Consider the following 121,896-nt stretch of genomic DNA (forward strand, 5'->3'; position numbering starts at 1 on the left):
ATCAGAGAAGAGACAGGCAGTCTCCTTCATGTGCTTTTTCCACCTCAGTCACAGCACATATAGGAGGATCCTTTTCAGCCCAGCAGCCTGCAGATGAACACGACTATTTTCAAAGGCAAAGTTAGAGAAATTTGTGTGATTTTAAGGGTCTGGTCAGTTATCTCCTTTTGCTTTTTTAAATAGTGATTACAATCCTGTAAATGGTAGCATAAATTCCACTCTTCTGGAACATATAGCTGTGTTCCCTCTCTACTGTGCCACTTTTTCAAGAAAATCTAATTTGCTTGCATTCACTCAAACAGCAGTTTGAGGCAATGGCATTCTTCTACCCACCTGCAAAGGGAGTCTAGAAATCGATTAGGCTTGCTATGAATTAAGTGGCTGAATGAGTGACTTCACTGATGTTAACTCATTCCTTTCATGTTCGCATACGTTCTTTGGTATTTTTCAAAGGTTTATTCATTTTTAGTTATTTTCAGCCCCACTGACCACATTTAAAAAGTGTTGAATATGAACCACCTTCCCTGCAGCAATGTCTCACCATTACAGAACATTTTATTGAGGGCTGCCACATCTGAAAAGCAAAAAAAAAGACGCTATGACGGCTCTCATTTTAAATACCACTACATACTATAGGCCATAGAAGCTGTGATATATTGCTGAGAGGGGCAGGAGAAGAGAAGAGGAAAGCAAGTCTTCAACCACTAGTTATGTCTGTGTCTTATCCAGAAAGTATAGCCAGAGACATTTTGACAAATTTAAAAAATCCACCTAGACAGCAATTTTACCCCCTGAAAAAGAGGACATGTCCTGGAAAAAGAGGACACATGGCAACCCTAGCCCTGGCACACACCTCAGGACCACATGAGTATTCTTTTAAAAAACGGGCAAATATATTCCTGCCCCACCCACCTTCATCCTTGCACCAGGGTGGCTCTTCTCCCCTGCACCCCTCCAGAATGCATGCATGCATCTTTGGCTATTGCTCTGCAAGGAGGCTAGCAGAAGAATAGCACTGAAATAAAAGATACTTCCACTGCTTTTTATGTCTTTCTGTAAAAACAAAACCCTAATTGGGCATTCTAGATGCCTCTCAAAGCCGTAGTCTAGCAAAGTGCACTACTGTACTGATATTTCAACAACTCCCCCCCCCCCAAGCAACATAAGGCATTGTTTCCACAAACATAAGCATATTTCTGGCTAGCTGTGTAGCTACAGATCTATGTCACAAAAGTGTGGAAAACTTTTAAGTTCTCCATAATTCTTTATCAGGCAAGGTGTTACACAAGAGGCAGGAGTGGGTGGAGGGGGAGGAAAAATAAAAACCGAAAAAGTTCAGAAATCAGGCTGCCAGTTCTGAAATGCAGGGCTAAGTAAGTTCTTCCCAAGTGCTGCGGAGCTATCATGTTACATGTTTAGGACTCCAGGATGAAGAAGCAATGAGTAATTAAAATATGTTTTGTAAGATCTGTCCCAAATATTAACCAAAGGTGTGGAAGCTGCAGCCCTCCACATATTGTTAAAATCCAACTTCTGTTATCTTTCACAGCTGATCATGCTGGCTGGGCTGATGGGAGTGAAGTCCAACAACACACATTCCCCATCTCTGTCTACAAGCTTCCTGGAGTAGGCAGGGGACAGGAGTAAAGAAAAACTTTAATTTAGAAGACAAGGTATAAAAAGCACAGCTAGGTAGCTGCGTTGGTCCAAAAGAGGGGGAAACCCCTCCCACCTCGCCCCTCTTTGTGTAATATCTTGCCTGATGACAAGTTATGGAAAAGGTCAAGAGCAGTTTCCAAAATGGGGCCCCTCCCTCCCCATGAAATAAAGGGCCACGAATTACACACACACACACACACACACACACACACACACACTGTGTATTTTACCAACCTTGATAAATAAAAATATATTCTTGAGTTAAAGTCCAGACAAATGAAATTTAAACTTGCTGCTGCTGAAGGTAATGATCGTTTACAATTGCAGTTAGTGGCTGGTTTTGTATTTTGTATTTTATATTTTTGTTTTATGATTCGCTACACAGTAATAAATACCCTGCCCCCCCAGTGATACCCACTAGACCAAAAGTGGAAACGGAGAGAAGGCCTTTAGAAAATCGGAGGTTGCGGGGAGATGGCAACATTGCAATGTCACAATTTTTTACTCAAGAAGCCTCACTTATTTTGAGGTGGTTACTTCTGAGTAAAACATACCCAGACCAGCCAATTGTGGATTATATTGTACAGGCAGCATGCCTGAGAAGTAAATTAAATAATGTGGACACAGAGGAAAGATGCACATGCTTTCCAGAGTTTAAACCAACCTGTCCCTGTGTATTAATCCTCAGGTTCATTTCCTCTGACATCTCCTGGGGCAGCCCAGCCAGGAGCCAGGAGCTGCTGCTCTGGGAGGCCCCCTCTTGCATCCCACATGGGGAGGCCTGTTGTGGTGAGCCTGGCTGCAAAGGCCACAGCGACAAGCAGGCATCACAAGACCACAGAAGACTGTGGCAGTGAGGATGTGCACGTGTGTGCTGCACATGAAGCATTGCTGCTGCTTGTGGCTGCGTCTTCCTACAGCTCTTGTTTCTGCCATCCCCTTGGACATCAAGGTGCAGGAGGCGCTCAGCTGGTCCCTCTGCTTGCAACTGTGCCCTTAAAGATGATGAGGAGCAGGGAAAGGCAGCCATTCCATCACCATCATTGGCAAGGATGGATGGTGCCCAACCTGATCACAACTGAGAGGTCCCTCTGCTGCTTCTGTTGGTGGCGAAGGCAAGAGGGACCCTCACAGGCCTTGGTGCAACTGTGCTGTGATGATCTAATCATAGTTACGGAGAACCAAAAGCTTGCAACACTTTTTGCCATTTGGTTTGTTCCAGTTAAGTATTACTCAGCTGTGGATTGGGGACTTTTTGTTATTGTGGAACAACGCATCTCCCTTTGCTTGTTGTGCTTCAAAGAAAACCGATTCTAGTTGTTTAAGATGAAATGTACAACCAGAGGACAACTTGATAATACTGGATAATTTGGTTCCAAGTGACTCTATTTATCCAGCACTCTGCCAGATTTATCCCTGGCTTTGCCAAATTAAGGGCCACCAAATTTCTCTTTACTTTTGTTTCCTGCCTACTCCAGGAGCCTGTGCATTTTGTGTTAGGTTTGGGACAGACCCTGGGTTCACAACCAAATTTTAATTTCTCAGAGATGGAGACCAGCTCTTGTTTTTACATCCCAGAATCCTGGCATCTTGGCATCCCCTGAAGATTTCTGGGAGCAGGACTTGGCTAAGGGTACTGAGAGTTGCTAGAGGACCCCATTACCCCCTCCCAGAGGTACAATTCCTAGACTGGTTTAATAATCAATCCTGTTTCACAGGGAACTCTGGAAACAGTAGCTGTGGGAAGGGAATAGGACCCTCCTAACAACTCTCAGCACCTTTTACCAACTACAGCTCCCGGGACCCTTTGGGGGAATATGTGGTATCACAGAGCTTTAAAGGTATGCTGTGGATGTGGCCTCTGTCTAAGCAACTCAGGAGTATGGGAAAGGTTTCATCCTACCTCTCCACAAATACGATGCTACAACACTAATAAAGGACACCTCTTGCAGTCACTTTTCTTATATGATGTTGAAGGTATGTCTCAAGTTGGGTATTGCAGTGTCCACCATGGAACATGGAAAATGTCCCTCCTAGGAGGCTCCCTCAGGAATAAATTACATGTGGCAGCAGCAGATCCAGTGGCCTGCAGTGCTGGTCAATTTTAAGAGCCAGTGGGCTGTGTGGGCAAGGGGAGCTGAACCCTGCTCTGCCTCCTGCCTCCTTTCAGTCTTCCACCCTAGCTACTTTGCTCTCAGTCAGAACCAGGCACCAAGTCAGGGAAACAAGTGAAAGAGGACAGCCCTGGTGGATCAGGCTGAAGACAGTCTAGTCCAGCATTTTATTCTCAAAGGGTTCAGTCGGATGCCCATGAGGAAGCCAAGTTCAGACATGCACACCATTGCCCTCTCCTGCTTTTGGCTGCTATTAATACACTTCCCCAGACCCTGTGAGTATTTATAGCCTTCCTGATGAGTACCTATTATCCTTCATGAGTGGCTGTGGCAAAGAAAGCCACAGAATCAGGGGCAGATTCAGCTCTTCTCATCTACAATGAATTTTGCTGTTAAAATCAGCCCTAAACCATGGAGGCAAACCTGGTTTGACAGAAAAAGTTCAGGCAAATTAAATATTCAATTACATTTTAAGAAGTAAAATAGGTACATTTCTTGGCATGGATGGTGTGTTAATATGCTGGTCTAGTATCTCCTTCTAACTGTGTAACATTTTTGGAATTGGTTTAGGTTATTAAAGTATTTAATTATCTAATATTAATTAAAAGTATGATGGGAAAGCTCCTGGATAATCAAAGGTATGTTAGAACCACAATGAGTGTTTACAACATGCCACTTAAGTTTTGAGCAGAACATTTTCCTTGAGCTGAATGTTCAGACAGGTGTTTGATTTTCCAAAACGTCTTGGAGCCGACTTGCTCTGATGTATGATGGAGATTATTGACAGTGGCCTGGTTTCTACAAAACACTAAACTGTGTTCAGCACTGTGTGAACAAGCCTGGATGAGATTTGGGCTTGTGTGCACACCTTGCTGCTCTCCCGTTGTAGATGCAATTCGGAGATTGGAGGCATCTTCTCTTAGTTTAAATAAACTGGAATATATGCTCTCAAAACCAGGAACTGTTTGCTCAAACAAGCCAGGATGAAAAAGCATAGTTTGATCTTGGCTTGTTTCAATAAGCCATAGTTTCAACTATGTAACAACAAACTATGATTAATTTAAGGCAGGAAGTGAATGCTTTCAATTCCATCCATGTGGATGAGCCAGAGGAGAAGGGGAGTACAGGACTGAGGCTCATTCATATAGTACTACGCAATAGTTTAGCATGAAGTTGGGACTGTGCCATTGGCTTCCAAATTCCCTGGGCAAAATGAAAGCAGCAGAGGATGCCTGGAAAAGACTGGGCCTATTTGCTTCACCCTTTGCAGAATTCCTCCCTTGCTTGTGGCTGTCCCCACCCCATTTGCCTTTTCTGACTTATGTTCCTTATTTTCAAGTTGTTGTGTTGAAAGAGCTCTGAGAAAAAGGGAACTCTTGATGAGTCTTTCTCCCTGCAGCGTGGAAGAAGGAAGGGCAAGGGGCATTTGCACTGCTGATGGAGACATATGGAAAGCAAAGGCAAAAGCGTGCTGCGTCTGTGATTGTATCTTACAACATTCATCTGAATGCTGTTTCCATAAATAGTCTTAGGTACTGTTTAAAGCAGGAAATGCATCTCCCTCTCTTCTCTTCACTATAAGGGAAAATAATTATAAATGTTGTCAGACACCTTTTGAAATATGACTTTAAAAGCCCAAATTTCAGATTTTATGGGCTGGTTGTCTATGTACCATAGAGACACAATCCTAGGCATACTAGGGAACAAATCTAATTGGTGAGCTCTCTCCCCCCCCCCTCTACTTAAAATATCATTAAATTTATGCTGCATATTCCTAAAAGCATTTGCCTTTGGAGAACCAGTGTGATAAAACAGGGTGAAACACTATAGAAATAATAGGATGCTATATGTTATTCTCTTCCTTTATCTTAAAGAAGGATTCCTAAAGTTACAAAAAATGAGATTCTGACAAAACATCAGGAATAACTTTCTAACAGCACTGTGCAAAATATAAGCAAGCCAGGGCTGAACTGCTATTACCCTTGCTGGTACCTTTCCCGGGAAAATCAGAGGCTCACTATGTCAGGTTCCTATTGGAAGACCGGGCAAACGGTAGAACATTAGCAGTGGCAAAGTTTTTATCGGTGGTTGCAAGAACCAATGATCCCTATATTCTGAACAAAATGCTTGTTTAACCTGGACGTAGGCCGTATGAATTGTACATTGCTTTGTAATGATTTGTTGGGTCTCTGGGCCATAATAAAGGTTGATGATGATGATGACTTTCTGACAGCAAGAGCTGTTTGACAACAGGGCTGTCTCCCTTAGAGGGTGGTGAACTCTTTCCATGAAGGGCTTTTAAGCAAAGGTTGCCTGGCCATCTCTCATGGATGCTTTAGTTGTGATTCCTGCATTGCAGGGAGTTGGACTAGATGACCCTCAGGTCCCCTACAACTCTGCAATTCTATGATTCCAAGTTGTACTCCAAGCCTCATGTGACCCTGTGCCTAGACTCCACACACCAGGAAAACATTCAGCTTCCCAGCTGGCAAAACTAATGTTTATCACTGGAGTTGCCAACTGATTTCCCTCTTGTACCTTTAGCATTTATGTGATTCTCAGCAATTATGCAGGTGGAGCGTTCCCAGCTCCGCTTCTTGCATTTCTATTTGTCAAGTTAGAGTTAAAGGGACAGGAGTGGGATCAGTAAAAACACTAGCATCCCTTCATATCATACAATTGTTATAAAAGCACAGAAGCCCTGCCACAAAAAAAGTTAGCAACCCAATGCAGACAAGCAAAGAGATGTATTTCACAATGTACGGCTGCAATCCTAACCCCACTTACTTGGGAGTAAGTCTCTTTGAATTGAATAGGACTTACTTTTGAGTCTCTTTAAATTGAATAGGACTTACTTTTGAGTAGGCAAGGTTAGCATTGAAGTCCTGGTCAGACTCATATCTGCCTGGGGAAAAACAGAACTTTAACCAAATCTTGGGTATTGGATCTTCCATTGCTGGAGTTCTGTCACTTTAAAAGGATTCCAAGCTTATATAATACTATTCCACACCACGTTTCAACAGAAGCCACAGAATGTAGCTTTCTCATGAGATATTCCGCAGAAGTGCGAAAAGCAAGCTGACCTGCGAACTTACACATGCCACACCACAAAATAGCTAGCATACCGCTTTCACAGAAGCAGAGATGAAAGTTGCACATTGAACTATAGGCCAGCAAGAAATGGGCTCATTAAGGATATAGTTATGACCGTTTGGAGGAACATAAAGAAAAAACTGCATCAGCACAACGTGACACCTGTACACCTGTCCCAGATGCAACAGAACATGTCTTTCCCACATTGGTCTGCTCAGCCACAACAGGTGCTGTATCCAGTGTTTGAAATTCCCATTGTTCTAGGCACATTTTGCGATGGGGAATTTCATTAGTGCAAGCATTTCTGAGTTCTGGGTCTCGTACTGTGCCTAAGATTTCAGATTAAAACTGCAGAGTGGAAGGAAAGGAGGATCTTATTCTGCCTCCCCACTTTCAGCTACTCTCTGAAGACTAGAGAAGAGGCCCTCTTAAGAATATCAGGGGGGTGGGCAAGAGAAGAACTAGACTATGTGAAAAATGAACATAATATGTTAGCTGCAGTTCATTTATTTTCAGCTTTGTATTCTTGTAATAAAAAAGCACGCCAAAACATTCCATTGTCGCACCCATAACTGGATTTAAGGTGCCCTTTAGCTCCTAGCTTTCACATCTGTTTCTAACACTTCCAACGGTTTGACTTCACCTCCAAAGGCGCAATCCTCCATTGTCTCCCCAGAGACAACAACTGCTCCCTCACATGCAGAATGCTAGGCAGAAGCTCTGTTTCTCCTCGGAAGTATTTCTCTGCAGCCTGGTGACTCTAGAAAGCTCTGGCCCTTCTTTCTGTTGTCTTCCTCTCAGCTACAAAGAGAGAAACTGCCTTGCATTTTGAATCCCACATGAGGAAAGGGTGCGTGTAGGGCGATTGCAACCTTGAAAATAGTGGGTAGGGAAGGCATTGACCCCGAATGCTTTCCTTTCAATGAACAACAGCAACGAGGTAGGGGGCAGTCAGGGCTCCGTTACAGACATCTACAGGAAACATACAGCTAACCTTCAGTGCTAGACTCACACCTGAGGGCAGCCAGCATCTAAAGAACTGGAAGGTATGGTGCCTCCATCAAATACTGAAGTTCAATTGAATTAATTACCTTTACAGTTACAGTGGTACCTCAGGTTAAGAACTTGCCGTAATTCGTTCTGGAGGTCTGTTCTTAACCTGAAACTGTTCTTAACCTGAAGAACCACTTTAGCTAATGGGGCCTCCTGCTGCTGCCACTGCTGTACAATTTCTGTTCTCATCCTGAAGCAAAGTTCTTAAACCGAGGTACTATTTCTGGGTTAGCGGAATCTGTAACCTGAAGCGTATGTAACCCGAGGTACCACTGTACATGTATTGACTGCTAGTGGTACTTCAGTTAAGATTTTGGACATACCAAGCCCACAGGAAGATAATACAGATATCAAACTCTGCATACTCAGTTTGCGAAAAGAGTAAAACACAAATAAACAAAGAATTTTAAAACATACATCAAGTTTTCAGTCTCTCTGGCTTCTTCTCAGCTATTTTTTTGGGTGTGTTGTGAAGTTCTCTGTCTTCTGATCAGTTCCTTCTGTAGAAGTGAGAAAAAGCCAAACCGCTCCTCCGAAGGCAGAAAAGGGCCCACGCCTCTTCCTTTTTCATTGATATTGCATATCTTGCCCCTGTGGGTTGTAGAGGAAGTGAGAAGTGAGGGAGGGTGGAAAGCTTATTTTCAAGCCATCCAAAGTTCAAAACTGTGCCCAAATCCCCATAATGTGTGTTCAGTTAAAACACTGGAAACCCAGTATTTCTCAGAAAAGGACTTTTACCCCTTGGTGAAATCTTGATCTTAGCCAAAAGCCTGAGAAAGACCCCTTTGGAAGCTTTTTTTCCCCTTCAGCATAAAACACTATGAAGGAAACCATTACAGTGCCCACCAGTCATTTCCAGGCCAGCTGCCCTAAAGTCCTTTAGAGGTCTCTCAAATGAGCCAGCATACCTTGGAGAGTCTTCCACCTTCATTTCTAAGTGAGATGGGTGGTGACTGGAGGGGCCTTTTCATTTGGGCAACCCTAACTTTATAATTCCCTGGCCAGCGATGCTCGCCAGGTGCCATTCTTGGTGTCTTCTTATTTATCCTGATTTTGAGGCATGTTATTTTGCTGGTTTTAATCTGTTGTGATGTTTCTTAATCTGCTGCTGTTTTCGTTGGATTTATATGTTTCTATTCAATACAGTTGTGAGCTACCCTGGGAGTCTTTTAAACTGAAGAGTGCTATAAAAGTTTGGATAAAATAGAAAGCTAAATAAAACAAATATTTTCTAAGAGAACCCTGCATTTTTCACTTTTACAATTGTCTATTTTGGAATAACTTCTGAACCCGTGTCAACATCTTGTTACACATTTGAGGGTAAATCAGAAGTTGCTGGAACCTGAAGAAACAACTTGTAGGGAAATAGTGGGGTCTTCACTCATTTCTTTTTGCAGGATAACTGATCAGTAGTAAGTTGCTATTTTAGAATGAGGAAGAGAGGAAGGAAATGGCGCTTTTTCAACACTGTAACTTGCAAATGAGTCAAAGTGTCAGCAAAGAGTTGTGCCTGAAACTGTGGAATATGTGTACAGTACAGTATAACCAAGATTTGTTCCAAAGGTAAATGCCATATTATAACACTGAAATAAAAATATTTGAAAAATATGTGAGCAAGTTCTTTGCCAAGGAGGCTCATGCGAGCCCTGTCTCTGCTGGCTTCCTGTAGCAAACCACCTTAGAGAGTTCTTTCAGGTTTCCTGCTGCCAAGCGATTCCTTACAATTTTAGGCTAAGGGGCTAAAATAATAAAATAAGGGGTCATTATAGGACATATTGGGTCAAGCCCCTGCTCTCCTCATCATGATAGTGCTATGCTTCTTGGCATCACAGTGTAGACTTTTGCAGTTGCTAAACAAGGAAGCAGATTGGTAGCAATTGTGGTGAAATGTGGCCAGTCCCCTGTGGGGGTGAGGCACATCCTGATTCTGATGCAACCTATCAGGAGTTGAGTAAAAGATGCCTCACATCTGCGTAGTCATTTTCTGAGACTTCCTAAAGTAAAAAATAACTATCTGACAATATGTATTGTTACAAAAACATTTGCTGTGCGTCCTGACTGTCCAGGGGGGAAATCTCACAAAACAATAAATCCCACTTAGCTAAACAGGTAAATGGTACATCTGCACGTTCATATGAAAAGTTTATTGGCTTTTCATTTCTTTTTTCCTTGCACACACTCAACACACCAACATGTGTGGCTACATCTAGCCTTATAATCCTGCACCTCATCTAGCCTTATATTCCTTTATAGTATTATATTAAATGCTAGATCTTTCCTAGTTTTATCAGTAGGAAAAGCGGCTGGGGCCAAATTATGTGTCATACATACAATACAATACCATCAACTCTTAGTGCACAGGGCGACAGTTTTAACCATGATTCATGTTTCAATGTAACTAGAGTGGCATGATACTGATTTATAGAAATGGTTCCTGTACCACAAATGTTAATGTATAAACTGAAGTTACAGATTTGGAAGAGAAGATATTCTCCATACCTGTGTTCAAACTAAGTAGCCCACTGGATTGTGACCTGGCACTACGACCATGGAAACATATGATATGACATAAAGACATGAGTTACATAGTATGTTTGGACGCAATGTAGATTCTGAAAAGGTTACATGCTTCTGAAATATCCTATGATGAAATAACCTACCGTATTTTTCGTCCTATAGGACGCACTTTCCCCCCTCCAAAAATGAAGGGGAAATGTTTGTGCGTCCTATGGAGCGAATGCAGGCTTTTGCTGAAGCCTGGAGAGCGAGAGGGGTCGGTACGCACTGACCCCTCTCGCTCTCCAGGCTTCAGGAAGCTAACCCCCCAGCCCGGCAAGCTCCCAGAGCGATGCCGAAGCTGCGCTCTGGGACCCGTTCTGGGGGCTGGGGAAGTTATTTCCCCCTTTATCCCCCCCCCCAATCTAGGTGCGTCCTATGGGCCGGTGCGTCCTATAGGGCGAAAAATACGGTATTTGCACCACAATTGCCTTTGATATGTTACTTTGCATTTTTTTTGTGTGTCTTATATTGTACAAACATTTTATTTTAGATTTCTTTATTCAAAATACAGTGGTACCTCGGGTTAAGAACTTAATTCGTTCTGGAGGTCCATTCTATGGAGGTCCATTCTTAACCTGAAACTGTTCTTAACCTGAGGTACCACTTTAGCTAATGGGGCCTCCCGCTGCCGCCGCACCACCAGAGCACAATTTCTGTTCTCATCCTGAAGCAAAGTTCTTAACCCGAGGTACTATTTCTGGGTTAGCGGAGTCTGTAACCTGAAGAGTCTGTAACCCGAGGTACCACTGTATACCAATAATGAAACCATTACTATGTATAAACAGGCCATACCATTAGAATGATGAGCCAGATCCTTGTATACTGTAAGATGCTGTTTAATAAATAGTAATTGATGCATACATAAAATGGCATTGTGGTTTTATTACCGATTTGGTAGATTCTAATAATAAGGGGTGGAGTTTTTTTTGGCGATTTTTCAATCCCAGAAGCAACCATGATTTAGCTTACAGCTTTAAGGATGCACATAAGTGAATGGCGGAGGAATCCTAAGCTCTGGGTGGAATCAGCAAGGCAGAGCAGGGCAATGGGTCCACCATCTCCAAAGATCTGCTGACTCACGCTGACTAGGACACACAGTATGCACGGTATGGGGTGGTGTGAGTTTTCTACAACTGTTAGTTGCACAGCTCGAGTCTTATGCAAGTCAAAGGGCTCAGATCAAGCCCCTCCCTGGAGAAGGGCATCTGTGCTCCCCCACCCTGCACCAGCCAGTCTCACTGGGTACAGTGGAAAAAATCCAGCGCAATTTCCATGGCTGCCGTGAGGGCATCTGCTGTGGACAAGGACGTCCATGACATCCTAACTCCCTCCAGCAGAAAGGATTTTGTTTACTTATTGTTTATTATTAACTTTGCAAACCACCCTTTATCTCAGCCTAGTTCACAGCATAAAAATACAAAATGAAAACACTACATAATAAAAACACAAACAAAAGCAGACACATAACCACACCTGGAATACTGTGTCCAGTTCTGGGCACCACAATTTAAGGGGGATGTTGACAAGCTGGAAGGTGTCCAGAGGGCGGCAATCAAGAGGATCAAGGGTCTGGAAACTAAGCCTTATGAGAAATGGTTGAAGGAGCTGGGTAGGAGACTTGAGAGGAGATACAGAAGTCATAGAATTGTAGAGCTGGAAGGGACCCTAAGGGTCATCTTAGTCCAACCCCCTGCAAGGCAGGACTATGCAGCTATCCCATATGATAGCCATCTTCAAATATCTCAAGGGAAGATGGAGCAAGCTTGTTTTCTCCTGCTCCAGAGGGTAGGACTCAAACCAATGACTTCGAGTTAGAAGAAAGGTAAACATCAAGAAGCGCTTCCTGAGAGTTAAGAGCTGTTGTGACAGTGCTTGTATGGAAGGTGGCAGACTCTCCCTCCTTGGAGGTTTCTCAGCAGAGCTCGGATGGCCATCTGTCATGGACGCTTCAGCTGAGATACCTACATTGCAGGGGGTTGGACTGGATGACCCTCGGGATCCCTCCCAATTCTACAATTATTTATGAAGAGGAACATTTTTGCCTGGCCCCTAAAGGCGTACCATGGGGGAGGCGAGCCTCCCTGGGGAGAGCCATCCTGTGGGTCAGGAGGGCAACTTGAAGCCCCTTGAAGTCAGTGGGCTTCACCTGGGGAGACTGAGGCAAGAAGGGTGGGGTGAACAGGTGGAGAAGGAAGAAGGGGCTTCGAAGGGCGCTGCTCGTTCCTCGTCCGCAGGTTCGCCCCTTTCTGGAACAGAGAGAGAGAGAAGCCGGACTTGGAGGAACCAGACAGGCGCCCATGTTGGACACCGAGGCGCCTCACGGCCTCTTCTTGCCTGGCCACAAGCCCCGATGGAGGCGCCCGAGACCGAAGGGAAGGCGCAGGCCGCGCTCGCCGACCGAGAGAGACCCGCGAGAGACGCAACTGTATCCCCTCAGAAATGGCAGCCTGACGGGGGCAGCGAGCGGGCGAGGGCATTTCGCGGCTTAGGTGGGCCTTCCTGGGCCCCCGCGGGGCTTCGTGGACCCGAGGGCCGCTGCCTGCGCGGCCGCCTGCGTGCTCTCCGTTCCGGCGCGGCTCCCTCTTCTCCCCCGCTTCCACCGTAAGCCGCCTCGAGGCCGCGCCAGGGAGAAAGGCCCTCTCGGCGTGGCGCTGAGGGAGCCGGCCGCACGTGGCGCGCGGCCTCGGCGCTTCCCCGCGGCGCCGTGAGGGGGCGACTTCCCTCGGCCTTCTCCCAAGCCTTCCTCCTCCTCTCCTCCTCCTTCTGCCGCCGCCATGGTGGGCAAAGTGGCGAGGCGGCCGCGGCTGCACCGGGCGGCGCCCAGGCTGGCCAAGGGCCCCTGGACCCCGGGCGAGGACGAGGCGCCGCTCCCGACGGGCGCCCAGGCGGCGAGGGCCACGGCGGGCGAGGTGAGGCCTCTGCGCTCCCTTCGGCGCCTCCACGAGGCCGCGCGGGCGGAGGCGGCGTCCGGCGTTGCCGCGAGCTCGCTTGGGGGTTCGGCTGCCGGGTTCCGGCGCCCCTCGCCCCCCAGGTGGACTGGATGCCCTCGGGGTTCCCCCTCCCACCATGAGCTCGGGAAGGGGCGGGGAGGCGAGGCGCCCCTTCATGGGGGGCATCTGGTCTTCGAGCGCCTCGTCCGCCCCATCATTAGTTGGCGAGGCGGAGGAGGAAAGGAAGATCCAGCTTCCTCTCCCCCTTCCCGCTCCTTTTGGAGCACCTGGCATTTTGGGGGCAGCTGCTAGTAAGTAAATGGAAGGGCTCAACTCGCCGACCCATTGCGCCACAGGTAACTTTGTTCTTGCCTTGCCCCCCCCCCCCCGAAATACGTCCATCCTGCGCCCCTGGCACCAGGGGGGAAGGGCGTGTGCCAGGTGTGGGAACCTCTGGTCTGCCAGATGTTGCAGAGCAGCAGTTCCCAGCGGCCCCTGGGGCAACATCTGGGCAGTTGACCTACACGGCGCCTGAGAAAGTTGACATCCCTCGACTCCTTCGTCAAAAGCCCAGGTGCTTCGACTCACCCTGAAGGCCTCCTTCCTTCTCTTGGAATGGCAATGGCGCCCACCTGAGAAGGGCCAGGGCTGAGTTCCAGCTGGAAAAAAGCCCTGGTCCAGCCCATGGCACTTGGTAGCACCTACAGCGGTAGACCAAAAGGAAGGAGCGGTCTGCACCTTCAGAGCTCAGAACAAGGCTCTCCACAAGATGGTGACACAGGACACGTTTCTGGAGGGTAAAACTTTCTTAGGACAGGAGGAGGTGAGGAGTGAGCCATGGCAAAGTTGGACAGGATCCTGCAACTGCCACTTCAGTTTAGGGGTGGTTTCTTCAATCATTTTATCGCCTTTACTTTTTATTCACCAATTTGGGTCAAAAGTTATAGTAGAAGTAAAAGAATATCCACTGATTACAGAAATAATTCTTTGAGAATAAAAACTGACCAAAATTTTGCTTTTATACTTGAGATATGGTAAAGTAACAACTCTCCAAACGAGGATATTCTGGCCAATATATTTAATGCTTTTGTCATAGGTGTTGCCAGGATTTGTTTTTTGAGGGGGGCAGACTCTGTTAGGGGGCAGAACGAGTTCTGTGATGCAATTGGCCAGTTAAGTATTTCTATCTATTTACTTGGGGGAGGCAGTCCCTCCCCCCCCCCGGCTAGGCCCATGGCCTTTGTCCTCCTACTCATGGATGGTGCAGTAGAAATAGCAGCCTAATAGAAATGCCATGTTGCACTTGTAGCAGCAAAACCGAAGACCTTCATCTGCCCCAACTGCAACAAAACATGTCTCTCCTTTTTCATTCTTTATTGTCCTTTATAATCTACAGTAGGCACTGTAACTCTCCAATGGTTTGACTTTACTCTCGAAGGTGCCCTTTTCTATTGTCTCCTGAGACAGACGGATGCCAGCAACAACAACAGCGCATGGGACAAAGGGAATGGTTACATCACATTTTATTCTTAACATGTTTTTTTATCACATCTGATGAAATGTATAGTAGTCCACCTGAGCTTATGCCATGATGAAGGTGTCACAAGACTCTTTGCTGTTCTTGTCTGTGTTGGGACCAGGTATTTATGACCTCAAACGTCTTTGCTGGAGTGAAGATTGATCCAAAAAGTCTGGTGAAGACGTTGGACATTGATGTGAGAAGCATTTCTTCAGCCATAAAGGGTAAGAATTAAGGATCTTCTAGTACATCTGCCTCACAGTGACAAAGAATGCAGAAATTCACTTACTGAGTCAAACCTATTCTCTTCCTAGCTTCAGCAATTTGTAAATTAGCTAGATTCTTTGGAATGGGTTACAACTTTTTCCACTAAAAAGTGCATCCTCATTAGCTGTTGAATTTTAGACCACCAGAAGATGTTAACCCTATTTGCATACAGTTTAAATCAACACCAGTCAGGTGTAAGGTTTTTCTCAAGCTGGCAACACCTTTGAAGCAGTTTGCATGAAACTAGGCATAGTTTTGGTTTGCTGAACTATTGTATTTGAATGCCCTTCCTGGAACAAGACACTCCCTTCTCTAATAATGTAGCAGAGCACACTCCCCACCCTGCCTCTTGGCTTATCCACGCTTGCCTTTGCCCCACGCTTTCTAGGCACAGATCCATGCTTTAAAGTGCTGTGTCTGAGCACTCCCCCCTGTGCGTTCCCAGCAACAAACCCACTTTCTAATGCTGACTTGGACCAAATGGCCGTTTAGGTTTTCTACAGATTGCAGTTCTGATTCAGCAGCAAAGAGTGGATATTTGTGGGAAAGCACTGGGGCATGAAGAAAAAGGCACTCTGACACAGTGCTTTAAAGCATGGGCTGATGCCAAGAAATGTGTCACCAAAAGAAGTGTAGATGAGCCCTTATGCGCTGCTTACTACCCCACCACCCCAACCCCCCAATATTTTAATTAAACTTCTTAATGAAAACGATACAAATTACACCATAAAGTAGCCAGAAGCGTCTGCTTCAGCTTCACAAACATGAGGGGAAAAGAAATAAGAGAGATTTCTGGGGCAAAGGAATTATTTGGGGCTTGCAAAACACCAAGTGTAAATTGGAAGGCTTGAGTATGGTCCAAGCCAGAGGGGAGACAGGAGAAGAGGAGAGTCATTTCTCATCTTCAGGGGGCGTGGCATTCTGTGCTACTTGTGAGATGCCTCTTGGATCCTCGTGCTAGGACTGAGTCATTAATTGGGTGGGAGCCCTTATCATCTCTAGCTTGCAAAAGCAGCGTCATGGGCGGCTTCTGCTTTTGAATTGTTTTGAGAGGTTTCCCGTTGTATTATGAATGTTAATATTTATTTATTTATTTATTTATTTATTTATTTGCAATAATGAAATTGCATAATGTGTTGCCCTGTGGAAATTCAGGCACATTGTAACTTGGTTTCTCAAATCACCTGACCTTTTGCATTTAACACTAAACTGTAGCTTATTGTGAGAGGGAGGCGCAGCCAAGGAAGTGTCCTGGACCCGGCTGTTCTTCTGTTCTTAGGCTGTGTGCACAATCCTCAATTTTCTGCTCTTCCCTGTTCCCTCTCCTCCTCTAGCACCCCTGTGAGGAGGATGTGCTTTTAAACCAACTTTTTAAATCTAAAGTCAGGAAAACGGATTAGTTTAAAACTGGGTAGATGAAGCCAGAGGCAAACTGCTTACAAACGAAATAGATTCTCTTGAGTTTGGATGTAGTAGGGAATGCAAGTGAGTTTGAAAACAAAAGTGCACGCATTGGATCTGCTTGTGGCCATGTCGGAGCAGGTCAGGGGAGGTGGAAGGCTTGAGCCAAAGAGTCACCGTTCCTTGGGCACTCAACCGGCCTTGCAGAATGATGCTTCCTTGTGTTTAAAGGTTTGCAAGAAGTACAGTAAAATACATTCTGTGACTTACTGACAGTTGCTTCTGAGCTCTTCAGATATAAATATTTCTGATTTAAAATTAAAACTACAGCATGAGAGATAAGCCATTCAGAATGAAAATGAAAGCTTATGATGTATGTAATAAAAGCAGTTTCTATTTCAGTGTTCAAAATGCATTAAGCTTTTGTCTAGTAAATGCCCACAAAGGTCGTTGTTATAGCTGTTCTCTGCATTATTAACATATTGGTTTTGCAGGGTAATATAAAATTGAAATATTATGTTTAGTAATCTGTTTTTCCTCCCTGGGATGCACAAGGGCCTTGAAGATCGCAGCTGCAGATGAGCTCATTATTGAGCTGGACCCTGTGCTATTTTTTAGCTGGAGAGAGTGGGACTGAAGGTTCCTTATTTCAAGAAGAAAAATGTTAGTATTAATAGTCATATAATCTGAAATGTTGGTGAAAGGAGTTTAACAATTGAGAGTCTAGCTTCTAGCTCATGAGAATAGATTTTTAAGTACAGTCATACCTTGGAAGTTGAACGGAATCCGTACCAGCAGTCTGTTCGGCTTCCAAAACATTTGAAAACCGAAGTGCAGAAGCCCTGTCAGACATTCGGCTTTCAAAAATAGTTCGCAAACCGGAACACTCATGCCAAAACGTTTGAGAACTAAGCTGTTCAGAAACCAAGGTACGACTGTATACAGTATTTTAATTTTAATAATGGCCTGGTAATACTCATGGCCTTAGAGAGGTTCAAGTGCTTAATAAGGAATGTGGCAGCTGTTACTTTCCTGATCTCAAGTTGCATCTATAGTTTGTGATGATAACATTTCATATAGCAAGGCACTAATCTAGAATGCTCTGCATTTCATCTGGCAAATGCAATGCCGTGTTAGCCAGTGCTGTTCAACCAGTGGGACAATACCTGCTCCCATCTGAAGCAGCAGGGTTAGGAAGGAAGCTGGGGCTTTCTATGGTAAGTGGAAATAGCACACTTGCCACAGTGAGTGAAAATTTGGATGCTTCAGTGTGGGAATGAGCAGTTCTCTTAGTGGAGGTTCTCAGCATCACAATAGATTGATGTCTGTGTGTTGCATAAAAACTTAAATGATCTCATTAACTAATGAATCTCAAGTTTTATTGGTATCTTCCAGCATGATGGCAGGTCTTCACAATGTTCATAGGTCTTGGTGTGCTTTGTTTTGTTTACACCCTTTCTCTTCAGGCTCATGGAAGGGACCCTCAGGGTCCTCTTGTCCAACCCCCTGTAGTCCAATCCATACTGTTGTTTAATGTGGATAGTAATCTTCCTCTAGGGATGCAGGTGACATTGTGGTCTAAACCACAGAGCCTAGGGCTTGCTGATCAGAAGGTCGGCGGTTCGAATCTCCGCGACAGGATGAGCTCCCGTTGTTCGGTCCCTGCTCCTGCCAAGCTAGCAGTTCGAAAGCACGTCAAAGTGCAAGTAGATAAATAGGTACCGCTCCGGCGGGAAGGTAAACGGCATTTCCATGCACTGTTCTGGTTCTCATGACTAAGAAGTGGCTTAGTCATGCTGGCCACATGACCTGGAAAACTGTCTGCACACAAATGCCGGCTCCCTAGGCTTATAGAGTGAGATGAGCGCGCAACCCCAGAGTCGTCTGTGACTGGACCTAACAGTCAGGGGTACCTTTACCTTTTAATCTTCCTCTACCACCATGAATTCTCTTTTGTCCATGGGATGTTCTCCTCCAGCTCAGTGCCTTCCTCCACTTTCCCTTGCCTTGTCTTTCATTTTCTCATACCATGGGTACTCCAAAAACAAGAGGATGTGAAAAAATCCAGTTTGAGGGAGGGGAAAGTGTGGGAAAGCAGTGAGCCAGATGAGAACCTCATATGAACAATGGAAAACTAATGGAGGTTCAGGACGCCTGCTGTGCACATTAAACAGCTGTGTGGATGAGCCCTTCCTCTATTTCGTTTTCTGTCAGCAGGTGGCAACATTTATTCTACACACCAGAAGCAAAATTTTCAAGCCTTGCTGTTTATTCCAGCAATTCAGGTCTTGGAATTTACATAATGCATTTAGTTTTAGCCACTCATTTGCCCTAGATTGACTTATTTATTTGAAGGACTTTTACCCCATTCTTCAGCCCAAAAAGGCCTCCATAGTGGCTTACAGTGATCTAGTCCCTCCCCTCACGCTTGCACAATCTCAGAGATGTGATGAAACAGGATTGGGAAGGAGAAGCAAAGCAAACTCCAAAACTAGTACTAACTAGTAGTACTAACTAGTTGTACTAACTAGTACTAACTAGTACTAACAACCCCTGGAGATGAGGATAGGCAACTAGCAGCTCTGTCAGGGAGGAGTGTCTCTGTCCACTGTTTGGCACATGCGTAGGTGCCAGAGGGGCTGGTAAAAATGGTTGCTGTTTGTATTCATTTGCAAAGCCGGATAAGCCCTACCTTTAAATTACTGTACACATTTGACATGCTAAATACAATTTGTTTGAACACTGCTGTGGTTGTTTATGGACAAAGCCTTGGCTGTGAGCCCTGGAAGGCCTGCTCTCTGCCTCACAAGCCTTTTCCCATCTGGCCTGCAAGCGCAAGGCCCTGGCTGTCTGGAGCTGAGGAAGCCTGTGTAGTTTTAGCCCCATGCACCAGCATGCTGCCTATTCACCATTACATCCTAGTTATGCTTGAGTATAGTGATGTGTGACTCATACGGATATGAACTCTTTTAAGGTGCCGCTAGGCAGTAAAAGGTTATGCATGAGGCTAAAAATCAAGTTAACATCTAAAATATTTTCCACCGTTCTTTTATAGGAAGTGGGGGGAGGGTGACCTACCCCTTTGTCTTGAGCCCTTTTGCCTGAACAGGAGGTGCAAAGAGTGGCAAGCAGGACACACCTCTGCTCACAGTTCTTTCTCTGGCTGCTTCCACACTTCCAGGTGTTTTTGCCAGTCATTTTTTAAGGCATTTCTAAACCACCCTTTACTAGAAGGAGCATTTTATGAAAATAAGATAAAGTGTATTTCATAATAAACACAGCATTAAAATAAATATCATAAGGTACATTAAAAGATACTTTGCAGCAGCATTAAACATACTTAACCCATTAGTACCTGAAAGCCTAACAAAACATCATCATCATAATTTTATTATTGGTACCCCACCTATCTTGACGGGGTTGCCCCAACCACACTGGGCAGCTCCCAACAAAATATAAAAACACAGTGAGACATCAAACATTAAAAGTTTCCCTGTGCAGGGCTGCCTTCAGATGCCTTCTAAAAGTCATATAGTTGTGTATTTCCTTGATATCTGACGCAAGGGCGTTCCGCAGGGTGGGCACGACTGAGAAGGCCCTCTACCTGGTTGCCTGTAACCTCACTTCTCGCAGGGAGGGAACTGCCACAAGGCCCTCAGAGCAGAATGGTGGGGGTGGAGACACTCCTTCAGGTATACAGGGCTGGAACCATCAGCAAACGTTTTCAGCAGGGGACCATTCCACTGTCCCTCAGGCCTTGTGGGGGGCCGGGCTATATTTTGAAGGGGGGAAAAGAACAAATTCCTATGCCCCGCAAATATCCCAGAGATGCATTTTAAATAAAAGGACACATTCTACTCATGTAAAAACACACTGATTCCCAGACTATCTGCGGGCCGGATTTAGAAGGCGATTGGGCCAGATCTGGCCCCCGGGCCTTAGTTTGCCTAACCATGATTTAGGGCTTTAAAGGATTAAAACTTAATCAAGGTACCACTGTAGTTGCATCTTCCCCAAAAATAAATTAAAGATTGTGAGCAGTTTGGCAACTAATATTCAAAAGTAAATTAGTGCCATTTAGCTGCTTCTGGCTTTGGCCCATGTAGATGCCTTCTTCCATATCTGAGGCACACTTCATAATAATTTGGAGTCATTATATGAATGTTTGCAATTTTTTAGTGCTTTTGATTGGATTTATGTTCAGTTCAACCCCTCCTTTCCTCTCTTTGTTTTTTTCTTTTTCTGCAGTGTTTAGATTATAGACTTTCAGTAGGGATCTGTTTTGTTTAACTTTGTTTAACTACTATTGACAGTGGTTTATAAATCATATTAAACTTGACAGTTAGGGAAAAAAATATGGCAAACTTTTACAGTCTGGCTTATATCTCTTATAGTGTTCTACCCAAACCTATCCACTTTCCCATTGTATTTCTACTGGAGACAGGCACCCCAGGAGGGGAAGCCCACTGAAAGATCTTACATATAGGTGAAAACAACCTGGGGCATGGGTGGAAGCACACCTGTAAAGCAGCAGATATGAAATAAAACTGTACTTCCAGCATCCCAGATGTGAATCTCTGCCTTCTTGAACTGTGCTGTCAGATGTGGGCCCATGGAAGATAGAGAATCTTTGAGGTTCCCTTCCTCTGACATAAAGCACAGGGGTATGTTAAAAGATCAAGATTGGAACCGTATTTTGTGGAGTTGGCAGTGAGCTTTGGACATTCAAATAACTCTTGTAAGATGATGTAAACTCAAGATGTCAGCATCTGAAGTCTAGGATTGGGTGGTGTGTTTAACGGTGGGCTTTCCTCAACTATCTCTTATTCTGTCTTTCTGCTCATCTACAGTAGTAATAAATCTTCATAGTGCTGCTGAAACAAACATTTTATTTTGGTACTGGACTTATGCACCTCTCCCAAAGTGCTGTGATGTTTCTCTCCTTTGTGTGCCATCATGATCTGTTATTGCACTCATGGCAGCTTGTTCTTCCAGAGCATAATAAATGGGGAAAGAGTAACACTGTCATGAGGATGCAGCATGGCTTGGAGCACTGCTCCCAATCAGGCACGTGAAATCTTGGAATGGTCTAAAGATTGGCCAGCACCTCCTTGGCTAATAGTCTTGTAAAAATAACAAATGTGAAACAGATCGGCTGTCCTATTGCAGTATCAGTTTGCATGTGTAGAGATTTAAATGTTATCTTCTTTCATGTAGTGGTGAAGTGGATAATCAGATAAGAGAAAGCTGCCGTGTTTTCATTTCCAGAGTGGCTACCTGGCTCAGATAAAGATGCTGGTTCCCACTTTCCGTTCCACAGCATTTCATAACCCAGAATTCTGTTCAGCTCCCTGCACAACAGCTGCAGATTGCTGGCTTAACTCTTGACGTATAGTTGTGAAATAAATAGATCAGTGTTTTAGCTATACTCCTTTCTGTGCAATTTATTAGAAAGACTTAAAAATCAAGGGCAATGTCTGAAATAGTGTTCTTTTTAGTGCATGAAATGTTTAGGATAGCCATAATAAAAATAATAAAAATAGTAGTAGTAACAACAACAACACAGCAATACAATAATGATGGTGATGTTACCTAATGTCATTTTACAAAATTGTCACTAGCAGTGTCTCTTCATGTTGTTGTGCAATGCTGCTTTCTCAAGAGTGCCCTCTTGGCACTCTGCTGAGGGCTTTCCTGGATTGCCAGTATATGGTTCTTTTGAAATGGTGTCTTTATGGAGAGCAAGGTTTAGAAACATTAAGCCTTGGTGGTTCATGTGCGGCAATCCTGTGTGCCCTCTGTTTAAGGCAGTGATAGGCAGGGTTCATCTACCATTGAGTTAGGAATTCCCTCCAGAAATTGGGAAACTGCAGGCCCTCAGCTTCAGTCTGCAGACCCTCAGCTTCAGTCTGCACCTCCATATCCTTCATCTTCAGTGGTATATTTAGCATCACTGCGGTGAGCATTTGCACCCTTTTCTGCTACTTGGAAAAGGGGAGACTGGTGGCTCCAGGCAGTCCTTTCAGCACAGCATCTCCACTAGTCCTTTTTATCTTTCACTCCTCAGAACATTAGATCCTTTTTGGAGTTTATTTTTGCTTTGGCAGGAGGAGAGCTTTAACTTTGAGCTATTGATGCCATCTCCCACCCACCCTGTCCAATTTACCTGTGTTTTAAAATCAACCGTGGAGACCCTTCTCTGTGTTCCACCACAGGAAATGATGCATTTGGTGGCAGTGTGAAAAAGGGCCTCTTCTGGGTTAGCATCCTGACTATAGAACATGTTCCCTGTGGTCTGGTTGGCTCCAGAAGTATGGCAATCTCCACACCAACTGAAACCGTTCTTGGAAAACCAGATGTTCTAGCTTTACTGGATGAGTGGACCTTTATGTAAACTTCTGCTGTTTTTCTTAATTTCTATTCTGATGTGAGTTTTAATTGTTGTTTTTATTAGTTTTTTATTATTCTGATATAGTTCATGATGTAAGCTGCCCCTGAAAGCATTTGTGATTAAAGCAAGATATGAACCTTTTAAATAAATCCCTGCAAGTGCTGTTGATTGCTTTTATCCTCACATTGTAGGTTGGGTTGAGTAGGCAAAGAAGAAGCCCAACGATTGTAGACCATGCTCAGTGGACCTGAAGAGCTTGCTGATGGGGGCCGGGGAAGAAAGCAGGGGTGGAATGGGGTGGCTGGAACATTGAACAGACGCATTCTCCACTGCAGAATGTTATTGCAGGGCCCCACGTGTGACATATAAAGCTGAAAGGGTGACATCCAGTGTTGCATGGATGGATTTCCCCTTCCTTTCCCCCCTAGTCTCTTGCGCCATGCACAGTCTGCTCCAGAGGGACCCCTGGCATGTTTGGGGGCGGGATATGCTGAAATGTTGAGTTTTGTCATTTATTTTCTCTTGAAATACTCTACCCCAAGGTTTGTGCAGTTGGGGGTAAGAGGAGAGGAATCCAGTGTCTGGCAGAATGTATATCAGTTTCTGGTTGGCACCATTTGAGGCAGAGAATGTTAGCGTATCAGATGAGGGACTGATATGGGCAGAGGGAGACAGAGAAATGGCTTTCTCATTACATTACAGTCATGCCTCGTGTTGCGTCCGCTTCATGTTTCATCTTTTCGCGTTATGTCCTGTGGCAACCCTTCCGGAACGGGTTACTTCCAGGTTTCGCCTCTTGTGCATGTGCAGAAGTGCCAAATCGCGCCGCACGCCTGCGCAGACACAGCACTTCGAGTTGCGGACATTTCACGTTACGGACAGGCCTCCGGAACGGATCCTGTCCGTAACATGAGGTACCACTGTACAGAGCATATCTTCAAGTCTCCCCATCTGTGCCGTGAAAAACTTCCCTTGCCGTATGTAGAGATCCCAGAACAGAAAATAGATTAAAGAGAAAAGGAGTCCCTCCAGCGTTGAGAGGCCTGAACACCCACCCACCCAGACTCCTGTTTCAGGCTGCTTGGAGCCCTGAAGAAGAAGACACCTTGAGGGGACGGTCAGCAGAAGGGGCGAACTAGGAATAACTGCTCTGCAAAGTGATTTCATTGGGGAAAACAGATGTTCTGCCTAAGGACCCCATTTGCTTGAGTATTTTGCAAAGAAAAAACACCTTCCTTGAAAATAAGCAGTGCTGCATCAATGTGCAAGGAGTACTCTGCACGTTTTGTTCTATTCTTTTAAATCCTGGCTGGCACAGGCTCTGCCATTCAGTTCTGAAGAAGTGGATTGTCTAAGGCTAAATGGCCTTTCTCTTAAGTCAAACAATGTGGGATTTTATCTCTTCATGGGGCAAATGCAGACTCTGCTGCATTCAGTGAGAGCTTTTGGGTGGTGTCCCAATCTGATTTCAGGTCGATTGTGCAGATTCTCTTTGGAAAGCAAGTGCTGTGAGTGAGATTAAGGGGTGTGCCTAATCTTCTTTGGGGATTTATTTTACGTAGTTATTTCACAAAATTTATATACTGCTTGATTTATATTCCCCTTTCCTGTAAGAAAATCTAGAGGTGGTTTGTAAAAAGGTGTTTTTTGGTTTTTATGAGAAGTTTTGAATGGACAGGTCATTCTTGACTACATTGTAACTGCATGAGGAAATGAGATACCAGCGCACTCGGTTGACCTGCATAGAGAAACTGCTGCAAGTTTGGAGGTCAGGTGGTAAGCGGATAGGAAGGTCAGTTTAACAGAGTTCAAATCAATTGGCTTAATTACTATAGAACTGATAGGTTTTGAATTATGTATGGATGCCTCCTTGGAGAGCCACAAGAGAGGAATGGAATAAGGCGGGTGGAGTTGCTGTGGGCAACTGCTTTCGTTCTGGAGAGTCAGACTGACCCCCATGGGAAAGCTATAGGCATTGTAGGCCATCTGTGTGGTTTGGGCCAAGTGGTCATCCTAAATATGCAAGAAGGGGTGAAACAAGAATGAGACTGCATCTCAGATATTTAATTCTCAGCTAGCTACAGTGTGTACTGTTTCAGGTGCCCATGGCCTTAAATGAGAATAACAAGCTCAAACAAGAACCCAATACTTCGTTGTTAGAATTCATTTTTAGTGGAAAAGGGATATGTTGTAAATAACCTCTGCCTCATTTGTAGAACCGGAAATCAGTTGGGTTGCAGTGCCATTGGGTTTGATCACAGCCTAGCAAAGTTGTATTGCGCCATCTGTCTTGCTTTCCCAACCTCAGAATTGTCCTCCCGTTTGTGAGGCATCCTTTAAGTAGGGGTGGAGCCTCCTTCCGACACTTTGCTTCCCATATAGGCAGAGCCAGCAGAGAAACACCCTCCTCAGCCCCCCACCTCTTCCAACCAAGGACATCACAATGATCTCAGGTTACTTACAGGTAGGCAGCATGGATGGTCAGTTTCTCAGTGAACACAAAAGAGGTCTGGCATTGGTTCTCCTCAGCAGCCTCTGTTGGAATACCATTATTGCCCAGGCAAAATCCCAACCCCAATGGAAAGCCTTTTCTATCTCTTTTGGTCTAGGTGGGCCAACTGGCCAGGCTGGTGGAGGTGGATGAGACAGTCCTAAGGCTAAGAATGCTTTAATGCCAAGTCCTTTTTTAAAAAAAGAAGTTTTAATAAGATATAATGCTTTTCTTTTTTCTTTTCCTTCTCCTCCTGCGATGAGGCTACATTTTAATATTTTAATGTTCCATTATTTTAATGTTGTATTTTACTTTTGTTTTTAAGTTGTAATCATTCATCTTGTTTTTATTATTGCTTGTAAGCCGCTCTGAGCCCGGCCTTGGCTGGGGAGGGCGGGGTATAAATTAAAAATTATTAATTATTATTATTATTATTATTATTTTACATTTAAAGAAATTCAATAGCCAATCTCTTGCCACTTTTTAAACTGAAGAGCAGAATCCTATGACATTCCAACAACAACTTGCTTTGTGTGTTTATGTGGAGTAGGAGGCAATGCCTGTGGGGAGGGAGCAGGTGATGATGCTTGGGCGTTTAAACATGAATGTATAAAACAGAAGCAGTGACCAAAGCTTCTGAGGGCAGAAAGACCATGAAAACATGCCTCTTTTCTCCCCCTACAACCTCACAATGTCTGTGGCAGCAGTGTCTCACACCGAATGTAACTGACCTGTGGAAAGGACTCTATGAATTGAAAACAGAGATGTTGCGTGTTCCCTTGTTAAGTCTGAAAAACCTTTCATAAAAACAACTGTTATAAAAAAGGGTGCGTGCACTGCAGCTACCGGTAAATTGTATGCAAGCACAATATACAGGGTGAGTCTTTTAAGAGGCCCCGTGGACCGTGTGTACTCTGTATCCATGGGGCCTCACCCTGTATGAGACTGTAGTACGAGTCTGCTGCTTACGCAGCAAGGAAGGTTGAGTGACTGTCCTAACATTTCAATTTCTATGCTTTGTGGTACTTGAGTGATTTTTGTAAAAAGAAACAAAACCTTAAGTCTTTGCTCAAACTAAAGGCTTCATGAACATGTGTGTTAATGTAGTGTTTTAGCTTATTTTTTGTTAAGCAGAATTCCTCATACTTTGAAATTAGCCCTCTGTTATTTTCCATATTGTTTTATTTACCAAATGTCACTATTCTCTTCTAAAGAAACTACGCCTAATACTTAATGTGAGTATTCACATAACAGAAGTGAAGTTGCTTTCTCTGTGCAGCTGCGATAGGAACAGATTTCAGCTTAATGTCATGTCAAGTCAGCTAATCTACTTAGAGCAATTTAGGCAGACACAAGGCCATAATATTCCCAGATTACAACCTTTCATCCCTTCATTATTATTTTAGTGTGAATCTGGTGGGTTATTAGAAGCAAGATCTGTGTGTGTGTGTGTGTGTGATAAAATCCCATTTAATAAAACTTAGGAAATCTGTCCAAGGTCAGCTGTGGGGAATGATCTTCAAACATACCACAAAGTGCTCAGTTTCAATTCTCATTTTATATCTGGTTTATACAGTATTCTTTGCTGCAAGCACAGTAAAACTCCTGTTGCTTCCTGTGGTAGATTGCCAGCCTATTTCAATCACGCCTTCAAAATAAGAAATACTATATCAGGTAAATGGGACGCGGGTGGCGCTGTAGGTTAAAACCTCAGCGCCTAGGGCTTGCCGATCAAGAGGTCGGCGGTTCGAATCCCCGCGGCGGGGTGCGCTCCCATTGTTCGGTCCCAGCGCCTGCCAACCTAGCAGTTCGAAAGCACTCCCAGGTGCAAGTAGATAAATAGGGACCGCTTACTAGCGGGAAGGTAAACGGCGTTTCCGTGTGCAGCTCTGGCTCGCCAGAGCAGCGATGTCACACTGGCCACGTGACCCGGAAGTGTCTGCGGACAGCGCTGGCCCCCAGCCTCTTGAGTGAGATGGGCGCACAACCCTAGAGTCTGTCAAGACTGGCCCGTACGGGCAGGGGTACCTTTACCTTTTTTATATCAGGTAAATGATTTAATAATAATAATAATAATAGGTAAAGGACCCCTGGATGGTTAAGTCCAGTCAAAGGCGACTATGGGGTTGCGGCGCTCCTCTTGCTTTTCAGGCCGAGGGAGCCGGCGTTTGTCCACAGCCAGCTTCCCAGGTCATGTGGCCAGCAGGACTAAACCGCTTCTGGTGCAATGGGACACCGTGACAGAAGCATAGTAAAAGTCAAACATTAAAAACTTCCTGATACAGGGCTGCCTTCTCACTCTTGTGAAGTATGTATCCCTGAGATGTAGCCCAAGAACCTTGCTAATTTTGTGTTGACCTTCTTAGGCTGGACTTTGTTGCTTGAGGTCTCCCAGGCTCCCCTTCTGATACTTCTCTTACCCTGCAAGAGAGGACCCAGCGTGCACAACTGAGCCTACTTCAGTAGAGCTCAAGAGACTAGACAATATTGTTCGGAAGGACATACTATTGTCATCATGTTGAGTTGGAAGGGACCATGAGGGTCATCTAGTCCAACCCTCTTCAATGCAGGAATCTTTTGCCTAACATGGGGCTCAAATCCATGGCCCTGAGATTAAGAGTCTGCTTCTCTACCAGTTGAGCTATCCCAGCCTTATTTATCACATGGGTCATGCTCTTTCAACTTCAAACTGGGCAAGGTAAAAAAAATAGCAGGCAGACAGGAACTTGGTGGTTGAAGAAACTATGATATGAACTTATTTCTGCCTTTAATTGTGTTTGTCATTGTTGTTCTGCACAGAGAGTCATCATTGCAACCAGTGAGAGGACTGGGGAACGTGGTTTAGGGAATCAATAAGTATAGGGCTTCAGGTTGTGCTTGGCTAGCCTGTGCAGGACTTATCTGGCCAAAGGCAAATCCTTGATTTTGCAAAAGAGGTTGGTTATTTTTTAAGCAATTTAGTTTATGTAAAGTGAGGCTTTGAGTTTGAAACTGAGATTTGAGTTTCAAACCAGAAAGAGCAGGGAGTTTTGTAACTTGATAGCCATCTCAGTGCAAGCGCAGTCTCTGATTGTTCTGTACTGAGGGTGCGTCCAGGCATATACTTGCTTCTGCAAGGAACAATGGCATTACAGTCTCGCCCTGTGCTCTCATACTCATTTTTCTGAAGAAGATAATTGAAAGGTGTCTCATTCAGTATAACGTGTCTTCTAGTCTGTTGTTATCGTGGTTACAACTGACACAAATACTGATGGCTTTTTTCTCTGAGATGCCAAGAGGTTGTTAACATGGAGCTGTTTGACTTTTCCATGGTACTTAAGCAAGGTGTTGCTGGAGGAGAATGACTTCAGTTGTTTCTCAAAACACCAGGCCACTTAAAGAAATGAGCATCCCACGTGTCTGTTCCTTCTGTAAAATAGGCATGTAAAAATGATAAATGTTTGGTGTTTCCCCTCAGACCTTCACCTGTAACCAGAGTGCTGTTGGTGTAAAAGAAATGAAATTCAATTTCTTTTGAAGGAGATGTGTTACAGCGTTTAAGGTTAAGTGTACTGAACACTTTTAAGATGCATCTTTTAAGATGCAGTTTTCTTTCCCTCAAAATGAGTATGATGATCTTTTCTTCATAATTCCTTTCTGTCTTTTAACAGCCCGATAGAGCATGGTTTTCAAACATTTCTTGGAACTAAGGCAAATGAGGATTCACAGGTCTCCTTCCCTCTGTTTCTTTTTAGCATTGACTTGCTAGTTTCTCCATTACCAGATTGTGGTTGTGGCCACAGAGTTTTAGGGGATTTGGGTGCACTATTCTAGTGTCCTTGAATTGGTAGGGTGTTTTGGCCTGTGCTGATGCTTTGCTGATCCTCAAAAGGTGATTGGGAGGACGGGAGGACTGTGGAAGAGAAATGGTACTTATCTTCTCTCCTGGGGTGCTTCTACCATTGTGCCTGAACGTGGAAATGAAAACTTGAATGATAAGACTGAAGATGCCTGTTTGCAAAGCATTGTCAAGGGTGTGTGGGTGGGTGTGAGAGAGAGTGAGAGATTTTGATTCATTGTGTTGGACTTCCCTAGCCTGCCCAACCCCCAAAAGCCTGAATGTCCCCTTGTAAATCAGAGCAATTATGCTTTATGACTGCAGAGTTAAGCAACTGCTACTAAACAGTTGCTAGCAGGAAGATGTATTCAGTTCCTTCACTCTCACACATACTTTGACATATCTAGTCACATGTCAGCAATCATACTTGAATGTCAGGAGATACAGCACTAGAAATATAAGCCATTCAACAACTTGCCTGGTGCTAAATTGCTCAGATGATACACTGATTCACAGTGCCAGCTTAGGTCTGCTATCATAGAATAGTAGAAAACTTGGAATTGAAATAAGCAATCTTGCCGCAGAGAGAAGTATTTTCAGGCCCCCACTTTATGACTAGATTTTTATCACAAGCATCTACAGTAGTGTCTGCATAGTCTTGTATAAATAAGTGTGCATCCCTTGTTAGTTGGTACAAAATGGTTGTTGGCCACAAGTTTGCTGGCTGACTGATTTGCACAATTGGGGACTGAATTGTGGCAATAAAATACAAAATAATATTTTTTGAGTGTTTCTGTCAGTACAAGACAGCATTCTGTCACATCAAAGAGCAGGGGTAGGCAACCTAAGGCCCAATCGCCTTCTCAATCCAGCCCGCAGATGGTCCGGGAATCAGCGTGTTTTTACATGAGTAGCATGTGTCCTTTTATTTAAAATGCATCTCTGGGTTATTTGTGGGTCATAGGAATTCGTTCATTATTATTTTTTCCAAAATATAGTCCGGCCCACCACATGGTCTGTGGGACGGTGGACCAACCCACGACTGAAAAAGGTTGCTGACCCCTGGCAAAGAGTCATGTGCCATCTTAAGGATAAAAAGTAGTTGTAGCTTGAGCTTTTTTGTAAACTGGAACCTACTTTGTGAGAGAGCATTGCCAAAAGCATTGCATGTTTTTCACCTGAGCCCCTGTACCTGCTTGGCTTGGCATTTGGCAAGGCTTGTATAGAGCTAGAGGGGGAAGGGATCCCTTTTCAGAACCTCTTGTCTAGCCTTGTTTTAAACTGATGGACTTGTCATCATAAATGAGCAGCTAAGGACTTCACCCAGGAGGATGAGCTGCCAGAAGAGTGGTGCCACATTCAGCCTCTCTTCTGACAGCCTGCTGCATTTCTTTGCTGGGTGTGGAAGAAGATCTGTTGTCTTCTCCCTGCCTAGATGAGGAATAGAGCTTTCAAAAGGGCCCACCTGTGGCACCTCATTTCATTTCATCTCTGCTGTGAGCCCCTCCTCTTTGCCCAGCACAGAAACCAAGACGGCTCCTGGTGGAGACATGGAGTGTTATGATGCTGAACCTGCAGTGGGCAAAACTCCCTCTTACACTTCCGGTGTAGAACTCAAGAAGGCTGGAAGTGGAGGAAAGAAAGAAATGCTGCCAGCCTGCTGCATCTCAGTGCTAGATGAGCTGCAGGTGAACCTCCTATGCATCTAGCATAGAAAAACAGTGGACTGGGGGCAGAGGGAGAAAGCAGTCTGTGCTTTTGCCAGGAGACGGATGTGCAGCAGGAGTGTCGTCTTCACACAAATCCAGCTCAGGATTGGCAGTGGGATGTGCAAAGGAGGAAGGGAACACTCTTTTTTTATTTACCTACTTTTGATACATAAAAGGCCCTGGAAAAGGAGGGAGGAGTGCCCACTTAATGAGTAAAAAACAGGTTTTTTTTAAAAAAAAAGAAATTGCTGTAACGTTGGGGAGTTTATTTACAAGGTTGCTTTATTCTTTTAACAAGAATTAGTTTCTTTTGCAAATATTGAATAGCATAACTACTTCTATAGTCTCCTAGTTGCAGAAGGCTATGGTTTTTATTCTGTTGCATAGTTGTTGTGAAGCACGCTGGCTTTGCCCTTCACAAATATCTGGCTATGCTGGATTAGGATCTATGCTAAAGCATTCAACGGGGCAGATTATAGCTGAGGTGCACAGCTTGGAAAATCAATATGCTGCTAATGAAAATGCTCTTTCACAGATATCGACTGAAAGTACGGGTAAGCCTTAGCAATCCTCAAATGCCCTCTGTGTGCACATGCTGGCTGTTATAAAAAGAGATATGGGGGGGGGGGGGGGAGAGAAACAGAGAATCCAGAAATAATACCAGGGGCAGGGGAAATAAGGGATCAGGAGATCCCACTCAGTCTCCCTCTCTCTTTTAGGTTTTGGAAAGGGTAATGCAGGGAACTTGTAGCCCTCCAGACCAACCATTGACCAGTCTAGTTGATGGGCTGATGGGAACTGGAGTCAAAGGTCAGAGGTTACTTATCCCTGGGGTAGTGTGTGGACCCTCTCCCTGCGCTGGATTGGGGTGTTCAGTTGCATTGCCGTAATCTGTCTTCCCTAGCACCCAGCCTTGCTCTCCCCTTTTAAATGCAATTATTTCTCTGCCCACATGGGGTGCTCCTGAGTGAAGAGAACTCATCTCTTGCTTATGGATAAGCCTTGTCTGGCTGCCCAGCTAGCTGATATTGGGGTATTCATTGATGTTTGCATAAAATAATCCTGGATTGACTAAACATTCAGCATTTGCCCAACAGTTACAAACTACACGTTCTTAACTCCTTGCATATAAAAATAAAGTTATCCTTCTAGGTTAATTTTTGGTAACTTCCGCCCTGATACATCAAGAAACATGTACACTTTATATTTCCCCTGTGGACCACCACACCCTTTCTTGAACCTTGTAGAACCTAACCCTTCAAGAGGCAGGCCAGTCCCAACTGGGTCTCCATAGCTAGGCTGCAGAGGTGGGCTCATTGGGGATGAAGACGGGACGGACCTTTTTGGCTCCATGGATCTGCCTTGTGGGCCAAAGTGGATGGGGTGGCAGGTGTGCCCTACCGCTCTAAATCCCTTTTGCTCCCATCACAGTGGCTCTGGGTTTAAAATAGCACAAACATAAGTGCACTGCCTTGTGTACCTTTTGGATGAACTTGGGCCTAAATGCATAGAGAAATGTAATACTAAATTAGCAAGAGCTGAGAAGGGGAGCCTCTTTATTCTCTCTGAGGTTTAAATAAGGTTGTTAACATTGCAAGTCTGCTGTTGTAATCGATCCTATAGGTTTGGCATTTATAGCTATATTCTCTCCTAAAGTGTACAATGAGAACAGATGGTTCTCCTACGTATTTTCTCACCTCAACATGATCTTTGGAATGTTTTGATGGTTTTATAATGCCATGTTTTCTCCTTTTCCTCCCAATTGCCATTTTCTGTCTTGTTTTTGTGAGCCTGCTTTTGATTTCTGTACAGTGGCTAGCATATTTTAGGCACTTTTATCAATAATAAAGGATAGTGATGACAGTTTTACTCTTTTGAATGCCATTCACTTGTTGTTACATCTGTTTGATTTTTCAGGTGAAGATGAAAAGGTACTTTTGCCTAAGAAAGAAAAAATGAAGCAGCGAAAGGAGAGGTGGTTGCAAAGTAAGTCTTTTTTTTAATGAATCCTGTTTTCACAGAAGACAGCTAACTCTTCAATGCTTAGACTTTTACCTAAGAATATTCTGTGCAGTAGGCAAGCACCTGAAAATCTATATGGGAATCCACCTGACCAGATGCTCCCTGAAGCTCTGTTGGCTGATTGCTCAAGTAATTGATAAGTTCAGCAGATAGCACTTGTAATACTCACAGTTCTTCTAACTTTGCTGAATTATCTAACAAGCAATAGATTATCAAAACTCATGTACAATATTTTTAAAACAGGGTTAGACAATCCAAAGTGAATGTTATTTCCATACTTACAAGCACTAGGAGCCAGAGAAATGACTATATGTTACATGAAAAGTGGTTACATATAAACTCAAAGGTTGCGCATTTTGAAGTCACTTCCCATGGAAGTGAGAAGGGAAAAGTAGATGTGCTCATAGAGCTGTGGACAGCCTTTCTCTATGGGTCACTGTATGCTCATTTCACTTTTAGTGGCTAAATTTCCAAGGGTGGTGGTGTTGAGGAACAGGAGAATTCATGTAAGCATGGATAGAGAAAAGCCACCCACATGACACGCACACACACAATATTAAGAAAGAAAGTTTACTACCCCAGCCTTCTCCCTCCCAACTTCTCTTCTTCCCCAACCTTAATCCACCTATAATATTTGGGCCTCACATTGAATAAAACTGATATGTAGAAAAGATTCTATGAACAGAAAACTTAGACACTGTATGTACTTTTGTAATTCAAGAAAATCTAAATAATAATAATAATAGTAACAACAACAAAAATTAGTCAGAACCTGGTTTACACATGACTAATGACTGCATGAGAATTTTAAATAAGTTCATAGGAGACTTGTTCAGATCTTGCAGGATGAGATTAAGAAGAGGCCTCTGGCTTGCATGCTTTTTCCTCTTCTTTCTTCAGCTCAGGAATGAATTATGGAACTAGTCAATCCCATGTTTCTCTCCCAGTGGGCTTATTACATCTCTACCCCACTTTCCTTCTTTGTTGAGCAAAGATATCTCAGCCTTAACCTTGTCATACATGAGGATACCTTGGGTTCATGGTGGGGAAATGAGGACACAGGAAAAAAATTATAGAATAAAAGGCAAAATCCTCCCTGTTCTGCTCTGTGGTGAGAATGTCTTTTGCAAGGTTCAGGCTGAATTCAGCTCTGGAGTTGCTTCCGCAGCAGTCAGACTTAGGCCAATCCCTTTATAAAAGCAGCCCCTGTATTCCAGTTTCAAGCTCTGCCTTTACTGAAAGGCGCCTCTTCACCTGCAGTCTCTTAATCCTATGAGGCCGGGGAAATTGGTCACATGGATGCTTCTGAAGGAGGGTCCTCTGAGATGTAGTTCTCTTGTCACAGATACTTTAGTTGATTGCAGGGGGTTGGACCTGATGACGCTTCCAACTCTCCAATTCTCTGATTCTAAGCCAGCACCCTTGGCTTCCATTGTAGAAGTGTTTCTGCCCTCGCTTGCAGTTCTTTTTCTGATTCAGTGTCTCCAACCTTCATCCCTTGAAGAAGGTGAATCTGCCTCCAGGGCCATGACACCTCCTTCGATTTGATTGAAAAGTAAAAATTGGATATTCTCACAGGTGCTGAAAGAAACATGTGAAAACTGCATTATTAGGCCCACATGAATAATGTTTCCTGTTGTATAATAACAGGGTATTCACTTGAAGCAATTTAATTAGACATTTGGTAATGATATATGTTTTTACTTCAACAGTAACTTGTCTATAAAGAAGATAATGCTTTCCTAGTATAAGTAAATTTCACTTATACAGAAAATTGTTGTAAGATTTAATCACTTGACTATTGAATATATTTTTGGTATCTTCAAAAGTATTTTGGGATTAGTTTGCTTTCTGCCCAATTTCTTTTTTGAAGAGATGTAGATGCCTTTTGCCCTCCCCTTTTTTGTTTGCCAGCTGGGAACTGAAGTTCTGCCTAATGGCATAATAGAAATTATTCAGGTTATATTCTATTCCAAGCAGTCGTAAATCATATCAAACTAAAGCAAAAAAAGATGCAGTTTCAGCCACTAGAATCACAGGTAGAATGGCTCTGTCCTTAGAAAGATTTCATAAGAAAAGAATTCAGAATCAGGTATGTCTAAGCCTCATTTCTGGAAACCTTTGAAGTACCGCAACTTCATAGTACTGGACCAGAAACAGGGGTACTGGCGATGAGAATGCATGTGCTCTCCAGCCAAGAGAGCCCATCCGAGGTGAAGTATACACATCCACATTTGTCACAAGCATCTGAAAAGGGAAACGTTAACAGGACAGCCAAAAGAACCAAGGATATTGTAAATTCCAGCTCCAAAGAGTCCAATGAAGGGCTGAAGAGATCTAACCACAGTGAAAGGATTGTATCTTCTGAATCACTTCTGAATCCGTAGAATCTTATCTTACTTTCCGAGCTGAACCATTCATACTAAGGAGATCAGAGGGACACTGTGACCTCTTTGAATCTACATAATGGTGGGTTCAAAATGGGCACATTTGGCTTAACCATCCCCTTCCCTCTCTCGTTACAGCAGAACGGGTAAAGTTCATTAACTCCTGGTTTTATGCTGTGCACTTAGGTAAATTATACCGGATCTTAACATCTGAGTGAGCCTGGAAAGCTCCCTTTGGTGCTCCGATGCCGTGCGGCTCCTTTTGTTCAGTTCTGTAAGCCCCAACCCTGGCTGACTGAATATTTCCAGTGACCAGGCATTCCTCCCTCTCCTATTTCACTCTAGCATTGTGGCAGAAATAATGTTATTGCCCCAAATAATATTTCAGCTCGTAATTAGTCAGTATGGATAGTTACCCTCATGGGTCAAGCAAAATATTTTTTCCTAAAGAAAGAACTATGACAGGACCCTGTAGTTAATAAAAATGGACTTGAAACAGACTTCTCAGACATAAGACTTTAAAAAGTGGTAAAGACATTTTAAAGATTCAATTAACAGAATTTAAAGTATACTCCATGGGTAGGCAAACTAAGGCCCAGGGCCCAAACGCCTTCTAAATCCGGCCCGCGGACGGTCCGGGAATCAACGTGTTTTTACCTGAGTAGAATGTGTCATTTTATTTAAAATGCATCTCTTGGGTTATTTGTGGGGCCTGCCTGGTGTTTTTACATGAGTAGCATGTGTGCTTTTATTTAAAATGCATCTCTGGGTTATTTGAGGGGCATAGGAATTCGTTCCCCCCCCCCCCCATATAGTCCGGCCCCCACAAGGTCTGAGGGACAGTGGACCGGCCCCCTGCTGTAAAAGTTTGCTGACCCCTGGATACTCGCTTAACAATTGTTTCTCCTTCCTGCCCCTGTTTTTCAGAAATAGAAAATATCAAGCTAGCAAAACAACAACAAAAAGCAGAAGCAAAGCGAAAAGCTACCCCAGTAGTTGGAGATATGCATCCTCTGATGGACGCTCTGCCTGAGCTCTCAGACATGGTAGCTGTCAGCAAGTTCAGCAGACATCCTAAAACGTAAGTTAAGTGCTGCACACACAATTTAGGTAAGCTGAGGTGTTAAACCGACTTTAAAATTGGAACACTTGCTTGTTAAATTGGGGTTTAAAAGCATGAAGTTATTTTCCATCTAATTTTTTATATTCATTAGGGTTATAGAAATATGGCTATAATATACAGTGGTACCTTGGTTCTCAAATTTAATCCGTTCCGGGAGATTGTTTGACTCCCGAAACTGTTCAAAAACCAAGGCGCGGCTTCCGATTGGCTGCAGGTTTGTGGCATTCGGGAGCCAAAACATATGAAAACCAAGGTACGACTCTATAGCAAAGTAAATCCTGGTGGAGACCTTCCATTCCAGTTTTTACTAGCTGCCACTGAAAGTCCTTGTGGTGGATTTCTTGCATCATTTGAGAATATTTTCTTATTTGAATAGTCATGTTAACTGCCCTAGGAAGCCGTGGAAACCTTTGAAGGTAAAGGAGAAAAGAAAATTAGTTATGATGATAAGCATGTGCAGACCAGGATTTTCAATAACTGAGCACTGAAGGTAAACGTGATGCTTAGAAAATATTTGCAAGTGAGTGCCAAGTGGGTACAATGAAGTTGCTCCACATCCACACAAGATTTTCATTAAAAGTTCACATGCTCATGATCTTGTCTCAGAGCAGGAGTTCCACTGACCTCTCAGTTCCCAATTCTTTTTACTTCATAAATAGGGGCTAAAATTAAAATCTCGACACAGATGCATGTTTCTTAAGAACATATTTTACTGTAAGCTTTAGAACTGGCGTGCGAGAGGCTTTTGCCTTCCTGGTGTTGTGCTCCATCAGCCTTAGAGAGCTTGCTCAATGATCAGGGATGGTGGGAATATCAGGAATGACACGGGTTCCTCAGCCCTGTTCTAAAATGTCTTGTCGTCAGACTTGGTTCGGGCAAGTTGGTTTAGCCTTTCTGGAGTCTTCAGTTGTGTGGCTGTTATGACTCTTGAATAGACACTCTGTCCAGCAATCCTGTGTATACCTATAGAGGAGTCTTTCCCACTGGGCTCAGCAGAACTTCCCCGCTTGAAAAGATGTTTAGGACTGCTGCCCAAAGCACTGTTAGCATGGGAAAGTCTTTCTTCCTTTGATTTACCACAGAATAAGGCATTTTAGTATTGACATTTTCAGAAATGCGGCCTTATTCAGTGGTTGTGTGAATTTACTTATGTTTTTTGATAGCTTGATATCCAGTGGAACAATTTTCAGAATACTTTCAAATCTAATGGATTGTTGCTTACAATTTACAGCTGTCTGAGTTATTTTGTTTATATCCCCTCTCATTTGCTTTCCTGATTAAAACTTATTTTGAACAGGATAGGTTTTTATTTTTGGTTATTTGTTATACTTTTCATTACAATGTTAATATTAGAAAAATGCTATGTTAATACTTAAAAAGAAGAAAGAGAAAACAAGAAAAAATGTACATCAACATAATACAGAAAAACATGTAGCAGCACCTTGTCTTCAAAGTTATTGTTTGATAAATGTATAAACAAAGACTGTCTCTCAGAAAACCTAGCAACTGGTTTCCTAAAATAACTCATTTTTGAGATGTCAACTTACACCAAAAAAAAGTTTCCTTGTTTTTTGTCTGCTTTGTGTTGGATTCCCTCTGGGAATTGTGTTACGGTTGGCTAACTTCGAAACAGTTCAGATGCTTTAAGCCAGTAGATCCAGGGTATTGTAATTTATTTTTATTTATTGCGTTTATATCTTGCCGTTTTCTCCAAGGATCTGAAAGTGCCATACATGTTTCTTCCCCACGACAGTAACTGGCTTAAGGCCACCCAGGGAGTTCCTGGCCAAGAGGGGATTTGAAGCCTGGTCCCTCGGGTCACAGTCCAACACATTAAGCACTACCCCACATGGGCTCAGGGCAGGAGACCTCTTTCAACTTGAGGGCCACATTCCCTGCTGGTCAACCTTGCAGGGGCCGCATGCCTGTGGGGGTGGGGCCAGAGGCAAAACATCAGCTTTGCACAGGAGGCGAAATGCTTCCCTTGCAGTTGACACATTCCAGGCAGCTGAAACCCCCAGGCAGGAGTGGCCAGAGGGTGTGGGACTGAGGGGTCAATCTGGCCTTGGGAGAGTCCCCAGGGTCAGATAGAGAAGCCTGGAAAGCCAAGTTGACCCCTAAGCTGGAGAGTCCTCGCCCCTGTGGTGGGGACTTTAAGAACGGCAGCAATCCTTCCTCTAATGTGCATTTGACGTGTGTTATTCCAGCCACGTGCAGCTGAAGGCAGGCTGGTTAAAACTGTGCAAGTCAAGCTCCAAGCAAGGCAGGGGAGCTGGAAAGCTCTTTTTGCACTGGGCAACCCAAGCAGACCTGGTGCAAAAACATTTCTCAAGCTTTTGGCCCTGCTTGGAGCTTGACTTGCGCAGTTTTAACCAGCCTGCCTTCAGCTGCGCGTGCCGTTCTTTATGTCTTGGCACGCCTGCTCTGGGAGTGCTGAGAATGCTCTCTGTGTCCCTCACCCACTAGTCGGGGGGGGCGCCAAGGAAGTGACTCTAGGTGAAAGCATGACAGGAACACTACAGGTTTTATTTTTCAAAGGATGGAGACTCTCCCCCCCCCCCTTTCAGATTGACACAAACCCTATTCAGTTTCTCAAGGATGCTCCAGAAATGATTGTGCTAAACAGTCATGAAAAGGAATGAACTTCAGAATGAAATGGTCAGAGTCATTTTAATGTGGGCAAGGGTGGGGAGAAATGTTTAAGGTTCATAACCAAGCCCAGAGGATCAAATAAAAGTTCTACATTCCATATTGAATTATTTTATTTAGAAGCAGCTACTTGTTAGTTCAAAGTCTAGAAAATGGTTGCTGCTCCTTCTTGTAGTAAATCCACTTTGCAGTTGTAAATCCACTTTGTAGTTCCTCCTTTGTGCAGGGGCTGTTCTGGTTGCTCACAGTCTGAATCTGTTGCATGTGCTATTTAATCAGCACAAATTTTTAGAGGATTACAGTTATTGCATAAATGAGGAATTATACTCCCAATGATTTGTCAGCTTTTAGTCATAGAAGATCAGATTCTCCAGAAATGTGATCCCCTGCTGGGGATAAGTGCATTCAATTGAGGTTTTATTCTGATTTATAATGAATGAAGTCTGCAACATGTAATGAAACAAGGATGCCTTTCATGATGAATAAATAAAATTGAGGAGGCGGGCATCCCAGCAGCACATCACAGGCACTTGAGGCAAGTTTCCACAAGTGGCACAGACATCTGTATATGGGAATAAGTCTTATTTCTTGGGTTAGTTACAGGTCACATGCATTTGATCTCAAAGAGAACTTTGGGTTAACCTGAAGTCTGATAATACATTGATTCAAATCCGTAATGAGAAGCTTAGAGAGTGGTCTTAATATACCGTATTTTTCGCCCTATTGGACGCACCGGCCCATAGGACGCACCTAGTTTTCAGGGGGGGAAATCAAGGAAAAAAATATGATTTCCCCCCCGCAGCTCTGGGAGCAGCGGACAGGCTGCACGCAGCCTGTGCGCTACTCCAAGACCACCTCCCTGCTTTTGCGGGAGGTGGCGGAATTCCCCCACCTCCCGCAAAAGCTCACAGGAGCCGTGCGCGACTCCTACGGGCTTTTCGACCAGGAGGGAAAAGGGACGGACTCGGCCAGTCCGTCCCTTCTCCCTCCTCGGGGAAAAGCCCCCAAGAGGGGCGCTCTTCAAAGGGTGTGCGGCTCCTGCGGGCTCCTAGAAAAGCCCGCAGAAGCCGTGGAGCCCCTTTAAAGAGCGCGCGGCTTTTGCCTGCTTTTGCGGGAGGTGGGGGAATTCCCCCATCTCCCGCAAAAGCCCACAGGATGGTTGGAGAGTAGCGGGATGGCATCGCGCGCCTTCCTGCTGCCCCCCATCCTCTGGGGCTGGCGAGGGGGGAAGCGCTGCTTTCCCCCCCGCCAGCCTCAATGCCGGGATGGAGAGTAGAAGGAAGGCGTCGCGCGCCTTCCTGCTGCCCCCCATCCTCTGGGGCTGGCGAGGGGGGAAGCGCTGCTTTCCCCCCCGCCAGCCTCAATGCCGGGATGGAGAGTAGCAGGAAGGCGTCGCGCGCCTTCCTGCTGCCCCCCATCCTTTGGGGCTGGCGAGTGGGGAAGCGCTGCTTTCCCCCCCGCCAGCCTCAATGCCGGGATGGAGAGTAGCAGGAAGGCGTCGCGCGCCTTCCTGCTGCCCCCCATCCTTTGGGGCTGGCGAGTGGGGAAGCGCTGCTTTCCCCCCCGCCAGCCTCAATGCCGGGATGGAGAGTAGCAGGAAGGCGTCGCGCGCCTTCCTGCTGCCCCCCACCCTTTGGGGCTGGCGAGTGGGGAAGCGCTGCTTTCCCCCCCGCCAGCCTCAATGCCGGGATGGAGAGTAGCAGGAAGGCGTCGCGCGCCTTCCTGCTGCCCCCCACCCTTTGGGGCTGGCGAGTGGGGAAGCGCTGCTTTCCCCACCGCCAGCCTCAAAGAGCAGACTCTCCTGGCTTCAGCGGAAGCAACACAAAGCCTCCGGAGCGCAGGCTTCGGAGGCTTTGCGTTGCTATCGCTGAAGCCAAGGAGCCTGCATTCGCCCCATAAGACGCACATACATTTCCCCTTCATTTTTGGAGGGGGAAATGTGCGTCTTATAGGGCGAAAAATACGGTAGTCTTATTCAGGAATAACGTGTTTCACCTGGGATTACTTCACTAGGAACTGATGTTTTATGTTTCTAGAAGCAACGAGAGCAGTGCAATTTGCTTTGAAGGTTTGGAGCAAGGGGCTGCCGGGCTGCAGATTATCTGTTTGTCTCCTCAGAAATTGTAGGCTGTCTTCTCCTGGATGATGTGCTGGCTTCCTCAGAGCCTTCTCTTGCTGCAGAGCCATCCCAGAGCATACCTGGCGGGGGGGGGGGGCGATGGCAGCCTCCTTCCAGTGCCCCCAATTTTGGAGATGCCAGCCCCCCCCCCCAATATATTAGAGCTGTAAGTTCTCAGGGGAGGATTTCATCTCAGCACTATTTTAATATAGACATTTTTTAAATCATCAGACAGTAGTTTTGACAGGTTTGTGCTAGATCATGAAAGAATGCAGTTAATCACTAAAGTATGTATTTATAACAGTGAGTAACAAAGCAGAAGACACAACATTCTCACAGCGAATCATTTTGGCTTCTGTTGCTGTGACATGAATCAAAGGGCGCTGCTGCTGCAGCCTTGGCAGAAGCCAAAATATTTTGCCGTCATAATTTAACATCTACTTTGTTAGCTGCTGTAGTTTATGAGAGAGAAATAGCAAATTCAGAGTTTGTAGAAGGACAAAAAGTCCTTTGAAAAACCTCAAAAGTCTCTGTGGCCACAGAATGCTAGGTAAGGGCGGCGGCGGGGGGGGGGTTTGAGAAGGGAAGGGGCCTGGAGTGGCTGGAAGGCCAATCTGAAGCTGCTGCACACGGCACCGTTTTTGGCAGGTCTTTGGTGTCAATACTGTTCTCAATTAATACTTAGTTTTTGTTTTCTTCAGCCCAGCAAAGAAGATGCTGCTGACTAACTTCTGTCAGATGAAATCAACCCAGAAACGCCAAGTCTTGTAAGTAATGGTGGGACAGTCGCAAGAAGCCCTTCTGGGCAGCAAAGTCAAAACCTGTCTTGCCTTAAAATAGAAGAAGATGCAATAAGGGCCAGTGATGTGGCTCTTCTTCCCCATGGTGTCGTGAAGTCATGCTCCTCTGTGCAACCAGCAGCAGAAACAAACTCTGCAGTAGCAGCATGGACACCATCCCATAATTTCCGAGGAACTCTGCTGCCATCTAACCATCCCAGCATCCCATGTTGGCGCCTTCAATGCATGGCAAAATGTGTGGGGTTGCTCTCGCTCTCCCCCCCCTTTCTTTCTCCAGATAGGCGACTGCACATCCCCCATCTAAGGCTTCCCATCCCTAGCAGGTGAAAATTAAACCCCACAGAGGGCACTTCATTACAGAATCAATGTCATGTGGCTTCTCCTAAACTTCTCTGCTGATGATCAGGGCCTCTAAACCATAGCTCCCCTTTTGAAAACAGCAGCTGAAAAGACACCATGGTCTCTTGCTGGGTGTTGGGATGTCATCTGCTTCTTCAGGACCTTCCGTGCCTTTAGACGTCAGACTGAGCGAGTCCCTCCTGCTGTGCTTTTGCAGAAGCAAGAGGTTTGGGCAAGTCCATTTGTCCTTGGGAAGTTCTCAGTCCGTGTCTCACTGATCTGATGACTCACTTGCCGGGGGCCAAGGGCTCTGCTGCATAAGTGGGCTTTGCTAATGCAAAATTTGGCAATTTGCCTTGTTCCTCTTGGGTATTTTTGTTCACTGATTGCAGGGGATAGGGGTGGGCACTTCCTAAGAATTTAGCCAAGGCAGCGCCAATATCCTGTTCTCTTCTCCCCCCCTCCCTCTTCTGGCAGAGTTCTGTAACCTTAGTTCTGTTTGTGCCAGAGAAAAGTCGACAGGTCAGGAAAATGATTGTACTCACCGACGCAACACCATCCTGTTTATCCAAAGCATCTAATTTGGGAAATGATAATGTTATGCATGCAAGAGGAATAAAGGCTAAAATGTTAACTGAAAAAGACAAGGCATTCCAGGTCCCTGAAACGAGGGCTGTGTTCATAAACTTTTATTGCACTAGCCAAAGGCCAGGGCATCAGTAGGGGTATGTACCAACCACAAAAGTTGGTTCAGACCTAAATTTGGTTCTTTGGAAGGAGTAAAAAAGGAATCATGTTCTCCCTTGATGTTTTGTGAACAAATGTTCTGAAAATTGCATACATAAGAGAGCTTTCCACTGGATAGGAAAACTGGCAAACTGCCTTGAAATATGCCCACCATTTTTTGTGGAGGCAAGGGGACTTTCCAGGTAAAATCAGTTCCTCTGATGACAACTTTGCCCTGTTAGTCACAACGATCTCTCACATAACTCTCCCAGCGCAGGGGTTTCTTCTTCCTTCCCTCAGCACTCCACCCTGGCGTTTCCTTAGATGATAAGCTTAGTTCTGCTTTTAGCATATGCTTGTCCGCAGTTGCTTTTTGACATCTGAATTGCCAAGCCCCACAAAGTGCTTCAAGGGTTCCAGATCCGACTTCACCTCCAACAAGCCCCAAACCTTTTTGAGGTGCCACACTTCATCTTGGATTCAGGATTTGTCTGAATTCAGTGCACACCCCTGCTGGATAGCACATATACTCCTTGTGAGGCTTGCAGAATTACAGAACTGCCTTTAGCTTCAGTAGAGCTGCCCAGTACAGTGGTGCCTCGCAAGACGAAATTAATTCGTTCTGCGAGTTTTTTCGTCTTGTGAATTTTTCGTCTTGCGAAGCACGGTTTCCCATAGGAAATGCATTGACGGTTTCCCATAGGAATGCATTGATGGTTTTAAGAAAAAGGCGCAAGACGTTTTCGTCTTGTGAAGCAACTCAAAAAACAAAAAACTTTTGTCTTGCGAGTTATTCATCTTTTGAGGCATTCGTCTTGCGAGGTACCACTGTAGTGTTGTTTGCATAAACACATGTAGCAACTGTACGCCAGCTAAACTCTGTTGTGCTTGGCTAATATAACTTGGATTCTTGCAAATTCAAGCGAGATATTATAATGAGAGCACTGGAGGTAAGATTGTGTTTCAAATAAATCCGGAGAGCTCTTCTGCTCAGAGGGCCCCATATTTCCTCTCCCCCCCCCCCACCCTTTTAAAGTTTAAAACGTTAAGCTTTTCTTGGCTTATAAGGCAGTTAAGCACAGTGCAGAGCCCAGAGCTGATAAGACGCTAGCCAAGACCATCTTCATTTCCCTGTAAATTAACAAATGCACATTTTGGGCAATCCTTTAAATTCATTGATACACTTTTGCTCTTACTTCTCTCTATGAAGAATGCTATTGCCAGATACAGTGGTACCTTGGTTTGCAAACAGTCTGGTTTGCATACATTTTAGATTACAAACATGTCAAACCCAGAAGTGTGTGTCCTGATTTGCAAACTTTTTTTGGAATACATCCCCCTTTTTGGGGGATTACGAACAAATTTTTTTTGGAGGCCCCATTGGCGAAAGAGCGCCTTGGGTTACAACCTGTTTTGGTTTACAAATGGACCTCCGGAACGGATTATGGTTGTGAACCAAGGTACCACTGTACATGACACACTCCTGATTTTATTTTACTTTTCTCAAGCCACCCTAGAAGCAAAGCCCTGGTTTACAGTCTTTCATCAAGTAATTCACATTCAAAGGAATAGGATGAAAGGTCCTATTTGTGAACTCCTGGTTCTGTGCTCTGCACAGCTTCAAGGAAAGGGCTCTGTCTAATTGAACTCAGACTGTAGTGGGTATGTTATGCAATTCCGTTCAAGGAATATGGAAGACACACTTGGATATGAGCATCTTCAGGTGTTGAGAGTCCTGCTGTTTGCACATGACTCTTCCTCGTGAGCTCTCTTACACTGACCCCCATAATTCACACAGCAGATGTGCCTAGATGACACCCTCCAGTTTATGCCTTTTTGTTCCCTGGGGTGCGCTAGAAGTTTAGTCAGGGCCAGGTTAGGTTAGCCCCACCTGAATACAGTGAGTTACTTCACTCAAGGACTGGTAGTACAGTGGTACCTCAGACGTTGAATGGAATCTGTTCCGGAGGTCCGTTTGACTTCCAAAACATTTGGAAACCAAGGCGCAGCTTCTGATTGGCTGCAGGAGGGTCCTGCAGCCAATCGGAAGCCACGTCAGATGTTTGGGTTCCAAAGAATGTTCGCAAACCGTGGCGTTCGGGAGCCAAAACGTTCAACTCGCAAGGCATTCAGGATCCAAGGTACAACTGTACTTTTAACTTGCCTCTTGTAATGCTAGCCTGTCATCTGATGCATTTTCTCCCTTTTTTCTAGGATGCAGGAAGTAGCACAGTTTCACAAGACTATATCGGATCCTTTGTTCAAAGCTAGCCCTTTGACAGTCCTTGGTGAGCATCTTTCCAAAAGACTGCAGCTGGAGAGGGAGGGAGAGCCATTCTGACATCATTGCTGGGACCGTTTGAGAGCACAAGAGATTGGATTCTCGCAAACACACTGCACGATGACCTTACATGCCCAGTATGCCAGCATAACTTGCAAGAGTCCACAGGATTATGACATTCAGTGACCTTGTTTTCCGCCAACAGAAATAAGGCTGCCAAGACTGATGATTGCCAGTACTAGCTGCAAAGCTGCCTGCTGTTTTGCTAGAAGCTCTGGGGGATTGTTCTCGATTCCCACTCTGTGCTATATCACGCACCAAATGCTGTTTCTCTTTTCTTTCCATAGTTCCTATGAAGTATAACATCCTCTCCTCTAGGAGTAATGCAGCATTTGCATCATTCTCCTAAAATTATATTTAATAGAGATTAAGTCTGCTCCTGTTTCCATTCAACTGAAAAATATCTGTTCTTGTTAGTTTTTGATACTGATTTGGCAGGTGCACGATGTAAAGTTTAGTTTTTCTACATAATAAATATTTCCCCCCGTAGTATGATGTTGTAAGATAGCAATAATAAAGGGAATACCATCCTAATTTTTCAAATGAAAAATGATGAGTAGTGAAACTGACATGGGGACAAATAGAAGAAGATGCCTTCACCCTGGTATGGTTCCCATTTATCACATACCTACTCCAACAAGACAACAAAAAGAATCTGCTGTCAGTATACAAATCAATCTGGCTAACCTGAACCCAAAACCCACACACTCACACACAAAACCATATCTCACTACAGACAACCAAAGACAACCAACCATACCTAGGCCACCCCAACCTCTCACTACCAAGGAAATACAACAAGCGAATAGTAAGAACCCACACAAGTGACACTATCACAAAACCCCACACATACACTGAGTGGAAGAATAGAAGCATTGCCACCCGACCCCCCCCCCCACTCACCAATCCACTCTTTCCCCCTCTTTCCTTCCTAACCTAACACTAATGTCTCACAACAAATGAAACTGATCTGTAGAAAACACAACTTGAAAAAAGACAATGTACACATTTTTGTAAACTAAGAAATCTTTAATAGTTTTTTAAAAAAACAAAACTGGAGAGTGTGTTGTGGTACAGCGGCACTTGACCATCCAAGCTGTGCTAATGGTAAAAGAATAACTTGGGTGGGGGAGCTTTACTCCTGCAAGCTCATCCACCCAGGTATTTTTAATGCAAGCCAAAGTTGGCATCCTCCTCAAGGACAAAGTCCTGGAAAAAAATCAGTTTTTCACACAGACATAGCATTCAGCTAAAGCACCACCAGGTTTGATTTGATTTCTTTTTGGCAGAGCAGCCAGGTTTGCTCTGGCTGGGAGGAAGAACATGAAGGGGGAGCACAATGTTCAGTCCCATCTTCATTAACCCCTTAGGGTGCCAGTCCACGAAACTTGGTTTTATTATTATTATTATTAGTTATTCAGATATACCACTAGTTTTGGCTACAGTATATTGTCAAACAAATAATCATTCTTATCTGAACACAAAACAAACTGTAAAGCATTTAATAAATTCTTAACACAAAACAAACCACAGGTGTGTAGTACCTTGGAAAATTAAACTTAGGGCACATCATCCAAATTCAGTAATCATAATTGAAATCAAACAGAATCATAAAACCCCACCATGCCAACATGTGACTTGTATTTGAGTAAATAGCACAGGTATGACTTGGCTTCTTGAAAATGGAATCTGCAGGCCATGTCAAGAAAGGAAAGCCAAATGGCTCAATATCTGCTTTGGTTCACCTTTCCTTACATTAAGGGTGTACAATGTTGCCCTCCAGATGTTGAGAACTCTAGCTCCCATCTTCCTTGACCATTGGCCAGACTGGATGGGGCTGATGGGAGTTGGAGCCCAACATCGTCTGCAAGGCACCAGATTGGCTGTCCCTGCCTTAAGATGTCAGCCAAATTGCAAAGCCAGGTAAATCAGGATGGTGAAGCAAAGAACTTGGCTAAAGGTCTCAATTCCTCAAGGAGTAACAAATGTTTGAGATACTACAGAAGGGCAATTCATTGGATTAAAAATTAAAAATAGGACCTGTGACAATAAAAAGGAAAATTAAAAATAAGGGATAACTCTACCTTTTGGAATTATTTGCAGCAGAAGGTATTGTTACTAAAAGCAAATAGGGCAAGAATAAAATTATTCATTTATTCATATAATTAATATCCTGTCTCTCACAAAAGAGCAGCAAACATCTCTGTGATAAAAAATGCATTAAAAAAAAAAACTTTAAACATTTTAAAACTGTTTAAAACGTTTTAAACAAGTATAATAAATGAGTAAGTTATAATGTCAAAACAATGCAAAAATTTAAGCCAGAGCACTGGGGGGGGGGGGGGAGAGAGAATGGAGGCACCTCATTCCCATGTTTGACAATATATTATCAGGGTGGTATGTGAAAACATTCAATGACGTGGTTCACTCTAGACAAAGTGACCAGATTGGAGGAACAAGATCTATCCACACCATAAATATATCCTTTGGTATTAGACCACAGGAGATCCGGGGGCATGGGGTATTTATAAATGTAAATTAAGCCCTGGTGTGTCACCTTGCACAGCAATTTATTATAACAAAGAATGGGAAGAAAAGCAGTTCTTGGGGGACATACTAATCTGGGAAGCCCAAAGTCAGAGATCAGGAATTTATTGAGCAACGGTCTAATAAGGAGTTACCGGTAGATTGTTACTGAAATAATTCCCTTCTTTCAGTACCTACAAATTCTACATTTAGACATCCCTATTGTTTTTTTCAGTGTCTCGATTGAGCAACAATGTTAAAAGGTGGTACAGGGAATAAAACCGAATGCTATAACCCTAAGGAAATGCCATCAACACACAGTCTTACCACCCCATTGTTAAGATTTTGTTGGTGTTAATGGTGATGTTGTTTAAAGTCATAGCATCCAATCTTATTTAAGCACCCTGGCAAATATTATTGTAAATGAATGACTTGGTTTTTGTGTAGGTCAGATTGGAAGTAAAGATTGTCCTCAGGGCCAGCCCCAGACGTAGATCCCAACCCAGAAGCACTTGTACAAGAGGAGTGTGTCATGCCTGTCCCTCTCCAGCGCATGCCTGCCATGCTGCCCCCTGAGGACCCCAGCTCAGCAGCCCTAGCAGAGCCACCGTCTCGCCTGCTCCATCAACAGCAATGCCTGGGCTCCTTCCACAAAGGCGGAGCTAGTCGCTGAGACAGAGCGGCAGCTACTGAAAAATAATGTTTTGGGCTCTGCTCTTATCAAGTCTTCTAGCTGAGCGCTGCGTGGAGCTGTCCAGGCTGCCACTGAAGCCTTTTGCTCTGCACTCATGAGGCTGTGGCTCAAAACACAACACTAGGTGTCTTCCTCTCCGGAGCAAGTAGCTCCCTCATAAGATTCAGAGATTATGTGTATCTAGAGTCAAGTGGCCCATGCTGAGCCCTTGCTGGTCAGGTAGGAACTAAACGGAGTAAAACAGCTGTTCCCAGTCTCTTTTCTGAGCAAACTGACATCATCATCATCATCCAATGATCCCAGGTCAGTTCAACTATGATATGTAATATGTAATGATGGTGCCAGGAGAGCCTCTTGTGGGAGAGCATCCCACAAATGGGGAGCCACTGCAGAAAAGGCCTTTTGTCGTGTTGCCAAGGCATCATGGCATGGACACTGTGGAAACCAACCCTGCATCATTAGGGTTTTTGTGATAAAGTGCAAGACTATTATGGTATGCAACAGCCCTCCTGATGAGATGGTATCTGCAAAAGGCCCTCAACTGGGTATATAAAGGATGGCACAATCTTTCAGGTGTCTTGGTCTTGAGCTGTTTAGGGCTTTATACCCCAAAGCCAGCACATTGGACATAGTCAATGCAGTTCTTTCAACCGCGGGGTAATGTGTTGGCGATACCCTGCCCCAATGAGCAGCCACATTTTGCACCATCTGCAGTTTCTGGATGGACCTCAAGCGGGTCCCACAGAGCGCACCACTGTAATCCAGCCTGGAGCTTAAATCTCATGGACAACCGTAGACAGGCAACTTCTTGGGAGGAAATGGCAGAATGGATATTGACTGCTGGTGCTCTTGCCAGCAGAAATAATTATGCAGTGACGAGAGGTTATCAAGATATCTTGATTGCCATTTAATTGTGATTTAAGAGAGGACAAAGGGTAAAGCCTCACATGCTCAGAAGGCATTCATCATCACACCAGGGGAACAAACCTGTGGGGTTGGGGAACTATCTAGAGCTAGGAAAAATCTTCAGCCCGCACACTGCATAATTGCCCTCAAATTAGGGCTTCTGGTCTGCAAACCTTCTTTTAACTATTACTAAGACTGGAAATGAATATGAATTGGATTTTCTATCTGTCAGTAAAATAGCACCAGGAAAGAAGCAAGCTTCTGGGTGATAAAAGAATATTACATAACAGCCTGGAAGATGTATCAAAAAGCTTAGATTGATTGATTACCTTGAAAAACGTTTAATAGCTCTGAAGTTGCTTATAACCTTTACTTTATGTTCGCAATTCTCCATCTCTGTTTGTGCTGAGTTGACTAAAAGCGAAAGCTGAATTTTATCTATGTCCTACGTTCTGGAAAGCGGAGAGAGCCAGTCAGTCATGGCAATATGGAATGCTTAACAGATTCTTGATCTTTTACAATGACTGTTCAAAGAACAGCTAGCAGAGCTAAGAGATGAATTGTGTGGAACGTCCAGGCAGACTGGACTACATATAAAGCAGATGAAAAAATGTAAAGAAGCTGCAGAAGAAGACTTGGAATTACTTTTACCTAAACAGAAAGAAACATCAGGTGGCAAATGGGAGAGAGCTTTACAGCGGTCTAAAGGTGTGAAAGCAAGCAAAGGAAGCTAATGTAACGTCAGAAGAGATGAATGAAATTATGACCAAATTATAGGACTACAGAGGGTAGAGAGTGAAATGAATATCCAAGCAGAAAAAGCCTCTCATCTCCTGGGGAAAAGTGGGGGAAATAACTTTTTTCTTAACTGGAACGAATCAAAACTGACAGGAAACAAGGATGAAATATGATTTAATGAAGATGTAACAGGCAAATAAGTATGGACTATTGTATTATGGGACGCGGGTGGTGCTGTGGGTAAAACCTCAGCACCTAGGACTTGCCGATTGCATGGTCGGCGGTTCGAATCCCCGCGGCGGGGTGCGCTCCCGTTGTTCGGTCCCAGCGCCTGCCAATCTAGCAGTTCGAAAGCACTCCCGGGTGCAAGTAGATAAATAGGGACCGCTTACCAGCGGGAAGGTAAACGGCGTTCCGTGTGCTGCGCTGGCTCGCCAGATGCAGCGATGTCACGCTGGCCACGTGACCCGGAAGTGTCTGCGGACAGCGCTGGCCCCCGGCCTCTAGAGTGAGATGAGCGCACAACCCTGGAGTCTGTCAAGACTGGCCCATACGGGCAGGGGTACCTTTACCTTTACCTTATTGTATTATTAAGATATGTTGGAATTCTAGAGGAGAAACCCATCAACGACGAAACAGAGAAAGACCATTTTGACACCTGAAGATAATAATAATTGAAGAGCTCTTTTGGAGTTTTGCATGGAAAAGGGTGAATTTGAGATGCCTAGAAGGGAATGTTGAGAAAAGGCCATCTAGAAGAATGAGAAAAAGCTGGATAGCAATACAGCTAGAAATTATCCACGAGTGCATACTCTAAATACTTTAATAATTGTTACATACATAATTGGCAGAAAAAGAATCAGAAGCCTCTCTTTTTTTCTTCCTTCTTTTCTTGCTTTTTCTCTGATTTTAAACCCTTGATAGCTCTCTCTTAATTCTATTTACATGTATGTTTTGCTCTTTGAAGATTGATATTTGGGTTAAATGAAGTTGCATACAGAGAGGATTTGGATAGAAGAGGAAGGGACCTGCCTGAGAGGCGGGCCAGAGAGGTTCCTTCAGGTGTGGAGCTGATAGAAGAGGGGGAAGCTCCCAGGTGAGAGCTGGGAGGGTTCACTCTTCTGTATGTGGAATAAGGCTCAACATATCATTGTGATAGAGGGCTTGGTATTCAATATACATATAGGGTTTCTCTCTCTTATTCATATTCTTATTTTTCTCTTCTCCCTGTTTTGTTTTTATTCTTCCTCTTTAGTTTGGTTTTTATTTTATCTTTTATTGAAAACTCTCAATAAAGTTTAGTATAAAAAAGCAACAGTGGTCAGGCAATGCTCGGCCAGAAATGGCTATACTGTAGTTCTTACCAGCCAAAACTGCTGTAAGGCGTTTCGTACAGCCAATGAGGTCACCCGAACCTTGTTTGTTTATTTAATTATATTATATATTAAATTTGTATGCCGCCCTTTATCCATAGGGCAGTTCACAACATAACATTACAGTATACAAAACACATAATAAAAATAAGAACAAAAACAAACCAATGACCCCCCTTCTAGCACCCCAACTACAAAGCTGCTCTTTCAGGGAGAGTAAAACCCCACCCAAAGCAAGCAACTGACGAATTGCCCAGATTCAGACCCCCCCCCCCCCAAGACCTTGCCAGGATTCAGGGTCAGCCCACCCCCATGTGCCAGCACGGCTCTTTTTCAGGGTGAGGGGATTATAACTAAGCAGAATCATATAGTGAGATTCTTATAGGTATAATTTGATTGTGTGGAAAAGAGTACACAAACTACTCCATTCATTTCTTGTAAGATGGCTCTACAAATGGCAGCACTCATGTTAAGTTCTGGGAAATGAACAATTTCTCCATTATTTTTCTCTGCTCCAAAAGGTTCCCTGTGACTATGCAAGATGATGTAGCTTCATGGAGATGTGCTGGGCGCCCCTGAGTCCTTGCAGCTAAAAATAGCAAAAGCCAGCCTGCCTTAGTTTCTATAGAGACAACCCGCTGTCACGCTCAGAGTTGGGTTAGCCCATCAGTCAGAGCATCTCATGCGGCCACCACAATGAAGGGCCGTTGCCCAGACCGTTTGCAGGGTGGAAGCCGGCTGCAGCCCGAAGGCTTGCTGAGCCCTTTGTTAATGAGGGCTTTGGACTAATTTCCTAATAAAATGAACACTGTTGCTATTGTTCGTCACAACGGGAGAGCCTGTGCACTGTTAATTGTGTGTGTGTGGAAGGGGGAAGGGACACTGCCAGAGAAATCTGGAAAGATGAAAAAGGTTAAAATTACCATACTGTTTTGCTGTGTGCTTCCGTGGCAGATGGGCAGAAGTTGCACATCTTGCGGCTGCCTTGGTGCAGGTGCTTCTGCTGCTGAGGAATCGCAGAGGCCGGCAGAAAGGCAAACGGAGCTGATGCTGTGGGAGGAGGAGGAGAGGCTAAACAGAAGGAAGGATGAACAAGGAATTTGGAGGAAAATAAGCAAATGTGCAGCAGCCGCCACTGAGCACTCGGTAGCCACTGCAGTGAATCACTGATAGATGGATTTCAGAAAATTTATATACCACTTGGTGGTAGGAAAAAACCTCAATGCAGCTTACAAAAAAGATAAAACAATTTTAAAAATCCACTAAAAAATTCCAACCGTAATTTAAAACATACAGGAATTTAAAACCACAATAGAATAGATTAATATTAAAAGTCATACGAGCTTTCTAGACTTGTCTAAATATAACATGACATATTAAAGAACTATCATTGCTATGGATGCGTACACAGAGCACCAAACACTGGCCAAATCTAAACATGTCCTACCATTGTTTTTGAAAGTTGATGAGTTTTGGGTGTGTGCAGGATTTTCAGAAGGAAGCACCAACTCAGTGATTTGACCAAGGTCTTTGTCTTTCCATTTGGCCTGATGGTTTGGATGTTCTCTCCATTAGCTCGTAGTAACTGTCCGCACAGATGTGGAGGTGTATGTCCACAGATGTTTCAAAAGTGACCTTTCAAGCACTGCCCACTTTCCATAGGACTGAAGACCCTCCCACTCCCATTGCCCTTTGCAGGGGCATGTGGCATGGAAAGGCATACAGGGGCGAGATATGGCTTTCTGTTTTATACAGTGTGGCATAGGTGTTTGTGAGAAATCCCAGTACAGTGATGCTTCACAAACTAAAGACGGTTTGTTGTGGTCCCTCTTCATGGCCAAGCAAAACAAGTGTGGAAATAAAGCAGGCTAAGATCTATAGTATGGGGCCCCACCGTGGCCCCCACAGCTTCACAGGGGCCTGCTGTGGTCTTCCCTGATGCACACGGGGTCTGCTTCCGCTGCTCAAATCAGTTAGCAAGTAAACTACTAGAGAGAGGGGGGGGGAGGTTTGCTGGAGAAATGTCCTTAGAGAGCAGGCATACACCAGAGATGATGTATGTACAATGATCAATACTAAAGTAGAATGTGTGCATCTGGATTGTGATCTACCAGTTGCATTTAATATCTCGCTTCCATTAGGGTGCTACTTGGCCTTCAGTCACATGGTGAGGGAAAACACTATCCGCCCCCCCTCTCCAGACACACTTTCGGCACTGTCCTGATTCAGGCTTCTTTGTCTTGCCACTGAGGTCATAGGGTCCTTCATTAGGCAAACAGGCTATCCTTTCAAACCAGAATTTGGTTCTTCTCTTAGTCTTTCTCCTGAATAAAAAGCAGCAGCAATGTCGGTGCTGGCATGAAACCAATTTGACAGAGCCCAACCCGTTTGCTTTCTGTCTCCCTCGGTATAATTTTCAGGAGGAACATTCTTGTTTGCCCAGACATTTGATGGCTGAAAAATACTGTTTCTCACAACTTTCTAGAGGGTGCGTTCCTAGTGTTGGGTAAACTGGGACAAATGAGGGATGCTGCTGGCTTACCACCCATCTCGCTGCCCTGCAGTCTGCTTGCCTGAGCTGACAGAGCTGGTCTCAGAGGTGGCATTGAAGACAGCCAAACTGCTGATCCTGAGGGTCATGCTGAGGTGGTCAGCTCTGGGGTGACTCAGGCCCTGGGGCTGTCACAACATATCAAACACATGTGGCAGGCCACACTATGGACCTTGTTTTCTCAACTGGGCAGGAAGAGGGTGATCTGAAAGTGGGGGGTACCAACAACAGTCCTTTGTCATGGTCAGATCACTTCCCGTTGTGGTTGAGGTTCTTAGCATATTTCCCTCTCTACAGAATGGTTGGCCCTCGGAGGTTAATGGAGTAATTGCCAGCCAGTTGATAATCTCTTTCCCTTGGTCAAGGTTCTCAAGTGGGTGGTCCTGGACCATGTCCAGTGTGAATGACTGGCAGGGTGTGGGGGGAAGGCAGGAGGCCAGGAGAGTGACTAGCAATTTATGGGGTTTGACGCTGTCCACCAGGGGAGCAGGGAGAGTCAGGGCAGTCCAAGATGGAGGAATGCATGCCAGGTGGTGGAAGAAGAGGCTGTGGTTTTTTTAATTAAATTTGTATGTCACCCTTCAGATCTCAGGGCAGTTCACAACATAGAATTACAATTCATCCCACGGATGGGTCTGTGGACTCCCCACTCCCCGCCCTACTGTCTCCTAGAACCTGCAGGAGCTTCGTTCTATTGTTTTATCACTTTGGTGCTTGCTGCCCTGGGCTCCTTTGGGACAAAGGGCAGGATGGAAATTTAATAAATCCACAAATCAATAGGAGGGCAGCAATCTGCAAGCTCTCCTGGCTCATTCAGCTAGTTCCCTCTTAGAGCAGGTTGTGTTTTCCAACCTTTATGTTAGCTGAGGTTTGATGTTGGAAGGAGAAGCAGAACTGAAGTTTAACGTGCACAATAGCCCACATTTTGTGCTCTGTGTTGGTTTCTTGGCAGCTGTTGTGGCAGTTAGCGAGCAGCAGATTCTGCCTTAGCAGCAGAACTGCCTGGGCAGGAGGGTTGGGAGACAAACTGCGGCCGTGATGGCAGAAAGTGGCCTCATCAAACTCCACAAGTCCTAGACATATGGCTCCATGTTGGCAAATAATAAAAGCCCTGTGCTAATACATTTTGTAGCTTTCAAAACACAGAAGCCTGATTTGTCTTTACAGCGGTGCATGGCCTCATGCTGTGTATGTTTGTGAGATAAATATTTGCTCACACAAAGTTGGTGTGCTGTTATTTTGTAAGGCAGGCTCCTGCTGCCCCTGGGATCAATGCCCCTGATTATGATGGTGCCTTCTCCTTTGCAGCACCTGCCTCCTGCTTATTCTATAAGGAACTTGAAGACAGGAAGTTCTTGAGAGAGAATGGCATGGGAGTTTAGGGCTTCCCTCTCTCAAAAACTGCAAGTCCTTCTGTAGTTTTACTGTGCAAGCACATTCTCTGCTCCAAGGAAGGAGCTGGGCCAGCAACTGGCTGCTCAGAATGTGCCTGTTCTGCTCAGACACTGGTCTTGATCAGCTCCAGCAATTTGCATGAGATCTAGACAATAGTTACCTATGGAACAAGTTCCCATAAAAATCTTCAGTGGCAATTTTGCCTCATTTTGTTCCTCAGGGTGATGGGATTGCAGCCTGAGCAGGGACCATCTGGCTCTCTGCGGCCTGGTAAAGTGTGCCCTTCCCTCCCCCCTCCCCAAATCTCAAGCAGCTAATAGCTTCTTGTTCTTCACTGGCATCATATATGGTTTCCAAAAACCTTAGAAACTTAGCTGAATTTTATAATAAGCACTGTTTACTCACCGAGGACAGAATAAAATAAGGAAAGTCAAATGAAGGACAAATTTGAAGGAAACATGACGAAGGCAATAGTCCAGGCTTACTCTTGCTTTCAACTGCATTCTACCTTGCCAGTGGAAATGATAGTCTGGGGTGCTCACTTGCATTCAAATTTCCACTCCACCTGCAGTTTAAAAGTAGGAAGCTTGGCAAGGCAACATTCCTAGAGATGCTGTTCAGACAGTGCAAAGAAGACTGCAGGATGCTTGTCTTGATTGAGACAGTGACATTTTCCGGGACAACGAATGGGATACCACATGGAGATGACGCACAGACAGTGCAGCTATTCCCAGCAGGTGCAGACACATCTATGTAATGCAGTGCATCTGATTCCTGCATTTTCAATAAATCAAATTGTTTTAATTACTATTACTTCAAAGCCTGGCCTGCTTTCTTACTTTAAATACATCTGTTTTCTGTAGCCTGGTTCTGAAGCTACCGCTGCCTGAAAACCTGCCATGACGGATCATTCAGAAGCAGCAGTCTGGCAAGCCAAGACGCAGCAGCGCTCACAGTCATTCTTGCCTGTCCTTGGAAGGGCATTGGCAAGGAGGACGGACAGGGAGCAGCAGGGAGAAGGAATACGCTTCATACAGAACAGCGTCTAGCCTAAAGTGTCCTTCTGGAGTCTACCCTTTGTTGCTGCGCTGCAAGAAAACATAACGTGTGTGCACTGAGCTTTGTTTCAAATGAAGTTAAAAAGTAGTCATTTCTGTTATATAAAGACATAGTTCAGAGATTAATCTAACACTACAAAAGCTTTCATTTCCTTCTGTGAAAGGTAGAGGGGAGAATCCTGCTACTCAGGGGCACTGGGCTATATGGGGCGTTAGAGGAGGGGTAGTACCTCTGGTGAGGGATACATTGTGCTCCTTCGGTGGTAGTTTGACCACATCCCCAGCATGTGAAGACAGGCTCCAGTGGATTGAGCGGACGAGACCAAGAGTGTTTCTGCACATGCTATAGAGGGAAGCGAGAACAGATGGGGCTCATCCACTTGGGAAGGTAGCCCATCTAGGAGAAGGAAAACTCTGATCCCAACCTTCTGCTGCCATGTGGGATATCTTCAGGAGAAGAAAAGGCTAATGAGTAAACCCTACAAAAATATGGAGTGGAGTCCCCAAGTCTGTTGGGTGGCGCCTTTTATCCTTCCTTCCCACAACTCCTGCAGCCAAGCTGGTGCCAAACATGTTATTCTGCTTTCCTTTGGACCACATCAGTGAGGCGGGGGGGGGGGGAGGGTTCTTGTCATGGGTAGCCCAGGACCTCTAGACACACGGTCCAAGCTTGTGCCCCAGGAGGTCACTTCAGTGCTGCTGACACAGCAGTTTGACTTCATCCACAGAGACACACTCCTTTCTTTCTTGAGACAGACAGATGCCAACAACAACATCAACAACACCCCAGCACTTCTACTTGCTTGGAAAAGTGGGGTGAAGTATTGCATTACTCTTCCTGTGTGTTTCTCCACTGTTTATATTTGTGATCATGTCATGAATCTGACACTTGTTGATGGAAGGCACATGACAAACCTGAAGCAGACATTTCTTGAGAGAGTAGGAAGTACAGTAAGTCACCCAGAAGATTCTCTCTTCAAACTAACACATCCTGCCTAACAGATATTTTTGCTGCTCATGGATCCACTTATGAATAACTGGCAGACGTCAGGTCTGGTGTATAGTCACATCATGGGCACAGGGCTTTGCAGTCTCTTTACATTGCTTCCATGGGACAACGGAGTCATTTCCTATTTCCATCCATCTCTGGTTTAGAAGGGAGACCACAGACAGATGACATAGGACATGACAGATTTGATGGGATCTGTGGTCCATCTACTCCCTATCTCATTACCAGTCGTAAGACTCTCAAGGATTCTGCCACTTGGGATGTGCATTGCCAAAGAACCAGCCGGCACTTGCAGCACAATGTGGTTACTGAAGGGCGGTAGTGCATTGGCACACAACCAACCTTAATCACAGCATTTTATTTCAAATAAAGGAGCCCAGAAATATACCCTTGAAAGGAGGACATAACCCCTAAAAGTCTTTATGGCGATTCCTATTGGTACCACCTTGCTTAAGGTAAAAACTATACTTTAAAGGTGAACACAGAGTGCACTAATGCATGCTGCCAAAACTGCAGATGCCCCTTCCCATCCCTGCTGCTGCTGCAGTGCCACAAGCAAAGTTACCTTCACACTTGGGAAAGCAAGGAAATGAGTGTAGCAAGTCCATTTACCTTTGCTGGGTGCATGCAGCCAGTGTTGACTAAATCAGCTAGCTATAGGCTGCAAATCAGTCCATTATACTGGAACCAGGGCCAGCCCAATGCATTTTGGCACCTGAGGGAAACCACAAAATCCTGTCGGCATCTAACTCCTCTGCTCAGAGACCCTCACTGACTGCTGATTTGTTACCAGGCCAGTTCAAGGAGTTACAACTAGAGCAGAAAGCCCTTGACAACTTGGGACCAGTTTCCCTGGGAGATTGCCTTACCACCCATGTACCCATCTGCTGCTTCGGTCAGTGGAACCGGAAGCGCCACAGGTGCCGTATAAGACCCCCTCTGCATCTGTGGAGGATTCCTTAGCGTGAGAGCGAACCTGTGCTTTGGAACTTCCTGTCTACTGACACCAGGCAGGTGCCTGTACTATTTTCTGCCCCTGCTAAAAACTTTTTGTGGACACATACTTTTTATTTTTATTATTACTTTTAAGATCAGTTCCACCTTTTGTCCAAAAAGCTCAAGGAGGCGTTGGTGGATCTCCTTCTCCCCTTTTCACAAAAACTCTGTAAGGAAAGACTGAGAGTGACTGGCCAAGGTCACCCAAGGAGTTTCATGGTTGAGTGGTGAGTGGTACCCTGGTTTTCCTGGTCCTACTCTATGTAGTAGCCGAACATCACTTTCCACATTCCAGAAAAAAAGATGGAGAAGTAAATAAGCTGGGGGGAAGGAAATAATCTTTCCTCAAAGGTCTGCAAATTTAGGTGGGCCCTTGTTAACTGTCCTGCGTGGCAACTTCTGTGCATTACTCAGACGTAAGCCCCACTGCATTCCATGAGCTAAGCAAAGGTTTAACTTAGTGAGTCATCTGAACCCAGGCTTCTGCTTATACTCTCTCCAGACTAACAATGAGCTGTAACCAAAAACAAACCTGAGGTAAATTTCACCCCCACAAATCAAAGTTTCTGCTTACTCCTCTTTAACATAATAATACTAATACTACTTTAACATAATAATACTAATAATACTACTACTACTACTACTACTACTAATAATAATAATAATAATAAATATACCCTGTCAATCTGGTTGGAAAAACTTAAGAAAACTTAAGATGTCTATAGAAAACTTAAGATGTCTATAAATATTCATATGGCACTCACTGTGATTCATCAGAAAACATTTTATTGCTTCACTGAAGTGGAATGAGGCAGCTCAATTCTTAACATGCAGGCGCATGAGGCTCTTAAATTAAATCCTTAAACAGCAACAAAAGTCTAGTTACAGAGTGAATGGCCAAATGAAATATTCTGGAAGACTAAATTGATAATCCAAAGGGGTAAAAAGACAGTTCTACCAGCAGTACTGGGGTCAAACACATTTGCCAGGATCCAAAGGGATATTTCAAAGTCTATAAAGATAGTCCCAGATTATTTTTAAAATAGTGTTTCTTCTCACTGAATATTGTAAAGCCAGGCTACTTCACAATCCTCTTTGCTCTGCTTCACAATTGGCTTGTCCTGTGACCTGCAAGGCTTCTGTTGAAGAAACATTTGCCGAAAGTGGCCCCCTGCCATGTAACTAGTTGTGCAGCGCTTTGGATCCTGGCCATTAGCTGAAAGTAAATTATATTGATTTAATGTGTTTAGAATAAGAGAGTCTCTTGGGCATATTTAAAACCACATTAAGTACATGAAGCAAATAAACAACATTATTTGTCAGTCAACAAAAATACTAACATTGACAATGAGTAAATAGGTATATTTATTTGGAATTATATATCATCATAGCTCTAAAAGGAGGACAGATTACACAACATTTACAGTTGCATATTGAAAAGCAGGACCAATCAAGGAGAGATGGATACTCCTCCCATCATGATCCCAATCTTACCTGCCTTTGGAGACAAGAAATTATAAATTATCTACCATCTCCAGAGAATGGAGTTTTACAGAAGCAAAGCATAGTGAATGGCATTATTTAAAGTACCTGCAAAAGCTGAAAGTAATAAAAACAGTTGGAATAAAAGAGAAGTCCGAAGCTGTCATTTTGTGCACTCATTCCTGTCAGCAGGATTCTCCTTCAAAAGCCGGACATGATACCCAGCGGAAAAGTACCACTTTCACTTTTAAAATTGAAATCAACTTGGTAGTTTCAGTAAGCTCAAATTAAACAAGTTTTAAGACTGAAAGAATGAGCTAACTTTGTTAGGAACCTGGATAAAAAAGCTTTTCTCATATGGGAGGCCTCAGCCCTGAGGACGGGTCTAATGTAAACTGAGTACCAATAAGAATGCTGCAGCCTAAGAGAAGGTCAACGAAGACAGGAGCTTAGAGGCAGAGCACGCTATCTAAATTGAAGTTAATGTTGTGAATTACAAAAGCACAATTCAGACATGTGAAAGTGCATTGGGGAGGAGTGGGATCGGAGAGAAAGCCCTCCCCTCTACGTATATTTTTTCACAGCTCCGGTTTGCAAACTGTAATGACAGGATTCAGCACTTGTAGGCCTTCTATTATTAATTGAGATAAGCCAGCAATCTGTCCAAACCCAAGACCAACTTCTGACCCCCAACATGGGACCCATTTTAACTTTTTATTTATACTTAATAATGCTAATAATGCACACTGTTAATCCTAAAATGGTATTTCACAGTGCAATAAAGTGTCACATTGCTATTAAATAAAAACTAGTGTCTATCTTTCCTTTTGCGCTCTCTCTCTCTCTCTCTCTCTTTTCCATTGCCTGCTGGTGCCTTTTTCTCCCTGTCCTGTTACCTAGATCCTCTTTCACAATTCTCTCTCTCACGAATTACTCTACTCACAGCTTCTTCTACCTTCTCACTTATTCCACCTTTCTGTCTTCTCCCTATCTACTTCTTTTCACCTGATGCTGCTGACTTTCCTATAGGCATTCCATCACACTTCCATAAAGCAAATAGAAACAGTTTAGAGTCCCTCTCCCCTCTCCACTAAAATCTACTCCCACCACAGCTGGTGCAAAATGCAATGGCCAGAGTGCGCACCAGAACAAGACACTTTGAGCATATAACACCAGAACTGTGGCTGGGTGATCTTTCGCCCCTGGCAGAACCGTCAAGATTGTGTTCCCCAGACACAGAAAAATTGGCTCTTCTTTCCGCCTCTCCTCCAATCCCCAGACACCCATTCAATTCACCCTCTATATAAAACCATTTCTTATGAGGCAATAATCAATATTTATGGACATATTTTTAGCCAGTTTTGTGCCCCCCTTGTCTGCGTCCCTGGTGGGGGCCCACCTCACCACCCCCTAACTACAGCCCAGTATAACACTAACCCTGTCACTGGTTGCCCATTAGTTTTTGGGCCCAGTTCAAAGTGCTCTAAAGCCTTACTCGGCTCAGGACCTCAATACCTTAAGGGCTGCTTAACTGACCAGGACCCTGCACTTGTCACTGGGGTCCCTTCTCTATGCCCCCCTCCCAGAGAGGTTCGGAGGGTGACAAGAACAGGCCTTTTCTGAACTCCCCAGAGAGGTTTTCCTGGCACCATTGTGACATGTCTTTAGGCACCAGGCAAAAACATTCCTCTTTACCCAGGCCTATGGCTATTAAATAATCAATGGCCTGTGAAAGCATGGGGGAGAGGACTGGTATTATAATGACTATTTCATTATTAGGCTGTCTGTCAGTGTGCTTTTTATTATGTGTTTATCATCTATGTTTTGTCATGTGTTTCTAATGATGTACACCTCCCTGGGATCTTCGGATACAGGGCAGTATATAAATTGAAAACTACGACTACTATAGTCATGTGCACAGCATTTCCCCCTTGTATCTCACCAGAACACATGAGCTCAAATGCAGAGCCTTTGTGGAGCCGGCTGGGGGGGGGGGGTCATGTGGTCTGGGATGTGAGGTGGGAACACTGCATGTCTAGGTGAAGCTGTGAAAAGCAAAGCAGAGGCAGGACAAGGTGAGGCACGAGGAACTTGCTAAACTGTAAAGCAAGATGCCTACTATATGGATGCCCCTTTTTGGACCCGCAGAGAACTTTTCCCCTGGTCCAGTGCGACTGCAGGTTGCATGCAGTGAGGTGAGGATGTGATGTCCCACTCGCCTCGACTCCCACATTCTGCAGCTGTGCAGTCTTTAGCATATGCTCCACCGGGGTGCAAAGATCCGCCCAGCACCCCCAAATTTAGTTTCACCCCCAAATTAACTTTTATTATGCTTATGTCTGACACCGTGCTTATGCCTTATCTCTTGTTTTTACGAAAGGGAGGGAAAGGAAACAAACTTTTTTATTTGCTCATTTATTTACAATGCACTTATACTTAAGTATACACCACCACCACACTTAAACTTATAAGTATTGTTTAGGCACCTACTTAGGAGAAACATCAGTTGTGTCAAAGGTGCTGCTGACCCTGCTGCCGCATAGCAGTGCAGCTCAATACAATACGTAACATATTTTGATGTAAGAGTTAATTTTGCTTGCACGGCGCCGTTGAGAATGACAAGCGCTGTTGTTGAGTCTGACAAGCACCGGCGTTGTGAATGACAAGAGCCGTGTTGAGTCAAGCGCCGCTGCTGGTGCAGTGCATCTTTGTTAAATGAGTGCACAAAGTCGAAAGTCTTTTAGTGAAACAGTAAGGTATACATTTCGGTAATACCTAGGTATATATGTATTTTGTTTTTCTAGCTTGATCAAAATTATTTATTATTTCATAAAGATAGATAGTTAAGAGCTTAGGTGGCGCTCCCCAGAATTCAGTGCCCGGGTGCCCCGCATCCCTTGCACCCCCAGGTAAAGACAGCCCTGTTCTGCAGGCACTGGGCTCCTTCCACCACTTCCTGGGCTCCCTGGCACTGCCATGGTGAGCAACCAAGAAGACCTGCTGCAGCATCTGTTTCCAACATGCTTCTGCTTCTGGGAGAAGGGTAGAAAGCCATGGAAACAGAGAGTGAATAGAGCCCCTTTATTATACAGAGCTCTCTGGGTAGAGATATAGCTATAGAAAGGTGGAGAATATGATCGGCCAGAAACATGCATCTAACTGAAAAAGGGTTGTGCCTTTCTCTAGGCACATTGCAACCTTTGTGGACAAAACAAGTGTCTCATCAGAAGATTGTGTCCCATCCCAGATGTCAAATGGCGGGTCCCTTTGGTCTGGGCAACCTTAGCTGGAGTCCAAACTGTTGGCAACAGCTTTGCCCAAAGCTGGTGGCCTCATGACCCAACGGTTTCTGAAATAAATCAAGGGACAGTTGACTTAAATTTGACAAAGCAAGAATGCACACAGAAGTTCTCTTAATAGTAAAGGCATAACTGCTTTGTATCAACCTGGGCTTGCACTTTGCCCAAGAGCACAAGAAGCACATTGCTAAAGTCCAGTAGCTTTATTTGCAAGAGCCTCATCAACTAGCAGGCACCAGTGCTGCATGGTACAGCATAATTTATCATCTCCCCACTCCTGATATAGATGATATACAAAGGATGTAAAATTGTACTAAAGTTACATGAAGAGAACTTTTAAAATAAGGTTGTCTACAACTGCTTGCCTCCCCCCCCGCCATTGGCTAGGGGTGGGGAACCAAGCTTCTTCTGCCTAATTTTATGCTGATAGGGGAAGCCTGGAGAGAAAGTTTAGGGTGAAAAAGAAATGGGGGTGGGGGGCAGTCAAGACAGACAGAATGGTGGAAAGCAGGGGAGCCCTCTCAAGTCCATCACATCTGACCTCTGGCAAGAGCAATCTGTTCCTCTCCAGGCAGAGAAAAGAGATGGCCTAGCATTTATAGGAACATTTCATTTGGGGGGGGGGGGGATAGCTTTAGGTTGTGGGTAAATAGCTAAAAAAAAAAAAAAGTAACTTATTGATTAGTGTCAAAAGGATGTTAAACGATATGTTGACAGTTCACAGGGGAGTCAGGAGAAAACTTGCTTCACCAGCAGATCAGTAAGCAATTAGGAAATAAACTTTAGTGCTCTGAAAGTATACAAAAGTTAACCGTGGAAAAGAATGTACAGTGTATGCTTGCTGCAAATAGTGAGATGATGCAACATTAGTTACGGGAGCGATCCGCCCAAATGACTTTTAGGTCATTTTCAGTAGGAAACATTTAAGAAGGGGTTTTATCACCTCCCGCTCTGGAATGGCTTAAAATAGTGATTCACTTGGGTTGCAGACCCTGCTCTGTGCATTTGTTGTTGAGAACTGGCGCCCCGCGCATTTGGGACGTTGGCTTTGCCTCTTGGCGGTTTGAGAAGCATCCCCGACCTTTGCAGGTGTCCACACACTTCCACGTCGCGCTCCTGGGATCGTGTGGGGACTAAGAGGCGGCCGAAGGCGAATCTGGCGGGCCCCTCTGGATCCCTGCAGGATAATCCTCGATTACAGGGAGCAGGGGGCTCTTCTGTGGGAAAAGCGGAGCGCAAGAGAGCGCACTCCCTGCCAGAACCGAAAGGAAGAGCCTGTTCCGGGGGGGGGGGGAGCGCCAGAGCAGCGGCTGCCCCCCTCGCCCCCCCCTACGGGGCCTTCCGCCCGAGAGAGACCCTTTTCGCGCCCACGGAGGAGAGCCTCGCGCGCGGGGTCCGGAGGGGGGGAGGGGGAGGGAGAGCAGAGGGCGCGCACCCCCCAGCCACGCATGCGCGCCTCAGCCGCGCCTGCTGGGCGGTCCTTCCGCCGTGGCTCCTCCCCCCGCTCCTCCCGCGCGCCACAGGGCCGCCCGTCGCAGCGTCGTCCCGCGGGGCTGGCGCCGGGCGCGGCCACGGAAAGCGCCAGCGAGCGAGCGAGGAGCGGGAGCGCGCCCGCCCTCGGCTGACTGACTGGCTGACTGACTGGGCCGGCGCGGCGAGGGGCAGAGGCGGGAGGCTGCGCGGATCCGGCGGCGGCGGCGGCGGGGAAGCGTCTCGGTGGTCTCCTCCGCCGGGCGCCCTGCGAGGTAGGCCACCTCTCCTCCCTGCCGGGCCTCGTCCCAGGCCGAGGGGGAGCCGCGCGGCGGAGGCAGGTGCAGCGCCTGAGGGAGCGGGGTCGCCAGGGAGCCTCCTCCTCCTCCTCCTCGGCTGCTGCTGCTGCTGTCCAAGGTCCCCCGCGCGTCTCCCCGGCGCGCCGTCCTCCGGCGGGGAGGCAGCCGGGCGAAGGCTGGGGCGGCAAAGCCCCTCGCCCGCCCCGCTGGCCGGGCCTGCGCGGCGCTCGCTCTTCCTCCACGCGCCGAGGAAGCGGCCGCGTCCACACGTGACGGCGGGCCGGGGAGGACGGCGACGCTTTCAGGCGGAGGAGGAGAAGGAAGGAAGGAAGGAAGGAGGTGCCGCTTTTAAGCCCCCAACAACCAAGCTACCCCTGCAAGCAGAAAGCCAGCACCTCAGGGAGAAGGCGGGCGCTGCTGGGCACGGCGCGAGGGGGGCGCGGGGAGAGTCCGACGGGCCTCGTTGGCCTTTTCCACGCGGGATCGGGGCCGCCTCGCCCAGGACGCTGAGCGTCTCGAGAAGCGGTTTGACTCCGGAGCGTCTCCTTGGGACCCTCGGGAGGCAGCTGGCTCTTTGCTTCTGCGCACCTGCTCTCCTTGTTCCCTACCTGTTTACATGGGGATCCTTTTCTCCTCGCTAGTGAACATGTAAGAGGCTGAATCGTAGCTGATTCTAGAAATCTATACAGCATAGCTGATTCAAGTTGGGCGCTCGGTGACTATTGCTTTAGTCAGCAGCATGTTTGCAATATGGATTATAAAAGAGTAACAGTTGGTCAGATTAAATGTCTTGGTTCAGCTGCGAAAAAGATCAAAATGAGCTTAAAGTATTCAGTGTTAAAATTACTTTAACTTTGTTTAAAATAGGATTAAAATAGAAACATGGGTTTCGTTCACTTTCCTGAGGATAGATTCAAATAAACTCCAGTGCACGTACTACTGATGCCAATAAATATTTTGCTTTGAGGAAAGAGAGTTACAAATAGGGAGAATTCCCCTGCCTTTCATAGAAAACGTGAGCGCCTGTAAATACAGTGAGACAGTTACAGATAGAGAAAACCTTCTCAAAATATTATGGCCTTTATTAAGAGTGATTCCGGCTTTGGCATTAGCAGAAACAAGGACTCTTGTGGTATACACAAAAAGCAACAAGAGAGGGGCAACTACAGCTCAGAAATTGGGAAATACGAATTATGAATTGAAATACATGTGTTTTGTAGAAATTTTAATAGGGCATTTCTTTGCGTGTTTTCTTGAGGAATAGCAGGACAACAGGAATATATTTATGTGTTTCTGTTTATTATGAAAGAAGTAAATCCAAGGGTTAAAGATTTTGGGGGTACTGGTAGAGTGCAAAATTAATATAAATGTCTGTTTTATTTATTTATAATATTTATATTCCACCCTTCCTTGTGCCATTCAGGGTGACTAAAAACAAATAATAAAATGTAATAAAAGCCAACAACAAGCTGGGGACAATGACTATGTCTTTAGTCAGCAGCATGTATGGGAGGCTTATATATCAGCATTAGAGTTTTTCTGAGTCTGTAATTGTTTTGAAATATTTCAGGGTAACAGAATACTTTCAGTTCTTTGAAGCTCAGAACGACACAAAGTGTCAAAATTTTAAATGTGAGATGAATGCTACCTGGGTGTGAGAAACTGTATTTTTGAATGCTCAGTGAGGTCAAAATGTAACTGAAGTTGGCATGTTGAAAATATTACTCTGGCAATCTTTGGTATTTAGAATCTCTTACTTTCCAATAACTTCCTTGATTTTCAGATAGATCTAAGTTAAGCAACCTTTCTTTGTTTAATGATCTATGTGTCACTTACTCTGTGTTGCTTTCCATTCTCCATACAGTTGCCTTCTAGTCTAAAGTAGATCACTTTAATTCCCATTTTACACTTGTGAATCTAAGGGTGCAAAGTAATTACTTGGCTATGGTCAAGTAATGAATTGTTGTTTATGTTGTTGTTTTTTTCAAATTACAAACACAATCATTTTACTTTTATATCACATTTCACATTCTCAATAATTTTTCTAATTTTCCAAATTTGTTTATGTTGTTTTAATTATATATCACTTTAGTATTTCAAGTAATAAATAATAATCCATGGTTCAGTGCTGCATTTACTGAGTCAAGCTGGTTCTAAGGAGAAGTTGGTTATAGGAGCCAGTGTCATGATCTGTTGCAGGCAAAGCCTGGCCAGAGATGAGGTGGGGAGAGGGAGTTTGAATCCTGGGATGATGGAGGCCCTTTGGGTGGGTGGTTCCCATGTTTAGGAAATTGGCAAGTTGCCTGTTCTGGATGAGAGCTGCACTCCTTCTGAAGGAGCAATCTCTTCAGAGCAGTCTGTGTAGTTTGGGTGTACTCTGGGATACATCTTTGTCACCAGAGGCCTCTGTAGCTACAAGTGCCTTTTAGCAGTTTCATCCGGTTTCCCAACTACATCCATTCCTGGGCAGGGATAACCTGACCACTGTTCCATGCACGAGTAACTTTGGGGATGGATTACTACAATGCACTCTATGTGGGGCTACCCTTGGGTCTGGTTAGGAAGCAACAGCTTGTGCGGAATGCTGTGGCAAGAATACTGATGGGAGCTTCTGGTTGAGAACATAAGACACCATTATTGAAACAGCTACACTGGCTGCCTATCTGCTGCTGAGCCAGGTTCACCATTATTTTATTGATTTTCAAAGCCCTAAGCAGCTTTGATCCAGGATACATCAAGGTTCACCTGAACTCTTCTATTCTAGCTCAAACACCGAGATTATCTGCAGGAGTATATTTGTGTGTTCCTTGAGTTTGTGAGGCTGATATGACAACAGTGAAAAACTAAACCTTTAGTGTAATAGGTCCACTCCTGTGGAACACCCTGCCAATAGAGATTTAGCAGGAGCCTTTCAGCATTTCAGGTGGTTGGACTAGATGACCCTTGGGGTCCCTTCCAACTCTACAATTCTATGATTCTGTACCAACTTCTAAGCACCTGCTAAAACCCTTCCTATTCCACCAGGCCTATGCAGGCAATTAAGAGTACACCCCCCGCAGGGGTTTATTGATGTTTGTTTTAATTTATTTTTGCTTTTAACATGTTTTTAACTTTTTTATAATATTATTGTTTGGTTTTGTTATATTGTTGCAAACTATTGTGATATATCTTTATGAGATAGCAGTATATAACTTTTTAAAATAAATATATTGTATGCCATTTTCCCACCACATAAATGTGCTCAAGGCACCTGTTTTTTTCTTCTTCCCTGATTGGCATTTGTCTATCTTCGGAAGCAGAGGAAGACTGCACCTTCAGGGGTGAAGTCAAACTGTTGGAGAGCTGTGGCTATACAGTCTGATATGGGAGAGACATGTTTTGTTGCAGCTGGGACAGATTAAGGTGTCCAGTTGTGTTGATGCAGGTGTGCCGTGGTGTTTCTTCTCTTTTCGCTCCTGCCAGTGGTCGTTCTTCCTCTGGTCTGTGGTGTGGATACACAACCTGACTGATTGTCTCAGGTGCTTGTGGTCATCTGCAAGTGTTTCCCACATGGCAGGGTTAATGCTGCCAGCCTTTATGTCACGTTTTTTGACGTCTTTGTAACACAGAGTTAGTCTGCCTTTGGGCCTGGAGCTTGAAGCCAGCTCTCTGTAGAGCACGTCCTTGGGGAGCCTGTCATTTTCCATTCTGTGGACCAAACCAGCATAGATGTTGCTGAGACAGAAAGCAGCTAATATCACGGAAAGCACATAGTAAAGAGTTTGAACCCTCATCACCAAAAGTTACTTTACATTACAAAACCTAATGGATGTTCACAGCTTGTGTTCATAACCATGATTAGCAGGGTTAGCGTTGTAGGTCCAGTTCAATTTAATTCTCTGCATGTTTGTTTAGAAATGCAGCCAGTTACATTCATTGGTACTTTCTTGCAGAAAAATAGGCATAGGAGTGTAGCCTCATTTTCTCAAGTGCTTTTTTCAGGATGTTGGGGCCCTTCTATTGATGATGTACATGCTTGCTTTGATGTTCCAACAGAAAATGAAGCCAAAGAGTTATTCCAAAGGAACCTAATGTTCCTTATCAAAGCAGAAAAGAAATATGACACTGTCCTCATTAGAAACTGATTCATCAGTAGCCATTGGTTGATCTGCTATTTACAATACAGAGAAACTGGCATTCCCATCTAACAAAGTAGTCAGAACTTTTATAAATTAAATTGAAAAAGTAAGGACCTGCTCTATGGGGATCTGGCTTCAGGCAGCAGACCCGTGGCAGACCAACTGTTAAAAAGATGTCTGCAAACGCAACATTGCGCGCCTTCAGATGTAAAGTTGAACTGTTGGGGAGCTGTGGCTGTACAGACTGATACGAGTGAGACATGTTTGGTTGCAGCTGGGTCAGATGAAGGCACCTGGTTGTGCTGCTTGCAGATGCACCATGGCATTTCTTCTTTCTGTGCTCCTGCCAGCGGTCATTCCTCCTCTGTCCTCTGGTGTGGATACACAATCTGACTGACTGTCTCCAGGTGCTTGTGGTCATCTGCAAGGGCATCCCACATGGCCGGGTTAATGTTGCCAGCCTTCATGTCATGTTTGCAGACATCTTTGTAACATAGAGCTGGTCTGCCACCGGGTCTGGTGTCTGAAGCCAGCTCCCCATAGAGCATGACCTTGTGGATCCTGCCATCTTCCATTCTGGGACATGACCAAGTCAGTGTAGACGTTGCTGACACAGGAGTGCAAACATGCTGGGAATGTGGGCTTGGGAGAGCATATCTTTATTTGACACTCTGTCCTGCCAGGTGATGCCCAAAATCTTCCTGACACAGCACATGTGGAAGGCATTGAGGTGTCATTACTAGTCTTACTACCATAAAGCAGTGTGTTCGACATGCAAGCCTGGTAGATCTTTATTTTTGCATTGGTCGTTAATGTCACCCTCTCCCAGACCCTTTTGGAGAAGCAAGCCATTGCTGTAGCTGCCTTGCCAGTATGCTTGTCCAGCTCAGTGTCGATGGAGAGGTTGCTGGTTATGGTGGAGCTCAGGTAGACAAAATCATCTACCACCTCAAGCATGTGGTCACTAGTGCTGATGCATGGCATGCTGGCGACATCCTGACCCAGGACGTTGGTAATGCTGAAGTCCATGCAGGCTTGTGCAGAATAGTTTATGAGACACCGTAGAGCTTCCTTGGAGTGCACTGTCAAGGCCACGTCATCTGCAAACAACATCTCTTGGATAAGACACTTTTGTCTTGGTGTGGAGATATGCCAGTTTGGACAGACCCCTGTCACTTCTTGAATGGATGTACACACCGTCTTCAGTTGAGTTGAAGGCATGTGAGAGCACCAGGGAGAAGATTATGCTAAAGAGAGTTTGGGCAAGATCACAGCCCTGCTTCATACCATCCTTTATCGGGAAGGCAACTGAGCACCATACTGAGTCATCATACTGGGCGGTGCCACACCTCTCGTGGAAGGACACAATAATCTTGTGGAGCTTAGGTGGGCATCTTTTCTTATTGAGCAGCATGAAGAGTCCTTTTCCGCTGATGAGGTCAGAGCCAGGCGACGCCAACTCTACGAAGCCAGACGACGTTAACCCTACGATGACAACTACAGCATCGGAGTCAATCAGTCAGGTTGGGTACTCACAGTAGTGACCAGAGGAGGAATGACTGCAGGGAGGAGTACACCTGCATGGTACAACGAGAGGATCGGTCCCTCTATTCAAACACTTGTTATACAAAAAAATCACTTATCCAAACATGAGGAATTAGTACCCAATCCTCACTGTACACACTGCACATTCAGATATCCAAACAGCTGGACCTGCGTGCAGTACTGAGTGGCTGGGGAAACTCAGCCAGATGGGTGGGGTATAAATATTATTATTATTATTGTTGTTGTTGTTATTATTATACTCTAAATAAATAAGCATCTTTAAAGAAGCCTTGCTCATTTGTGTTACTGGTTAGCAACAGCCATTTGGCCAGAAACCATGGCAGGGGGAATGGGGAGATCAGACAAATAAGAAAGCATTCTTTTCCTCCTTGTTTCCTTTTGCAAAGTTTCAGAGGATTTTCCTTGTTTCGTCATCAGTTTGGGATAAAAGTTACATGGTTGGTAACGCATTAGAAATCTTCCCATAGGAATCAATGGAAATCATCAGACTCTTTGTGCAAATGCTTGCCTAACAAACAATTTCCTGAAAACACATTGTGTTCGGATAGGAAAACCTGCTTGTACTTCATTCAGTAGAAATGGTTGTCAGCGATAGGAACTATTACTTGAACTAATTACAGTGGTGCCCCACAAGACGAATGCCTCGCAAGACGGAAAACCCGCTAGACGAAAGGGTTTTCCGTTTTGGAGGTGCTTCGCAAAACGAATTTCCTATGGGCTTGCTTCGCAAGATGAAAATGTCTTGCGAGTTCCTGCAATTTTTTTTTGCTCCCCACCCCCTTTTTCTAAGGCACTAAACTGCTAATAGCCTTTTAGCAGCTAATCCGCTAATCCCTTAAGCCTTTAATAGCCGCTAAACCGCTAATAGCGCTAATCCGCTAATGGCCTTGCTTCGCAAGACGAAAAAACCGCTAGATGAAGAGACTCGCGGAACGGATTCTTTTCGTCTTGCGAGGCACCACTGTACTTGAAAATTATTTTGGATATGTTATCTAAATTTAATCTTCTGGATTGGGGGGGATATTTCATGTGTGCAGTGCTGCAAACTAATAAAATAAATATATTTTAAGTGTTATACTTTTAAATGTAATGCAGAAATGCAATATTTTGCAGTATAGTTCATGGTGTTGAAAATGAATTTGCACAAATTTAGGATTTATTTTCCATTACTAACAGTTCACTGCTAACCATGTCTGTTCAGAACTAAGTCCTACTAAATTCATTGGAGCATATTCTCAGCTAAGTGGGTCAGGACTTTAGCCTAAGATAGGCATGGGAGACTGTGTTGTAGTCCTGTTTTGATGCACAGTGTCACTCTCTCCCCTCCCATTTCATTTGATATAAATTGAGCAAACAATTGAGCCTTAGCTGTCACAAATTCATGGTGGTAAATGGCTACTAGTGAGTATTTATTTATTTGTAATATTTCTTACCTGTTCTTCACCATAAGGTCCCAGGGCAGGTTACAGTAGAATATTCAATTATAAAAAATTATAAAAACAGATAAAACCATTACGATTATGAAACAAGTAATGCTGTTCAAAATGGAACAGAAAAGTAATTGAATGCACAATTGATTTTCAAATGACCTTTTACTAGTACAAAAGACAGTGTTGCTGTAAGGCATTATTACGTTTGGCAAATGCTGATGGCAACACCATTTTGCAGGACAGGTGGATCTAAATTACTGAATCCTGCCTTTTTAATCAAAGTTGATACTTGGCAAATAAATGATCAACCAAAGATAATTTATGGTAAGGTTTTTCATTTGCACTATTTTCAAGAGCAACAGAAAACTGGTTATTGAATAATTAAAATGTACTGCGGTCATATCTGACTAGATATAGTATTTCTATCTGTTGCTACTGTATTTTCAGTCATTAGATTACAGGCATGGAGCTTGGTTTTGTTCACCATCTAAAGCAGGGCTGGTGAAACCTTGGGCCCATTGGCCTCTACTCAGCCCTTCAACAGCCCTCTTTTTGCCACTGTTCAGCTGTGCCCACAGCCTTGTTCTGTGATTTGATGGCAGTTTGGTTGGCATCCCACGTAAATACTATGAAGATCTATTCAAATCTGTACCTTGGATGCCTGTTTTTGTGGATCTGTGATTATTCCTTTGGATCACTGTAAGATCACTTGGTGAAATATATGAATATTGGCAGTTCAAACACAAACTGCAGAATGGCAACTTATGTAAAAGCCTAAGCTGTTGCCTGTGTTCTGGTCTTACTTCTTTTCTTACAGCAGAAGGCAATGCAAGTTATTTTAGCTATACTGATTTTGCACAGAATCATCCTGAATTGCTTATTTATTTATAGGTGGATAATTTGTATGTCTCCTTCCTTTTTTCTTTTCTAATTGCAGCACTAGGCTTCATACTGGATGCCTTCTGTTGTGATTTTCTGAGTCTTTAGATAATTATTTTGAAGAAAGCAGGGTATAGAAAGCATTAGGTTGGGAAGATTTCTCACTATTACCCGGCAACCCTATAACTGTGGCAATCTGACAGCCAATGTATGCCAATATAACTTAATCAGGATTCTGTGCACTATCAGCACAAAAAAACAGAGCAGAACAACCCTGCTCCCCACACCTGGTGTGCCCATGGAAACACTGTCAACTCCCACCAATCACAGATTGGCATGCCAGGGATATCCCCATGTCAGCCAGGTGTGAAAGGAGCCAATCTAATGCCTGCTGATGCAGAAACAGCACCATGATATCACTACTCTGCACCACAATCTGCTGCACAGAGTGTGCCTTGCATAGTAGCAACTACTTGTTGTTTTTATTTTGATTACGGTATATGTTTTGTGTTCTGATTTTGTTCTGTGAGCTGCTCTGAGACCCCCAGAGTGTATATAAATTCAATTAACAACCACCACCACCACCACTCTATGGGTTGGAGGCAACAGGGATCCTGGCATACATGGAGTTTGAAATTTGAGGTGCATCACCTCTTCTGTTGCAGTACAGGAGTTGGGAGTGAGGTCTATTAGAGCATGGGATTTGTTGTAAATCTGCTCTTGCCTCTGGGTGGTAGGGATATACTTGATTCTCATGACATAACATCAGGGCTGGGACTGGCAGATGTATCTCACAGTATGGCAGTGTAGGGGGACTTTAGTAAACCCTAAAGCTATCCAGCTGATGTATCTAGGGCATATGAATGTGCTCTTAAAGATGTAAAATTCTGGAATAGTTGCCTTCAGGGAATTATGCATTTGTATGGATCATCATTGGTTTCTAGGCAAGGTTGGATGCACTTACAAAATATGTATGAGTTTTACTTGTGCCATCATTTGGTCTTGTGTTTGTAAAAAACCTGAATACTTTCCCTTGAAACAACTTGAATGGTTTTTGTTTTGTATTCATAACACAAGAACCAGTCCTTAGGCATGTACCTGGCAGGTTATTTTCATTGTTTGCTAAGTGTTTTTGGAATAATAGTCTACATGCTTTTGTCATGCAAACAAACTGTACCACCATTCTGTCTTCTGCACTATGGTTTGTTCTCCTGACTAAGTGCTTTGGTCAGAAAGAGGTGGCTCCAGATTTGACTGTAAATAATTTTGTGTCACAATTGGAGGATTCTTCTGATGAACAGGGCTCTGCCACAAGACTTCCTTAGTCTTTAAGGTGCCATGGGATTCTATTTTTGTTGTTAGAACAAACTCTGGAGTTTCTGGTTTTGAGACGTTTGTGATTGTAGCCCAATGTCTGTACCAGTGTGGGATACTGAGTTGCATCAAATATAGGTGAGACTTGGCAATTCTGCTTGTCAGGCCCGTTTCTCTTCTCTGACAAACAAGGAACCATGCACCCATATTCACACTATACATTAAAAGTGCTATGATACAACTTAACACAGCTTCCACCACAGATTTTGGGAACTTTGGGAACAAGTTCGTTGCTAAGTTGTTAAAGGTAAAGAACCCCTGACAGTTAAGTCCAGTCACGAACGACTCTGAGGTTGTGGCGCTCATCTCGCTTTACTGGCTGAGGGAGCCGACATTTGTCCGCAGACAGTTTTTCCGGGTCATGTGGCCAGCATGGCGAACCAGAGCAGCGCATGGAAACACCATTTACCTTCCCGCCTATTTATCTACTTGCACTTTGACGTGCTTTCGAACTGCTAGGTTGGCAGGAGCAGGGACTAAGCAATGGAAGCTCACTCCATCGTGGGGATTCGAACTGCCGACCTTCTGATCGGCAGGCCCAAAGCTCATGGTTTAGACCACAGTGCCACCTGCGTCCCACACTAAGTTGTTAGGAGGTCCCTATTTCCCTCACAGAGTTACACTTTCCAGAGTTCCCTGTGAAGAAGGATTGATCGTTAAGCCACTCTGGGAATTATAGCTCTGGGAGGGGAATAGGGGCTTTCTAACAACTCTCATCACCCTTAACAAAACACAACTCCCAGAATTCTTTGGAGGAGAAGTGTATCATGGTGTGAATGTGGCCTGAATTCTTTTAAATGTTTTGAGATATCCAAGTCTCTTACTTCGTCACCTTCTTCCTTTCCTATTTTTTATCATTTAAGGAAATACAATATCCGTTTATTCATAAGCTGTTAAAATACAATACATTGTTTATTATCTGTTGCCTGCAGAAGGTCATCTGCAGGCTGGAGATTCTAGAGGGATGTAAGCTACTTCCTGTTTGGTGATTGTAGCTTCTGCCTTTTTTTCCTTTCTCAAAGAAAAAAAATTAAGCATTAAATGAAGTTTGAAAGTTCAGACCTAGTAAGATGTAAACATACGGTACTTACAGTTGGTGGGGGGAATGGGGTGGAGAACCTTTGAAAACTCAAAATTCCTTGCTTTTTTACTGCAACAATACAGCAAGAAGTGATTGCTTCATTTACGTAAGAGACAAATGCAAAACTTTATTGGTGTGTATCATTCAAAGTACACCATACTTTAGCTAACATTTATTCAGTTCTATAATGAACACAGAGGAGAGATGGAGTGAGCCATTGCCCTGCTGGCAGCCTGCTTACTCTGCACAGAGTTCTGTCTTGCCTATGGATGCCAGGTGAGTATTTAAATCGGGTGGCGAAACTTTTCAGGTGCATACCAGATTCTTATTTCCCCATCCCTGCCATGCCAAATTTTACAGGTGGGCAGGGTTGCTCACTTGTTAGATGCTGCAATTTATAAATTTTGGTTTGTCCAAACAAGTTAGATCAGAAGCCACATTTCAATACCGGCAGTGTTTAGCTGAGTGAAAGTCATGGCGTGGAAGATGACAAATGCATATTGAGGACATGTGCATTTATATTCCCTCCCCTCAATATTACATTAAGACAAGTTTTGTCAATATGGGAGGACAGAAATAAAAAAAAAGACATTTTAAGAAGGATATTGACATGCTGGAATGTGTGCAGAGGAGGGTGACCAAGATGGTAAAGGGTCTGGAAACCAAGCCTTATGAGGAATAGTGGAAGGAGCTGGGTATGTTTAGCCTGAAAAAGAGGAGACTGAGAGGAGATATGAGAGCCATCTTCCAACATCTCAAGCGCTGTCCCATGGAAGATGGAGGAAGATTGTTTTCTGCTTCTCTGGAGGGTAGGACCCGAATCAATGGCTTCAAGTTATAAGAAAGGAGATTCAGACTAAACATTAGGAAGAACTTTCTAACAATAAGAGCTGTTTGACCGTGGAACAAATTTATTAGATATATAAACCACAGAGAAGTGGCGATGCACCAACATGGTATTTGAGTCCAGTGAGACATTATTTCTGCTGCATTACCTGAATCCTGTGAAAAGAAATAGAAATTAGATGGGGCAATGCCTGTTGTTTTATAATTTTATTGGTCAAAATTTTGGGTGCATGGCCCAGATAGAAACCATATTTCATGCAAAGGGTGAAGCCTGTAAAAATGAGTGAAGACGATCAAGTTTATGTTGTAATGCATTTTAAGTGGTTAGGCTGTGTTCATTTACTTGGGAGTAAGCCTTTTTGAAATGAGTGGCACTTACTTTTCAGTACATATGTTTAGAACAGCACTGTTAAAATATCTTTCAAACTCTCATTTGTGAATTTTCTTCCAATAAACTATCCAGTAATGATTCAGTAATCTCAGTGGAAAAATAAAGCAACAAGATGAAATAAATATTATTTGTAACATAGCCTTTGAAAAATAGCTGTCTTCAACTCAGAATGTATTTTTGCTCCTGAACATTATCTTTATTTATTGGGGCTGAGGAATCCTGAACTTTTCGCAGGTGCACTACCTGTATGTTAGCAGCAAGCCTTCCTGATCCTATGTCAGCTTAGCTTGAGATAGGAGGGGGGAAATACTTTAAAACACATGCACTTAACAAAATGGTGAACAATCAGACACCCATGTCTGATTGAATTATTATTAGTAACACAATAGTAGGATTTCTAATCCTTACTTCACCATAAAGTCTAAAGGTGGGATTGCAGCAATATGAAAATATAATATTAAAATGAATTAAAACAATTTACAACTATAAGAATAGGGTCAGTCCATATATATATTCCTTCAAAGGCCAGGACAAAGAGGTGCATCTTCATCTCTGCCACAGGCTGCCAATCAGGGACTGTCAGCAATGGTACCCATTTGCCATACAGACACAGAAGCATCCAGTGATGTCAGGGTATTTATCCAGAAGGCATCACCCACTCAAGCAGCCACCATGGCTCTCTCCATAGGGTGGGAGGATGGGAAGCAGGAGTTTGGAGTTTGGCTGCTTCTGCCTGGGTGGGACGTAATTTGCACTCGCATTTTGCATGATTGGCACAGAACTAGTTGGACATTGTGTTATGATCCACCAGGGGAGAGTCTTAGGTTGCTCAAGTATCCCTTTTTTTGCACACTTTGGCCTGCTTTTAGGACTAGGAGCTCAGCTCAGTAAAGACATCAGATTTTAATAATAAGGAAATGGGTTTTGGTGGATTTCCAGAGTGCACATTCTGCATCAACTTGTTAGGAAGAGCTTTATCAGGTCAAAATGTGTGTGGGGCTGTTTTGGCAGGGGATGGGGCAGAAAGGAAGCACTATTTGATCCTTTGCTTCAAGCCATAAAATGCTTTTTGCTGGCCCTGTATAGCAGGAACATCAGGCACCAGATAAAATTGCTTGGGGATCAGATAAAGCTGATGAGCCACCAGTTGACTGCTTCTGTATTTGACATATAAAAATGTTATTAAAATTGGTTTCCTATTATTTGCTGTTTTTTAGTTTGTGGGCGGCAGCTCAGGATAACAATATAATCTCTGAATCTTAAATGTGGGAGAAATCCCTTTGGTGTGCAGCTGGAGGAGCACTTGAATTGCAGAGCAAAGGGTGGGAGGGAAGGATATCTAGGTGCTGCCTTTTTGACTGCTCATTGCATTTCCCCTTTTTATCTTAAGTGCTGCAGCCTGTTTAAGTCAAAAGGGAGGCAGAGAAAGAGGCACATGGAAACTGTCATGCTGCTGTTTTGCCAGTCTTAGAACAGATCTGTTTTTGTTTTGCTAGCTGCGCTGAGAAGAAGCATGGAAAGCATGCTTTGCTGCTTTCTAATCTAGAACCTTGGATTCAGGTACACGGTGTGTTGGTGGCAGATAGGCGTTTCCTCATTTTACCAGCCTTAAGGGTGAGCAAAGTAATGTTACCTTTAGAGAGCAAGGATAGAATGGTGGGAGGAAGGAGAAGGGTAACCAGAGATGGATGATGGGCGAGGGTCTCCCTCAAACTCATTCACAGTTTTGTGTGAAAGCATTCAAGGTATTTCTCTAGGGTTTTGTGTCCTTTCAGCACTGTATTTGTATTTTTAAATCTCTCCTTAATATAAAATTGTGATGATTGACACATGGTTAATCACAAAAATACACTGCTCCAAGTATGCATTTCTTTGCATGCACAGAGCTGTCTCTTTTCTTGAACTGTGGCAAGTTTTTGAGCTCTGTACACCTCTGGAACTATTATAGGGGTTGGGGAGGAAGTGGACCTGCTGGTCTTTCTGCTGATGTATTAGGAGCGTATTTGATCCTGCCAGCTTCCTTGTCATAGTTCTATTAAAAAATGGAATTGGCCCAGCAAAATTCAGGACCATGGAAGTGGGGAGGGAATAAAGCCAGATAACATGGGGTTTGAGTTAAGTTATAAATGTAGCATTTCACTTCTTTGTAATATGCTGCTGTTTAATAGTACTATGTAATGTGTAAGGTTGGTTGTGCTGTTTTAAATCATGTTCTGAGTGATTTATGTTTTTGTATAATTGATGGATTTGGGTTAAAGAAGATTTGGATTTGGCTATTCCTTTTGTTTCTAGTAGTTAATTAAGATGACTATTAGAATTTTACGCACAAGTGCAAAGGCGGTCTTGTTGACCCATAAGGCATTCACATTCCCCTTTTCTACCAATGTAGTACAGTGCTCTATTCTTTTACAGGTCTGAATCACGTGGGTGATTTTTACTGCAACAGCAGCACCATCTTCTGGCTACAAATGATATATATTTGAACCCCCCCCCTTTTGTTTCCCTTTACAGTCCAGTGATACCTTGTTTGTCAAACGCCTTGTGACTCGAACGTCTTGGCTCCTGAACACCGCAAACCCGGAAGTGAGTGTTGCTATTTGCAAATGTTATTTGGAACCCGAACATCTGATGGGGCTTCTGATTGAGTGCAGGAAGCTCCTGCAGCCAATCAGAAGCTGCTCCTTGGTTTTCGAACGTTTTCGGAAGTTGAATGGACTTCTGGAACGGATTCCGTTTGAGAGCCAAGGTACGACTGTACTTTTTATGATGCTTAAAAAACCCCCAACCCTTTATTTTAAGCAGTAGAACCAGGGGCTTTGTAGAGGAGAGAAGAATGAACAAAATAAGGAGTCAGGTGGCATCTTTAAAACTAACAAATTTATTATGGCATAAACTTTTGTGGACTGTCTATTTCATTAGGTGCATGAATTGGCATGTTAGGTACACACCTCACTGTACAGACAAATGTAAGCTCCTTTGCCAGCTGCAGACAACTTCATGCATCTTACGGTGGATTCTAGTCCACAAAAGCTTCTGCTATAACAAAAGATCCTCCTCCTTTTCTGTTGCGACAATCTAACATGGCTGCTCCTCTGGAAACCCTGTGGGCCTGCCTGCTTTTCCATTAACTTTATCACCCATATTTCCGAGAAGAGAGACAGACACATTCTGTCTCTCTTCTCGGAAATATGGGTGATAAAGTTAATGGAGAAGCAGGCAGGCCCACAGGGTTCTCAACCTGCACAAACAAGCTTGCTCTTGGTTTTGCTTTTTGCGGGGATGGGGTGGTAATTTGTATTGAATAGTATTCTACTGAGAGACAAAGACGGAGAGATGTGTAATTGGTTGCATATGTTTTGCTTTCTTTATCCTTCCATTTCCCCTTACAGGTAATACCATATTGGCTTGAATAAAAGCGTCACTTTTTCTCCAAATTCTGACAGCGAAAAGTTAAAGTGCGACTTATATTTGCGACCTTCCCTTTCCCCCAATGGCTCTGGGGAGGCTTGGAGGCAATAGGCAGGCTGCGCGCCGTTGCCCCATGCTCCCAGGCTGCTTTCTGGGGGTGGGGGGTGGAGTTGCAACGCTTTGCCGGCAGCTTCCCTCCTCAAGAGCAGCCCAGGAGCGCGCGGCAACGGTGCGCGGCCTGCTCACCACTCCCAAGCCTCCCCCGGAGCCATGGGGGGAGGAGGGGAAGGCTACCAGCAAAGCGGTGTGGCTCCCTCCCCCCCCCAGCAGCCTGGGTATTGTCTCCCCCCCCCCCCCTTCAATTTTAAAGGTGCGGCTACCAAATACCTGCTTCTAAGGACTAAATACTTAAGTAATGCATTATTATGAAAATAATAATCCAGGGTTGCCATATTTCAGAAAGTGACAATCTGGACAGAAAAGGTGTTGAGTTTTTTTGTTGTTTTTTTGGCCAAAGTTGTTGGCAAAAACGACACTGCCAACATGGGCTGCCATACGTCCAGATTTTCCTGGACTTTTCGACGATTTCCAACCAGACACTGCTTGCAGTTGCAGTATTCCGGATATGTCCAGATGAATGGCAACCTTATATAATCGTACAAGCTTGACTGTGCCTCTTTCATTCATTCATCTTGTGCTGCATTCTTATTTAGATTCTAAAAGTATTGTATTTCTTCCTAGGTTGAAGACCTGTGTGGGCATTTATACTCAGAGAAGGTAAGCAACTATTAGGACAGGTAAGAACTTCTTTAAATGATGATAAGATTCTACAGTAGTTTCTCCTTTCCCAGCAGTGAGTTTGCACTCCTGGTAGATAGGTTTGGAAACCAGATTTGGCATCATTACTGGCAGTTTCTAGGGTTAGTCTCGTGTTGTTTTATTATGTTATGTGTCCCTGTCATTAGGCAGAATAACTTATCATGTATACATGGATTCTGGTCTCACCAAGCAGCCATTCTGAGGAATCACACCTACAAACAGGGACTGGGGAAAAATTGGATTCAGTTTACATTTAAAGGCAAACTTACCAAATTCGCACTTTCTGAAACAAAAAACAAACTAAAACTCAGCCCAGCTTTGAAAAGGGCACTTCTCTGAATTTTTCAGTGCAGCTCTCCAGCCAAGTAATGTGTACAAAATGTATATATTAGGGTAACTTCTGCCTATACAGTGGTGCCCCGCAAAATGAATGCCTCGCAAGACGGAAAACCCGCTAGACGAAAGGGTTTTCCGTTTTGGAGGTGCTTCGCAAAACGAATTTGCTATGGGCTTGCTTCGCAAGACGAAAATGTCTTGCGATTCCTGGGGTTTTTTTTTCGCACCCCACCCCCTTTTTCTAAGGCGCTAAGCTGCTAATAGCCTTTTAGCAGCTAATCCGCTAATCCCTTAAGGCTTTAATAGCCGCTGATAGCCCTAATAGTGCTAATCCGCTAATAGGGTTGCTTCGCAAGACGAAAAAACTGCAAGACGAAGAGACTCGCGGAACGGATTAATTTTGTCTTGCGAGGCACCACTGTATTAGTGGAAAATAATATACCAAAACACATTGTATTAGGGAAAATTGCTTTGCAAAAACATGTATTTTAAGAGAAATTAACGGGGAGAGGACTATCAATGGCTACTAGGCGCGATGGCTGTTCTCTGCCTCCACAGTTGGAGGCAGCAGTGCTTCTGAACACCAGTTGCTGGAAATGAGGAAGTGGAGAGGGCTCTGGTGCTCATGTTTTGCTCGCTGGTTTCCCACAGGATGCTGCACTAGATGGGCCATTGGCTATTCTTGTCTTCTTAAATCTACACTAAAATGCTGGTGAATTTTCATGAGGATTTTATCACCCACCCCCCCACCCCCCACAACAAAGAGAAATTGCAGACTGTTGTGGAAATGTGGAGAACTGAAATTAAGATTGGAAAAACTAGAAAGTAAGAGAAACAGAAATTGACACGTTCATCCATCCTTAGTTCCAGAATCCTATGCTAGTCTCATGTGGTCATCAGGTAGCCTGTCATCCAGAAGACCCTGACTTTCCTGGAAGTGATCCATGCTGGATTTTCATGGAGAGAAAATGACAATAATGAGGTTTATAGAATAACAGAATATGAGTTGCCGGTCATGCCATTGTTCATTAACTATTGTGTAATGGTGTAACAAATATTATTATTATTTAACTATGCCAAATAGCTTTGTGACTCTTCAAGGGGTATCTATACCAAAACATACATGAGAAATCCTCCTTCTACTCTAAAGACACATTACGCTTTTTTATGTTGATAAAAATGCTTTTTTTTAGTGATTTCTATTTAAATAGGCATAGGCATAGGATTGCATTCAACTAAGTTTTACTCAGAATAGATGCATTGAAATGAATGAACATGACTAATTTAGTCCCATTAATTTCATTTTGTCTACTCTTAAGTAAATGAATACCACCCATACATTTTTAAAGAGTACTGTGCATATTTTGTTTACTTAAAGGTTGATATATCTTTATAGAGCTCAGTGCTGTCATTTATCATCTACCACGGTGTTTTTAAAATCCATTTAAGGTTGCCTTGGCATGCTGAGGCTCATGGTTAGCTATAAATAAGAATCGTGAATCTGTTATGTTGGGATGTAAAATGTGGTGACCTCATAGATGGAAAAGGCAACAGAAATCATAATCAGTAAGCAATTCAATCATTTTAACAACAATATAACTTTTGATGCAATTAGACACTGGAACTGCAATTACCGCAACTAATTATCTCAACTAACTAGCATAGGTTCCTGCCAACCTAGCAGTTCGAAAGCACGAAGTGCAAGTAGATAAATACCTTCCCACTCCAGCGGGAAGGTAAACGGCGTTTTTGTGCGCTGCTGTGGTTCGCCAGAAGCGGCTTAGTCATGCTGGCCACATGACCCGCAAGCTGTACGCTGGCTCCATTGGCCAATAAAGCGAGATGAGCGCCGCAACCCTAGAGTCGGCCACGACTGGACCTAATGGTCAGGGGTCCCCTTACCTTTATCTTTAACTAGCATAGGTAGTATAAGAAAATATATTTTGTAAGTGTAAGGGGCAAGCTACAGAAGAGCTTTCGATTGTAAATATAAATAATGTTTTAGTCATGTTGCCCCCTAGACACTCAGGGTTGCTATTCTTAAGCAGAAACGATTCTGAGCACAGTTTGAATGAGAGGCTGCAGAATTAGGTCAGTAGTCAGTCAGGCTGAAAAAGTTTTATCTGCTCCCTTGGCAACAAGATTAAATCACTTTCATTGCAACATATAAAGTAGACTTTATGCTGGGACATCATATAAGTGACTCTGTCCATAGGATACTAAGTGTAGTAAAAATTTGTCAGCAATCAAAAACCTCTGCAGCACTAATTTCACTGGACATCCTTAGATAAATTTGAATGGACCTACATTCAAATCTGTGAGGCTCGACTCTCTCTTTAAAGCCCTTTGCAGTAGAGTTTAATAGTTTGCACAGCAATAGAGCAGGGAATAAGGCTGTTAAGCCTATTTGGAATCCTATCTGGGCACCTGGGATTTGCTACCCTGCCTCTCCCCTTTTTACTAATAATCAGACCAGTCTTTTATTTGAGCATAAAAAGGTTTACTTTTTTTTAATTCAGTGTGAAATATAGACATAGGAACAATACATCTTAAAGCAAAATACAGAAATTTGCATGAGGATGTTTTATGTGTCTGCAGAGCAGATACCCCTGTCCTTCCAGACTGGAAGTCTACTACTTGAAAACGGCAAATTGACCTTTTTATTTCTCCCCCTGGAGAGAAGAAGGTTCTCAACCAATCAGAGCCTTGCAGCCTGCTCAAGACTGTAAAGGCCTTGTAGTTCTTAACCCCTTGGTTAATGGCAGTCTATGTACAGTTATATTTGTCAGCATTAAATTTCCCACAATAGTAACAATTTCATAGCACCATAGCAAAGCATACTTTCTCTTTTTTCTCTTAGGCTTACCATGCCTTTATGTGATTCTAAGCCTATCTCTTCTGTGTATCAAGCTTTGTATGCTTTGTAATAACCTCTGTGAATGGTCTGTTTTCCTTTATTGAAAATACAATAAAAATACTGTTCTAAACAACCAAGGATAGGCACAGTTGGCATCTTGCCGCATATGACAAGAAAGTACCCAGTATGGATGTGATATATTGCTAATTGTCTTTAATGCATGTATTTTTCAATATCAGATAATGATCAGTAGATTCAGAGATTCAAAAGTCACACATTTGGCAGCAGTGGCCCTGGCACTGGCTCAGCAAAGAATTAGGAAAGCAGGAGCAAGGAAGGCAGTGTAGCTCTGGGCTGATCATGCAGTCTGCTTGGTATAGTGTAGGAGTTTCTAACTTGTGGCCTGTGGGCTATATCTGTCCACCCAAATGTGATTTTGTGCCCCCTCTTCCCCTGTTGTCTTTATTTATTTATTTAAATGATGCTTCCATTGTTGTGGTGTACACACACACACACACACACACACACATATATATATATGCCTTTTGGAAGGCAGCTAACAGCCATTCTTGCCACCCCCACTTCAGCCTCCAGAAAGCTGGCTGTGGTTCATTGTGGCCTTGGCCTGGAGATGGTTAGCTGCCCCTTCCTTAATGGGGAAATCTCATGTAAAAAAAACCCTACCCCTTGTTTTTAAGAAAGTGTGGGATACATAATAAATTCTTCAAGCTGGATAAAAACAGGTGGTAAATTGGAAAATTAGCTACTTTGGTCTAATCCTCAGACATCTTAATCACGCAAGCTGAAACATTCAAAATATACAGATAACTAAGATTCCACATTTTGTCTTCCAGAAGGAAACTCTCTACACCAGTCTAGAGGCTGAAGAACTTTTTCACAATGGACATAGATGATGAAGAGAATATGAGTAAGATGTTCATGTTATACAGTGCTAAAGCCATTACTATTTCTGCAGCTGCTTAGTGCTTACCCTTTTCAAGTCAGTCACCTTTTGCTTCTAATCCCGCCTGACATTCAGAGGAGTTCCCTACTTTTATTCTATGGAAAGAGTTATGTTATAATAATTTGCACAGTCCTGGAAAAAGAATGCTGAATTACTACTGGAATTAATGAGTTTTAAATGCTTCACGTGCTTAGGAGCTGTTGTCTTCAGTGGGTGTGCAGGCCCAATGGTATGCATGTTTACTCAGAACTAAGCCCCACTAAGTTAAGCCCAAGGTGGTAGTCCTAGACACAGTTTCCTGAGAGTAAACCTAACTGTATTTGATGTGGTTTACTTTTGAATAGATGTGCATAGTCTTGCTTAAATTTCTGTGGTCACTGAGTCACACCTTTTTATATTATTGTTGACCTTCCTAACTTTCATCCTCCGTTCCTTTAAGTCAGTTTTGACTTTAAAATGCAGTTTCTAGAATATCTAAGAATATTGGCTATAGGACTGATGTCATAGCAGAGCTTCACTACCGTTAGAATCCATGCTCCTGAGTAATGTGCATTGATACCTGGTTCCTGCTTACCTACCACGGCAGACAAGGTAGCAATTTTTCATGGGTGCATATGTGAATTTCCTGCCAAAAGTATTAGGGTTGATGATCCCTTCTTATCTGCCTTTACTACTAAGTGCTAAAGTATTTGTGCTCAATGCCTGGGCATGTAATTAAAATGTGCACCTGCAATGGTTTTGTGAAACCAGCCAGACTTCAGTAACACCATATTTTCAGTATCATTTGGGATCATGAGGTGGGTTTTTATACCCCTTTGGTTTTTTTTGGCTGGTTTTAGCCATTTTAAAGATCATAATCAGCAGCTATGATTAATGTCATGATTGTTTCTCTCTTTTTATTCTGGGAACATTTTAGCTAGCATTTTCCTTCTTGTGGAAGTATGGCATAGATGCAGCCATAGTTCAGGCACCTCCCTTGCTTCTGATGTATATCAGCCTTCCAGATTGGAGAAGGCTGATACAGATGAGCATACGTGAAAAAGAAGGAAAGCATGTTTAACACATGGCTTGGTTTGCCCAGTTTTTGATAGACCAATATTCTCATATAGTGTATTATACTCCTTTTGATTTGTTGACCGTATGGGTTTCTGAACACACTCAAGTACTGTGCCCCCATACTGCTTTGATGTTTGAGATGTGTTACTGGGCTAAAGTGGATGGGAGATTGGGAAGGGAGTTCCCTACTTCTGAGTAGACTCCATATGTCAATAGGACTCCCGCAAGCCCTGGCTTAGGTGACAAGCAGGTAGTGGCAATTAAAATGAATGTGTGCCTGTTGCCAGTGAGTTACCCTTCTTGGTGGCACTGGAGCAGGGTGTCAGCATTTTATCATATATGCACTTCATTCATCTGATGAAGTGGACTGCCCTCCATAAAAGGTCATGCCATAATAAATTGGTTGATCCTTAAGGTGCCACAAGACTCATTGTTTTGTCTGCAAGAGACTAACAGGACAACCTCTCCAGAAATTGTATACCTCTTTCTGCCGCCAACAAATGTTGCATAATTGTTAATACCATAGCAATCCTGTCTCCACCATGCCATTTTTGACTTTCTGAAAAAGCCTATTGTCTATCTCCAGCCTGAGTCTTTCTCTTGGGGAGATAATTCCCGTTTTTGCATTTTATTTGTCTGTACAATACAAGAGAGAGCAAAAATATACTGATGAAGATCCAAAGAACCACACAATTAATTCTACAAACCCAGGGAGTTTGTGGCCTGTGTATTGTACACATGGTACACCGAAGTGAAGAGAACAATTCTGCGCTTCTATGACTAAATGCTAACTGTTCAAAATAAAAAAGTAAAAAATCTTGCTAGGCATTGCCGCTCAATATCTCTTCGCATCTTGGTCATTGAATAAATAAGGAATCACATCTCTGTATGATTGAAGACTGTGGATGATGTGGTTATGCATATTGCTCTTGAGTTGATGAAATAAGAAATACCAAAAGTATTTCCCACACTTTGTGTTTTTAAAATGACTATCTTCATTTATATGTATTTTCATTTAGTGTATTTTTGGTCTCTGTGGAAGCAGCCCAGAGTGGCTGGGGAAACCCAGCCAGATGGGCGGGGTACAAATATATTATTATTATTATTATTATTATTATTATTATTATTATTAGACATTTTCATAGACTGCTCCTGATTTAATTAATTCAGTACCACATTTTGCACATCCCTTGTCTTCTATTTAAGGATCTAAAGGCCCTAACAATAACTCATAAAGAAAGAGGAAGTGTTTAGGATGGGATGTACCCCCAAAAGCCAACATGAACGGTTTGAAAACATCATACAGTTATGCTGTCATTTTAGTGATTTGACACTAGAGCTCTGGCTATTAATATTGCTCTGGTTGCAAATCAAATGGCCAAAAATTCACAAAAGCTCCTTTTTGGAAAGAAAGTGTGCGGCTAAGCATTTTTGAAAGCCTCAGCACTTAATAAGAAAGAAAAGATGGAGCGGTGGACTTAAAAAGACTTAAACCTATAATGTCTGAATTTACAGTTTTCAAATGGAAGTTTATGCTTAATTGGAAAATGATTTTCAAGAGCAAATATTTCAACAGGCTGGGTATTTATGTTCCTTAGTTTCTTTCAAGGACTAGCCCTTTTTGCGAATGTTCTGTCTTCATCATTTCAGGACTGGTTAATGAAAAGCCTGCATCTTGAACAATCTATTTTATAAATTTCTCTAAGGAACTGAATTGCTTGTTAATCTGGTTCCGATCATGTATGCTTGAAGGGGAGGTTACTTGCAAATGTGTGTCTCTAGGATCATCACCTTACACATCAGGGTGGAATAAATCTGCATGCCTGATTTGCTGCTTATGCTATGTTGCAAATAATATCAACCATGTGCTTAATAGCATTTTGTGCAGACGTAACTGCTCTGAAAAGGCTATGTCTGTACACATATAAAATTTTCTATTTGAGGTAAAATTTAAGATATAACAGAACGTGTTTCAAAGGAAATAGTTCTTAAAAATATGAAAAACTATTGATTCCTTTCATTTTATTTGCCACTATTTTACATTTATTTCTTCTTTTTAACCTGTATGTTTCTATCCACTCTCTTTTAATTTTCTGTTATTTTGAGCACCGAAAGGAGTAACTTATCGAGCTTTTGCTGGAGGATGTTATAAATGAAAATTTAATAACTGTTCCATCAACTTTGTCAACTGGGTGAAGTGGTGTCTGTGTGCTTTTAATTGTAGGATTTAACACAAATTTAAATATACTTTCCAGAGCAACAAATTTTGAATCTCAATCATGCCTCCTCAATGGTGTGAATATGTTTTAGGCATCTGAGATTGGGTGGGATTCTTCGGCAAAGTAGAATTTATTTTATGTTTAATTGTATTGCTTCATGTTTGGCATATTTAAAGAAGCTTACCATTTGTAACAAAGTGTTTAGAAAATTGAATTTCTGTATTATTACCAAGGCATTAGTGTTTAAAAGTATTATGTCTATCTAATGTAATGTTCAGATAAGTATTTTAATATAGTCAAATAAGTTTACTGCACCCAATAACCTTTTTTTTTTTTTTTACATTCTGAATATACAGCTCTTGAAAAGTTTATGTTTAATACAGGCAACTCCCGACTGACACGCAATCGCTCACACATGCATGGAGCCCAACCCGGAAGTGACCCTAGAATGTCACTAAAACGTTACTAAAAGGGTGGAATGAGGACGGGGCAGGGGCAGAACGCTTTACGCGGGCCCCGCCGACACGCGCGGGGATCTGGAGCGTAGCCCCTCGCAAAATGAAGATTGCCTGTATTTATGATAAGGTGCCTAGTTGGTTAGTAGGACAGTTGGAATTCTAGTCTTTTAGAATTTGAAGTTTACATATTCCATCTACCTGCTTCAAAGTAGTATCTTGTTTATTTATTTAGTAGCTTTATATGTGACTGTGGCTGAGCAGCAGTTTGTAGGGGGTTCCAATAGGAAATGGCATATAATTGCTGATGAACAAGGTATGAGAATTTGTTTTCTGGGGGGTGGGGTAGATTCCAATAATTGATTATTGCAGTGGGCTTGGGCCCAGCTTTGGTGGTGAAGGGAGGCCCCCCTCCACTGCCAAAGGGTGGGAGAATTGAGCTGAAAGAAAAGTATCCTCTCCTACATGTCTGTGTGCATCCTTCTACAGCCCCTTTGTGTCCATGGGGTTGGGGTGGAGGCTGGGGTTTTCAAAGACCCTATTTTACTGTTCCATCCCCCCAGGTTTGTACCTTCAGATGGATGCTGAAAGTTACAAATAGATTGATCTATCTTATCTTCAAGTCCACTACAAAATCTGTAATTGGAACACCTTTGCACATTACATGACAGTGAGATTATAACAGAGTACTCCACTGCATATGTTGGGATTTGTGTTTAGAAATGTAAATATCATAAATACTATTTACTTAGAATATGTTTACCTGCTACATGATAGTGGGTTTATAAGAAAGATGCCCGCTGTATATTCAGGGATATGAATTTAAGGGTGTTTCAATAACCTGCCTCAAACATCCACCCAGCACATGAGGTTGGCCCTGTTCCAGCATGCCGCTGTCTTCTGGTCTGCCCTCTGGCAGCTGCACATTCAGAATCAAGGTGAAGGGACTTCCACGCATGCAGGTGTCAAATGCCTGTGAGCACTCAGTGTCAGGGACTTGGCTTTCCGCCATGTTCTTGCTCCCTCAATGTCTTTAGAGAACATGTTCACCCAGTTTGCCTTCCACATATTCACTGCATTCAGATGTAACGTTTCACCATGGAGCACTCTGCGCATGGGCTGGGAGGAGGACTTTGGGAGCCTTTACTTTCAGTTTCCCTTACTCAGCTAACCACAGACAGGGCTATGGTGCACATAATGCTAAACAAGCCTGGTTCTTAACCTGTGATTTGAAGTTTCTGGTTTAGAAACTTCATTCTTTAGTGTCACCTGTGAACCAGTCCTTTGTTTAAACAGCGATCCTGCATTCAGCTTACTTCTGGAGTTGACTGCTCTGGAGCACCCGTATAACATGACTACCACATAAAGCACAAAGCAGGTTTTACTGTATAAGTCAATAACTTGAATGTTTGCAGGCAAGAAATAGTACACTCTTCTTTTCTCAATAAGATGCATTGAGTTAGTCATTTTTTTCAAAGGAAGAGACATCTTCAATATACAGATGAGCAGGTGCCTCATATTACCTGCATAGGTAATCTTACGTGATTGCCCTGTGGATTCTGATGTTTGAGGTTAATTGGGTATTAAATGAATGTAAATTGGGGCTACAACATGTTGCCAGTTACTGGCTCATTTCTTTTTGTTTTAGAATTAGGAAGGGTAATTTAACATATAAATACTAATAGGTGTTTTGGTGCAGAATTAAAACTTTTTATCAGCATATGCCAATATCAGATGTCTGAATATTTACTCAACGTATGTTTCTGAGTTGCCTATTACAACTAATATACCTAATAAATATATTAATATTTGAGCACACATCACTTAACCAGTTGCAAAGATAGATAAAGGAATCTGTAAATTTTACATTTACAAGGTCCTGCAACGAAGGCATTGTAAGTTACTCTTTCTGGGCACCACAGGTTCAGGCAGCATTGATGTTAAAGAGAACCGCAACATGGACAACATTTCACCTAAAGATGGGAGTTTGCAAGGCGCCGGAGAGGGGAACCAGCTCTCCAATGGTGGTGGCGCTAGCAGCAGGAAACGACCCTTGGAAGAGGGAAGCAATGGCCACGCCAAGTTCCGCACAAAGAAAAGGAAGAAAACACCAGGGCCGGTCTTGCCCAAAAATGCTCTCATGCAGCTGAATGAAATCAAGCCTGGCTTGCAGTACAAGCTTCTCTCCCAAACAGGACCCGTCCATGCCCCTATTTTTGTGATGGCAGTAGAGGTTAATGGGCAGCTGTTTGAAGGCTCCGGCCCTACAAAAAAGAAAGCCAAGCTCCATGCAGCTGAGAAGGCCCTGAGGTCCTTTGTTCAGTTTCCAAATGCTTCCGAAGCACATCTCGCCATGGGAAGAACTCTTTCCGTAAATACGGACTTCACCTCTGATCAGGCGGATTTCCCAGATACCCTCTTCAATGGCTTTGAAAACCCCGCCCAGTCTGATCTTTCCTTTTATCTGGATTCCAACGGAGATGGTTCCTTTAGCTCCAGTGCAGACTATAATTTGTCATCTTCTGCGGCCTGTAGCCTTGTACAGTCGTCTCTCCCTGCTCCCTCACCATACCCCTCCACAAGTGGGAAGAATCCAGTCATGATACTGAATGAACTTCGACCAGGCTTAAAGTATGAATTTCTCTCAGAAAGTGGAGAGAGTCACGCTAAGAATTTTGTAATGGCTGTGTCAGTGGATGGCCAAACGTTTGAAGGATCTGGAAGAAACAAAAAACTTGCAAAAGCACGGGCTGCTCAGTCAGCTCTTGCATCCTTGTTTAACATGCAGCTGGATCAAACACCATCTCACCAACCTATTCCTAGTGAAGGACTTCAGTTACACCTGCCTCAGGTGAGAAAACATTTCCCTTTATGTGCTATAATGGGCTAATGAGTTAATTAAAAAATACGGAAGTTACAACCTTTCGTTTTAACAGTGCATAAATAGTTTTTGTTGTATTTGGGTTCCTTCAGTGTGTTATTTCTGGCAGGGATACAAAATATCCAGTTAGACTGCTAATTCTCTTGTGTTTGATGCTGTGAATGGGCAGAATATTTTATACTTCCTAAGAAATTAAGTTAACCTAATGTATGATTTGACTGAATGAGCAGGTGAAGCAGAATGCAGTATACATGAACTGCACATCATTGCAATGCCACGAACTGTAGCATTTCCCTGGCATTATAAGGTGACGTATTTCCAATGCAGCAGGGCTGTTTTGCTGATGAGCCACCATTGCTTTGTATAATAGCACTGTGCTGCTCTGCAAAAAGGAGGTTCTGCTACACAGAACTGGATATACAGAGGCAAGGATTGGTGTGACTTACCTAGGCAACAACATCTTTTTAAGGGCTAACTACACTGGTATACTGCTGTACCTCTGACATTAGTAGCAGCCCCCCTTCGCCTCCTCCATACACTGGGAACTCTGCCATCAGACCCTGAGGGCACCCCTTTAAAGTTCTCGCTCGAGGTGCAAGACTGTCATTTTCTTCTGAGGAAGATGGTAAAGAATCACACATAGGCACATTGCTCTCCAAACTGCTCACGGTGGAGTTGATTAAAGCCACCCACCCACTGGACCCTGTTAATGGTTCAACCCTTGGGCAGTGCCCAGCCATATTTTTCCCTGAGTGCAAGGACTTCTGCCTGTACACTGGAGCTTCCCTGCCACTCCTCTCCTCTTGCTCCCTCCCTACATCTGCTCTGAAGGACTAAGGGAACCCCCAGAACAGATTTAAGGAGCATATGTGGGCAGAGGAGAGGGAGAGGAAGTTTTATTGCATGGCCAAAAGTCCTTGCGCTAGCAGAAGTTTTTAGTTGGATACCACCCCTTATTTTATTCCATGGTCTCTGCAGGAGACAAATATGTCCCTATTCCTGGCAGGTTTTGATCCCATTCTAACAATGTCCATATACTGTAGTATACTTTGCTCTATTTTTTATAGAATGCAGTGCTACATGCAATTTTATGAGAGAAATTAGTGCTCATACTTTCTGTGGTGCCACTCATCTTCCCATTGTATGGCTACCTTGCCTTTGTAGAGGGGAGACTAGGGATCCTGGAAGCAATGAAACTATGAGCATTGCCTCCACCATCTTGCTGGATCAAGAAACTTGTGGTAGGTAGCATTTTTAATTCCTCCAGTTCAGTGCAGTGTTGCTCATAGATCTGTCTTAGCTGAACACAATACACCTGTGCTGTCAAAGCAGGCCTCCAAAGGAAGCATGGGGTGAACCCCACACTGCTCCGATTCCCAAACCTAGCTTGCACAATGCTGTGGTACCTGAGGTTATCAGACATCACTGCCTGAGCACCATTAACCACACATCGCAACTGAAGGTCAGAAATAGGCAACATGAAGAGAGAGAGAAAATAAGCAACCAGGATGACCAGTCAGAACAACTAAGTACTGGAATTCGGGGGAGGTAGAAAGAACAATGGAAAACTTACAGGGGTTAGGGAACAAGATCCTGCAGGAGGGGTCAGTGGGAAGTGACCTTCTGATGCCCCCTTCTAGATCTCATGGAGTCAGCTGCCATGGGAGCTGTCTGCAGGCACTGCCTCCTCCTCCGATTGTCGTCTCATTCTTCCTTCTGCATACATTAGCCACAGGTTTGGGAATATGGAGAGGCGATAGCTGTTAAGTATTTTTATACAAACTCTTTGAAGCCTATAAAGCTCCTGATTCAGTTTGAAAAGAATGAAAGTGAACATACGCCATATTGATTTCCTGGTAAATACCGTATTTTTCCGTGTATTTTGGGGAGCCCCAAATTAAGAAATTTAAAAATTAAGAAAGTTGGGATTTTTGGGGGGGAAATTGCAAAAACAGTTGTTGAGCATCTTTTGTAAGTTTGTTGAGGACTCACCACGTACTCTTCCTAAACTGAGAAGGGCGGGCAAGCAGCCCCCTTGCCTCCGTCCCCTGCTACTGCCGCAGCTCCACCAGCCCTTGCTTACTTACCACATTAACCCGTGTATTAGATGACCCCCAATTTATCACGAAATATTTTCAAGAAAATGGTCATCTTATACATGGAAATACACGGTAGTATGTTAAGTGACCTTAATTCCATTTGTCACATTATTTTTGTGTGCCCATGCTATAGCCTACGTATGGCTGCTGTGAGTATAAATTAAGAGTGCTGTGTAAATGATAAATAGTGTGAGTGGTAGTGGATTCTAAACAATCAGAGAGAATTTACATGAAGCTTTTCCACACACTTTATGCTTATGTTTTACCCCCCCCCCCCCAAAAAAAAGTAAGGTAAAGGGACCCCTGACCATTAGGTCCAGTTGTGGCCGACTCTGGGGTTGCAGTGCTCATCTCGCTTTATTGGCCGAGGGAACTGGCGTATGTGGCCAGCAGGACTAAGCCGCTTCTGGCAAACCAGAGCAGCGCACGGAAACGCAGTTTACCTTCCCGCTGGAGCGGTACCTATTTATCTACCTGCACTTTGATGTGCTTTCAAACTGCTAGGTTGGCAGGAGCAGGGACCGAGCAACGGGAGCTCACCCCATCGCAGGGATTCAAACTGCCAACCTTCTGATTGGCAAGTCCTAGGCTCTGTGGTTTAACCCACAGCGCCACCCGCATCCCTTCCTAAAAATGTACTCAGCCTTTAAAACAAATTTCTCTAATATGCCGTAACAATCCTCTGATATCAGGGGTGGGGAACCCTGCAAGCCTCCTCCATCAGGTCTTGGGAGACTCCTCCCAGGTCCTGCCCCCTCTCCAGACACGCCCCCGTTTTCCTCAGGCCACGCCCCTCACCACTCTTACCGCACATGCTTCTTGAGTGTGTTTGCCTGGTTGGAACTCTGAGGACTTGCTTGCCTGAGTAGAGGATAGAGAGGGACGTGTGAGCATGTGAAAACTAGCCTGCTGGACGGAAGTGAAACTTTTACTCATCCCTCTGCCCACATTTGCCTCTTGTCCAGCCTGCCACTGGCATTTGGCCCCTGGAAAGTGGCTCAGAAGGGAATGCGGCCCTTGAGCTAGAAAAGGTTCCCCACCCGTTTCACATTGTAAACTTCTAGAACTAATACCAATTGTTTGTATCCTTTCAAGAATATTAATTTAGAATATTCCAGATCAATCATAGATTGTTGGGAAGTCTGAAAATGGCCCAGTTCTTAAAGTGAGTGCTTTTTGTATCACTTTTAACGAGGCTTAAAATCTCCTGCAAATTAAATTTGAATCCTGTTATAACAGGTATATTTAGAAGGTATATTTATGCAGCTCTCGCATAATGCAAGGGATCCTTAAGGGTCAGGCAATGTAAGATTATGAGACAGGAGATCCTAGATCTAAACCCTTCCCCAACCTATTCCTCAAGCAACGAGGACTCTTCTCAGTTGCATGTCACCCATAAATTTGTATAATTCTACATACAAGCCACAGTTTACTGGCACTATCACCCCCAAAGCATACGCTTAATTTGTACTCAGTTTATAATTCACTTTAATCTCAAAATCCTTATTGCTGGTCTTAATGTCTAGCCAAAGAGTTACCATTTTATGACTCTGTGTCTTTTTCTATATATTTATATTTAATATGTTCAGCTTATGCTTTATTGTAGTCTGCTTGGCTTTTCAGTTTTCTGTTATATATATATATATCTATATATATTATAAATTTACATGATCCACCAAAGTATTTGCAATCCCTCCAAATTTGGCATTCTCTGCAGATCTGGTTGCGGTACTGTTCACTCCATTCAAGTCACTAATGAATGTAATGAATGATAATGGACTCAAGACCAACCTCAATGGAACACCACTTGGTACAACTTTCTGGTTTGAATTCCATTAGTTCTTACCCTTTGAATATGCTTTACAAGCCAATTATGGATGCATTCCATGGAAATACCATCTTAGATACCTCAAATTTTCTACAGAAGATCTCATAATGAAGGCTAGAGCCTTGTTAAAAATTGAATGTTGTGCATGCAGCCTCATTCCCTGAATTAAAATTATCTGTTCCATGATCAGCACTAAGGGCTTCCATAAAAACACAGCATAGTTTGTAGAGATGCCTGAAGGACATGGATATAAACTCTTCAACACTTTGAATCAGCAGTAGTTTGAAACAACAGCACCAATCAATTCTAGTAAATATTACAAAGATTCCCTGTGATCCTTGGATGAACAGCAGTATAGAACTTTAATAACTAATTAAATAAAAATGCCATACAAGTTTTTAAATCCATTTTGAAATGTTTTAAAGGCAGCTCTGTTTTGATGAATTATCCAATTTATTTGTGTGATTTTTGCAGGTTTTAGCTGATGCTGTTGCACGCTTGGTGGTAGATAAATTCAGCGATTTGACAGATAATTTTACATCGCCCCATGCACGCAGAAAAGTGCTATCTGGAGTAGTCATGACAACAGGTAAAAACAAACCAAAAACATGCCTCCCTCACTGATTTGGCCTTTTGTCCTCTGTTGGTTTACAAAATAAAATGGTAAAGGTGAATGGATATTTACATTTTATATATAGTTTAGATTGCTTTAAAATATTGAGATCTCTTCATTCATAAAATAGGATTATGAAATTTAGTCCAAACTCTAAATGTAACAGGTTGTATCGAGAGGTGTTGCTCAGGTAGTGCTGAGGCTTCTAGATGGTGGGGGAACAGATTTAGAGGTGGGAGGGGGAAGCATTGAAAATGGCTTCTCTTCCCATTTCACTGACAGAATCCGTGCTGTCAGAGGAGTGACATTTTTAGGTTCTCTCTCTTGCTCTCTCTCAGCAAATATTAGGAGTGTGAACTTGTACAAAAAACAGCTTTCGTTTTTAATAAAAAATCATTTCCCTCTTGTGAGGCTAGCTGTGTAGCCTCTTCCTAATGTTGAGCTGGAGTCTCCTTTCTTGTAATTTGAATTCACTCTGAAGCAGCAGAATTCACTCTCTGAAGCAGCAGAAAACAAACTTGCTCCACCTTCCATGAATCTGGCGGTATCATTTGTACCCACATGGATCAGAAGGAAGGGGAAATGGTCATTGGACTTGATGAGACTTGGCAGCCGCTCTGTCCTGGTTCTCACAGGGACCATGCAGCAAGACACTACAGCCCTCTCCCGACTTGTAGTCAGAGGCCCGGCAGGTAGTGCACGTGCTGTTTGGAAGCCATAAAAATGGATGGCCATCACAATATCATGTGGTAGTGAATTTGATACTTTAACTATGTTCCTTTTGTCTGTCCTGGATCTTTCACACTTCCTCTTGGCCTCCTGCTTTCCCCTGGGGAAAACCACAGTTTAGCACTCCGTCGGAGCAAAGGGCAATTGGATTTTTTGCAGATTGCCATTAGTTCTTATTTAAAACTAATGAATGGGTTTTGCCTGGGAAAGGAGTGGGGGCAAGGGCGGGAAACACTCAGAAAGTGCAGATCAAGCAGAACACTGCTCAGCCCTGTCCTTTCTCGGCACAGGACAAGCAGAAGTGTGGTTGAACCCTCAGCTGCGTTGAATGAGCTCATATCCTAGTATTATGCAAGAGGGAGAAAAATCTCTCTCTCTCCCTTTTAGTAACCAATAACTGTAGGCTGGAGGCTGGAATTTTCAGTTGAGGGTCTGATCCTTTCTTTTCATATAGGATGCCAGGTGTATATGGCTGGGCATTGAGTGCTCAGAGAATGTCTCTGGAAAGCATTGGTTCTATCAAGAAACCCATTCTCACCGTGGTTTCTAGTGTTCTGCAAACAGTACCCAGCATACATTAGACAAGCACTCAAAATGTAGCTTTTAAAAAATTGATTCCTAGCATATTAAAGTTGATGAAATGGTTTGTTTGTTTGGTTGGTTTTGTTAGAATTTAATCTGCTGTCCCAGTAAAGTAAAACATTTGCTTTAATGGTTCGCTAAAATCTCTAGTGGATTGAAATAGAACCCCAATTTTAACCTCAAACGTCATGTGGCAGCAGCAGTTTAAATCTGTTTAATTTTTGTATGAAGCAGGTAAATGAGTGGGGAGGAGGGTTTGGTGTTTGGATGAAGAGGCACATAGAAAATATTGCCGTTGTGGGTGGATAGAGTCTCCCAACCTAGTCCTCTTGGTGTTTGTTGGCGGGGGGCGAGAGAGACACAGACAAACCAAGAAGAGGAACCTGCAAGATTAGATGTCTGCTCCAGAAGAGCTTCATTAATGTGTTACCCCCAAATTCAGGATTCCCCCCAAACTGATGTCAATGTTTTGTGCTACAAACCCAGCATTTTGTGCCACCCCCAAACTGAGTAATTGACACACAAACCACAAAATGTGGGGTTCTGTAGTTTTTAATACTTTGCTGAATTTTTATGTAGTTCCAGAGTTTTAAAGGCAACCACCCAAGTTTCATGAACAGATATTAGTGTGACTTCATTTCCACCCCAAGTATGCCTTCAGAATATATACGACTAGGATTCAAGAAGGTTACCATATTTCACCAAACAAGTCTTCTAAAAATATCTTTGTATGCTTTCCCTTTTAAAACTTGTCTTCCCAGGTACTGATGTGAAAGATGCTCAGGTTATAAGTGTTTCTACAGGAACAAAATGCATTAATGGAGAATATATGAGTGATCGTGGTCTTGCATTGAACGATTGCCATGCAGAAATTATAGCACGTAGATGCTTGCTTAAATTTCTCTATACACAACTTGAACTGCTCTTATGGTAAGTTTAAAGAGCAATTCCCTTGCATCCCAGTTTTATGCATAGAAGAAAGTTCCATTGATCACATTGTGCTTAGGATTACAGTCTTGGGATGTGATCCTGTGAGCCTCTGTGATGATGATGCAACTTCAGATAAGTGTTGCCGGGGTCCTAATATCAGCAGAGATGGATAGCTAGTTGCCTTATTCTGGAACATGGATATGACACTAGCATTAGTATAAATATTTCTTTACATCTTTGGCATAAACTGTCCTGCATTGGTGCAATCCTGCCCTTTTATTTTTCAAAGAATTCATAATGTGTAAGATTTCATATTTAACATATGCTGAACTGACAGTTGGAAGCATATGGTTTGTTTTACGTTGAGGTGTACATTAAAAGTCAGAATTGGTGACCAGAAGAATAGCTGGAAACCCCTCTGAGTGGTTTATTAATTATATGAAACAAACAAATAAATAAAATAAAGTGCATCTGGGTGAAATCTGCATGTTTATATTGGTTTTTAAAATATCTGTTTCCTCTTGAGTGGCCCCCTCTGCTACATCCTGGAAACTGCTCTTTAATTTGGGGGCCTTAAAGTCTGTAGAGGCAAAATGGGGTGATCCCCTATATTTGGAGGGAAGCAAAAATAACAGTCGTACTCAAACAAGGAAGGGATGGCACCCCAGTTTAGATGTGTCAACAAACCTCCCTCCTGAATGCAGAAGGTAACATGTTTACATCCTTAAAGCTCAAAATAATAAGTAGCTTTTGTATCAGTTATGATCAAAATTTATTTCAGATAAACAGATTGCAGATAATATATTCTTATCTCTAAATATACTTCATTACTGTAAACAAAAGAATATTTTGTCCACAGAATTGTCACTTGGCACAGAGAGGACTTTTGTCTTGGAGACTGTCATAAAATTATTATGAGTTATGCAGTTTGGCCCTGACTTCTTCCAGCCTATCTAGCTCTTTTATGCCCAACCAGCTGCTCAGGCTAATGTCAATAGTATAAGATCCAAAAAGTTCCTGATTCGGGGCGGGCCCAGAAATGTTCTCTTTGGTCTTATTCAATAAGCCTTTTGGAGAGGCCATTAGGCAGGATGCAATGATGAAAAGAATTAAGATAGGTAATATTGAACAGAAAAGTATATGACAGTGAACAGTTTTATACCTGACTGTTGCAATATCTATGCCAACATTGCAGCAATTGATTTACTACATAGTGAGGTTTCAGATCTTCCAAGTGAATCACAGGAAATTTGAGCTTTTGCTGATTAATCCCTCTGGACAAATTAGGGACTTCATTTAATTACGCTTCCACTATAAATGGATCAATAAGACATGGAAACAGATGTATATATTTGATATCTTATTCCATTGCCCTTGCAAAAGACAAAACAAAGCAAAACAACAACAACCATACAAAACTTATAACCTTGGCTTAAATGAAATTTTCATGTTTGGAGCAAATTGGACTTACCTTGATTGATACAAAACAGTGCTCTTAAACTGTATATCTTCCCACTTTTATGTAATGCCTATATTACATATTACAAATTACATATAATACATATTATATTACTGCAACAATTTTTAATGAAGGGAGAAGGGAGAACATGGATAAATTAAAATGCTCCTTGAGGTTGTTAGACAAAGGAGCTTGGACCCTACTTTGAGGCTTCACTCCTGAGACACATTCTGCTATATGTGGAACTTGCTCAGCAAAGTGTTCAGCTAAGTAAGAAAAAGCAGTCCTAGACTCAGTTAGAGTATTGCACCATAAGAGTTAAAATCAAGGGATGGTAAACTATGGGTCTTGCTTGTTGTAATTAGAAAAACCAAAACACCTTTTTAATAACATTGTTGCACTTTGTTTCAGTAGTAAGGAAGATCAGCAAAAATCTATTTTTATCAAATCAGAACGAAACGGGTTTAAACTGAGAGAAAATGTACAGTTTCATCTCTATATCAGCACCTCTCCTTGTGGCGACGCTCGGATTTTCTCACCACATGAAGCAGCACAAGAAGGTAGGACAAGTTTCACTAGTAATGAGGATGTTGGAGAGAAAACAATTTATTGAAAATAGCTTTCGTAGTTTATGAAAATCTAGATTGGCTTTTTACTGAAAATTAAATTGTTTAGTTTTCTTCATATTATAAAAGCAACACTATCTAGGAGGGCTAACACCTCAGTTCCACTTCATACATTACAAAGATTGTGGAGGAATTAATTTGTTATGCATCTATGGATCATTTCATCATGGCTTTATTGTTGCTTGTAAGCCATATTGGAAATTTCAGTTTGAAAATGGGATATTCTGTTAAAATAAATAAAAGGTTGTACCGTGTAGAACAGTGGGAAATAAGCCTTGCAAAAAAGTATTGGATGTGATTTTCTATAAATGAAGCACTCTAGAAGGTTTTTTTTAGTTCACACCACTTTTTTCCTAACTGCTGTCGTCCCAAATGAGTAATGGAAAACAGGGCTGAATTTTCTTAGAAAGCATAGTTTTTCCTTGCATGAACAGCGGTTGCTTCTGTCACTTAGATCAGGGAGACAGACATCCAAACCGGAAAGCAAGAGGACAGCTACGGACGAAAATTGAATCTGGGGAAGGAACAATCCCTGTCAGATCTACAACTACAATCCAGACGTGGGATGGAGTCCTACAGGGAGAAAGATTGCTTACTATGTCGTGCAGTGATAAGATAGCCAGGTAAACTATTTCTCCTCTGTCCAACTTCCATATTGCTAGATGGAGGGTCCCCAGGTCAGTGACACCATGGGGGTCAGGATGCCATCAGACACCTTACTTGGCACCTCTTAAAGCCCCCCCAAAAAAACACCCTAGGGAGGAGGAAACCCCCCAAGACGACTGGAGACTCAATGGCACAGAAAATCTGAAAGGAAAAAAACTGACTGCTAGGTGGGAGGGGAAATTAAATGGAATGGTTGGAAAGAAAGAGGGAAAAGAGACCATTTCCTGCTTCAGACAGAGAAGTTGTGTCAAAAGTGTCCCCAGGAAGAGAAGTAAGAATTGCCAAATGAAATTGATTGACAGATCCAAGTTTTCAATATTGGGGAGAAGTGTGACCCCCCCCCCCAAAGCAAACAAACTCAATATCGCAACAAAGGGCTGAGTTCATGCTTTTTCTTACTTAACTATTTATCATTGTTCTTTGTTAAATGTAGATGTTACTTAACACAAGATACTTCTAGGTCACTTACAATTAAAGCACAGCATACAGTACTGTAAGATGCAAATACTGAAACTGCATTAATTAACAAAATTCCAATTTAAACAAAAGATTAAATGAACAGAAAATCCCCATTGAGAATATTAAAAGCACTGACTGTGAAAGCAGCTACTCTTAAAACTGCAGCTAAAAACACTTTGAGGGAAAGTTTTCACGTGTCTCCGAAGTCTAGTAAAGCAGACAAACTGCTGTATCTCTTGTTGCCATTTTCCAAATTCAGCAGGATGGGGCACTGAGGAGAGTCTGCGAAGATGCCCTTAAAGTCCAGCCCACTCACCAGAAGAGGTGTTTTTTCAGGTATTGGGTCCCCAAGCCATGTTAAAAGCAGCCTCCTGAATTGGGCCAGTCAGTGCAGCACACGAGGACGGGCTTAATGTGCTTTCGTGACCTTTTCGCCATTAGCAAGCTTTAGTGTGAATCACTTTTCTAAAACAAAAAAAAATTGTTGCTTTACACATGCACCCAACTGGGAAAGGACCATTTTAGCAAACAACTAGGTATATTCATGCAAGGGCAATATTTTGCTTTATGGAAGGGGGGGCCCACCTTGTTTCTGGAAGCAAGAACACAAATCACTTGGTTGTGTGGATGACGAATGTTAGCAACCTGCACCACCCCACAAGCATCAAAATAATGCAGAGGATTGTAGAGCAAAGCTTGCTGGATTTTCCGGATATTTAGCACAGTAAGGGTGGAGCCTAACTCAACTTACATGGGATTAAGCACCATTGATGTGCATGGGATTTACATCTGAGTAGACATACCGTATTTTTTGCTCTATAAGACTCACTTTTTCCCTCCTAAAAAGTAAGGGGAAATGTGTGTGCGTCTTATGGAGTGAATGCAGGCTGCACAGCTATCCGAGAAGCCCGAACAGCAAGAGGGATCGCTGCTTTCACTGCGCAGCGATCACTCTTGTTGTTCTGGCTTCTGAGATTCAGAATATTTTTTTCTTGTTTTCCTCCTCCAAAAACTAGGTGCGTCTTATGGTCTGGTGCGTCTTATGGAGCGAAAAATACGGTAGTTAGGATTGTGCTGCTTTATATTATTTAGAGAAAAATTGTCTTGTTTTACACCTGGCAATCCCTGAGACTGATAAACAAATCAATTAGAGAACCTTGGCCAGTGAATTATGCACCATACCGCATCCTATAGCTTCCTCATTTATTTTGTCTTTCATGCACAGTAGGGAACAGAGGGACAGAAAGAACACAGAGGGCAGTGTGGGACATAGAGGGGAGTGAAAAAGGACTAAGAGGACAAGGGAAATAAACCTAGTGCAGCACTGAGATTCCCTTTTATAGAGTCATAGAACTGTAGAGTTGGAAGGGATCCTGAGGATCATCTAGTCCAACCCCCTGCAATGCAGGAATAGGCAGCTGCCCCATACAGGGAATCAAACCTGCAACCTTTGCATTATCAGCACCACGCTCAAACCAGCTGAGCTATCCAGGCAGCCTCCCTTAAGTACTTGTATTCATGTGTTTAAGTTATATATGCCTAGAAGAAACTTCTCTAAAGGTTTTTTCCAATTTAAAGAAGGTATTCTGTCTACGATGAAGTTAATATTGAGAGGCAGTGTAATCCAGTGCTTAACTCAAACTAAAAAGCAGCCTGGCAAAGGCCCCCAACCAGCTTAGCCCTCCCAGAGCAAGAGTACCTGCCCCCTCTCCCCTTCAGAGGGGCCTGGGTGCTGTATTCAGAAAGTTTGCAGACTTGCTCCATTTTTGCCCAGGTTCAACCTCATCCGTGGGGGAAAGTGTGACTAGGCATGACAAAATGATTAAATAGAAATGATTACAGTTGCTCACAAGAGCATAAAACTCAGATAAGCTTTACTGCTTGGGCAATGCTGAGTTTGCAGTTATCTTTCACTTATACATTTGGGATTAAGGTGTGACTGAAAACACTTGGCTTTAGTATTGATAGGCTAAAATGTTGGGAGAAGAGATATATATCCTCTCCATGTAGGTCTCCCTATGGGAATGTCACCTGAAGGCAGAGGGAGATGGGGCGGGGGGAGACGGATATGTTATTGGTTTGAGTTTGTTTGGGAGTTAAGGAGTTTCAGTGAGAGAGAATAAAGAAAGAGAACTTCTCAGTGGGTGTATGCCGTGTTATATGAAAGCAAATGTCTTTTCTCAAAATGCAGTGGACAAATGTTGGAGGGACGGTGGCTTGCATTGTTTATTTGTTTTTGTTTACTGTATTGAAACATTAAAATGTTTTAGTTGAATATAAATGTGAGGTGTCTAGCCATGACCGTAGAGCAGAGACTGAGCTGGAAGGTGGCTAAAAGAGCAATGCAAATGTAGTATTCATTCAGGAAGCTTAGCTGGTGGGTGTCAGAAAGGTGGAAAACACCCAGAACGGTATACAGTGGGAGTGGGGGAATGGTATAGGGCCCTGGGAACATTGAAATCTGGGGTGTGGGGTGGCATGTGGTTTGCACATCACAATGTTCTGAAAGAATAACATGGGGGCTTTATTTTTGTCAAAGGATATATAAACGGGGAAGTGGTTGTGATGGGCTCAATTTACAGTCCCAGGGCTGGGCCAGTGCAATTCCTGCAAATGATGGTGCATCAATTGGAATGTAATACTGAGTGGGGATTTGAACCTAGTCTCTGATACTCAAATGAATAGAACAGCAGATATTCTAAACAGGAAAGCCAAGGGGACATTGGGCCCTTACAGCACTTGTGCTAAAATCACCTATTTCTTTTACCTGTGATGACCTTTCAGCATCTCCCAAATGGCTATTTTTCTTATCCATTGAGGTCTACTGGTTTTTAATTATTTTAAAGATCTGCTGCTAGTGTTTTAAAAAGTAGAAGCAAATCCTCCCCCTCCCTCTTCTGTAGGCTCTATGTGAGTTGCAGAATGGTGGCCCTTTAGCATTGTTTGTTGTCACTCAGCTACCTTCACTAGGCTTCCAAAGAGATTCTCTTGCCCTCAGCTAGGGTAGCCCACATGGTGAGGAAGCTCATCCTGACACATCTGGTGCCATCCCCATTTTTGCCGGGTATCTGCCCCACTCTCCTATAGTCACTCATATTTATTTTGTTTTGTTTGCAGGCCTAATTCAAAATGGTGTCATTTGTTTCCCTTTAGATGGAACGTGCTTGGTATTCAAGGAGCATTACTTACCCTCTTTGTTGAGCCAATTTACTTCTCTAGCATTATCTTGGGGAGCTTGTATCATGGAGACCATCTATCCAGAGCAGTATACCAGCGAATAGCAGAGATAGAAGATTTACCCCCTCTCTATATACTCAACAGACCTTTACTCAGTGGTATGTATGTAATAAAAAACAAACAACAGCTCTTCCAGTTCTGGTATATTTTCAGAATTTTGCAAATTGCATTCACCTGAACCCACAATGTGTAAAAACAGGGTCAGGGGCACATACATAAGGTCCACCCCAATGTCTCCAACATGCAGGTTGGTCTTTAGGTCTTTGCACTAGTGCAAAGGTCTGGAGAGGGCTTTAAAATGCCTTCATTTGACCACACTTAGAAACTCTCCCAGATAAGACTGGGTTTCCGTCCATGGAAGAGTTTCGCAGTCTATTCAGTTGAATCTGCTTCAAAAAACCCTTGAGACCTTTGGACCAATTGGGCAAAGGTCTGAAGAGGAGGTCATCCCTAGGTCAGATAAGACAGGGTCCCACTTGTGGGAGGGTTTCTAAGCATGTTCATTTGGACCTGCACAAAAGTCCTCTACAGACCTTTGCACTAATCATGAAAAGGTATGAAGATGGGCCCAAATACTGGCACCTTGATGGCTGAGTTTGTCTGCACATCCCTGTTTTTACTCATTGCCTTTTGTTAACGACAGATCTACCTCAAATATAAATAGGGCATTCAGGAAAGACTTGGAATCCGTGTAATGAAGGTTCTTGACTTAGGCCACAATTTGGGGCAGTTAGATAGTTAAAAGCCATTGACTTGGAGCACCCAGTGCTGCCCTTGCTTATGGCTATGTACTTCTGTGCCTTATTAGGGAAACATGTAGCAATATTATTAAGGGTTTGGATTTCTCCACCTCCTTCTCAACAGTGCCATATTGGATGCTTTACTGGATAGGGCAGGAGTGGGCCCAGGCAGTGGCAAGGTTGGCAGGAGGGCCAGGTTGATTCTGCCCATGTGCCCCACAGTCCCAGCCTTGCCACCCTTCCCTTCTGGGTGTGTGGCTGCCCCACTGCACCTGCCGCTCCTGCACGAGTCCTTTAAAAAGCGGCAATTCAGCTACTGAGGCGGCAATTCAAAGAGGGACACTGCCATAGGACAGGAGCTTCTTAACCCTTGTGCTGCCTTCTTGATGAAAACCATTCCTGCCTCAGCTGCTTTTACCACTGCAGAGGAAAAGATGTGGCTACAGGCAACCCCCCATTTACATGGAGGTTACATTCCAAGGCAGCACACATTTAAGTGAAATGCCAGTGATGTTTCAAATATATGCAAACACCCCATTCCACTCTGCCCCTTTCTGTGACGTTTTTGGGTCACTTCTGGGTTTGACACAATGCGTGTGTGCATGATTGAGCACATGTTGAACTGCGTGAATGGCGGATTTCCTGTACTTCTTTCTTTTCCCCCTTGATGGTAAAAGCAGTTGTATTATGAAAAAGCTTCGGTATTCTTTTTATGAAGATGGTAAAAGCAATGTGAATGAGGTAAAACTGGGCCTCTCACCTTTAAATTAAGTTTTAAAGTGTGTTTTAATTGTGCTTTAGTTTTTTAATCAATTTTCTAACATTTTTATTGTTTTATACTATATTTTAATGTTTTGTTTTTTTAATGCTTTGTGATCTTCTCAGATTCTGCCTGTTGATAGAGGGCTGTTATGTAAGAATAGTAAAAAAAATACAAGCATACATCTTACCTGTAAACCAGCTGCCCTGTAGGAAAGAAAAATGTCTCCAAAAGCAATCATGGAACTACATGGATTCCTGCATTGCAGGGGGTTGGACTTCCCTTCCAACTCTACAGTTCTATGATTCTGTACACATAAGATGCAGTTCAGCTATACATTTTTTTTTTCTGTTATCAGAAAAATGATTCCAAATCCAACATTTTTTCTTTGTTGTTAATAACCCCAAATCCTGTGATTTGGCAGCAGACTGGGGGCAATCTACTGTGCAATATCGAATACTGAAACAGGAAGGTCTAATAAAGAATACACATTACTTTAGTAAATCAGAAACAACAAACAGCCTTGTGACACCTTAAGGACCAACAAATGTCGCATGGCATAAGCTTTCATGGACTGCAGTCCACTTCATCAAATGCATGAAGTGTTATCCTGAGTTACAGGTAACTTCATTTGGGGAAGTGAGGTTTGTTAGCAATGAGGTCAGAGGGAAATGAAATTTGGGCAGTGATAATTATGTAATTAAAAAAACAGTTGCTAGACGACACAGATATCCTGGCATTGATAAGCCAATTGACACACAGAATGTGCTAAAAATCTTTGGCCTCAGTACATTCCCCAGGTGATTGCCTTGAACTTCTTGCAGTGAAATGTGAAACCACTGAATTATAATATATCAAGGGGTGTCATGCCCTTTTTCTTGGCCCTACCAAGACTGTGTCTCTGGTGCTGGCATGGCTGCAAATGTTTTTGTGGCAAAGCAGATGGAGGTCCGACATGACACCAGAGCGAGATGGGGGCAGCTGATGTATCCGTTGTCCTCCCAAGAGCCTCAGGATGCAGCCTTATCAATAGTAAAAACACATATTAATAATCTCCAAATCTGATTAATGCATCAAAAAGACTTCAGTTTCATATTACTTATTCATTGTACCTAAAACAGTGTCCTTACCGTAGTATCTAAAAAGGTAAAAGTAGCAAAAGGTCATGGAATAGGAAATTTTGTTGGACTTTAAATCCATAAACATACTGGGTGAGAAACAGAATAAAATTTGTCAAAATAGAACTATTCCAACATCTTTTCCTGCTTTCGATCACCTTTTTCTACCGTTTTCCCACTTGTCTTTCAGTATGTTCATTTCATGAATTTAAATGCAACCACAGCAGGTGCTATAACTCTCCGGCAGTTTGACTTTATCCACGAAGGCACGTGCTTTCATTGTCTCCCGAGACAGATACCAACAAGAATTGAATAGAGTCCAACACAATTTCCCATTCTATTACTTTTGCTATTTTTCCCCCCACCCCCAGTATTGAGCTGCTAAGATAAATAAAAAATCATTTTTTCTGTTTCTGATCTAATTCCATTTATAAATCCCAATAGAATTCTGGTAATCTGTCCCTTAAACGTGTCCACCATCTGCACCTATGAATAACTGGATATTTGCACTGAATTTGCATCATATCTGTCTTGTGATATTTATATCTCCAGCTTTTCGTTTTGCCTTCTAACTAAGTATGTTTCATCCTCCATGAAGTCATGTACCACCTGGCTATTATTTCATTTGAATTTTCCAATTAATATATGTTTAATGTCTTCCACACACTCTTCTCCTATATATATTCCCATAATCTTGCTGTTTGCTTATTTAGATCAGTAGACTGTATATCACAATGCATGTTCTTCCATTCATTTACGTTTATCAGTAAATTCTACATGTTAGAGGTCACTTTCCGTGCATTAACATTTATTCCCTTATTCTTTTTCTTCACTTATCTTGTGCCCAATTTATGGATTGAAAATATTATATATTGGAAATTTTATGGCATTCCTTTTTCAATCAACTCATGAGTACGAACAAGTACCACTTCTTTGACTTGCTTACCTTAAACTTACCATCCAGGAGGGATGTGTGCCAATTGTTGCTCTTAGATTCTCAAGTACAGTCAATTATCATTAAAATCAATCTAACATCACATTTGCATAACTATTATATCTCTCCCCCCCCTTTTTTTTTTACTGTAACTGAACTTCCATTTGGGTTCTCTTTTTGTGTGTTGATTTTGAAAAAGGTAAAGCAACTTCAGCAATATGCACATATTCACTAATGATATTCTTACAAACTAAGAGATATTTAAATTTTTCTATATCACAAACTCCTTCTTAACCGTCTTTATCACTAGACCAAAATTAACTGAGAGGATATAGATCCTCTAAACTGGATGTTAGCCACATGCCATAAAATCAAACGGGTGTTAATGCCACTTTACTTTCAAACAAAATCTGTATCTTTGTCCTCTTCTAAGCAAAACCAAATAAATTCTGTTTTGGATCTATTTATCGTATATCATGATACCTTCTTGTTTCCTGAATCACCCTCTTAAGTACTTTCAGTTTTTGACATATCTAACTTTCCCTTTACTTGCTGGTTTATTTCTTATAGCTAAGACAAAATTCCCAACCAAAAAAAAAAAAAAAAAAATGTAGATGAAAAGTAGACATTCCCCTCTTTCTAACTAGACTTACTTCTGTATTGTTCCATTTATTAATAGTTTTGTACTTGCTTTATGATAACATGCTGTTATTCAACATTGACTTTTTTCTTCTACTTCAAATTTACCTAAAACACCATTAAAAAAATTCTCTTTCCACCCTGTTGTAACTTTTCTGCATCAAACACTGTCAAAGTAGCTGGTTGTTGATTCTTAAAACTTTCATAAAGTAAACTTACTGATTTCCTTTTATTTCCTTATATACCTTCCCTTCTGGCAACTCCTGCAGCCAAGCTTCTGCCCAAAGTATCGCTTTCCTTTCCTTTGGGTCCCAGCCTGTTCTTCAGCTGAGATGTCATTTTGCTCAGCCCAGGTTTGAAGCTTATTCAACAAAAACCTTCCATAGACTTTTGACCCAGTATCCAAGAGACTAATTGGGCTATGATTTTTAGGATCAGATCTCTCACTTTTTTTCTTTTTTCTTTTTACAGAGGAACAATAATATTAGACCACCATCCACCAGGAATGTTCTCTGTCCACTTGATATGAGAGAACAACTTAGCCAAAATGGGTGCCAACCAAGAGGAGTTAAATTTAAATATTTCCTGGGGAAGCATATATTCCTCGTGAGCTTTATCTGTTGTTAGGTTTTGAAGTAAGCAACCAGTCTCCCAAGATGTCACAGGCAAGGGAGGGCCATGTAAAACGAGCCCTGGTGGTTGCCCTCAAAATACAACTGTCCTATGATAGCAAGGATTTGGGTTTCCAGGTGAAGCTTGGAAATACAGAGAACTGAATGGACCAAGTTCCAGAATCTTGCACCATCCTTTTGACTTTCAGCCACAGCCAACTTCATTCACCTTTATCTTGAATCTGCACCTTTCCCTTATTTTCAGATTCTTGTGAAATTATTTCTCCTTTCTTACATTGTGCATTGCAACCATCAGTACAGGAGCTGCTTCATCTAAAACTCTGTAACCCTAGGCTTATTCTTTGTATGAATCATAGAATCATAGAGTTGGAAGAGACCACAAGGGCCATCGAGTCCAACCCCCTGCCAAGCAGGAAACACCATCAGAGCACTCCTGACATATGGTTGTCAAGCCTCTGCTTAAAGACCTTTAAAGAATGAAGCAAATTCCACTGTTGAACAGCTCTTACTGTCAGGAAGTTCTTCCTAATGTTTAGGTGGAATCTTGTTTCTTGTAGTTTGGATCCATTGCTCCGTGTCCGCTTCTCTGGAGCAGCAGAAAACAACCTTTCTCCCTCCTCCATGTGACATCCTTTTATATATTTGAACATGGCTATCATATCACCCCTTAACCTCCTCTTCTCCAGGCTAAACATGCCCAGCTCCCTTATTCGTTCCTCATAAGGCATCGTTTCCAGGCCTTTGACCATTTTGGTTGCCCTCCTCTGGACACGTTCCAGTTTGTCAGTGTCCTTCTTGAACTGTGGTGCCCAGAACTGGACACAGTACTCCAGGTGAGGTCTGACCTATTGGTTGTCTATTACCTCTGCTTCTTACATTCACATCCCTTTCTTCCATTCAGGGCAACTAATCCCCACCCCACCCCATTTTTATTAGTGGATTTTTTAAATGCAGATATAATAAAAGAACAAGAAAGAGGGAAAAGACCGAAAAACCACCAGCAGCACCCATTAACAATAAGAATAATCCATCAAAAATTATAACTCATCAAACCTAGTTTTAACACATACATTAATAAATGACATCCATGTGTCCAAATAGGTTTCCAAGTGATATTGTTGATTATAAGATATAAGATCTTCAGATCACTGAGTAAAAGATGATCGAAATTAAGAACCATTTCTGTTGTCTATCTGTTAGACTGCACTTCACAGGAATATATAAATATCGAGGATTTTTCCAAGACAAAGTTAATACAAACATTTCCTTCTTTTCTGAAAGAAACAATTCAAATAGGCTTTTTATATAGAACCACAAATATAACATCCCCTCACCCTCACAACAGGTATCAAGTTGTACATTAACATTACTCTGGTGAATCCATACAATTTGAGCAAATGCCCAGCATATAATGTCCCAGGGACAGCAGAAAGGTGGTTTTATCCATCACAGATAGATGGATTCTCCCAGTGGAGAATATAGTTCAAGCCGTGCTGTTCCGGATGACCATACTTGCGAAAGTGCTTTGGATAATTTTATCTTTAAGAGCAGTTTGGTGAAATCGCTCCTCCCTTCCACCCATAGGGCGGCATGTTAGGTCTCACTCTTGCTTCTCTTACTATTGCAGATACTTGAGCAACTCACGTCTTTTAGCAGTCTGACAGTTGAGTCACAATTTCTATAACAGTAATCAACTAAAATGGATGGAGAGAACTACCCAGCTGCCATTGGTTGTATTTCCTTCTTGTCATCAGACACTTTTGTATGTTGCTTTGGCTTCAGTTAGCATGGCAGCCCATTAGCCTGCATGACACATCACATCAAAAGAGCCAACCCTCGAAAATCACTCGTCGCTTTGGGAAGAGGAAGGGGAATATATGGATTGGGAGTAGAAAGTCTCTTCTAGGCAAATATGTTTCTGAGGGGGAACCACAGGGTGGACTGGGCCAAGTTGCATGGAAGAGGACAAGGGCTTTGGGCCACTTTAAAGAGTGAGGGGGTATAGGGATTGAAAATGTTTTGCAACTGTATTGTAACTTCTGAATAAATGTTTTTTTTGAATTAAATTATCCAAAAAAAGAAAAGAAAAGAAAGAGAGTAAGGTTAGGAACATTTTCGAGGGTTGAGGATAACTTTCCTGCTGCTCTGGTGGCTGCTTTCAGAACCAATTGGCATACCTGTTAAATATACTTTAAACATATTCTGAAACAGATCTTAGTGCCCCATCATCATATTTCCTGCTTTCTCTGGCTAGCTTCTGGGGTGCAGTTGTCCTTTGTGCTTCAAAGGGCTAACTGAGAAGGATTTCAGTGGTGGAGCAACTGATGGGATAGGTGGGGATCTAAAGAACTTAGACCGCGTTTTGCATTCAAGGACATTTTGACAGTATATACTGAACCCCTTGTATAATACATTTTAAAAAGTTGGAACAGTTACCTTGAAAGTTGAAGTGAAACAGTGCCCCCCCCCCGCCCAATCCACTGCTTTGATTTGCAGAGCTTGGCTACTAGCATGTGACTCTCAGTTTTTGAAAGGGAAATAGCATGCTTTCATTTTTTTCAGAAAGAAATATGGGGTCTTGTGACAAAGAAAATCACAACTTCCATCATTAATTTTAAAAAGTTACTTTTCCAGTTAAGATACCAGTTAAGCAGATACTTCAGTATGAAGAGAAAATATTGTATCAAAATCAGGTGTAATCTGCCCCCACCCGCCCCGGCTCAGTGTCTCGTGCTGTGGGTGGGCTGGCCTGGCACAACCAAACTTTGCAAACGGCTTCTTGATTTCTGTGAGATAATGAGGATGAAATCTTGCATCCACTTATTTGAGAGGAAGTGCCTTTGAACTCAGTTTGGCTTCATGGTTAACATGTATGGGGTTGTACTTCCAATGACTTGACTAACCCAGGATAAAGTTCTGCTTTAAGGGGTTTGCAAAAACTTCTTGTCAGTGAATACAGACAGAAGAATGTGAACATATATATATATATTGAAAACTATATTGAAAACTAGGAGACCAGAAAATGCCAGAGGTTGTATGACATAAATTTTATAAATTTCAGACAACATTATTGTACCATTTGATTCTCTCAGCCTCTATAAATGCATTAAGGGTTTTTTGCGTTGTTATTTTTTTAAAAACCAGGAAATCATCCGGCTTCTTGACTATAACGATGTAGTCAGAGATTCTTAGAGCAATTTATAGCTACGCTGTTTGTTGGTATATTTCTGTTGTCATAACATAGCACTACTGATAGCAGTGGTCCCGCACATTTCCCCCCTTGTGGTGTGGCTGTTTCTTATGCTTTAGTGCCTTTAAGCTCCCTTGGTCCCCCCCCCCCCCACGTTTCTCTTCTTGGAGCTCTGTGGGGTGAAGAGCAGGGCTGCCATTTCTTTTCCATAGAGATCTCTTTCCAGTTGCCCTTAAGGACTGAAGTGCTGCTTTTTGCTCTTCCCTAAATGTGGGGGAAATGAAGTATGGCAGTTTGCTAATAAGATAAGATTAGTCAATCCATACTTTCTTCCCTTCTCTTCCTGGAGTTGTGATACCTGACTGGATAGCCGCATCTCAGAAAGAGGGGACATAAAAGCATCTGAATGATGCTGAGCTTGACATAATTTTGCTTGTGCTTCGCTCTAATGGAGTGGCCAGCTGCTGCCACTTCATCAGAAAGGGGTTTTTAAAGTGTTGTTTTGCAAACGTAGGTACAATATGGGCAGTTTTATTTTAGAGACTGTTAGTTACCACTAAGTAATGTCATTTTTCCTTTATCCAGCTATTTAGCTGCACTCAGATTTGAATTGTAAAAAGATTAACCAAAATGTGATGCAAATGCTCCTCCTAATAAGGTTATGTTATGTTATTCTAACATACATTTCTCCATTTATAACACTCCTGCCTTAATGATGTTGGAATATTTTGGCCACACATTCTCCAGTAATGGAAGCAGAATGTTCATGGCTTTATGTCCTACCTCAAAAGAGGAGTGTTCCAGTTTTCCAGCCATTGTTTTAAAGGAGTGTGACATAACATGATTGACATGTTACATTGCACTCATTTTCTTTGGAAAGAGAAGCTATAAAAGGTATGTGAATATTTCTTCTTGTTGAGAGCCCTTCTTCTTTCTTACAGGTATCAGTAATGCTGAAGCCCGCCAACCAGGAAAAGCACCTAATTTCAGTGTAAACTGGACCATAGGAGATGCTGGTCTTGAAGTGATTAATGCTACAACAGGCAAGGACGAAATGGGACGTGCATCCCGTCTTTGTAAGCATGCTCTGTACAGTCGCTGGATGCGAGCTTATGCAAAGGTATATTTTGGCAAATGGGTAATTCAGCACTACATCTGTATCCACAGGGCATAAGCATTTGGGCTTTGAGTCTATCATTATTAGGCAAGCTGTGTCAGAGCTGAATGTATCAGAAGTTTGATGCAACCCATAAATTTATTTGTATGCCACCTTTCCATAGTTCAAACAATGCTCAAGGTGGCTTAGAACATGGAAAAATGCATACCTATGATGAATATATTTAAAATATTTTAAAATACACAACCAAACTGAACAACTTCCACATAAATCACAATAAGATTACAAGATCTCAACCCCCCCCCCCAGAGTCTGTTTAGCAGCCTCAGCTTTTGTAGCTGGTCATTCAGGGCCCTCCCGTCCCAGGCCAGGCAAGGAGAAGGTCTTCCAGAACTCATAGCCAAGAAGGGATATTTGCTGCTGTTTTCCAAGAATGGTGCCCACTGTGCCCGAACACATTGGCTTTCTGTAACCATAGAATGGTCGAGTTGGAAGGTACCCAGACGGCCCTCTAGTCCACCCCCTGCATCACAGCCTTTGTTTAAAAACCTCCAAGGAAGGAGAGTTGACCACCTGAGATTGTCTGTTCCATTGTCAAACAGTTCTTACATCAGAAAGTTCTTATGAATGTTAGTTTGAATCTCCTTTCTTGTAATTTGGATCCATTGGTTTGGGTCCTACCCTCTGGAGTAGCAGAAAGCAAGCTTGCTTCATCTTCCATGTGACAGCCCTTCTCCAGGCTAAATATACCCAATTCTCCCAACTGTTCCTCATCAGGCTTGTTTTCCCAACTCTTTAGCCTATTGGTTGCCCTCCTCTGCACACCTTCCAGCTTGTCAATATCCTTCTTAAATTGTGGTGCCCAGAACTGGACACAGGACTCCCGGTGTGGTCTGACCAAGGCAGAATAGAGTGGGACTATTATTTCCCTTGATCTGGACACTATACCTCTGTTGATGCAGCCTAGAATAGCATTAGCCTTTTTGCTGTTGCATCTTACTGTTGACTTATGTTCAGCTTGTAGTCCACAAAGACTGCTAGATCTTTCTCACATTTCCTGCTGCCATGCCAGGTGTCCTCCATCGTATATTTGTGCATCTGGTTTTTCCTGCCTAAGTGCAGAACCTTAAATTTTCTTCTGCTCTGGAGGGTAAGACTTGAAGTAATGACTTCAAATTACAAGAAAGGAGATTCTGACTAAACACCAGGAAGAACTTTCTGACAGTAAGAGCAGTTTGACAATGGAACAGTCTCCCTTGGGAGATTGTGGACTCTCCTTCCTCGGAGGTTTTTGTCCCTATTGAAATTCATTTTGTTAGTTTTGGCCCAATTCTCCAACCTGTGAAGGTAATCTGGAGGTGTGTAGGGAGTTCACCCCTTCTAGTAGGTCTTCCCTTTTGTTGCCAAGGTGACAATAAGGGACGTAGAATTCTAGAGTTGGAAGGGATCCAAAGGGTCATCTCAACGCAGGAATCTCAGCTAAAGCATCCTTGACATGAATAAACAATAGGTGATGATCAACTGAAGAAAGTTAAAAGTTTGGTTTCCCCATTATTTGTATTTGATGGGGAGATGTTTCAGTCAAAAACACTAACTTGAATATTGGTCCCAACTTGGAATATTTTAAAGATTTAAAAAGTTTTTTACGCTGCTTGAAAACAGATTCCATTGAATTTTAGTAAGCCTAAGAAGGAAATAAAAAAGTACCGCTCAACTACATAAAAATATGCCTGCTCTTTATGCAAACAGTAAAAAATTTAATCAAGTACCATATTAAAAAGTTCAGGTAACTCGTGTCTTATGCAGGGGTTTCGTTCCTGGGATGGCACGTAGACGCAAAAACACAAATACTCAAGCCCCTCACTTGGAACTGCCCCCCATGCAAGCAGTCTTACATTCTGGAGCTGGTGCATCAAATGGGTCTTAGCCCCCAAGGTTTTAAGCTCTCTCCCTTGCTTACTGGGCACACGTGTCCATCCAAGATCTCACAAGTAAGCACCCAGTAAGGAAATCTAGAGCTTGAAAGCTCCCTTCACACTGGTAAAACTCTATGCAAAAAAGTTCTGCCTTGCCTATTTTGCTCTGCACTGCTCATGTACCATATGGGCTCTGTGAGGCTCTCGTGAGTTTTTGCAGGGCCACCCACGTTCCCGTGAGATCTTGCAGGAGCCTCTCAAGGCTGAGAGCTTGAAAGCTCTCTCCACACTGGGAAAAAACCCTGAGCAAAAAGAGCTTTTAAGCTCTCCACTTTCCATGCATTTAATTTGTATGATTTCAACTGTCTGGCCTTCTGCCACGTAAAGTTGAAATTGCACACGTGACACTTGTAAGTTGTGATTTAAAAACTTGTACTTTAAAAACATGGAATGTTAGGAACTGCCTTGTTGAGTGATGTGGCATGTTTCTTGCTATTCTTCACGGCCAGTTTTTATTTTATTTTCATGTTGAGATGAAACTATAGCACCTGTTTGATCAGAGCACTGCTCTAGCCAGCAAGGCATGCCATGTCCCACGTGTGACTTGAAGGGTGCTCCGAGTGGAGAGGGCCGGCTCTGGTGGAGCACCTGATATTTGTGCATAAGGATCTCCAATAAGGATAATTCCATTGCGGCTGGAAAAGACTTGGCCCTTCTAAAGAGGGTCTCATTACCTACTAGGAGTGCCAAAGAGCCAGCCAGACTTTGTGAGCTGCACAGTGCAGCAAGCCTATGGCATAGTTATTCTGTGTCCCTTGCATGGAATGAGTTTAGGGCAGGGATCACCTTTCCATACCTGCCCTGGTGTTCCTGAAAAACCTCCTTGAATTGTTCTACAGTGGTACCTCAGGTTAAGTACTTAATTCGTTCCAGAGGTCTGTTCTTAACCTGAAACCATTCTTAACCTGAAGCACCACTTTAGTTAATGGGGCCTCCTGCTGCCGCCGGAGCACGATTTCTGTTCTCATCCTGAAGCAAAGTTCTTAACCTGAGGTAATATTTCTGAGTTAGCGGAGTTTCTAACCTGAAGCATATGTAACCTGAAGCTTATGTAACCCGAGGTACCACTGTACTCTCCACGGCCCTCTCTCAGAACAAATCACTCCATCAAAGCTGAATTAGAGCTGCCTTGAGCAGGATATGTGGGATTAAAATCCAATTAATTTTTCTTGGTTAGCAGGCATTACAGTTTTAAAAAAAACACAAAATGGGGGGGAGGAGAGATGGGAAGTTTGGGTCGTAGCTTTGGATTTTGATTCTGATTCACAAATAAAGAGAAAAGAAAACAAAACACGTCCTAGGTATTATTTTGCCAACTGTTTTATATTTAAAAAATCATATATTGAAATGATAAAATATTTGCTATATGTAACAGGATTCTCTTTCTTTCTCATCTCTCCAGCTTTCTTCCAGTCTCCGTTCAAATGTCAGTAAACCAAACATGTACCACGAAACAAAGCAAGCAGCTTCCGAATATCAAACTGCCAAAGAGTGTCTGTTCAAAGCATTTTCAAAGGCAGGACTTGGCGCCTGGGTGGAGAAGCCCATAGAGCAAGATCAGTTTTCCCTTGTAGTCTAATCCATGGATGCCCTCTGCTTGGAAAAGAGGACAGGATGGAAACCCCGACGTCAACATTTCATCTACACAGCTGAAACAGCAGATCTTAGATTTTTATTATTGTTTTCTGTTGGGGAGAGGCTGACTTGAGACCATTTTTTTCTTTTGCTAAAGTATTAAAACCTTTGGAAAATGGATAATACAATAACTAGACTAGAATAATACAAAATTATTCCATTACCTTCTAAGGAACTATTGTCTGCAGGGTGTGGGGGAACCCACAATGCAATTCAAAGTGATACATCTGAATAATTTAAATTTTATTTTACTGCATTGTTACCAGGTGCATGATTAATGTAAACCACCTAGGATTTTACACAACACTTTGACTAAGTGGTTTGTTTTTGTGTTCTTTTAGAGCCCAAGAGACAGATTATTTATGTGCTTCTTATAGATTTTTATTTTTTAAATAATTGAGCTCACAAAACCAGACTGGAGTTTGGCTAGCTATTTTTCCCTGCTTCCTTGCTCTTTAAACACCAGCTGTTGAAAACTTTGTCTCTCTGATTTATGTATTTATTATTGTGTGATCCAGTTTTTAACATGCCACTTTTTATTCCATTTTTAAAGTATTTGTCTTCACTTCCCATTTACACATTGTGAAGTTATTGTTTTTTTACCATTGTAAACTGGAAACTAAATATTTGTATACTAACAAATTCTTTTTACTTTGATGTATGAAAATCAGCTTAGAAATAGGCGGATTGTGTTTCACAGGAACTCAGTGGAGTACAACAGTAATATTACCAGTGATGTGGCAATTTCAAAACACTCATTTGTGAGGAAATACGCTGCCTTGCCAAAAACCAATTCACACAGAAACACTAGTAAGGGCAAAAGAATTTTTAAACTGCGCGCTTCAGAGACCTAACTTATTTTCGGCGAAACTATTGTGTTCTTTTACACACGCTAATATGAGGGTACCAACCCAAATTATTCTGAAATGATCTGTTTGATCTAGTATAATAGGAATAAATATTGAAAACGTTGTTCATATATATTGATGACATCTCCCATTAATGAGCATGTTGCGTGGATCTGATCTCTCAAGGACAGCAGTCCTAGGCTGAGAGAGTTAGGTCCTATGCTGAGCCAAAGCGCAGGACCCTGGCGGGCAGCTGCTTCCGCTGCCTGTGCTTCAGAGCCAGTTGGCGCCAGGAGGGGCTGTCCCAGAGGCAGGGTGCTGCAAATGTCCAGGTGCTGTAGCCAGCAAATCTGACTCTCCTGCCCATCGCCAAGGTATCAGAAGGTATTGTCTTTCTGATCATTTGTGATAGGATGCAGCAAGCACAGTTGCACTTAATGAAATAGGTGGTGGGACTAATACCTCGGCATTAATTGTAAACATGCAATATTGCTAACATATTATTCCAATAAAAGTAAGAAGGAATTCATAACAATCATGGTAGAAATTTGGGCTTGATCTCAGTAGTTACATTCCAAGAAAGCATGTATTGTAGGTTTAGCAAATTCAACATTTCCATATGCTTAAAGCGAATTAATGGTTACATGTTTTGCTAAACCAGTGCCAGAAATCAAAGTTGTAATACTATATGTATATCACATATATCTTGGCCTCTACGTGATGTGATGTTCATATTGAAGGTATCACATCAGCTCAAAAGTATTTTTTAAATATTTGTGCGACTGTATGTAGTAGGTAGACACGGTAGCTAGCTCCTCACCTCTGGGTATTGTCTGGGTACTGCTATCTACATAGTATTGTGGTGATAGTTACAAAAACTTTACGAAGTTACTTTGCATGTCCAGAAAGCCCTATGCTGTAATTGGTATTCCTCTTCCTTTAAAATAAAATAGATATATAATATGTTCACTTTAAAAATATTATGAGAAAAAGGCATGATAGCAATAAGTTAATATAGAATTTAATAGAATAAATCAGAATTTTATTATGTGAAGGAAAATAATTTATATGGCATTTTAAATTGTTACTAGGCATTTTCTTGCAGTACTGTGGCCTGAATTACATAGAACATAATCAACACATCCACGTGCTTAAAATGGTCACATGAATAGTCCCAATGAAGCATATTCCAGTTCAGAGGATCAAGGCCAATTTGTAGACAACTGTGAAGAAAAATAAGAGTATGAATAGGCTTGCCAAGTGTTGAATTAAAAAAAGTCTGGTACCTGGTCAGGGCCTGGGGACAGAGCTCTCCGTTACATGACGTAGAATCCAGAGTAGGTCTGCTGATGACACAGTTTTTTAGGGTGGACCCAAGTCAAGAGGTCTGGGGGCAGAGCCAAGATTAAATTAAAAACCAAACCAGCACAGGTAAGGAGGAAAATAGCAGCTTTCTCCTTGGCTTTTCTGACACCTGGCTCAAAAGCAAAAATAAATAAAATTGTCCACACTGTTGCTTTCTTCTGGCTGATTGGCAACCCCAGTTATGAGCTGGCTGAGAGGTTTTTTACTATAGCGGTTTTAATGAAATTAAAGTGTGAAGATTGCACAATGTATAGCAAATCTGCTGCATTTTATAGCTTGAGAGCGAATGTGTTAGTGTTTTTTCCAATAGCAAAGTGGCTTGCTTGGAACATAATACCAAGTCACAGGGTGAGCAGAAGTGAGCCTGAACCTCATGAACTCTGCCCTCCTCTCTCCAGCACAGCAACAAGGGGATTGCAAGCCTTCACACTTACCTAAACTAACCAGAGTCTATTGTTACGTCCATCCTGTGAAAGTTCTAGTTGGTTTAAACCGTGGTTTATTGAAACAAGCCAAGATCAGTCGGCGGCTTTTGGTTCTGGCTTGTTAAAGTGTGTGTTTAAATTAACCAGAATTTCCCCGTTATGGGCAGAACCATTAACTTTGGTTAGTTTAAAACAGAAAGTAAATGCTTTGGAAATTCTGTCCTATTTGGGAAAGAAGTGGTAGCCTATGGGCTGCTTTACTCATTTGTGAGTGTGCCAGATTTGCTCCTTTTTCACCAACCCATGTCTGTGCCTCAAAGCTCTCTACTGTCGTGAGCATTAAGGACGTGATGTGACTATTTGGAGCCGACAGCTGCCTAATTGCTAATTTCACGACCATGCAATTAGTAGCTTTCCTAGAGACAACTCTTCTTTGCCTGGGCGTCTGGTATCTCTCACTGGGGCAACCTATTTGTTTGTACAGCCAACAATGTTACCTTCCTGTAAAGCAGGGGAAGGGACCTTGGGACCCTCCAGATAGTGTTAAGACTCCCAACACCCACCAGCCCATGCCATGATGGTGGGAGCTGAAGTCCAGCAACATAGCGATGTCTATGGGTTCTTCGCCCCTGCCGTCAAGAATTCAGTGGATGCGCGGTGAAAAGTTCCTTGTAACTAGAATCTTACATAAACAGCAATCACGAGTCCCATTTATGTGTTTTTATGTTCATTTCTGTGATCAGCAGGGCAACAACTCTGTACCATCTCAATGAAAAGGATGCTTCCATGTGCTGGGCAGGAGGGGACGAGTTTCTCTTCCTTTTCTCCCTCAAACAGCCCCTTTCCTCATAGAACAAAAACTGGACTATTGAAATACCTAGATAATGATGTTGTCACATAACTGCCATGGAGGTTTATTTTTGTTTTTTGTTACAATGTGATAACGGTTCTCCAGGCTTTGAAAAATAAATCTTTGCCTTCCCTCAAAGGAAGCTCTTACCATTCTAAAGACTCTTTTCATGTCTTTGCAGTTGAAGCACAAACTCTTGACTGGGGAGAAACCCCTGGATTCCTTTTGGGGGGTGGGAAAGGGATGAACGAAAGTTATCCAAATGTCTAAATGAAGTAAGCTTACAAATAAAATGAACACAACTATAATTGGAGCCTGCTGTTGCATTCTAAATATAAAGGACCTAAAGTATCAACAAATTGGTTTTTAAAGTATTTTAGGTTTTGCTGCTTAATACCTCACTGTTTCTGCATGATTTGAGCATTCAAAATAAGTGAGCTTTCAAACATACTTT

At 43.1% G+C, this 121,896-nt stretch overlaps 3 protein-coding genes and 1 long non-coding RNA gene across 17 annotated transcripts in view; 2 read left to right on the top strand and 2 right to left on the bottom strand.

Annotated features, from left to right (window-relative positions):
• ITGB2 (integrin subunit beta 2) overlaps positions 1–14,140 on the bottom strand; it is a 45,730-nt gene extending 31,590 nt beyond the window's left edge. The window contains exons 1-2 of one of the 2 annotated variants that reach the window (XM_083401460.1): positions 13,997–14,140; positions 8,337–8,510 (exon numbers count right to left, since the gene is read on the bottom strand). The gene's annotated coding sequence lies outside the window, so the exon portion shown is untranslated. Of the gene's footprint in view, positions 1–8,336; positions 8,511–11,951; positions 12,034–13,996 lie in introns of those variants that run through there. The other variant, XM_083401461.1, reaches the window with a different exon arrangement.
• On the top strand, positions 13,234–47,036 carry SLX9 (SLX9 ribosome biogenesis factor). 2 transcript variants are annotated; one of them, XM_083402953.1, is made up of 6 exons: positions 13,234–13,387; positions 15,049–15,151; positions 32,921–32,989; positions 36,340–36,493; positions 42,005–42,070; positions 45,383–47,036. In XM_083402953.1, the coding sequence occupies exons 1-6, from the start codon at positions 13,253–13,255 to the stop codon at positions 45,507–45,509; spliced, it is 654 nt and encodes a 217-aa protein (XP_083259079.1). In that variant the 5' UTR covers positions 13,234–13,252; the 3' UTR covers positions 45,510–47,036. The 2 variants fall into 2 exon arrangements, with proteins under 2 accessions (XP_083259079.1, XP_083259080.1); XM_083402954.1 differs by lacking the exons at positions 13,234–13,387; positions 15,049–15,151 and adding exons at positions 17,678–17,812; positions 31,723–31,813.
• Positions 47,037–59,519: 12,483 nt separating this feature from the next.
• LOC310659611 lies at positions 59,520–64,657 on the bottom strand. Its single transcript, XR_014502861.1, has 2 exons — positions 64,528–64,657; positions 59,520–59,971 (listed from the first exon to the last, which is right to left on the bottom strand). It is a non-coding gene; the product is annotated as an uncharacterized lncRNA (long non-coding RNA).
• Positions 64,543–121,594, top strand: ADARB1 (adenosine deaminase RNA specific B1). 12 transcript variants are annotated; one of them, XR_014502574.1, is made up of 13 exons: positions 65,040–65,281; positions 79,502–79,573; positions 81,140–81,175; positions 85,265–85,338; positions 91,027–91,955; positions 96,387–96,501; positions 98,598–98,766; positions 100,637–100,785; positions 101,306–101,474; positions 105,130–105,311; positions 111,664–111,766; positions 114,168–114,346; positions 117,722–121,594. XR_014502574.1 is itself a non-coding variant. In XM_083401595.1 (12 exons), the coding sequence occupies exons 4-12, from the start codon at positions 85,311–85,313 to the stop codon at positions 117,896–117,898; spliced, it is 2,097 nt and encodes a 698-aa protein (XP_083257721.1). In that variant the 5' UTR covers positions 65,040–65,281; positions 79,502–79,573; positions 81,140–81,175; positions 85,265–85,310; the 3' UTR covers positions 117,899–121,594. The 12 variants fall into 12 exon arrangements, 10 of the variants coding, with proteins under 10 accessions (XP_083257725.1, XP_083257727.1, XP_083257721.1 ...); XR_014502575.1 differs by lacking the exon at positions 117,722–121,594 and having other exon boundaries at positions 100,640–100,785; positions 114,168–114,295; XM_083401595.1 differs by lacking the exon at positions 111,664–111,766.
• The last annotated feature ends 302 nt before the right edge of the window (positions 121,595–121,896 follow it).

Source organism: Podarcis tiliguerta (assembly GCF_965153285.1).
Source record: "Podarcis tiliguerta genome assembly, chromosome: 1".
Taxonomy (NCBI): Eukaryota; Metazoa; Chordata; class Lepidosauria; order Squamata; family Lacertidae; genus Podarcis; species Podarcis tiliguerta.

Excerpts from the sequence above, each read along its gene's own strand:
- SLX9 (XM_083402953.1), top strand. The coding sequence starts at position 13,253 with ATGGTGGGCAAAGTGGCGAGGCGGCCGCGGCTGCACCGGGCGGCGCCC. Across the intron at positions 15,152-32,920 it reads CATTTCTTCAGCCATAAAGG|GTGAAGATGAAAAGGTACTT; the intron begins GTAAGAATTAAG and ends TTGATTTTTCAG. Across the intron at positions 42,071-45,382 it reads ACCCAGAAACGCCAAGTCTT|GATGCAGGAAGTAGCACAGT; the intron begins GTAAGTAATGGT and ends CCTTTTTTCTAG.
- ADARB1 (XM_083401599.1), top strand. The coding sequence starts at position 85,311 with ATGGACATAGATGATGAAGAGAATATGA. Across the intron at positions 101,475-105,129 it reads TGCAGTGATAAGATAGCCAG|ATGGAACGTGCTTGGTATTC; the intron begins GTAAACTATTTC and ends GTTTCCCTTTAG. Across the intron at positions 114,347-117,721 it reads GGATGCGAGCTTATGCAAAG|CTTTCTTCCAGTCTCCGTTC; the intron begins GTATATTTTGGC and ends TCATCTCTCCAG.